At 37.0% G+C, this 102,183-nt stretch overlaps 2 protein-coding genes across 2 annotated transcripts; both read right to left on the bottom strand.

Moving 5' to 3' along the window:
- Nucleotides 1-13,911: 13,911 nt before the first annotated feature.
- On the bottom strand, nt 13,912-72,345 carry TMPRSS11A (transmembrane serine protease 11A). The gene is made up of 10 exons (XM_008993243.5): nt 72,235-72,345; nt 56,008-56,129; nt 54,102-54,220; nt 45,246-45,313; nt 42,836-42,996; nt 37,809-37,847; nt 36,443-36,614; nt 32,734-32,993; nt 28,362-28,504; nt 13,912-16,929 (listed from the first exon to the last, which is right to left on the bottom strand). The coding sequence occupies exons 1-10, from the start codon at nt 72,243-72,245 to the stop codon at nt 16,768-16,770; spliced, it is 1,257 nt and encodes a 418-aa protein (XP_008991491.2). The 5' UTR covers nt 72,246-72,345; the 3' UTR covers nt 13,912-16,767.
- An 11,089-nt stretch (nt 72,346-83,434) lies between these two features.
- On the bottom strand, nt 83,435-101,622 carry LOC100389752 (transmembrane protease serine 11G-like). Its single transcript, XM_054252673.2, has 9 exons — nt 101,527-101,622; nt 100,837-100,955; nt 98,525-98,592; nt 97,709-97,869; nt 93,007-93,045; nt 92,080-92,251; nt 90,615-90,874; nt 88,381-88,523; nt 83,435-84,007 (listed from the first exon to the last, which is right to left on the bottom strand). Exons 1-9 carry the CDS (start codon nt 101,585-101,587, stop codon nt 83,960-83,962), a joined length of 1,071 nt encoding a protein of 356 aa, XP_054108648.1. The 5' UTR covers nt 101,588-101,622; the 3' UTR covers nt 83,435-83,959.
- Nucleotides 101,623-102,183: the final 561 nt, after the last annotated feature.

The following is a 102,183-nucleotide window of genomic DNA, read 5'->3' as shown; positions in this document are numbered from 1 at the left end:
AGTGACTTCCTGCATGCTCAAGATGAGCTCAGCACAGAAAGGGAGGTGGGGCAGGAAATTATGGTTTGTGAGGCAAAGGAATTGTTCTTAACAGGGACCAGTTTAAAGATGTTGACTCTTCATCTTTACATCCTCAGGGAGTGGCAGGATAAGCCTTGACCTATTCTCTTTTTAAGAAGTTTTATGGATGAGAAATGTAGAATCACATTATACAAAAAATATGAGTCTTCTGCCTTCCTATTACAGGCTGATTTTATTCTTCTGGTTGAACAGTCACAAAACCAAGGCAGCAAGACTGAGAAGGAATAACAGGAACAGTCTGCAGGGACATAGCAGAGATCATTTATATTTCTGTATGCAATGTAAGAACTATTAAGATTGGTTCTTTTTCCTGCTGAGGGGGAGAGAGTGAAATCTTAAACTCTGGATATATTTCTCTGCAAATGTGTATTAACAAACTTGGTTTAGAAGGAAGTATGAATCATTCAATGGAACAGTCATAACAACATTAGCAGAAAAAAACAACCACCAAAAAGCAGATGACCTAAGAAGGTGTGGGCCAGTAGTGTTTTTTTAAATTTGGAGTTTCTTTAGTCATCAAGTCCAGGAGAGCATGGTCATATGGCTATGTTAGGCAATATGTTTGTCACGACCCTCCTCACAGAGTTATTGTATAGATAGAAAAAGAAAGGTAATGGATGTGCTCACCATGTGAAAGCTCTATGTAAATTTTAAAATTGGGTAATAATTGGATTTTGCAAGTGTGGCTAAATGTAATTTTGTGGCTTATGACTTGCAGGAAGTTGGAGGCAAAGGTACGAGTAGATTCTACCATGTTTCAAAGGCATTTGTGCATTCAGAAGGGATGATGTAGTGAAAACAGCGTTCTATTTGGAGTTAGAATATACTTTAAATAAAATCTTGACTCTTCTCTTTACTACTCAGCAAGGTCTGGAAAAGTTACTCATCTCTGTGAGCCTCAGGGTGTTTTTTACATGTAAAAATTGAGTTAAAATACCATTCTTATAGAATTGCAAAAACTAAATTTGGTCAAATCAAATCAAATGAACTAATAAATGTAAAGCACATGTCATGTTCAGTAGTTTGCAGTGTACTTGTTCTCAAGGCAGTGTGTGTGTGTGTGTGTGTGTGTGTGTGTGTGTGTGTGTGTGTTGGCGGGGGGGGGGGTGCGGTCATTATTGCTAAGGGGTGGAGAACTCATACAATTTGAAACTGGCCCTGGATGTTTCCAAAATACTGCCCCCTACTTAGATTGGCATGTTATTTTGCTTCCACAAATCAGTCTTATTCCTAAAGCATTCATACAAACATGGTTCAAGAAATCCAACACTCCTTACAAACTGTGATGGCTTTCATGTTGACAGTCAGTGATTTTCTGGTTTTCCACAAGTAATTTTTTTTTTACCTGCACTTAACCATAGGAGGCCAAAAAAAAAAAAAAATCTTGACTATAGGCATTCTTTAATTTTGTTAAGGAAGAGGTGTGCATCCTTTACCCCTCTCCTAAGTTCTCTGCCTCAATTCCCTTTGAGCCGCATAGAGTTGTTTTCTTATATGGAGAGTAATTTTCACTTTCCTACATGCATTCACAAATTTTACTCTTGCAATTTTTCTCCACCTTGAGAGAAGTATTCAGAGCAAATAAATATAATACATTTAATATGCAACATCATACATCATCTCACCTACTGGGTCTGGCTGATAAACTCTGTTATTCAAGTATTTAGTATATTCACAACGGCTTTTACGTGATCTTTTATTTGGTTGATAACCAGAACAGTACAAGTACAGAAGACTATCATATGTAGTATCTATTTTAACAATTATTGTATTATGAAGTTATGACTATTTGTCTTAGCTGGCCCTTCAATACTGCCTAGGAATACAGCTGGGTTTCCCTGGTCAGCATCAAACATAGGGTTTATTAAAGCCATTTCAAATCTTCTACTCTTCCCCAATATGTATTTTTTATCCCTTAATCACTGCACTTGTTTTGAAAAGATGAATTATCTTTCTACTATTGGAGAAACAGAAGAGAAGCCTTCAGATGGACACTCCCTGCACTTCCTGTTATCTTGTCTACAGATCCGTACCCAACTGCCCATATTCTTCCTGTTACAGCAGAAGAGGTTGCCTCATCCTTTGGGAAGCTAATCTTTCCATTGTGCTCTGTCTTCACGTCTTCTTTTCTTTTCCTAAACCTGCTTCTCCAGTATTCCCTGTTTCCACAAATCCACTCTCATTCACCTAGTTTTGAACCCCAGAAACCTTACAGACTAAGGTGTCATCCTTTACTCCATCTCTTTTCTTGGTGCCCTATGTACATAAATATTTATTGAACAAATTTCTTTCCCTCTCATCACCACTGCCACCACATGACTCCAGGCCACTGTAATCATCAGCTTGATTACTGTCCCAGCCTCTGATTAGCCCTCCTGCCTCTAATCTTTTTCCCACTCTGGTTTACTCAGCTACGAGAATGATGATTACAAATTGAATTATGTCACTATTCTTTTAAAAACTCTTCAGTAGCTTCCCATACACTTAAGATAGAATCTGTTCTCCTTAACATGGGTGGCAATGCCCTGTAGTATCTGGCCCTTGCCCGCCTTCCATGCTCATTCCCACCATACCTCTAAGACTCTACACTCTATCCATTGAATTTCTTTTAGTTACTTGAATATGCTGTCTGTCTCTTCCATTTATGTTCCCATATCTTGGATTATCTTTTCCTATCTCTTTCAACAATTTTTTTCTTAGTTCCCAAATCAGGCTTTTTCTTTTCGGGGAGGTTGGTTCCTCTGCAGGGTGATCCAACATCAGTTTACTTCTCCTCTTACACTCATTACAACACACTTTTTTGTTTTATTTTGTTTTGAGACAGGGTCTCACTCCATCGCCTATGCTGCAGTGCATTGGCATGATTGTGGCTCACTGGAGCCTTGAACTCCTGGGCTCAAGCAGTCTTCCCACATTGGCCTCCCTGGTAGCTGGGACCACAGGTGTGCACAACCATGCTCAGCTAATATTTTAAGTTTTTGTAGAGATGGGGTCTTGGTAGATTGCCAGGTTGGTCTTGAACTTTTGGCCTCAAGTGATCCTCCTGCCTTGGCCTCCCAAAGTGCTGGGATTAAAGGAGTGAGCCCCTGTTCCTGGCCTCAGCATACTTTTTTGAAATTTGTCTACATAGTAGACAATAGAGTAGTCCACAAAAGAAAGGATTGCTGTATTCTCAGAAATTGTCACCCTACCTGGCATGGGCTTAATCATTCATTTAATCATTTAAATAATTTATATAAATTACTCAAATAATTTGAATAATTTTTGAGTTATTGAGTGAGTGAATAAAACTTCATTGTTTTCTGCTGTACTGCAACTATGTTTCAGCTGTTACAAAATTCACTCTATAGCGTAGGTGGAGTATCCTTCAGATTCTTCTTCAACACAAAGATTGGCGCTTAGCTGCAAAAAGTATGAGTATCTGTCTTTTAATTGTAGATTTGGTTTTTGATCAGGAGACAATTGTCACTGAAAAGATAGTTATTCACAGTTCCCAAGAGGAGGGTGCACACTATGCCACTCGGCATAGTACCAGGGTCACTCAGGAGGAAAAGGGTGAGAGAGGTACTACAAGGAAGAGCCTTTATTATAGTTTCTGTGGTAAGGAACAGGTGGGACAAGGTAAGCAGGCTTAGGATTGGCTAGTTTGAATAATTTCAGGGGCTCTCAGGTGTAGGGTCTGTCATTAGTTGCATGATACTTGGTCCTGGGGTAATTAGGGCAGGGCCCTAATAGTGGCTTGAAGTATAAGAGCTCCATAAGGCAGGTGGGAAAGGTTGGCTTGCGTATGAAAGGCTGGTCCTTAGTCATTCGCTATCTTTAGGAATTAGTTAGCCCTGGGTGGGGCAGTCCCTCCAGGGTCAGCAAGATGTGAAAGCATCAGAAAAAAAAAAGGACATGGTTAGTACAACCTGATTGTCTGATAGGTTTGTCAGGGCCTGCCTCAGCTTTCAAGCCAAGGACATGTTCTTCCCCCAGTGGCCCCCAAGCCAATGATTGAGCAAGGTGATGATACAAGAGTCTAGCTATTTCCACTCAGTGTGGATTTCTCTAACAAGTAAGCTTTATTTCAGAGTTCCCTGTTGGCCTGGCAGGAATTTTGTCAGATTGTCACTGCTGTCTGACAGCCACCCCTTCCCAGTCCTGCTTTTTTCCTTCTCCTTTAACAGGTGTTACTTTCCAATAAACTTTTGTACTTTGCCTTCTGTAAATATTTGCTGTGCAGAAGGCCCAACTTCTAATAGCTGATACCAAGACAGCTTCAGGAAAACAGGCATCAAGATGAGATTTAGGGGCTGGATTCTTCACTACCCGGCTGGCAATGAGGACTTTTTGGTAGGTGGCAATCTGGCAACCTCTAACAAGAGGTGGTAGTCTGTTGAAACTTTCACTAGTAGTGAGCTAGGTCAGCGTGCAGTAGAGGTGCATTCAATCTAGCAAGACCCCATCTCTACAAAAATTAAAATATTAGGTGAGCATGGTTGTGCACATCTGTAGTCCCAGCTACTAGGGAGGCCAAGGTGGGAAGATTTAACGAACGCGTTTAATATAGCTAACTTGCCTCTTAGGTGCCACAAGTCCCAGGTTTTCTTCACTAGAGTCTTGACTTTGGAAGAGCAGATCTATTTCAATTGAGCATTTAACCATCATTGGAATTCAGCAACTCTCCGATTCTGTGTTTGGTAATCCTCTTTTCCTGCTCATCAACTAATAAGGTTAGGGCTTCTTAATCTACCAGCAGGAGTCTCTGGATCACATACTCAGCTTTTTCAATTATGTTCATTGTACTCAACTTTTCATTATCTACCTGTTGGGCATAAAAGCAACCAAGTAGCAACCATGCACTTTCACCTCTCAGAATGCCAAACTGCCATTAACATAGATCAACTCTACACCCACTGGATAGCTCTGTTACTCAAGGAGGCCAGTTGGACAGTTGGTGGCAAGATAGCTATACTGAACACCTTCCATCCTGGAAGGCCAGCCATTTCTTTTCTTTCTATATGGAATAGAAATCTATTGCATATATAGATTTGTCTTGTCTGCCTAGTGGGGTTTAGTCAACAGCACTATCTGGGTTGTTGCAAACATTCTAACTGGGTAGTTACCTTAGAATTGAAGGGCGCCTCTCTTGTCTCCCAGAGATTTATTTTTTAATAATTAATTTCATTGTGATTCTTATAAGTCATTAAAAGTACCTTATATTGTCCTGTTCATTTGGAAGTGGAATAAATAACAAATTATTTCCACTTTTTTTTTAACATGTAGAGACAAATTCCAGAGAAGTCACAGGCTTTTTGTTTTGTTTTGCTTTGTTTTCTGCTATGAAATATGTTCTTTTCAGGTTATGACTAAGTATAATTTGAGTGGGACATGGAGTTGATTTTTTTCCAGTGTCTTGACATTTATGTCTATCTTTTCATCTTAAAGAAATTCTCGGCTGGGTGTGGTGGCTCATGCCTGTAATCCCAGAACTTTGGGAGGCCGAGGCGGGCAGATCACAAGGTCAAGAGATCGAGACCATCCTGGCCAACATGGTGAAACCCCATCTGTACTAAAAAATACAAAAAATAGCTGGGTGCGGTAGCATGCATCTGTAGTCCAAACAACTAGGGAGGCTGAGGCAGGAGAATTGCTTGAACCCAGGAAGTGGAGATTGCAGTGAGCTGAGATTGTGCCACTGTACTCCAGCCTGGTGCCTGGTGACAAAGCAGGGAACAAGACTCTGTCTAAAAAAAAGGAATTCTCGGGCAGTAATAATACTATATAATATAGTAGAAGGAAATTAATTACAACTTTTAAAAGTCAGAGACATTGTCTTATTATGTATTCATGTAAATATATGGTAATATTTTAAAGTAGTTATTTTGGAAAAATATATCTATAGCTGTGCAGTGCTGTAATTTAAAGGCCTTAGAACTCATGGTATGAATTCCTGTGGGGAATGCTCTTTTTAATAATCTGCTAGGAACACAAACCAGGCCTCTGCAAAAACACAAATCAGGCCTCTGGCAAAGATGTAGCTTCACTGGAGAGGATGCACAAGTAGAAGTGTTGTGGAAAATAAAATTACATTAAGTTTTGAGATAAAAACTGTTTTGTTGATTTTTGTTTTTAGATGCTTCAAAGGAAACAACATTTATCTGTTTAAAACAGAGTGATTACCAAACACTGGGGTCTATTGGGGGGAAGTGGGGAGGGACAGCTGGGGGTGGGAGCTGGGGAGGGATAGCCTGGGGAGAAATGCCAAATGTGGGTGAAGGGGAGGAAGGCAGCAAAACACACTGCCATGTGTGTACCTATGCAAATGTCTTGCATGTTCTGCACATGTACCCCAAAACCTAAAATGCAATAAAAATATAAATAAATAAACAGAGTGATTAGACTATAAAAAATAATAACAGCAAATGACAAATAGTAGTAAGTCTCCCACCAAGGGAGGGAAGTACCTAAAAATATTTATTAAGGTCTCCGTTGCTCTGGGGATGGGTGTGTATTGAGGGAATAAAATATAGATGATTAGGAAGTTCTCAAAATTATATAAGAAATAAATGGTAGAAAGAAATGTACTAGAAATGCAACGTTGATTATACCAATATACATGAATTGTTTCAGTTACCGAGTCTTTCTCTAAATTTGGATGTTCCAGGCACCTCCTTATATGGAGTGTTGATGCTCTCGCTTACTGTTTTTCAGTCCTTTATTAGCTCATGAGCCCCAGGTCACTTCCATTGGTATATTTTTTGGATACAGTGTAACATTTAGTATTTTTCCCCTTTATTTATTTAGTGACTTCTGGTGTAGGAAGAGTCTCCTGAGCTTAGAAAATATTACAACAGTTTAAAAAGTTAGTTTACCAATTAAATATTCATTATTAATGGAAATAAAAGAACAATGTGTTATACAGATAACCAAAATTTATGTGCGAAGTATCATTTTTAAAATCAATTAAAAAATACCTGTTTCTATGAGCTTTTAAAAATAGATATCACATGTGATTTTTAGTTTTATATCTGTTGTCTCCCATGAGAAAAATTCAGCAAGGAAGGGTCTCAATCAGAGAAATATAATCGTGAATATTTGTTATGGTCATTTGGAAGTATTCCAATTTGTGAAATCCATGAGAAAGAGGAAGAAAAACAACACGGGTAAACCAACAAAAACCAAAAACAGAATGTGAAGTGCTGCATGGCTAAGGTTTGCTTTTGGCCTTATTTCCAAATATACCTATGGATTTGTGGTATGCTTATATAAAGGTTTTTTTGGAGAAAAGTTCATTAGTTAGAATTCCAGTATGAGTACCACATTTCCTTTATCTATTTATCTGTTGATGGACAGGTAGGTTGCTTCCAAATTTTGGCTGTCATGAACAGTGCTGCAACAAACATGGGAGTACAGATATCTCTTTGATATAATTTCCTTTCTTTTTTTTTTGGAGGGAGGGCATATATCTAGCAGTAGGATTGCTGGATTCTATGGTAGCTCTATTTTTAGGTTTTTGAGGACCTTCAAACTGATCTCCATAGAGGTTGTATTAATTTTACATTTCCACAGTGCACAAGGGTTCCCTTTTCTCCACATCCTCACCAGCATTTGTTATTGCCCGTCTTTGAATATAAGCCATTTTAACTGGGCTAAGATGATATCTCATTGTACTTTTGATTTGCATTTCTTCGATGATTACCAACATTGAACGTCTTTTTGTATGCCTGTTTGTCACTTGTACATCTTCTTTTGAGCAAGATCTATTCAGATCTTTTGCCCATTTTTAAATCAGATTATTAGACTTTTTTTCCTGTAGAGTGGTTTGAGCTCCTTATGCATTCTAGTTATAAATCCCTTGTCAGATGGGCATTTTGCAGATATTTTCTTCCATTCTGTGGCTTGTCTCTTCTCTTTTTTGATTGTTTCCTTTGCTTTGCAGAAGGTTTTCAACTTGATGTGATCCCATTTGTCCATTTTTTGCGTTCATTACTGTGGTTGTGTGGTATTACTGCTTAAGAATTTTTTGTTGCCAGGTGCAGTGGCTCACTCCTGTAATCCCAGCAGTTTGGGAGGCTAAGGAGGATGGATCACCTGAGGTCAGGATTCTCAGACCAGCCTAAACAACATGGTGAAACCCCATCTCTACTAAAAATACAAAAATTAGCTGGGGCATGGTGGCATGCACCTGTATTCCCAGCTACTTGAGAAGTTGAGACAGAAGAATTAGTTGAACCTGGGATGCAGGTTGCAGTGAGCTGAACTGTACTCCATCCTGGATGACAGAGCAAGACTCTGTCTCAAAAAAAAAAAAAAGAACTTTTTGTCCAGATCAATGTCCTGGAGAGTTTCACAGTCTTTTCTTGCAGTAGTTTCATAGTTTAGTCTCAAATTTAAGTCTTTAATCCATTTTGATTTGATTTTTTTTTTGTATGGTGAGAGATAGGGATCTAATTTTATTCTTCTTCATATGGATATCCAGTTTCCCTAGCATCATTTATTGGAGAGACTGTCTTTTCCCCAGTGTTTGTTCTTGGGAACTTTGTCAAAAATGGGTTCACTTTAGGTGTGTGGATTTGTTTCTGGATTCTCTATTCTGCTCCATTGTTCTATGTGTCTGTATGTCAGTTCCATACTGTTTTGGTTATAATAGCTTTGTAGTATAATTTTAAGTCAAGTAATGTGATTCCTCCAGGTTGTTTTTTTTTTTTTTTACAGTTCAAGAAATATTTTATTCTAACACTAAAATACTTATCAGCCAAGTGCGGTGTCTCACGCCTATAATCCCAGCACTTTGGAGGCCAAGGCAGTCACTTGAGGTCAGGAGTTCCAGACCAACCTGGCCAACATGGTGAAAGCCTGTCTCCACTAAAAATACAAAAATCAGCTGGGTGTGGTGGTGGCACCTGAAATCCCAGCTACTCAGAAGGCTGAGGCAGGAGAATCGCCTGAACCTGGAAGGTAGAGATTGCAGTGAGCCAAGCCTGCACCATTGCACTCCAACCTGGGCTACAGAAAGATACTCATCTTACAAATCAATTAATTAATTAATTAATACTATGAAATAGCTATCTCTTTTCTTTTGAGCTTTTTTGTGTCAAACAGTAAGAGCTTTTATCATACATTTTAATTTTAGGATGATCTATCTATCTATCTATCTATCTATCTATCTATCTATCTATGTAGATATAGATACAGATAGATGCCTATATATAGAAATATAGAGAGACAGATATAGATACAGGTTTTTTTTTTTTTTTTTTTGAGATGAAGTCTCACTCTGTCGCCCAGGCTGGAGTGCAATGGCACCATCTCAGCTCACTGCAACCTCTGCCTCCAGGGTTCAAGTGATCCTCGTGCCTCAGCCCCCCGAGTAGCTAGGATTACAGGGGCCTGCCACCATGCCTGGCTAATTCTTGTATTTTAGTAGAGACAGGGCTTCACCATGTTGGCCAGGCTCGTCTCAAACTCCTGACCTCAAGTGATCCACCCACCTCAGCCTCCCAGAGTTCTGGAATTACAGGCGTAATCCACCATGCCCGGCCTAGGACAGTATATATATTTTTTAATTTACTTATTTTACTTTAGGTGCATACTATATCTGGCATTTCTCTCCATGGTATCGCTCCCCACCTTCCCATCCCTCCCCAACCCCCATTGTCTCTCCCCTACCCGCCACACAACTGTCCCCTGTGTGTGATGCTCCTCTCCCTGAGTCCACGTGTTCTCATTGTTCAGCACCCATCTATAAGTGAGAACATGCAGTGTTTTATTTTCTGTTCTTGTGTCAATTTGCTGAGAATGATGGTTTCCAGATTCATCCAAGTCCCTACAAAGGACACGAACTCATTGTTTTTTATGGCTGCATAGTATTCCATGGTGTATATGTACCACATTTTCTTTGTCCAGTCTATCATTGATGGGCATTTGGGTTGGTTCCAATTCTTTGCTATTGTACGCAGGGCTGCAATGAACATACCTGTGCATGTGTCTTTATAGTAGAACGATTTATAGTTCTTTGGGTGTAGTGGGATTGCTGGATCAAATGGAATTTCTATTTCTAGATTCTTGAGAAATCACCACTGTCTTCCACAATGGTTGAACTAATTTACACTCCCACCAACTGTGTAAGAGTGTTCCAATTTCTCCACATCCTCTCCAGCATCTGTTGTCTTCCAATTTTTTAATGATCGCCATTCTAACTGGCGTGAGATGATTTCTCATTGTGGTTTTGATTTGCATTTCTCTAATGACCAGTGATGATGAGCATTTTTTTTATAAGTTTGTTGGCTTCATATATTTCTTCTTTTGAAAAGTGTCTGTTCATATCCTTTGCCCACTTTTGAATGGGGTTGTTTGTTTTTTTCTTGTATATCTGTATTAGCTCTTTGTAGATTCTGGATATTAGCCCTTTGTCAGATGGGTAGATTGCAAAAATTTTTCCCATTCTGTTGGTTGCTGATTCACTCAAATAATGGTTTTGTTTTGTTTTTGCTGTACAGAAGCTCTGGAGTTTAATTAGATCCCATTTGTCTATTCTGGTTTTTATTGCCATTGCTTTTGGTGTTTTAGTCATGAAGTCCTTGCCCATGCCTATGTCCTGGATGGTTTTACCTACATTTTCTTCTAGTGTTTTTATGGTGTTAGGTTTTTTTTTTTTTTAATTACATTCTAGGTTTTGGGGTACATGTGAAGTTACATAGGTACACACTTGGCAGTGTGATTTGCTGCCTTCCTCCCCTTCACTATATCTGGCATTTCTCCCCATGCTATCTCTCCCCAACTCCCCACCTCCCACTGTCCCTCCCCTATTCCCCTCAACAGACCCCAGTGTGTAGTGCTCCCCTCCCTGTGTCCATGTGTTCTCATTGTTCAACACCCACCTATGAGTGAGAACATGCGGTATTTCATTTTCTGTTCTTGTGTCAGTTTGCTGAGAATGATGGTCTCCAGGTTTATCCATGTCCCTACAAAGGACACAAACTCATTGTTTTTGATGGCTGCATAATATTCCATGGTGTATATGAAAAAATGCTCATCATCACTTATCATTAGAGAAATGCAAATCAAAACTACATTGAGATACCATCTCATGCCAGTTAGAATGGCAGTGTTAGGTTTTATGTTTAAATCTTTGATCTATCTGGAGTTAATTTTAGTGTAAGGTGACAGGTAGGGGTCCAGTTTCTGCTTTCTGCATATTGCTTGCCAGTTTTCCCAACAACATTTATTAAACATGGAGTCCTTTCACCATTGCTTGTTTTTGTTGGGTTTGTCAAAGATCAGATGGTTGTAGATGTGTGGTGTTTCTTCTGGGGTCTCTGATCTGTTCCATTGGTCTATGTCTCTGTTTTGGCACCAGTACCATGCTGTTTTGATTACTGTAGCCTTGTAGTACACTTTGAAGTCTGGCAGTGTGATGCCTCGGGCTTTGTTCTTTTTGCTTAGGATTATCTTGGCTATGTGGGGTCTCTTGTGATTCTGTATGAAGTTTAAAGTGCTTTTTTCCAGTTCTGTGAAGAAGGTCATTGGTAGCTTGATGGGAATAGCATTGAATCTATAGATTACTTTGGGCAGTATGGCCATTTTCACGATATTGATTCTTCCTAACCATGAGCATGGAATGTTTCTCCATTTGTGTCCTCTCTTATTTCGTTGAGCAGTGGTTTGTAGTTCTCCTTGAAGAGGTCCTTTACATCCTTTGTTAGTTGTATTCCGAGGTATTTTATTCTCTTTGTAGCAATTGTGAATGGGTGTTTGCTCTTGATTTGGCCCTCTGTCTGTTATTGGTATATAGGAATGCTAGTGATTGTTGCACATTGATTTTGTATCCTGAGACTTTGCTGAAGTTGCTTATCCATTTGAGAAGATCCAGTTTTGTTCTTATTGCTAGAGTAGCTTTGACTATTCCCGGCCTTTTGAAATTCCATGTAAATTTTAGAATTGTTTTTCTTATTTCTTGGAAGAATGTCATTGCTCTTCTGATAGGGATTCCATTGAATCTATAGATTACTTTGGATAATTTGAACATTTTAACAATATTGATCCTTCCAATCCATGAACATGGAATATCTTTCCATTTTTTGGTGACCTCTTCAATTTCTTTTATAAGTGTTTTATAGATTTCATTAAAAAGATCATTCACTTCTTCAGTTCAGTTAATTCCTAGTTGTTTAATTTTATTTGTGGCTACTGTAAATGGAATTATGTTTTTAATTTCTTTTTCATATTGTTTACTGTTGGCATATAGAAATGCTACTGTTTTTATGTTGATTTTTTGCATCCTGCAACTTTACTGATTTCGTTGATCAGTTCTTACAGTTTTTTGGTGAAGTCTTTAGGTTTTTCCAAATATAAGATCTTATCATCTGCCAACAAGAATAATTTGACTTCCTCCCTTCTAATTTGGATGCCCTTTATTTTATTCTCCTATCTCATTGCTCTAGCCAGTACTTCCAATACTGTTTCAAATAACAATGGTGAAAATGTGCATCCTTCTCATGTTTCTGATCTTAGAAAATAGACTTTCAGTTTTTCTTCATTCAGTATGATTCTAGCTATGGGTCTGTTATATGTGGATTTTATTATATTGAGGTATGTTCCCTCTATACCCAGATTTTAGCTGATTTTTATTATGATGGGATGTTAAATTTTATCAAATGATTTTTTAGCATCAGTTGAAATGATCATATGGTTTTTATTCTTCATTCTGTTGATATAATGGATCAAATTAATTGGTTGCATATGTTGAACCATCATTGCATCCCAGGGATAAATCCCATTTGATTATGATGAATAATCTTTTAATGTATTGTTGAATTTGGTTTGCTAGTATTTTTGTAGATATTTGCATCAATATTCATCAGAGATATTGGCCTGTAGTTTCCTTTTTTTGGCTAGTGTTTGTCTAGCTCTTGGTATGAAGGTAATTCTGCCCTTGTAGAATGAGTTTTAAAGTATTTCCTTCTCCTCTATTGTTTGTAATATTTTGAGTCCTCCTCACTATTCTGTCCTCTCTTCTCAAATGGAGAGAATGGGTCTCTTGGGGCCGTGAGTTGTGCAGCCTGGGTTTAGGGGAGAGGTGATGCAAGCACTCTCTCAGCTGGTGTCTTAGTACATGTTGTCTCCAGTCCACTCTTTCTGGACCCAGTTCAGCACTGGGACTCACCTAAGTGTTTCAATCTTTGTTGCCTAGCTTGGCTGTCAAGTGAACACTTTAGCCCATGGTGATGAGGCTCACAGGAACACAATATTGGACCACTGGAATAGATGATTCTCCTCTGGTTAGGGCTGGTTTACATGCTCCCTCCATGGGTGGGTGTCAGCTGAGTTGAGTCTGTGTTTGTTTTCTGTTATAATAGGGCAGCACTGAGTTCAATGCCTCAAAAATACTGTCATTTCTCTTTACTCAGCATGCCAAAATATTCTTTGCACTACACTGCTGCTTCCAGGGCATGGGAAAGGCATGGTGTCAGTGATTCAGGACTGTTTTTCTATGTTTTCAGTGCCTCTTTCAGTGATATAAAGTTAAAATCAGGTACTGTGAGTTCTTACATTATTTTTTGTTCTAATGAAGGTGATCATTTTCTTTAGATAGTGTTAAATTGGTGTCTTTTGGGGAGAGGGACAATCAGTGGAGGCTTCTATTCTGTTATCCTGTTCCACTCATCCCCAAATGGATGTTAATAATATGCTAAATGCCAGCCTTCACCACTGTACAATGTATCCATGTAACAGATCTGCACTTTGTATTTCTTAAACTTATACAAATAAAAAATATAATAGTAAATGATTATTTGAGAACATTTTATTGGCAATGCCAATCATGATTGATTAGATTGTGAAATCAATTTAGTTGATGGGGTAAATGTTTTTTTAAAAGTGGAATAGCATTGAATAGCAAAGAGTACAATAAAATAAAAAGCATTACATTTTGTAAGGGTAAGTATTGTTTTATGAAACTTCTATTTCAAATTTTGTATGTATTTTGTTGTTTATGTATGGAGCTGTGATGTGAAACATATTTCCTACTGTGGATTCTGGTCAATCTAGAAATTTCTCAGAGTTTTTAAAGAAACTCTGCTAGAGGGTATTTTTCATAAAACCCTATCTTCATGGAAAAATTTAATGGTGTTCTACGACTATCCTCTAGTTTAGGCAGAAGTATAAAGAAATTCTTTGAGCACACTATGTGTGGAGAGATCAGTCTGTATTTGAAACAGTCACAGACTGAAGCACCAGTCATGTATTCTGTTATTTCTTTTTGGAACATGATAGTGAATATTCAGTTTGATCAGAAAACTATAGTTTCTTAATATTTGGTGTCATGATTTTGAGGAGTCTCTCACATTTCTAAAAATGATCAAATAAATCCAGAATAGTGGTTCTCAATAGGGGCCAGTTTTATACCTTAGGGTTGAATATCTCCAGACATTGGCCAATGTCTGGAGATATCTTTGGTTACAATAATTTGGGAAAAGGGGTATGCTACAGGCATCTAGTGGGATGCTGCTAAGTATTCTACAATGACCAGGATAACCCCTTACAATAAAACATTATCCAGGCCAAAATATTAATAGTGCCAAGTTTGTGAACTCAGCTTCAGCATGATCCAAACTACTATTTAAAAGAAATGTGATTTTTAACAACAGTTGAAAAATTCATGATATTGGCCTAAAACAAACTCAGTGATATTGTTTGTCGAATGCTCTGATCACCAACTTTATTAGATTAAAAATGACATATCAATATCTGCTTACATGTGACCCAAAATGAAATGCTGCACCAAATAGTTTAAAAATACAGTATTTATAATTCTAAGATCATTTCCTGAATCGGAACATCTAAAGTCAGCATTAAATTTTACCACCCATGATATAGAATAACTTATATGCTTATGTATATTATATATGAAGAAGAAACTTTGTCTTGAAGTGAATTCAGAGAATCGGCAGCCAGCTGCCTAAATGAATCTCGTCATTTAAAATTCTTACCTTAAGAGTTTTCTACCTTAAGGCAGATTTTATAGATCTCACTTAAAATTTTATAGATCTGATGATTCAATAAATATAGGGGATAATAAAGATACTTGGTAAGAAAAAGGGAAGATGAAATTGGTACCTGTGTTCTAGGCCCAATGGTGATGCAAGTCAACCTACTGCTTCACTGAGTCATTTATGTTTTTTGGCTTCAGTTCTCTTACACTTAACAAGTGTATTAGCCTATGTGATGTGCAATCTCTTCTAAGCTCTAAAACTCTATGAGTCTAAATTATGAATCAAATGTTTTATGAATGAACTGCATATCTCTTTTAGATATCTTAGGATTATTTTCATACCTCTCAATTGCGCGTGAGGGAAGTTATTATAAAGTAAACTCATTGTTCCAATGATTTGTTTTATATTTTGACTACATGAGTAAATGACTCCTCAGCCTGCAGACCATAATGTTTCACAGGCATTCCATATTCTGTGGAAGCAGAATAGATGCTTCCACAGAATATGGAATTTAATTTATTACAAAATAAATGTATTTAATTGTATTACAAAATACATGAGCTCTTCTAATTACTTCATGATACACATTGCTTATGGAGGATGTTTTCTCTTTTGGACTACCTTGTTCATGTGTTATATGTAGTAGGTACTCAAATTTGATGTTTTCAAATTTTTCAAAAACTAGGGTTTTATGGTTGCAATACTTGGGACATTGCCATAAGCTTTATAAGCTATTTGACTGTAGCAATACAAGGGCATAAATTTTTTCTTGCTACAGAGGAAGGCAATGTTCTTTGATTTTTTGAAGGTATTAGTAAATTATCAATTTTTTCAGGTATTTAACCATACAAAGTAATGTACAAAATTTCCCCCTTGTGGTAAAAATATGTAAGTGCATCAATGAAATGGCTAATTCACTGAGTAGTGTTTTGAGACAACTCATGAAATTACCATCACCTTCCCCCAAATTTTTAACAAATACATAGTTTTGATGAACTAATCACTAATATACTATTTATTAATCAGGATTTTTCTGGTTGTATCTGTAGGATAGAAAGATCTATGTGTGTGTTCGTGTGTGTGCACGCACATGTGTAGAAAAGTCACCAAAAAATTAGAGATTTTATAACTAAAAAAAGGTTACAGGATCTCTGGCTTGTTTTACAATCAGACTTCATTTCCTACATATGACTTTCTTTTACTGGTATCCCTCAAATGGGTTTAGAAGTAGAAAATTCGTTTCTTATGATGGAAAAGTGCTTTGCATAAGGAAAAAAAAGTATTTGTGAGGTCTAGAGAAATGTAGGGAATTATGCAAATGTTTCCTGAATGAACTCTGTCTGTTCAAAAAGTTTCCCTGTTAAAAGGAGACCCTTGACAAAGACATTCTAAAAATCTCATGGCCTATCTTCAAAAATTTGTATTGAGTCTCATTTGTACTTCAACGTTTGTGATTTAAAGAGCTAATTATCTCTACTGTATTTTTCAACCCAGGCTTAAGATCCATTACTTTACAAATAAAAGTCCCTTATAAATTGGCTAAGGATTATTGGTTGATTAAAGTGATTCTAAATAAGTTATGTTGTGTTTCATGTTGCCAGATCCAGTAATTTAATATCACTTTGCTGTACCACACCCACTAAATAGTTGGATTCTCATGCATATATGACCTGCATACAGCTCTCCTTGTTTTAACGTTTATGGTGAATTAGAGGCCTGTTTTTGAAGCAATCCAGTTTCGGTAATAAGTCACTTGTGTGTAGACTCCAGGCTTGTCCTTTTGACCACAGTTATCTCCCCAGCTCACAATTCCAATGAGATACCAGGTATCTTTCAGATCTCTTGTGACTAAAGGTCCCCCAGAATCACCCTAAAAATAAAAAGATGAGAAAACAGAAAGAAAATTAGCTATACCTAAAGCTCATTAAGATAAAGCTCCTTTAAGATATTCTGATGAATCACATATTTTGTTACTAGACAATACATGTATAGACTATCAACACAGAGTACTTAATTGAGACATGGATTTTAAAATTACAAAGAGCCTTAAGGTTTAACTTTCACATTTAAAAATTTAAGTTTATTTTGTTAAACAGCACTTAGTTAAAAAAGACAAAAATGAAAGAACATGAAAAGGCTTGAAAAGGAATTATGTCCCACATTTCCTCATGCAGGCTGTTCTCCAGGACGTAGCCACTTCATAATTGTTTAATAACCTCTTATGGTATCCAACTTCTTATCACTAGATTATTATACTCAAATTGCAGTGTCTAGACTTAGACAGTAAATATTGATTTTTCTCTTGTGTAGTTAGGGATTTAGTTGTTTTACAACCTCTTCGCAACTTTTCCATACCACGTTTACATTATAGCATCTCTATTTTTGGTTAAATTAGCTGACGTTTAATGGAGTTTGTAAATTGTATTAATTGAAAAGTCAAGTAACATATTTGGATCACAGAAACTTTTTGGCTTTCTTAGAATTAATAACTCTTTTTTTAAAATGTGGCTAGTATTCTATATACCTAGTAAACGTTGAATGTTCCAAAAGATCTACGAACATCTCACAATGATGTTTACTAACGTTCAAGGACATCAGATAGCTTGTTAGTTCTTTTGCTTCCTCTGAAGATGTTCCACCATATTCACATACACACACACACACACACACACACACACACACACACTTTTTTTTTTATTTCTTCTGCTCGAATTTGGGCTGGTTACTTCAAGCCTGGTGCAGACCTATGGTGCTGGGTTTATCTGACACCACTTTTTAGTGTTGGATTCACGGTTTCAGGTATTATGTCTTCCACTTTCTTGATTTATTCCCTCATTTTGCTGAGGTGCCCTCTCAAGTAGTTTCCTAAGAAAGACAGTATCAGAGGATATGGAAAAATAGGAAGGCTTTTACACTGTTGGTGGGAGTGTAAATTAGTTCAAACATTGTGAAAGACAGTGTGGTGATTCCTCAAGGATTTAGAAATAGAAATGCCATTTGACCCAGCAATCTCGTTACTGGGTATATACCCAACAGATTATAAATAGTTCTATTATAAAGACACATGCACACGTATGTTCACTGTGGCACAGTTTACAATAGCAAAGACATAGAACCAACCCAAATGCCCATCAATAATAGACTGGATAAAGAAAATTTGGCACATGAGGAGAGGATTCAAGATGGCGCAGTAAGAGCAACTCAGGATCACAGCTCTCAGTGAACACTCAGAGGGTGAGTCAAAGCTGCATTTCCAGACAGATCTTTGTTGCCCACAGAACGGGGAAATTCCCAGGTATAGGAAAGACATGGGACGCAAGCACAGCCGTTTCGGCTGTTGCGACCGCTTCGGCCGGCACCGCAGCACAGCGGCACTCTGCAACAATCCACACAAAACACACTGGCCCAGGTGCCCTGCTAAACTGGCAATCTGAGATTTTGGAGGGCAGATTAGCATAGCCATCTGATTAAACGGGACTTGGACAGTGAGCCACACAAGGAGATTCCTGGGAAGTGGTGTTTGAGCGAGCGCAGTGGCTAGCTGCATGGGAAATCACACAGATCCCAGTGCTCTAACAGCGGGCGACTGAAACATCTGGGAGAGAGCCATCTGTTCAACTTAAAAAAAAAAGAAAGGCGCTCTGAGGCAGGGAGCCAGGCGAGCGGGCTCAGTGGGTTTCACCCCCACAGGGACAAACAAAATGATAATATGAAACGCTCCAGGTGGAGAGTTTCACTGCAGGCACAGCTGAACCCAGGACGGTGCAGCTCAGTGGGGGAGGGGAGTTCGCCATTACTGAGGCAATCCGCCCCTACTGAGGTACACTCCCATTGTTGACACAGCCTGCCATTGCCGAGGCAACCCGCCATAACAGAGAGACTCCACTGCAGGGCAGAGCCAGTGGCAGCAGGGCGGAGCCTGTGGTAGAGCCCATGACTGCAGGGCAGAGCCCGCAGCAACAGGGCGATCACCACATCAGCAGGGCGGAGCCTCGGCAGGCAAATAGTGACTAGACTGCCTCCTAGCTGGGCAGGATAGTGCAACGAACACTCAAAAAGAAAGCCCCAACCTCCCAAAACAGAGCATCTGAGGAAAAAAAGGGGCTTTATGAGTTCTGCTGCGGCAGACTTAAATGCACCTGCCTAACAGCTCTGAATGAACAACGGAGCTCACAGCTCAGCACTTGAGCTCCTATAAAGTACAGACCATCTCCTCAAGCAGCTCCCTGACCCCTGTATATCCAGAGTCACCTCAAAAAGGACTGATCAGACTGACATTAGGCAGGCATCATTCTGGGACAAAGGTAGCAGAAGATGAAACTGGTAGCATCCCTCACCTCTCTGCAGCTGCTACAGGTGTACCCCAGACAAGCAGGGCCTGGAGTGGACCTCAGCAGTCGTACAGCAGAGGGGCTAGACTGGTAGAAGGAAAACCAAGTAACAGAAATACCTCATCATCAACAATCTGGGCATCCACTCAGAGACCCAACTGAAAAGTCAGCAACTACGCAGACGACAGGTGGATAAATCCACAAAGATGGGAAGAAACCAGTGCAAAAAGGAGGAAAACACCCGAAACCAGAACAGCTCACCTCCTACAAAGGATCAAAACTCCTCACCAGCAAGGGAACAAAGCTGGACGGAGAAGGACTGTAACGAAATGATGGAATCAGACTTCAGAGGGTGGGTAATGAGAAACTTCTGTGAGCTAAAAGAACATGTGCTAAATCAATGCAAAGAAACTAAGAACCTTGAAAAAAGATTCGAGGAAATGATAACAAGAATGATAACTTAGAGAGGAATATGAATGAATTGAAAGAGCTGAAAAACACAACACGAGAACGTTGCAAAGCATGCACAAGTTTCAACAGCCGAATTGACCAATCAGAAGAAAGACTATCCGAAGTCGAAGATCAACTCCGTGAAATAAAATGAGAAACCAATATTAGCGAAAAAAATGCAAAAAGGAATGAACAGAGTCTCCAAGAAATGTGGGACTATGTAAAGAGACCTAACCTACATTTGATAGGTGTACCAGAAGGGGAGGAAGAGAACGAATTCAAGCTGGAAAATACTCTTCAGGATATTATCCAGGAAAATTTCCTCAACTTAGCAAGGCAGGCCAACGATCAAATCCAGGAAATACAGAGAACACCACAAAGATACACCGCAAAAAGAGCAACCTGAAGGCACATAATTGTCAGATTCACCAAGGTTGCAATGAAGGAGAAAATACTAAAGGCAGCCAGAGAGAAAGGTCGGGTCACCACAAAGGGAAGCCCACCAGACTCACAGCAGATCTCTTGGCAGAAACTCTACAAGAAAGAAGAGAGTGGGGGCCAATATTCAAAATCCTTAAAGAAAAGAACTTTCAACCCAGAACTGCATATCCAGCCAAACTGAGCTTCGTAAGTGAAGGAAAAATAAAATCCTTTGCAAACAAGCAAGTATGCAGAGATTTTGTCACCACCAGGCCTGCTTTACAAGAGCTCCTGAAAGAGGCACTACACATAGAAAGAAACAACCAGTACCAGCAATTCCAAAAACACACTAAATGCTAAAGAGCATCAATATAATGAAGAATCTACATCAACTAATGGGCAAAGCAGCCAGCTAGCATCAAAATGGCAGTATCAAATTCACACACAACAATACTAACCCTAAATGTAAATGGACTAAATGCACCAATCAAAAGACACAGACTGGCAAACTGGATAAAAAATCAAAATCCATCAGTGTACTGTATCCAGGAAACCCATCTCACATGCAAGGATACACAAAGGCTCAAAATAAAGGAATGGAGGAAGATTTACCAAGCAAATGGAGAGCAAAAAAAACCCAGGAGTTGCAATTCTCATCTCTGATAAAATAGACTTTAAAGCAACCAAGATCAAAAGAGACAAACAAGGACATTACATAATGGTAAAAGGATCGATACAACAAGAAGAGCTAATGATCCTAAATATATATGGACCCAATACAGGAGCACCCAGATATATAAGGCAAGTTCTTAAAGACTTACAAAGAGACTTAGACTCCCACACAATAATAGTGGGAGACTTTAACACTCCACTGTCAATATTAGACAGATCAACCAGACAGAAAATTAACAAGGATATCCAGGGCTTGAACTCAGACCTGGAACAAGCAAACCTGATAGACATTTACAGAACTCTCGACCCCAAATCCACAGAATATACATTCTTCTCAGCACCACATCACACCTACTCTAAAATTGACCACATAATTGGAAGTAAAGCACTGCTCAACAAATGCAAAACAACTGAAATCATAACAAACAGCCTCTCAGACCATAGTGCAATCAAGTTAGAACTCAGAATTCAGAAACCGACCCAGAACTGCACAGCTTCATGGAAACTGAACAACTGGCTCTTGAATGTTGACTGGGTAAACAATGAAATGAAGACAGAAATAAAGAAGTTCTTTGAAACCAATGAGAACGAAGACACAACATGCCAGAACCTCTGGGACACATTTAAAGCAGTCTCTAGAGGAAAATATATAGCAATAAGTGCCCATATGAGAAGAGTAGAGAAATCTAAAATTGACACCCTATCGTCAAAATTGAAAGAGCTAGAGGAGCAAGATCAAAAAACTCAAAACCGAGCAGAAGACAAGAAATAACTAAGATCAGAGCAGAACTGAAGGAGATAGAGACATGAAAAACCCTTCAAAAAATCAATAAATCCAAGAGCTGGTTTTTGAAAAGATCAACAAAATAGACAGACCGCTAGCCAGACTGATAAAAAAGAAAGAGAGAACAACCAAATAGATGCAATAAAAAATGATAAAGGAGAAATCACCACAGACTCCACAGAAATTCAAACCATCATCAGAGAATATTACAAACAACTCTATGCACATAAACTAGTAAACCTGGAAGAAATGGATAAATTCATGGACTCCTGTGTCCTCCCAAGCCTAAACCAGGAGGAAGCCAAAACTATGAATAGACCAATAACAAGGTCTGAAGTCGAGGCAGCAATTAAGAGCTTACCACAAAAAAAAGCCCAGGTCCAGATAGGTTCACAGCCGAATTCTACCAGACACAAAAAGATGAGCTGGTACCATTCATTCTGAAACTATTCCAAATAATCCAAAAAGAGGGAATCCTTCCCAAATCATTTTATGAGACCAACATTATTCTGTTACCAAAACCCGGCAGAGACCCAACGAAAAGAAAACTTCAGGCCAATATCCATGATGAACATAGATGCAAAAATCTTCAATAAAATACTGGCAAGCCGATTGCAACAGCACATCAAAAAACTTATCCATCATGATCAAGTAGGATTCATCCCGGGGATGCAAGGCTGGTTCAACATACGCAAGTCTATAAATGTAATTCACCACATAAACAGAACCAAAAACAAAAACCACATGATTATCTCAATTGATGCAGAGAAGGCATTTGACAAAATACAACAGCCCTTTATGCTAAAATCCCTCAATAAACTCAGTATCGGTGGAATGTATTTCAAAGTAATAAAAGCTATTTACAACAAACCAACAGCCAATATCATACTGAATGGGCAAAATCTGGAAGCATTCCCTTTGAAATCCGGCACCAGACAAGGATGCCCTCTTTCACCACTCCTATTCAACGTAGTACTGGAAGTTCTAGCCAGATCAATCAGGCAAGAAAAAGAAATAAAGGGTATGCAAATAGGAAAGGTGGAAGCCAAACTGTCACTATTTGCAGACGACATGATAGTATAGCTAGCCTCAGCCCAAAAACTCCTGAAACTGATAAGCAACTTCAGCAAAGTCTCAGGATATAAAATCAATGTGCAAAAATCACAAGCATTCCTATACACCAATAACAGGCTTAAAGAGAGCCAAATCAAGAACGAACTGCCATTCACAATTACTACAAAAAGAATAAAATACCTAGGAATACAACTCACAAGGAACTTAAGGGACCTCTTCAAGGAAAACTACAAAGCACTGCTCAATGAAATAAGAGAGAACACAAACAGATGGAGAAACATTCCATGTTCATGGTTAGGAAGAATAAATATCGTGAAAATGGCTATACTGCCCAAAGTAATTTACAGACTCAATGCTATCCCCATCAAGCTACCATTGACTTTCTTCACAGAACTGGAAAAAACCACCATGAACTTCATATGGAACCAAAAGAGAGCCCGCATAGCCAAGTCAATTCTAAGCAAAAAGAACACAGCGGGGGGCATCACACTACTGGATTTCAAACTATACTACAAGGCTACAGTAATCAAAACAGCATGGTACTGGTACCAAAACAGAGATATAGACCAATGGAACAAAACAGAGGCATCGGAGGCAACACAACGTATCTACAACCATACAATCTTTGATAAACCTGACAAAAACAAGCACTGGGGAAAGGATTCCCTGTTTAATAAATGGTGTTGGGAAAACTGGCTAGCCATGTGCAGAAAGCAGAAACTGGACCCCTTCCTGACACCTTACACTAAAATTAACTCCAGATGGATTAAAGACTTAAACATAAGACCTGGCACCATAAAAACCCTAGAAGAATATCTAGGCCAAACCATTCAGGACATAGGAGTAGGCAAGGACTTCAAGACCAGAACACCAAACGCATTAGCAACAAAAGCCAAAATAGACAAATGGGACCTAATCAAACCCCACAGCTTCTGCAAAGCAAAAGAAACAGTCACTAGAGTGAATCAGCAACCAACAGAATGGGAAAAAATTTTGCAGTCTACCCATCTGACAAAGGGCTGATATCCAGAATTTACAAAGAAATCAAACAGATTTACAGGAAAAATCAAACAAGCCCATTCAAAAATGGGCAAAGAATATGAACAGACACTTTACAAAAGAAGACATACATGAGGCCAACAAACATATGAAAAAATGCTCATCATCACTGGTCATTAGAGAGATGCAAATCAAAACCACATTGAGATACCATCTCACACCAGTTAGAATGGCAATCATTAAAAATTCTGGAGACAACAGATGCTGGAGAGAATGTGGAGAAAAAGGAACACTTTTACACTGTTGGTGGGAGCATAAACTAGTTCAGCCATTGTGGAAGACAGTGTGGCGATTCCTCAAGGCCTTAGAAATAGAAATTCCAATTGACCCAGCAATCCCATTACTCGGTATATATCCAAAGAACTATAAATCGTTCTACTATAAGGACACATGCACATGAATGTTTATTGCAGCACTGTTTACAATAGAAAAGACCTGGAACCAAACCAAATGCCCATCAATGATAGACTGGATTGGGAAAATGTGGCACATATACACCATGGAATATTATGCAGCAATCAAAAATGATGAGTTCATGTCGTTTGTAGGGACATGGATGAATCTGGAGAACATCATTCTCAGCAAACTGACACAAGAACAGAAAAAGAAATACCACATATTCTCACTCATAGGTGGGTGATGAAAAATGAGAACACGTGGACACAGGGAAGGGAGTACCAAACACTGTGGTCTATTGTGGGAAAGAGGGGAGGGACAGTGGGGGGGAGCTGGGGAGGGATAGCCTGGGGAGAAATGCCAAGTGTGGGTGAAGGGGAGGAAGGCAGCAAAACACACTGCCATGTGTGTACCTATGCAAATGTCTTGCATGTTCCACACATGTACCCCAAAACCTAAAATGCAATAAAAAAGTAAAATAAAAGAGAGAGGAAAAAAGAAAATGTGGCACATATAAACCATGGAATACTGTGCAGCCATAAAAAGGATGAGTTCATGTCCTTTGCAGGGACATGGATAAAGCTGGAAACTATCATTCTCAGTAAACTGACACAAGAACAGAAAACACAACATGTTCTCACTCGTAATTGGGTGTTGAACAATAAGAACGCATGGATACAGGGAGGGGAACATCACACAGCAGGGCCTGTTGCGGGGGTTGGGAAGCTAGGGGAGGGATAGCAGGGGGTGGGGGAATTGGGGAAAGATAACATGAAGAGACATGTCTAATGTAGATGATGGGGGGGATGGATATAGCAAACCACCATGGCAAGTATATACCTTTGTAACAATTCTGTATGATCTGCACATGTACCCCAGAACTTAAAGTAAAATAAAAAAGAAATAATAATAATAATAATAAAGAAAGAGGGTATCAGAAATACATTTTTTTGAGTCATTGCTTGTCTAAAATTCTTAATTCCACCCTCACAATTGATATTTAATTAGCATGGGCAGGAATCTAGGTTGAAATAATCTTCCCTTTGAAATTTGAATGCATTTTCCACTGTCTTCTACCTTCTAGAGTTACTGTGGAGGATTTCTACATAGTTATGATGCTTATTCCTTCAAAGCGTTAAGACTGTTCGCCTCATCCCTGGCTTCTGACCCATTATGATGGTATGTCTTGGAAAGAACCACTTCATTTATTGTGCCCAGCACTACTTGGACCTTTTCTTCGATAGGATGCACGTAAGCTTCAGAACAAGGAGCATTCCTTACTATTCTTTTGCTATTGTACACTCACGTTTTATGTTTTCAGAACTCCTATTCATTTGACGTTGGACCTCCTGAGCTTATCCTCCATTTTTCTTATTTTTTCCTGTTATTTTTCTCCTGTTTGTCTTTCTTTTTCTTTCTGAGAGATTGTCTTGATTTTATCTTCCAATCCTTCCACTGGATTTTTAAAATTATAATTTTATTATTGCTACATTTCCGGAGATGATTCTTACTGTTTGGTTCTAGGGCATTTTGCTAGAAACCAGACTGGAAGCTCTGTACCTTTATGATGGGTGGTACTATGATTTGAATGTGTGCCCAAGAGTTTATGTGTTGGGGAAACTAAATCCCCAATGCAACAGTGTTGAGAGATGGGACCCAAGAGGAGGTGATTAGGTCATGAGGGCTCTGCTCTCATGAGTGAATTAATATTATTATCATAGAGGGGTGAGTTTGTTATCACAGGAGTAAGTTCCTGATAGGAGAACGAGTTTGGCCTTCTCTCCCTCCATCCATCTTGTGTGCTATCTTTGCCCTTCCACCTTTCTGCATGGGATGATGAGGCAAGGAGACCAGATGTGGGGCCCTCAACTTTGGACTTTCCAGCTTCTAGAATGGTAAGAAAGACATCTCTGTTCCTTGTGTGAACTTAGTTTTGGGCATTCTGTTGCCACAGCACAAAACGAACTAAGACAGGTAGAAGGGCTTCTAGACTGATACTCTTGATTCTGGTAGGGGCCTCTCAAATAGCAGTATGCGGAGGTTTTTTTTTTGTTTTGTTTTGTTTTTTTCTAATCTAGATGGTGGGCCTCTCTAGAGAAGAATCCTGCAATCTCTTTCACTGGGAGAAAGTTGGAGAGATTGTGTACATCCGCCTGCAACATTTTGAGAGAAAGCATGGGAAGAGGTTGAGGCCTGCTTTCACATAAACCCACCTTGTCAGGCCTCCTCTGCTTTCTACTATGCTTAGTGTCCTGAGTACAAACTTCTCATCTCTGGAGTTCATATGTTTAGAAAGAGGTGGTAGAGATGGGGAAAGTAGAGATGTGATATGGATTAGACTGGTTATTCAGCATAGGAAGGAATGGGGAATTCCAAGTACTCTCTGTGAAGTCTTTAAACATCTCCACACCCATTTTCTAGCTCATGCCTGACCCCAAACTTCAGCTTTAGATGCTCTCCCAAAAATCAGTTTTACTTAAAATGGTATTCCACTCCTCTCTCCACCTAAGACACTTATGTTTTAACTTCTTCTTTACTAAGTCAGTTAAAAGTCCTCCACCTTCTCTTTCTCTTTCAAAATTTTGTTGGAACTTTTCAGCTTTTTCTCTTTTGGATTTTATTTGGTTGATAGCTTTTTTTTTTAAAGTATAATTTGTAGATATGTAGAAAATTATGTTTTGTATATGATGCCAAATAATTTTTCAAAATGATTGTTATGGGGTTTTTCTGTTTTGTTTTCTTGGGGTGCTCTTTGTCTCCCAGGCTGGAGTGTACTGGCATAATCGTAGCTCACTGTAGTCTCAAACTCTTGGGCTCCAGCAATCCTCCCATCTCAGCCTTCTGAGTAGCTGGGACTACAGGCATGCACCATCATGCCCAGCTAATTTTTAAATTTGTTTGTAGAGATTGGGTCTCATTTTGTTGTCCAGGCTAGACTTGAAGACCTGGGCTCAAGTGATCCTCTATCCTTGTCCTTCCAAAGTGCTAAGATTACAGGTGTGAGCCACCACACCTGGCCTTATCCTCCTTTGTCATCATTTTGATGGGTTTTTGGGAAGAATAGAGATGAATTTGAATGTAAATTCTCCATGTTTAGATATTTCAATCTACACATTTTAAAGATGAATAAAGAAGAAACCTAGAAAATCTGGCTAATACAAAATCATAGCTAAGGATGCAGTGGGTTAGAGAAAAAAGATAGGAAGTCCGACTTCTTGTCTCGTGTCGAAATGAGGATAAGTTAAAACCCACCTGAATAATAAAATGCCAAACATAATTTAATCTTTATTCATTCAAATGTTCCTTTGGGCTTTCATCAGGAACATCCATGATAACTGTACTGTGCATGAATATTTTTGAAGCTATTATGGAGTTGGTCTATGTTCTAGAGATGGACTTTTTTTAAGTGTCATCCAACAGCAGCATGGTTTCTTGACATTCGTGGATGGGCAGCTTCTGCCGCCCTTCAGAGCCCTTCAAAGAAGGCAGAGGAGGCCACTGGAGAGGGCCCATGGATTCACAGCACGGCCTAATCCACCTTCTCATGGTTATGAACTTGTTTTTCCTCTCATTTCCTCATGCTGAAACCCAACAGATTACTTGGAGTTCCCTCAGATGTGAATTGTAATTTCATACCTTCATAATTTTGGCTGTGTTTTTTTTTTCTTTCCTATAACAGTGTTTTCTTATTCTGAAATTTATTCCTCAGGCCTCATTTACATCTCATCTCTCTGATATTCACTCCAAAAATGTTTCTCTCAAGAAAAATATTTGCTTTTCATTATAGTATTTATAACATCACTTTATACTTCTTTGTTTACGATTATTTTCTTTCTTGAATGTGAGCACCTTGAGAAAATAAACTGCTTTATTAGTCTTTGGATTCCAGGTTAAGAAATTCTGATTTTATTTGTTTGATAGCATCAGAGAAACTCTTATTTCATTTACCTTAAGAAAACATTTAAAAATACTTTGTGTTGTGAAATTTGCATTTATAACTTTTTTGAGCTGACATGTTGTCTATATTTTGTCCCTATGTAAAGAACATATAATATTTCCTGAGCCAAATAAAAATTTTTACGTTAATGATATAAAAAATCCTCCATTCCAGCCTACCCTGCAGGCATCATAAATTCCTTCCATGTATCCAGCGCAGAACATTCCCGGTTTTATATCATTGCCATACACCTGTGGTTGCTTACAGACATCATCACCTATGATTTTCACTTTGGCTTCTCGAAGATCATTTTGGGATTGCCCTTAAGAAAAAATAAAGTTATTTTAATATTTACAATCAGCATCTTTGGCCAAAGTGAAGTGAGCAGATTTTTCCTAATTTTTTTTTCATAGTAAAATTGTTAACACGGAATGAGGTTAATATAAGCAGTTTCTAGAGAAAATAATTTCTGGAACATCCAGTGATAATTATTGTCCAAACACATATTTATAAAGACTTCTCAAAGCAAGAAAGCCATTTGGCTTCTTTTTCTGGAAAAATCTAACCTTAAAAATAATCAGCTTATATATTTCAGGAAGGCATTCCATCTTTTGTAAAGCTTATATTTATGGGTTCCAGATTGTTCTCAGAAGCTTTTCATGCCTAGATAGTTTTCTTCATTGGCTTGATAAAATGCCTATAATACTATGCACATTTATTTTATTATTTAAAGTTTATGATGAGCTTTCACGTATATAAAAATATGTGAAATGTGTCATATATCATACATGTATATAAAATGAATTAAATAGCAATGATTTCACTTCTAATGTATTACAAGTTGGTGGCTGCAGACTGTAAGCTACATTCTGAGTTTTAGAAACTAGTATTATGGCAGACTACATAGAAAACTAAGAATAGCACAAGCATTCAGGGATGCTTTATACCAAACCATATATTGGTTTTAAAACCATGACCCCATGGTTGGCAGAATTCTAGGATGGTCCCCCAGATTCCTGTGTGATTCCTTTCTTCCCAAGTATGAGCAGGATTTGCAGATGTGATGGATGCGATTCTCATGATTAGGTTATGTTATAGGGCAAAGGTGAGGGAATTTTACAGATGCAATTAAGACCTCTAATGAGTTTGACTTTGAATTAATCAAAAGGAGATTATCAAAGGTGGGCCTGATCTAATTAGCTGAGCCATTTCAAAAAGGATGAGCCTTCCTGGATTTCGGAGGTATTTTCCTAAAGAGTTAAAGCAGCAAGCTGTCATGAGTTCTACAGCTGCAAGTAATGGAATTCTGCCAACAAACTTTCAGGAAACTCTCAAAGGAGCCACAGATGTGACCACAACCCCAGCTGACATTTTGATTGCAATTTGGTTAGACTTTCAGGGGAGGACCCAACTAAGCTGTGTCTGAACTTCTGACTCATGAAAACAGTGAGATAAAAATAAATGAGTGCTGTTTTAAACTGTTTGTGGTAATTTGTTACATGGTGAGAAAAACTAACACAAGAATACAATATATCATCAGCTATAGTCCCCATGATGTAAATAGATCTCTTGAACTTATTCCGCCTGTCTAACTGCAAATACGAATTTGTTGGCTGGCATCTCCCCAGTCCCCCGCCCTGTAAAGACTTCCAGCTTCTGGTAACCTACTGATGATTCTTGAAAAATGCTAGGAGAGTAGATACTAAGTGTTCTTGCCACAAAAGTGATAATTGTGTAATATAAGACATTTGTTAATTAGCTAGATTTAACACTCACAGTATATATATATATATATATATATATACTTCAAAACATCGTGTTGTACACGGTAATGCTATTTTATATATCAACTTAAAAAAATTAATAAGTACACTTGAAAAATCCCTAACATGAACACCGATTTCTTTAGTAGACCATATCCAATATTTATTTCTGAAGATATGTTTGTAAACAGATTTTTTATAGTGCTCAGAAGATTTAAGTGTGAAACTCAGAAATATGCTAAGGGATTTTTTTGAATTATTCTGTTCTTTGAATATAATTGGTTTATATATACATATATAGATACACACACACACACACACACACACACACACACACACACACACATATATAGCCTACTATGTTATCAATTTAAAAAATTCATGTCCAATGCTGAGAAGAGTAAGGTGAAATTGACAATCTACATATTGTAAGCAGGTGACAGTGCATATCCACTTTTCAGCAAACTAGTTGGTAAAATGTATTCCAAGTTATGGAAAGCATAGCCCATAAAATCTGTACATCCCTAAACTACACCTCATCTTTTGTAGTAATGCTTAATGACATTTCTGGCAAAATATTGATTTTATCAAATAATCAACTTTTTATTTATTAATTCTTTATTGTTTCTTATTTTTAATTTTAATGATTTCTATTATCCTTACTATTTCCTTCCTTATGTTTGTTTTCGGTTTATTTTTCTCTTTTTCTAGTTTTTTGAAGTGAGAACTTAATTATTGACTTGAGATCTTTTCTTATAATATGCATTTTATATGATTTTCTCTTGTACACTGTTTTAGCTGCATCTGGCATATATTTATATATTTTTGTTTTCATTTAGTTTTATGTGTTTTTACAAATATTTTTGAGGTTTTTCTCTTTATTTACCTATGTTATTTAATTTCTAAGGATTTGGGATTATTATGTTATCTTTCTGTTACTGATGTCTAGTTAGATTCCATTATGATCAGAGAATATACTTTGTACAATTTCCATTTTTAAAAGTTTCTTAACGTTTTCTTTACAGACTTGAAGATGGCCTCTTTTGGTAAGTGACTGAGAGGTACTTTTAATCTATTAATGTACTTAATAGATTATGAATGATAGGTTAAATTAATCTATTTAATAGATTGAATGGAGTGCTCTGTGTCAGATTCTGTTGCCACTCACAAAGCATTATGACAGGTCTGTTTCTGTACCAACCTCAAACTCCTGAAAGAAAATGATTTTTCCCACCTAGCCAAGGAGGATTTGTGATGTTTTTCCCATTATTATGAAGCAAAGAATGCAAGCCTTGTCTTCAGAGAAAATCCATCCAAGAGAGTGCAGACCTAGGGAGGTGTCAGACGCACAGCAGCACTAATCTACTGGAAATAATAAACTATAGCAATAGTTTCTGCAATTGATAATATGACCTTAAAGAAAGAAATTCATGTCTCAGTCTGTATAAGATGAAACAAAACCACATGGGACAACTGGAGAAAATCTAGAAACCCTAAAACCTATTTATGTCTAAGTGAGTGAAAGATTATTCCTAGTTCACTAAAGGGAGACTAAGAATGAAAAGCTTATTCTTTATAACTTCTTGTATATAAATAAATTTATAGAATCCTGCAAATAGATTTACTCATTCTCAGAAAACCCTTTTCCTTTTTCTCAAGCCTAGGGTTAAAGAAACTCTCTAACTATTGTTATACATATGTGCCTGCATCACATGGTAGAATCTAGAGCATGTTTCACTAAGAATGCCTAAACGTTCAATAGCCAAATCATTATTATTTCTATTCATTTTTTTTGTTTTTGTTTTTTGAGAGCCTCACTCTGTAGCCCAGGCTGGAGTGCAGTGATGCAATCTTGGCTCACTGCCACGGTCCCGGTTCAAGCAATTCTCTTGCCTCAGCCTCCCCCAAGTAGCTGGGATTACAGGCATGTGCCTCGATGCCCAGCTAATTTTTGTATTTTTAGTAGAGATGGAGTTTCACCATGTTGGCCAGGCTGGTCTCGAACTCCTGACCTTGTGATCTGCCCACCTCAGCCTCCCAAAGTGCTGGGATTACAGGCATGAGCCACCACACCCAGCCATCATTATTATTTCTTACAAGATTAAGTTTGTATATCAAGTTGAATCCTTTCATAGAGGGCAAATAATTTGACAATTTATCTCTACACTATTCTTATTCACCATCACACTTAAATTAGCCTCTTTAGAAGCAAATTTTGCTACATGCACCTAAAGAGTATTTGAGTAGCCGGTCAATCTGAGTACTCCTAGACACAAACTGTAACAATAGAAATTAATGTGAATTTTGGCAAAGAAAAGAAATAAATGTTCCTTTCTATGTATTTTTCCTTGGTTGAGGATGATGTAAGGGTTGAGGTGTTGTTAGCCACCTCTGACACTAGGTGAAGCTAGCATCCTTCTGAAGGAAGCCAACATAGAGAAAAGCAGGGCCAAAAAATTCAGATTCAGAGATGCATCTCTGAATTACAAGGCACATGCCCGTAATCCCAGCCAGACGACATCATATGAACTCCTGTGTCCGAAGTGAAACTTACTACACTTTTTTGACCTCCAAATTACATGAGCCAAATTTGTTGAAGTTTTTTGTTTCTTTGTGTTTTATTCTGCATTGGATAATTTGAATCGAATTTCTGTCACTTGCAAAATAAGAACCCTAATTAATCCATCCAGACCGTGTGGAAATGGCTGTCAGGATAATATTGATGGGGATGAAATCACATTGCCCTAGATAGGGCTTAGTGCTCTGTTAGCTATCCTGAGATACCCACCACCATAGTAAAGTGCTCCAAATCCTGTGATGTAGACAGTCAAATTTGGTTGGAAGTATGCAGAGGCTTCTGGCAAACAAATCCTGCGTATGTCATCTGAAAAGGTGACTCTGGAAGAGATCTGCACAACAGCAATGTCATACTCTCTTGCGGCGGAGCGATACTTCTCATGGATAATAAATCTTTTGACATTTCTTTTTATTAAGGGAGGGTTGATTTTTGTTCCAAAACTAACAGTCCATTGATACGGATTTTTATACCTGGAAAAGGTTAGAAATGAACAGAATATATATAAGCTGCCCAAAGTATATGAACTACATTAGTTGCATTTAGGCTAATATTAGACAAATATGATCCTGAGAATACTTGGCTGAAGCTATAGTTTTCTTTGATATTTACATATAGTCTATTGCTAATATTTTGAAAGATAAAATATATATAAACAGCATATTAGAACTGACATTTAATATAAAACTATTGAATTTTAGAACTGTAATGCACATAAAATATTATTCATTTATCACTTCAACAAATAGTTACTGAGAATCTATGTGCTGAGCCTTATCTGAACTGCTGAGGATAAAGTGACGAACAAGACATAAGGTGCCTGCTCACAGGAGTATGAGATTCCAGAGAAGGAAAAGGATCAAACCAACAAACAAGTAGATAAATAACTTTAAACAGTGGTAGAGGCTATGGACAAAATAAAATAGGGTAACAGGAGAGGGTACTAATGGGTCATTATGACTATCTTAAGAATGCATTTGGACTAAGCCATAGTAAATGAGGATTTAGTGTAAGGAGATGAGGGAAACAAGTTTCCAGGCAAAAATCCCAAGGTTTTGGGCCAGATGGGCTGCAGTCACAACACAAGGGAAAGAATGGTTAGGGGTGAGCTGGGGGAGGTAAACAGGGACTAGATTTTGGAATGTTTTATGGTAATGGTAAAGTGCTTAAATTTTATTCAAGTGATACAGGAATCCACTGGATAATTAAGACAGAGGGTGGTGTAGTCTCATTTACATTTTTAAAAATCATGTTGGTTCTTTCTGGTGAGTGGATTGTTGAAGGTCAAGAATGGATATGATAAAGACTATCAGATGACTTCATAGTCCTCTGAGAGATGATCAAATGTGGTTGACTTCTAGCTTGTGGGCTTGGACAATGGGTGGATTGGAGTACATGCAGAAATCAGAAATTCATTTAGTAGCAATGAAAGATCATCTAGTGAAGATAGTGGTTTTACTTAAGGAAAATAAAATCTTGATAGGTTAAATTATCTGATTCGCATCATATGTCTGCCTGCCTCTCTCTCTGCTCTTCCTTTATAGAACACTGTCTCCCAATTTATGTTGAGAACACTGTCTCTCAATTTATATTATTTGTATTTTTCAGAAGTCTTCTTGCTTTACTTTGTCATGTCTGACACTAGTCACACATCTGTCTTGGTGTATTTAGTTATTGGAAGCATATTTTAAGTGAGACACTGACAAAATCTAGAATGTTCAGAGAATAAAAACCAATATGGTAGGGCATCTGGAAGTTGGTGCTGTGAAATGAAGTTTTATACATATATATATATACACACACACATATATATCCACACATATATATATGAACTTTTAAGTTCAGGGGTACATGTGCAGGTTTGTTACACAGGTAAACTTGTGTTATGGTGTTTTGTTGCACATATTATTTCATCACCCAGGTGTTAGGCCTAGTACCCATTCGTTATTTTTTTCTGATCCTCTCCTTCTAGCATTTTGCACAATAGCAAAGACATGGAATCAACCTAAATGTCCATCAGTAATAGACTGGATAAAGAAAATGTGGTCTATGTACACCGTGGAATACTATGCAGCCAAAGAAAGGAACAAGATCATGTCCTTTGCAGGAACATGGATAGGGCCAGAGGTCATTATCCTTAGCAAACTAAGGCACACAGTAATGATATTTATTTTCACTTACGGTTTGAAGATTCTCTCTCCTTTCATGTTTGGTTTGAAAAAGGCAACTAAATAATAACTGTTATATGAGTGAAGAAATGAACTTGGTTGCTGTTGTTCCAGATTAAAAAAACAAATATTAATGGTGGATGTTAATAGAGTGCAGGTTCAGTGTTCAATGCTGTGAAGATACTTGTAAAAACGGAACTATCCACCACAAAAATGGCTAACTTTGGCAAAGTAAGTTCCCCATTACTTTGAAAACCCAGACACCAGCATAGGGGATTTCTGGCTTTCTAATATATCTTATTGAGCTCTCACGTCTTTCAAACACTAAGAATTTATGTACATTCTTTTTTAAAAAATATATTATTTTTTGGAGATGGGGTCTTGCATTGTCACCCAGGCTGGAGTGTAGTGCTGCAATTATAGCTCGCTGTAGCCTCAAACTCCTGGGCTTAAGGAATTCTGCTGCCTGAGCCTCTAAAGTAGCTGGGATGACAGGCATGCACCACCATGTGGAATGGGGTTTCACTATTTTGCCCTGGCTGGTCTTGAACTCCTGGGCTCAAGTGGTGCTCTTGCCTTGGCCTCCAAAAACGCTGAGATTACAGGCATGAGCCACCATGCCTGGCCTAGATTCTTAATATGTATATTCTTTAGAAAATAAGAGTCTCTATAAAGATTTATGCTCTTAGGCAGATGAATTTTATTATGGTAACCAAAGTTAGAATTTTATAGGCCAAAAAGGATGTGAGACGATCTAGTCTATTTCCTAACCTTAGTGTACTAAGGTTAAATAACTTGCCCTGGGTCACAGACATTTGATCCAGCTCTCCACCTGCCTGGGACATATTTTTTCCCAGTAAATCCTGCTGCCACCTATTATACAGAAATACTCAAGAAGCCTTTGTTACCACCATAATAATTGGTAATGAAGAAGAAAGGTGATACAGTTAATCTACTTAGAAAACATTCTAAAATTTTTAATGTAATAAAATAACTGGTTATAATCTTGAAAAGTAAAATTAAAAGTTATTTAAAAAGTCATTTTATCATGTATTTAATAAAATGTATGCATTTGAAAGCAATTTATGAGAGCACAATTTGCTATTCTTCACTTCAACTTTTGTCTTATTATACGAAGGCCATAGTGAGTAGCCCAAGGGCCTCTCTGAATCCTTTGATACTCCTAGGAATCTCTTTTGAAGTGCCTGTCTTTATCATGCTAGCAGTTTCTCATTTCGGTTGTAAACTGTTCTAATCCCACAGATCTTCAGATGTCAATGCTTTAAATTTGATCTGTGGTTCTCCATCATCACGTTACCAACTTCCTGTACTTACTGAAAATTTCCATTTTACTTTGGAATTAGTTTGATTATTTATGATCAGCATGAGACTGGCCCAGGTGTTTGGCAGAAACAGACATTAGTATTAAGTGGAGAGTATTGTTTGACAAAAGATTAATGTTATATGTTATTAGTGAATATTTTGTTTTAGGTTTTCACAAAATAGTTCTGATTCCTTAGAGTTTCCTTATTAAAAACTTTGGGGAACTGATTGATGAATGACTGTTACTTCCTTTATTCCCATCAAACTTTCCGATTAAGTATGCAAGTGTAACATTATTTTAGAAAAGATCCTGAAGTAACTTTTTCTTATTTTACTTCAGTAATATTTGGGACATTAATTGTTACCAAGAATGTGACAAAACTCAGGGCATTTTAGCAGAAGTGAGTTCTAACTCAAGGTCAATTACTTACTTGTGGAAGCAGTGTGCTGCAGTGACAAGCCATGTATTACTAATCAAGGTGGCCCCACACTGATGGATGTTATCATACTGAAGAGAAGCTTGCCAAGGCCAGGCGGCCTTGGGTGCAATGTCTCCAGATGCTATTCTGTTGACTTTTAATGGAACAACTCGTTTACCACAACCTGAAAAAGATGAGATCTTTAAGTTATAAGAAACAGCTTGTAATTACAAGAAATGACCCCATTCTCACTTGCCTAAAGACATTTTTGTATATTACTCCTCTTGCCAAGGACACTCGCCCCACCTGTCACTGGATTTATGGCCCCTTCTCTCTCTCATTTCAGGGTTCACTTTCTTACTCCGTGAGACCAGGTTAGCTAACTCTTCAACTGACTCTCATAGTAGCACTGTGCACTTCCTTTGTCTAGCATTTATCACACAATTTGATAATTCCCAATTAATTTATATCTTTCTCTATTTTGGAACTCCAATTTTAGGGCAGGATCATGTTTTATTCATAGTAGTATCACAACTCCTGACCTAATTTCTGGCACTTTGTAGATGTTAAAAGATATTTTTTGAATGAATAAATGCATGAATAATAATACTTAGGGTGTTTGCAAGACACAGAGGCAAATGCATGAACATCACTGCTCAAATTCATCACCTCTTTTGTAAAATCTTTTGAAACATAGGCCACAGTGATTTGAAGTGATTTAATGAAGCCACTGTTAGCTATGAAGATAAATATATTAAGCATCTTTTATTTTTTTATTTTGAGACAGAGTCTCGCTCTGTTGCCCAGGAGGGAATATGGTGGTGTGATCTCAGCTCACTGCAACCTCCGCCTCCTAGGTTCAAGTGATTTTCCTGCCTCAGCCTCCTGAGTAGCTGGGATTACTGGTGCCCACCACCATGCCTGGGTAATTTTTGTATTTGTAGTAGAGATGGGGTTTCACCATGTTGGTCAGGCTGGTCTTGTACTCCTGACCTCAGCATATTTCATAGATAATTTATGAATCACAAACAGTGGGTTTTATCTCCTCCCCATGAATTACTTTCTCATTATTTTATTTTGTAGCAGAAAGTACATTTTATGGCATTTTAAAAAATTAGAAAAACAAGTCCAGTATTCCCAATCGGAAATATATACTTTCTTCAAATTGCTCCAGAAGGTTATCACAGAAAATTTTTTGTTGAACATGACTAAAACATTCGTCCTAGAGTTAGAAAAAAAATATTTAAATTCATTGTACAAACAGTTATTATGACTCAAAGAATATTTGGAGCACAGATGGGCAAGTATGAGCAAATATTTGAAGACATCCTTTCTGATGTGGAAACGGAACTTGTTTATATCAGCTAACTCAACTTACTTGCTTGGACGGTTGACTCCCCTGCTGATGGGCTCATCGCTGAAAAACAAAACAAAACAAAGAATGATAATTTAATACTTTCCTGGTTGGTCTCAATGATGAGGAATAATCAGAGGATACTGACCATAAATGGATTCTAGAAAGTTGAACAAATAGATCAATTAGGAGAATGGCTTTCTGATATACCAACATCTGTGTACCATTTTTTGTAAAAACTTATAGGCAACCTCTAATTAGGTGTATACTATTGCAAGCAACAGATGAGTAAGGCACAAATAGTGGATGATTTAAGACTACAGATAGTTTGTATTAATAGAAAACTATGGTTTTCCAGCAGTTTAGGGTAAAGTTTCTTTGCATTCCACTTCAGAAGATGGGTAAATGGGACAGAGGAAACAAGTTGTATTTGTTTTCAAACAAACTAACAAAGACATACCTGAGACCAGGTAATTTATAAGGAAAAAGAAGTTTAATGGACTCAGAGTTCCATGTGGCTAGGGAGGCCTCACAATCATGGAGGAAGGCAAAGGCACATCTTACATGGTAGCAGGCAAGAGAGAGAATGAGAGCCAAGTGAAAGGGTAAGCCTCTTAATAAACCATCAGCTCTCATGAGACTTATTTACTACCATGAGAACAGTATGGGGGGAAACACACCCATGATTCAATTATTTCCCACCAGCTCCCTCCCACAACATGTGGGAATTATGGGAGCTACAATATGAGATGAGATTTGGGTGGGAACACAGCCAAATCATATCGAAAGTAGATTGTTTTACAGGTCTCAAACAGCCTCAGCCAGAACGGGTCTGCTTTGATCTCTTTTATTTACTTTGAAATTCACATAAAACCTTTTTTGGTTAAAGGGTTTAGGATGAAAACCTTTGAAAACTCTCACATCAATGATATTTTAAATGCTTTCTAAAACTGTTCCTAAATAATAAAATTGCTTTTTTAAAGAATACACTATTATGTATTCTTATTCAAAACCTACTGAATATTGCTAAAAGCTAGTTATTGGACATAATCCAAGATTAAATTCTGTCAACTTCCAAAAAAGTGAGAAATTTGATGACTAGGGAAACAAATATTTAAACTTATACATAATTTTATTTTTATTTGTCAATTATTTACTTTATTTACTTAATTATTACTTTTCCACTTACTAAATCTGGGGAAAAATAAAGTTGGTGGAAGGTTTCATGAAAATTGTGATGATTTTCCAGTTAAAATGACATAGCCTACTGAGCAGATAATTAACTGTTTTACTTTTTCCTACCAGTGCCATGTTTCTCAGACACATTCTCAGCATTGTATTCTCCATTATACAAAAAGAGAATGTTTCATTCTACCAACTTTCTATAAATTCCACTGGAGAAACTAGTAATGATAAAGTCTACAAAGTGGGAGCTTTTGAAAATATTCAATTCAAGAATACTGTTGAAGGCATCCCAACTCATTGTATGGTAAAGAATCAATTCCTCAGAACCATCAATTGTTCTTAGTGCTTACTCTATGCAAGGAACTCAGTTTTCTGTCAAATGTAGTTTAAGGCAGTAAATTTATTTCATTTTTAATAAAACTATATATTTTGTCCTTACTAATGCAATAAAGTGGAAAATAGCATAATGTTAGAATTCTTAAGTTAAAACTCTGTCAGCTTTGTCTGAGTAGGCTGCAAGTTATCAATTTCCAGGAATGATACCAGGATCATCACAATTTTCATGAAACTTTCCACCAACTTTATAATCGAATTTTTAGGGAGAATGATTATACCTGGAAACAAACCGTCAATATACAAGTAATTAGTTGTTAAAGATTTCTAATTCTGACCAAAGATATTTACCTTCCAGGTATAAACATGGAAAGAAACACTAACACTTTAGTTTTGAAAGTGACCATCTCCCAACAGGGTTCTGAGTTGGGGGAAAGCTAGTTAATATTCAGGGCTCTATAGACTACGAGTATCAAGATGAAAAATGAAACAAAGTCATTTGACATGTAGGTATTGAGCTGCATTACTACAGCCCTGGCGTTTGCAATCTGAAGAAGCTGATTTTAGCTTTGCTTTGTCACAGTGTCTCCTGAAGGGCCCACAACACACAGCTATTTGTCAAAACAAAATACAGATATTTGACAAATTACAAATAAATCTTGGGCTACAGGGTTATTTCTAGACTTGATCTTGAATCTCTATAGTTTTCTATTTATTGTAAGTCCCTAAGTTATGTGTTACCAGGAAGCAATGTTTTTGCCTGTAAGAATTGCCTTAACAATTCTCCTGAGCTGTCCACTGAATGTGCCTTTCTTAAGTGCTAGTGATGGCAGCTACAGGTGATCCAGAGTAGTGGTAGCAGGAGTGGCTGCGGGAGCAGCAATGATGGTGGTGGGTCCCCTGTGCCCGGCATCCCCGAGGCAGCCGACTGTGCTGCCCCCAACCTTACGTGACCAGGTGGCTGCCCCCAACCTCACATGACCAGGCAGGACCTGCTCCCAGGCTCGGAGCCTCACCTGCTCCAAGACCCTAACCCCACGTTGCCATTCCTGCCCAGGGCCACTGCAGGGAGGGCACGGGGAGGTGGGGAGGTAAACAGTCCCCAGAGCTCATCTCTGGGAGTCCACCAGTGCCTGCCACCTGGGAGCTGCCGTAACCGGGCTGAGCCGAGTTGACCACTGGTGGGGCAGCAGCGCGGTTGGACACGGGGTTGGGGGTGGGCAGAGAGGAGCCAAAGGTGGAGCTGGGCCCCTGCAGATGAAGAGGTGACTAAGAGATCATGGGACTCCCTGCTTGCATAGAGGAGCTAGACCACTCTAGCGCCTACTCTCTCCTGAAAGCTGAACACAGTGGGACAACCTGCCTGCAGAGAGGAGCTTCTAACTCCAGGGCTTCCTGTCTGCTAGGAGCTGAACACTTGTTGCGACACCCTGGCTACGAAGAGGAGCTGCCCACTGTGGGTATCCTGTGAGCTATTCTATTGTTCAGTAAACTTCCTCTTCGTCTTGCTCCCAAGTAGATGAAATTACAGGCGCCTGCCACCATGCCTGACTAATTTTTTTTGTATTTTTAGTAGAGACGGGGCTTCACCATATTAGCCAGGCTAGTCTTGAACTCCTGACCTCAGGTGTTCTGCCCACCCCGGCCTCCCAAAGTGCTGGGATTACAGGCATGAGCCACTGCACCCGGCCTCAGGTAACTCTTAAATCAGGTTCTCCATTAGTATATCCTGACATTTCATTTAGTACAATTATTAAAATAAGCTGAAGTTCAGAAGCCAAGTCTATAAAAACCAAAAAGGTCAGGTGGCCAATGAACAATGTATGCTTTACTTCTGGTTTCAGATAGCTCAGGCTTTTACATTCCTGACAAATTAACTATTTGTTGGAAATTACACAGAACACATCATGTAAGTTATCAGAATGTCCATTGTTTCACAACTTCTATTCCTTTGCTTGCCTATCTAACAAAGAAGATGGATTAAGTACTTGTCAGGTTCCTCCCTCCTGGCTGGGAGAGGTCCTCAGCTTTATTCCCTTAGGAGCTGACTCGTCGCATCAGCAAACATCTGCCCATTCCATTACCTCACATTTTCACTTCCTGATCTGGGTTCCTCTTGAAGAGTCAGCTAGACCTTTACCAGGGCAGAGTGTTCTGTTTCGTGTCTGATAACAATCGCTTGTCCCAACTCCTTTCTGTAACTCTCTTAGGTCTGGCATCCATTGAAATTTGAAGGGAAAATCTGTACTTGTCTGTTGGAAGAAGATGCTGTGAAAACAGCTTAGTGTATGAGGGTAAACAAGTTTCTCTCTAGCTGATGCCTCATAATTTTTAATATAATACTATAAGGATGAATTTCCAAGAAATGAATATTATAGACAGAATTTCTAAGATATGTTTGACTATAGAAACCTTTTTTAATTGGAGCCTTTAAAGAAATCAGATTTCTAAATTTGAATCTTAGCTCCGTGTAATTACTGAATTCCTCAACTCTTTTTGCATGAATTTCACTTCTATAAAGGTGAACTTGGTACTTCACTGGAATATAAAAAGAAATTAGTTACTTCAGGTAAAGGCCATAGGGATAGAGTTAGATAAAGGTTCTTTCTCCTTAATTTAGAGACGTGATAATGGTATAATGAGCTAAGGGTGAACAACAACAAAAAAAAAAAAACAAGAAAAGTGGAACAATATATACATAGTTTCAGTGATATTTTTGTAGACTGTGATTTTTAAAGCATTAATAGTAAAATGACTCTAACAGCTTCAAAGTTGGCATGCCATTTTCCTAAATGCCCATAGGAAAAAAAGCTAACAAAACTTTTCTATCACTATATATAGAAACTATCAATTAAATAAGTCAACAAATGAATTTATGTTCTAGGAAGCTCCCACCCAGAAAAACAATTATTGCTAAACCCTTAGTATTTTCACTTGCTTAGTCATGGAGGCAGTGGCTAGGTGAGATTAACCCTCTGTTAGTTGCAAATGTTTGCCTTTATTTTGGGATGAGTGCCAATCAATTACTGTTGGGAAAACCACTGGATGACTAACCTCAGACATGTTTATATCAGAGACTAATAAACCTTGAAATGTCACTTCTTTAACTTGAATTTTTTCATCTGAATTCTAGCTATTATTTGGAATGGAAACAATGACAAATAAGTTGGAGATTAGTCAAAACATGGACCTGGCCGGGCGCGGTGGCTCACGCCTATAATCCCAGCACTTTGGGAGGCCAAGGCGGGTGGATCACGAGGTCGAGAGATCGAGACCATCCTGGTCAACAAGATGAAACCCCGTCTCTACCAAAAAAAATACAAAAATTAGCTGGGCATGGTGGTGCATGCCTGTAGTCCCAGTTACTTGGGAGGCAGAGGCAGAAGAATTGCTTGAACCCAGGAGGCTGAGGTTGCGGCGAGCTGAGATTGTGCCATTGCACCCCAGTCTGGGTAACAACAGCGAAACTCCGTCTAAAATAAAAAATATGGACCTGATAGAACTTCATATCACATAGAAGGGGACATCCTTACCGTTAACGTGAACTGATGAGACATTTATTGGCAAGGCTCTTAAATTCCTTATCTTCTGGTTTAAGATGCTTTGGATTTTATTCTCTTTTACTGCTCTTTGCTCAGTAGAAGGAAACTGGAATACCATAATGATATCTGCTTTCACACCATCTTCCTCTGGACTATGACACACAAAAGAAAGGTACATTTTCACGGAATACATCTGCAACTGTCCTTCAGTCTTTGCTGTATCTTCCTCCCCTGAATGATGCCTCAGTTGCTGACAGTGTCAAGTGCTGATCCTCTCATGTCATTCTAACCCATGGTCATTTCATATGTTCCCTCTTCTAGCTCTTGAATCACCTCTGCAGGGTCCGTGACAGTTAACCATCTAATGACAGTGCAGTAATTAAAAAAATAGTAAGTTAAAATTTCTAAAGAGTCTTATTTCTCTTTGGTCAGCTCTGTTTTTAAGAGTTCGTCATTTTGAGTTAAAATATGTCTTCCTTTATCTCCCATTCATAAGACTTAGGTATACCAGTAGGAACATGCATAAAATAATTTCCTTTTCTACACCAAATATTTGAAGACAACAATATTGTGGTCCCTGTATATTCTCCAAATTAAACATGCCCAGTTTCTTCAACTTTTATCATATAAACAGGTTCAAGTTCTGTTACCTGAGGAACTGAACCCTTAAATACTCTTAAAATAGGAAAACCAACTACAGATTTAAAACAACAACAACAACAACTGAAACTAATGCATATTAATCTGCTATCTCCCTTATACTTTTTCTGGAGCAAAAAAATAAAAAGGTGTAAAAAACACTAGAGGGCCATCTTCCTGAATCTTTTGGCTGAACTTTTAAATACTCTTAAAACAGAAAACCAACTACAGTTTAAAAAAAAAAAAACCTGAAACGAATACATGTTTATCTGTTATCTCTCCTATTTTCCTTAAAGTTGTAGAAAACACTAGAGGCCCATCTTCCTGAATATTTCGGCTAGAAGGAAGAAATTATTTCAATTCTGAGACAATTTATATATTTTCGTTCATTTAAGCTCTGGAATATAAAGATCTAAATAACTCAAATTTTATGTCAAATTGTCAGAAAGGTGACTGAGTAATTTTACTTCTTTAATCTGAGGAATTAACATTTTTTTTGAAACGGAGTTTCGCTCTTGTTACCCAGGTTGGAGTGCAATGGCACGATCTCAGCTCACTGCAACCTCCGCCTCCTGGGTTCAGGCAATTCTCCTGCCTCAGCCTCCCGAGTAGCTGGGACTACAGTCACGCGCCACCATGCCCAGCTAATTTTTTTTTTTTTTTGTATTTTTAGTAAAGACGGGGTTTCACCTTGTTGAACAGGATGGTCTCGATCTCTTGACCTCGTGATCAACCTGCCTTGGCCTCCCAAAGGAATTAACATTTTTACCAAGTGTTATATAGTGATGATGGCCACCCTCCCAAGGAGTTCATAAGCATATGATAATGTTGCTACAATAATATAGCAAATCAGAATTTGAAAACAGAAAACATGAAATCCAGAAAGTTCTAGCATTTCTGTGCTTTTTATCTCCTAAGTGTTGTAGAAATTAGCCAATGTTATAAAATCCTAATGACATGAGGCATGCCTCAGTTGATGGCGTTTGAGTTCTGGTTCTGTCACTTCTCAGTAAAGACAAATAACTTGGAGTACATCTGCCAACAAAGCATTATTATTCTATTGGTAAGAAAGTGATTATTATTTTCTTTAAATAAATCAAACTCTGAATATATTATTTTTCTTTATCTTTAAGAAATATGAGTCATACAGGCTCATGGATTTGTGTATATGATGTATATGTTCTGCTGTGTAATTTTCAAAATAGCACATTTGAAACTTCTGAGCAATACTGCAACTGATATGAGTCTTTCCCCTTCCACCACAACAAAAAGAAAATTTACTACAACAGGAATATCTTTTCGTTTAGGCATGCCTCATGTCATTAGGCTGCATTAGAGGTAAAATTTGTGATCCCATTTTGTAGCCAAGTTTTCCTTCTTAACATGTTTGAAATGACATAGTTGTCAAAAGAATACAGTTTGGTGCATGCAATGATGAACTGCCGGGTTTTCCCAAGGCCACGAGTTCTGGTAGGTTCCAGGCCTTACGATAAGTTGATGGGGTTTGAGTCCTGGTTCTGTCACTTGGGAAACTGTCAGTTGGGGAAGTTTGAACACATTACTTACCCTCCCTGAATCTTAGTCTTTTTGTTGACAAAATGGTGGTCAGCCCTATATTTCAAGACTGCTTTAAATATAGTGTTTATGAAAAATTCTAGCCAAAAGCCTAGTCCATAGAGACACGCAATACATGAGGGTCCCTGTCTCCTGTGTTCCTTTTCCTTCCAGTCTTGTGATTCCACCTTTGCCCAAACATACATACGTCAGTCTGACTACTTGGTTCTTGATATAGTGCTTCTTCAAGGCAGAATTTATAAATACCTCATCCACCTGTTATACAACAAGAGAGAAACTATGTGTTAATAATATCTTTTATAATAAGAATATGTCCTTGATTAAATGTTAAAGCAATAGAATTTTTTTTCACAGGACTAATATCATGATTTAAATTGGTGGTTCTCAGCTTTCACGTGCAACAGAATCATTTGCTGAATTAAAAAAATTATGGGTGCCAGAGGCTCTCTTCAAAAATTTTGATTTCGCAATAAAAATCTAGAGGGGATATAGCCAGTCATATTTTTAAAAAATCAACCTCAATAATTCTACTATGCTATGGTAGGTCTCTGGAGTAGAAGACATCTTGCTAAAACCATAGAAGGAGTAGCAGAGCAGAGATGGGATATTCAGGGAAGCTTTGAGTGGTGACAGAGAAAACCCCGTCTCAGTCCTGGATATAAGCCTATGCTACTGCTCACAAATTGGCAAGCTTGGCAAAGTTACTGAATCAATCTGAGCCTCAGTTTTCTAACCTGTAAAACAAAAGTATTGATCTGTTACTCATAAGGCTATGAAGCTTAAACACATATAAAATGCTGGGTAAGTTTTGGTAGTTAATTGCTCATGGTTCTCTAGGCTCCATTCTGGCATTATAGATCTTAACTCTTCAGGTCTTTGCTTGTAAGGTATAAGGAGGAGGCACTAGGGATTTGGGAGAGAACTGGAGATTTTAAAATTGTCAATTGTGGACTCCAGGGTAAATCAGGGAGGAAAGAAGAATTAGGTGGTGTTGCAGTATTAGGTCAAATTTGTTACTCAGTTTAGGTTACAAAGGTAGGAGAAGCAGAGCCACTGCTTTTGGTCCATATGCACAGTTTTCATCAACTGCCACAATACTGTGATGCTGTGGTCTATCACACCTAGCATTTGGCATGCAGTATCCTCTAGTACTAGCTTCGTAGAAATAGTGTCAACTCAATGTGGGTAAGGCACTGCAGTTCATGTTGGACAGATAAACCAAATGTGTACAAAAAATATCTAAATCCTCAAGGAATGAGAAGAAAAATCAGCTGTCATTACTAAAACACATACATACAGATATAGGGAAAGCTGTTTCAAGGATCAAGGAGCATGTTTATAACTTCCTTAGCATGCTCAGGAATTCATAAATGCTTCATCAGGAAGCACATTATTTGTTATCTTCTTTAACTCTTATGGAAAATCTGTGAAATAAGAAGTATTTTCATTTCTATTAGAAGAGAACCTGTGACTCAGAGGCATTTGTGAATTTCCCTGGCATCAAGCAGATACTAATAAGTTGGGACTGAAACCCGACTCTTCTGTTTGTAGGGTCAGCCTCTTCCCACTTAATCACACTGCCACCATGTGTGATTGATAAATGTGATGTAAATTTTACTTCAATTTCTTTCACAGAACACATAGTAAATAAATCAATAATTTATTGGCCTAATGTATAAAACTTGTAAAGATATAGACTTGGCAATAGCCTTAAACTTAAGATCAAAGATAGCATTTAGAAAATAAACTGCTAGTATCCAAAACATGTCCTTATTGGTACTTAAATAAAGCCTAAATGGACTGAGGTGGTGTGCAGTTTATATGCCAGAAATGAAACTCATTTGGAAGACATATTTTCAAAAGGATGACTTTATTATAATAATTTCTCTTTCGTCACCCACAGCCAGCTCTACCACTCAGTATGGAGGCGGGGGATTCCCACCCCCAAAAAAGAGGCAAACAAAATGGAACAGGGAGAGAAATGATACATTTTAGAAGGAAGAAAAGTACATAGCAGTAGGATATTTAAAGAAGTTTGGTTTGTAGTAATTACCCTCTGAATAAGTTCAACCGCAGTTGATTCCTGCCCATTTGTAACTTGGTGAAGGCATTGCATTAAGTTTTTGACTCTGGGTGACATCATCAATGTTTCAAGGTGCTTGCTATGAACATCTAAATCAAGCATCAGTTTTATCTTTGAATGATTATGTTGTCTGGGAAGGTAGGAGCTGAAAAAATAACATAAGAAGAATCTAGGCAGAAGTAACCTTGGTGATCACAATAATAAAAAGGATTCTTCTTTGTAAAATTCTAGGACACGCTCCATAAAAAAGTCTCGTTTACTAGATCAGAAGAGGCCTCAGAATCTTTAGGTGATGTAAGTAATTTGAGGAGAACACTTTGAGAAATGGGGTAGAGAGACTGGTAAAAGGAGTTCTTATAAAATGAATTTACAACAGGTGGAAAATCAGAGAAAACATGAACATAAGCTTTATTGCTGAATGGATCTTATATATAAAGTAGCTTTCTAAAGACTCTGAAATTTTTTCCCTGACAGATGATGGCTTACATCATTAGAAAAATTATTTCTGCCAACATTCTGGCATTCTGAGATCACAGAAGATACAGAGGAACTTATATTTTTAAAGCTGTGTGCCAGCTTCTTATAGATCTATTATTGTCTATACATCCTAATAGAGTTAGCAATTTGTAAATCTATCCTACCTCCCTCTTTAGGGCGTTTGTAGAATTTTGTAGTTGGAGTTAGTCTCCTAGCATTGAACAAAAGACCCTCTTCCAGGGCAGGATCTCTTTCTGCTTGATGATTTTGAAATGCTCTAAATTACACTACGATTACTTTCTAAGAGGGCAATTGAAGGTTAGTTGGGTATTTAATGGAAGAGTTAGGGAGAGGCTGTCAACTCAAACAAACAGACTCGCCCAGCCATTCAGCTCTCATTCCTGAATTAACTCTGTTTATACATGTTGCCTGCTTTTCTCCGCAGATGCTTCCTGACCGGCTTGCCTTGCAGCAGTCCATGTATTCACTTAGGGAGTGTTTTGTGGCTAACACTACAAACCTCAGATTGATATGCCACCTATGACTGGCATATGGAATATAAATAATATATAAAAGCTGTTTTTTCCAACACAACACCAGGTGAATTGCTTAGAATGAAAAAAACCGAAACCATGCTGTGAAAACAGTAGATTTTTTTGCTTTTTCCTAATTATAATAAGAGTAACACGCAAAGGATATTATATAAGAGGGCTTTTTCAAAGACACTTTTAGCAGTAAATAAAGCTTCACTGAAGTTTTATTGCTACAAGGATTGAACTGAAGGTAAAAACAGAAAATGGGAGCCTTTGAGCCTCTGTTCCTAATGTTGGACGTTCAAGGACCTCTCCCTCTGTGACCGACCCCAAGCCCAGCCTTTCTTCAACACCACCAGTACTTTCAGGCAAGTCCCTCATTTTCCTGCATACTCGCCCCTCTCAGGCTGTTTCTTTGGTCTGAACACCCTTCTCATTCTGTGTTCCTGAATCACAAGAATCCTTCAAGGCCAATCTCAGATAATACCTTCTTTGGGGATATTCTTCAATCTCAAACTAATCTGTCTTCCTTCTGTCTCAATTTTTCTTATCCCTCTTACACCTTCTATTCTTTAATGTAGTTATTTATGCAAATATAGTGTCTCTTTTATTAAACAGCAAACTCTTTATGCATAGGGATGGTGACTTATCTTTTAATACACTATAAAATCTTGCAAAGTGCTTTGCATACCATTGGCATGCAGTATTTGTTGAATAAACAAATGAATAAAAAGATGAGAATTTGTTTCTCATTTACCAGGAAAATTTTACAAGACTTTTTAAAGTGCATTACATCAGGTTGAGATCAATCCTCCCAGAGAAGAAAGATCGACTGCACATGAATTATTGGAAGGAATTTTTTTTCCTGTTTGTGAACATTTTCAGGTAATTGATTATTTGTGAAAAGCTCCTCCTTGGTGAGTCTATAATAATTATAATACTAGGAATCACTGTTGTCTGCCATATATGCACCAAGCACAGATGTCATTGTGTTTAAACTCATTTGCTTTCAAATCAACCCTCTAAGGTGAGTACTATGATAATCCACATTTCATACAAGATGAAGTGACTTTCCCAAGTTGACACAGCAGTGAGCCACAGAGCCTGCTGAAACCAGAGCTGTGTGGCTTCAGAGCCTGTTAGTGCCTTCACAGTGCCTACCTCAAGATGAGCATGCAGGTAGGTTCTTACTAAGGCCTCCTACGCATTGATGGGCAGCAAGCAGTTTGTAAGCAGATCAGAAACCTTTGCACCCCTTTCTAAAGGCAGCCTGTTTTCTTTGATCTCCAAAATAAGAACTATAATCTTGGTAGTTTTTATTGCAATCCTTTAATGTTCTTATCATATCTATATAAAACTCAAGGATATTTTTGATTTGAGAAGTCAGCTGTGAACCATTCTCTCAAGCCTGGATAGACTTTAGTCAACCTTAGCACTGAGTGATGCTCACAGAATTTTGAGGCTTGTTAGTCTTCTTGGGATCGGGTTTAACTGCGACATAACTTTAAGTGCGGTGTCTTTTGGGGAAAGCAGTTGGATTCATTGTCATACAAGGTGTATGGGTGTGGAGGGTGGCATGAGACTGTGACTTTCTGATCACTTGGCCTATAATTTTTTTTTTCATTGTGTCTTTGTCAGGTTTGGATATTAGGGTAATGTTGACTTCATAGAATGATTTAGGAAGAAGTCTCTTCTCTTTCAATTTTTTGGAATAGTTTCATTAGAATTGATCCTAGCTATTCCTTGTATTTCTGGTAGAATTTGGCTATAAATCCAACTAGTTTTTGCTTTTGTTTTTTCTATTGGTTGGTAGGTTTCTTTAAAATTACTAATTTAAATATGGAACTTAATATTGGTCTGTTTAGGGTTTCAATTTCTTCCTGATTTAATCTCGGAAGGTTGTGTTTTTCCAGGAATTTACCCATTTCCTCTAGATTTTCTAGTTTATCTGCATAGAGGCATTCATAACACTCTCAGAGGATCTTTTGTATTTCTGCGGGATTGGTTGTAGTGTTACTTCTGTCATTTCTGATTGTGCTTATTTGTATCTTCTCTCTCTTTATAAAATTTTGTTAATCTAGCTAGCAGTCCAAACTGGTTTTAGCTGACTCACAGAGGACGCATAGTAAGGGTGTTGTGCCCTCTGCTTCACCTTTTAACATCAAATGGCTGAAAACTCCACCCTTGGATCATGCTAACACCACCATTTTTTGAACATGCAACACATGAAGAAGCATGAAACTCAATTGCACAAAGCCATGTTTCTCCTTTCGTTAATATTTATGACTACCCCTAGAACTTATTGAACATGTATACTTAGCTAACTAATTCAGCATAAATTCCTGTCTTATCCTTCCCTCCATGAAAGTGCATGTTCTCAGCTTCTGCTGGATGCTATGCTTCTCAGCCTGAAGGATGGCCAGCTTGCAGCCTGCAGTAATCAGACAGCAGTAATGTCTGATTAATGGACTCCTCTCTGAAGGATGATATGAGAGATGAGATATGTCTACTCTACTATCTCAGGGAACAGGGATAAATTATAGCAGTATATGAATATAAACTCATTTTACTTTTGCATCTCCATTTGCTTCAAATCAGTAAACCCCAATATGAGGAAGAACAGGAAATGCAACCTGTCTTCCTTGGTTGTCTAATTAGCATCCACATATAACAGGCAGAAGAATCTGTTGTATTCATTAGGATATAGCAACAATAAACAGGAGTGGCTCAGGATGATGCATAAACTCTTCCTGTAATTCTTTTAAAGCTAATTTAGTGGGGGATGGGAGGAGAAAAACACCTGTCTTATTTAAACAGAGGTAAAAGAACATAAAGCCTTTTCTGACCATAGGAACCCTTGCGGCACTTATTGTTCTCAACATATTTTAGCTCTTAATTATATCATGTCATGATATTCAATTCCATGTGTATTACTCACATCTGTCCAAAAAGATTGGAAGCAATTTGAGGAGACAGGTCATGTTTTCTCTATTGCAAGACCCAGGTGCCAAGAAATGCATGCAATGAACTCAATAATTATACTATATATTAGGAATAGCCAAGATATTTTAACTAGTTATATTGAAAAACAGGCTCACTATATTAATTATAAAAACTGAATCTACCTAACATCACATCCAAAGGTGGACTCCACATGTATTGAAGACCTAATGTAAAAGGTAAAACTATAAAGTTAATAAAAAAACATAGTAAAATATTTTTATATCTTAGAAGGGAAGGGCTTTTTAAAGAAAAATATCAGAATACAATCATAGGCAAAACAGTGATAAAAATGGTTACTTCCAAGCTACAGATTTCTGTTTCATAAAGGACAACGTGGTCAATATTAGTAGAAGACAGAATGGATAAGTGTAGTGTCTACAACCAACACACTAGTAATATCTAGAAAATATAAAGAACTTCTGCAAAGCAATACAAATAAGGCAAAAAAGCAAGTTTAACAGAAAAACAGGCAAAGAATATGTGTAGTCCATTTATAGAAATGAAAGTCCAAAAGGTTAATAATTATATGTAACAATGCACAAACTCATTAGCAACTAGAAATATGCAAATTAAATTACAAAAACCATACTACTTTATACCTATTAGGGTGGCAAAAATTAGAAAGCCAAATGATATACCAAGTGCTGTGGACTGAATGTTCGTGTTCCCTTGAAATTTATATTTTGAGATCCTAGCTCCCAAAGTGATGATAGTAGGAGATGGGGCCTTTGGAGGGTAGTTAGGTCATGAGGGTGGAGTTCTCATGAAAGTCATTAGTGTCCTTACAAAAGAAAGTTCTCTTATCACTTCTGCCATGAGGAACACAGCAAGGTGGCATTCCCTGAATCGGGAAGCAGTCCCTCACCAGACATTTGCTGGAGCCTTGATCATCTTGATCTTGAAAACTTCAGCCTCTACAACTATGAAAAATCAGTGTTTGTTGTTTAAGATACCCAGCCTACGGTATTTTTGTTTGTAGTCACTTAAACATACTAAGACACTAAGTGTTGGTAAGATGTGGGGACATAGAAATGCTCATCCATTATAGATGGGAGTGCACACTGATTCAGCCATTTTGAAGAGCAAAGCTGTACCTATGGGTCAAATTAAGTATAGGTAATTCAATGACCTAGTAATTCTGCTTCCAGAAGTACTTGCATAGATCTATACGGGGATAAGTAGGAGTCTGTTTAGTGTGGCATTTCTTGGCATGATAAGCAGGTAAACTGTTCTGGATACGCACTATGAATTAGCAGTTAACAGCAATAAATTAAAGGTATATTTAATAACATAGATATTTTTAAAAGTTCTCAGTAAAAAGAGATGAAACAAAAGTGATTTATAACATATAAGTTAAAAGCATGTGCATACAAAACAACAAAACATATTTTTGTAAGAATGAATACAAGCAAAAAAATACCACATGAAACGTAAAAGAATACCACATGAAAGAGTTGCCTGCAAGGGGGAGGCTAAGGGCTTATGCTATAGGGTTAAAGAAGGATAAATAAATAATGACAACCAGAGAAGGGCCTTGCAGGTACCCATGATGATAATAAGTTCTTAATTAACTTAGCCCTAGTCTTTGAAGGAACACATGCTTAACTAATACTTAAAAGTCCACTTTTAAATACAGTTTCTGTTCAACATGCACCTCCATATTTCTCTCACTTCTTTTAAGACCTATTGCATTCCTGTTGATTTACTTCAGTAAAGACAGAATTTCTTAGTTAACTTACAACAACAGTAACAGTAACAGCAGTAATGTTGGCTATAAAACATAAATCAAACAAATTTCAAAATTTCCCAGTAAATTATAACATTTTCCATCTTTCAAAGAATGTGTTTATCTTTTTAACTAAGGCAAGTTAAGAGTTTTCTTTTTTTACATTGAGGAGGTTATGTGGAGTCACTTAGGAGTAGAGGAATAGAGGAGGTATTTGGGTGTATAGGTGCAGGCTCCCAGTTCATTCTAGCCTAACTCAAGAATTGATTGCAAATACTCTTTTGTAAGATGCTCTGCATGTGAAAGAATGAAGAATCTATAGCAATCTGTAGACATTAATTATTGGTTGGGAAGGATGAGACCATAAAATTTAAAAATTGTCATGATTTAATGTTAACTGAAAATAGAGATTATAGACTTTATGATATTATTGTAAATTTGATGCCATTGTTTACTATGGACAAGGAGCAAATGGTGACATGAAAAAATGACAAATGATTTGAGAAAGAAAATGTCTTAAAAATGGTTCTTTGACTAAAACCAATATATTTGTCATTTCTTTCTTTTTAAAATAAATCTCTGATTCTGTGCTTCCTTATTAGAAAAAAATTTGAACATAGTTTTTGGGTGAGAGTTCATGGGCATCTGAGTGGAATGATTGATTATCCAACTGAGTGTGCTTTTTTCTCTCGGGGTCAGTCTTTACTTTAGCTTTAATAAAATAATTAGCATTTGACTTGATTGTTACACAACAAGTCTGGGTTTTTGTCTTTATCAATATATTTGCAAGACAAAATGAACATAAATTCTGAAAATACTCAAAATCTTAAAATGTGGTCTTACAAAAATATGAGGTCTTATAAAAACTAATTTTGGTATGATTAGGGTTTTCTATTGGGAAACATTGTGGTAGAATTTGGGAAGAAATGGGCTAGGATATCTCAGCCTCAATTCTCTCACCTTTAATTAAGGTGGTTGAATTAGAAAGAGTGGCTTATCAGAATCACCCATTTGTTAGACAGGCAGATTCCCTTACTCCCCTCTTGTCACCTACCCATCATCTATTCAGACTCTGATTAAGCAGTTCTGGGATGGGGCCTAGCAATCTGCAAGATGATTCTAATGTGGGTGGTTTGAAAATCATGATTTTAGAAATAGAGAAATGATCCACCAAATCCCTTCCACTTGCATTATTTTATGATAAAAATTTACCTGACTCACCAAATTTTCAGTCGTCTCTCGTAAGTCCTTAGATTGGTATATGTTGTTTTGTCCAAAATTGCTATTGATCTGTGGAACTAAAATTTTAAAGGAGCCACGATAGTACTCCATTTTTTGGTCTGCAATGGAAATGAAAAGTAGGAAACTAAATGGTTTGGACAAAGATTTCAGAACCCAACTACAATGGGGCTAATATAAAGTCTTGAATATTTGACCGAGCTTCTTTGTAATGGAGTTTTGTTTAAAAAATAATAATGTTTTGTGTTAATTATAATTGCTGCCATTTACTGAGTTCTTACTATATGCCAGGCAATGTCTGTGCACTTTTCATGTATTAGCTCATTTAACCCTCATACCAGCTCTATAAGATCAGCATTACCTTCATTTTACAGATGAGGAAAGTAAGGCACAGAGGCATTAAGTAACTTTTTCTATAACTAGTAGGTGGCCTATCCAAATTTTAAACCCAGGCAGTCTAACTGTAGAGCTTGAACATTTCATTGCTACATTTCCCCTTGCTGAGTTGAAATGTGTACCACTGTACACGCTAGTGGAAGTAGAGGTAAGTGAACGTCCTTGTAAACTTTGATTTGTAACAAGAGAGCCAGGCACACTAAGAAAAACCTGAAAAGAAAGTGTAGAGAAGAGCTCTCTGAGATTGAAGGTGAGACTAGTGGGTAACAGGGATAAATCTACTAGGAAATGTAAAAAAAGAAAGCAGTTGAGAGTCCTGAGGAATTTGGTAATCTGAGGAGTAAGGCCAAGAGAGGGTAAGAAAGCTACAGAGTTAAAGACACAAAACAACCTAAATCTTTGAGAAGCCTGGCTCAGGGAAGAGGCTCTGGGTTTCTAGACAACAAACCAAGTAAAGAAAGAGGGATCTCAGTAGCATATGTCTGAAGTGGGAAATCTCTGGACCTTGTAAGACTTTTTTAGATGTCCTGATTACTTATCCATGTAATCCACACTGTTTTCAAACCTTACTTTCACTGTAAAGTGGCTTTTATGCAACCAAATAAAATGATCTGAGAATCTTTTGCCAATGGTATAAACTACAGCTGGGGTTGTCATATAAGGCCCATTACTATGACCTTAAGACCTTTAAGGCTCCAAATAGAGTCTTTGCTCCCGCATTGAATCTGTGGAAGTTGACAAGATAAGACCATTAAAGTGAGCAGCCTGAGTTATTTGTTTTATCACATACATCCATGTGAGAGTAACATTGTAGAGATTTGTCAACAAATGTAAATGCCTTGTGTTCTTCCCAGAAAGAGACTCAATGTAAAAAGAGAATCTTGAAGTGCATTATTTGTGTAATTACAAATATGTTAGTCGATAAAAATACAATCCCTGTATATTGTTTTGGAAAGAGTAATATTTTTTCTCAAAAAATAAATGATAATGTCATGTCATACTTACAGGTTTTCAATCATTTTGAAATATCTTATTTTAGTAGACATGTGCTTTTCTTTTGCCTTAGAAATGTCAGACAGAAAATGATAGTTCATGAGTGAAAGAGCCAATTTTAATAACTAATTTATCATAGCTTTTTATTTTAATATATGTGATTACTTGTTTATTATAATTACTAGTAAGTTTCAGACAATGACAATTTTTTATCTTTTTGTGTAAATTCTCAAAATAATTCTGATTGAGAACTCCAAGGAAATTAGAAATCTGTCTACTTTGCTCAAAGCTGTATCCTGAGTATCCAGAAAAGTACTCGCATATAATGAGCCTTTAGTACTTACTTGTTGATTAGATGACTGAAAAAATTAAAAATACTCTGACTGTAGAAATTTGCAGGTAAGTGTGCAGTTTTTTAGATAAAATTAAATTAACATATAAGTAAATGAAGCTTTGCAGAAAAAAAATCAAATAGAGTGAAATCTTTTATTTTACTTACCAAATACTAGGAAGTGAACCAGAAGACCTATGGTTACCGCCACCACTGTCAGGGACAACACAATGAGAAGGGCAATCATCCATGGCTTCAGATTCCTACTTCGGGTGCCAAATCCTACTGTCCTGCAAAAAGGAAGGGTGCACTTGTTACTTTCAGATTGTAATGCCTGCAGGTTTTCCTGCTTTCCTTAGAAAAGTCCAGGTTGCTCTAGCCTGCCTTTCCCTGCAAGAAGTCATTTGTCTTTAATTTTGTTCAAGGTCATATTGGCCTGAGAAGATGTGTTAAAAAAAACACACACACATCAGGATCTGGGAATCCCAGTGTTTCTCCTGGTTTCTATTCTAGAGGCATTTGGTGGTCTCTTTGTAGTGGTCAGGAATGGTTTCTCTTAGTGTCATGGTCCAAGGTGGTACACATGCTTGAAAAAAGACCTTTCTGCCTTTCTCCAGCACTTTCTTATCTCTTTTATCTATCTATCCTTTTAGAGTTCACAGAGTGATTTTAAATCTAGTATCTTATTTATTTTTTATCTTTTATTTTTAACTATTATGGAAATGTTCAGACATAAAAATTAGGAAGAATAGTGTAATGAACATCTATCTATCTTTATATATATATATATATATATATATATATATATATATATATATATCATGTTGTTATATCAATTGTTAACACTTTTACTCTATTTAGCTCATTCATTTTTTTCTGCTGCTGTGTTTTAATGTAAAATAAGACATCATGACTTTTTACCAAATCATTATTATAAACAATTAGGATATATCCAACATAACCGTGATACTATTAACACTCTTGAAAAGTTTAATGATATTTCTGCCTTATCATCAAAACCTAGTCCATCTTCAAATTCCCTCCATTAGTTTCCTTATAATTACAAATGGTTTGTAAAAATAATCAAGGAAATAATCGAGGACCATGTAGTACACTTGGTTGTTATGCCTTTTTAATCTCTTTTAATCTAAAAGGATCCTGCTTCTTTTTTGGTTTTTAATGACATTGACTGCTGAAGAGATCAGGCTAATCGTACTTTAGAACATCTTACGTTCTGGACTTGTCTGAAAGCTTTCCTGTGGTATTATTTAACTTGTTCTTCTGTATCCCTCATTTCCTATAAGTTGGATTACCTTTAGATTTTCTTTAGATCTAAAGCCTTGATTAGATTTTGGTTAAATTTATTTGGCAAGAATCCTTCAAAGGTGGCATTGTGTATTTTGTATTGCATCACACCAGCACCTATGATCGGCAACAGTACTTATCACATTCAATCAAGTATTCGTTTCCATGCATGTTGACTTACAGATAACTTCTCAATGAGCTGTGTTAGTCTTGTTCCTCTTTTTACCACTAAGACCCAATAAGGCACCTGATACAGAGTAGGAATCGTATAAATCTATGAGAGTCAGTCAGGAATGATACCAACATTACACAGGAAAAATAACAGAAGATGAGAGAGGGGTTATCTGTTTAAGGGCCCAGGTTGTCTAACTCTCATGCTTGTTTTCTAAAACTTGCTATTATAGTGAATTTTATTTATACATTTTATCAGAGTTTATCTCTTCATGTATACATATTGATAGCCTAGATTTTTTTTTTTTTAGAAACAGAGGATATTTTTCATATTTTTATCACACGATTGGTTGATTTATAAAGTTTTTATTTTGAATATAAAACAGTATTTTTATATATAAATGTCAGGATAAAAGGTAAAACTGTTTGGACATAAAATAGTTAAGAAGATAATAGCTTTGGCATAAGTAATATAATTAATCAAGCAATGTAGTGGAATTTGAAAGACCTGAATTGTATTGAGTAAATATTGACCATGTGCGCACTGACTGATGAAAAATAATGTAGAGAACTGGCTGTGGAAAGGCAGCAGGTCCTCTGATAGACACGCGCTAACATGCTTGAATGTAACAACAAACAGAAGTCCCATGGAACGTGACATTATTTAACCTCCTAAATGACTTAAAACATAAATTCATAAGTGAAGGAGACCTTAAAGACTGTTTAGCATAATAGAATCACTTTCCAAATGACAAAAGTGAAGCCCAGTGATGATTAAGTAATTTTTCCAGTATAATAGAACTAGTAGTCATCTCAAACTCAGGTCTTCTAACTTCTGGGACACAAATTTATTCTCAGTGCCTCTCCATTGATTTCATTCAAATTATTGAAAAAATTTATCATCATTTTTCTATTAATCTATTCATTCACTCATACATTTTCAGTTTGTTCCATGCTTTGTTTTCTCATAGAATCTTGTCAATATGTTTCCAAGTCATTTGAAAAGAAAAAAAGACCAAAGGAGAAAAGTTAAAACTCAAGGAAATTTATCTATTTTCCCATTAGAGCACAGTTGCTCTAAGTAAGATAAATAGAGAAAGGATGAAAGAATCACATCTCCTACCACCAAGACATAATGTCACACTGCTAGGAATTGAACCATGGGAACAGAGCTGAAGATTGGTTCCATACCCATTGACACACTGATCAAATGTCGTGGAAGTCATATTTTCAAATTCCACAGAACAAGCTGTGAGCATCTGAGAGAAAATGGTGGCCAACAGACTATGGTGATAAGTTGTTAGAGTGTTTCTCCTTTTGAGGAAACATTTAGATAATGAAGCAGTTGTACACTGCCAGATTACAAAAGCTGCAGAAGCCATAGGTTAAAGCTACAGCTACTAAATCCTATCTGAATATATTTTCAACTTACTGACCACTTTTATGAATATAAACAAGGAATACATAAACACAAAAATGTATCACCACCAAGTGCAGTGGCTCATGCTTGTAATCCCAGCACTTTGGGAGGCTGAGGTGGACAGATCACTTGAGGTCAGGAGTTCAAGACCCTCCTGATCAATGTGGTGAAACTTTGTCTCTACTAAAAATACAAATATTAGCTAGGTGTGGTGGTGTGCTTCTATAATCCCAGCTATTTGGGAGACTGAGGCACCAGAATTGCTTGAACCGGGAAGGCAGAGGTTGTAGTGAGCTGAGATAGCACCACTGTACTCCAGGCTGGGTGACAGAGCAAGACTCCATCTCAAAAAGAAGAAAAAAAATATCATTACCTTCTTGTTATGGAGAAGTCATATTAGTCATTGTGGAATATGACTTCAGATTTGAAAAGAAATACACTTGGTAAAGCCTTTTGGAATCTAACCTTACAGATCTTAAAGATGCACCATTTTGCTCTATATTTTTTCATGCTTTGCTTGTGCTCATAAAACAAACACAGATGTATTAATTTTCTATTGCTTTGTAACAAATTTCGCAGCTCAGAGCAACACCTATTTATTAGCTCATAGCTCTGTATGTGGCATGGATGGGTTTCTGCTCAGGATCTCACATGGCTGAAATCAAGGAGGTTGATTGGCTCCTTTCTCATCTGAAATTTGTGATCCTCTTCCAAGCTTATTTAGGTTTTATGCAGAACTCAATTCCTTAAAGCTAAACTGAGGTCTCTGGTCTCTTGCTGGCTGTGAATCAGAGGCTTCTCTCGGCTCTCAGATGCTATCCATTACTTCCCACTTGGCCATCTCCATCTTCAAAGCCAGCAGTGGAGAATCTTCCTCACATCAAATCTCTCTCACACTTTGAATCTCTCTTCTGGGAAAGCCCAGACTCTTTAAAAATGTCATCTGATTAGGGTAGGCTCATCAAGGATGCTATACCATCTTCAAACCAATTGATTTGGGACCTTTATTACATCTACAAAATCTCCTCACAGCAGCACCTAGATTAGTGTTTGATTGAACAATTGGGAGAAAATTTATGCACACCCAAAGGGTGTGAATCTTGGGGGCCTTCTTAGAATTCTGCCTACTAAAAGTGAAAATACTATGACTTTCAGGAAAATGAAAGAAAGAACCCTATAGCCTTCAAAGAAAGTATGTAAGATTTAAATATTCTTTAATTTTTGTAGGGGTAGTGAGGGAGAACTATTTGATGAAAAGGGAATTTTATGTTAAGCATAGAATTAAAAATAACTAAGGGATATTTTACTGAAGTAATAATTTTGGAAACACAAAGTAAAATCTTAAAAATTAAAATGGGAAGAAGGCTAAAAGTAATCCCTGATTATGACTACTTGGCCCTCTGCAGTCTTTGGGGATTTCAAGGTGGCTAAGAAGGAGCCCTGGAGAGGTAGAAGAGCCTTGGTGGGCCAAGGCAAAGGCAGGTGTCACCTTTGGAGGTCAGCTGGCCAAAGAAGAGATGGGGCAGACCCCTCTGGGACAAAGACCTCCAATGGATGTGGGTCCCCTGAGTACATCCTTATTGACAGTAGCACATTATCCTTACTCAGAGTGGCACAATCTTTAATTTCCATGAAATCCAATTAGACCAATCCAAATCCGTTAGACCTTCATCCAGTTTGATTATTTGGTATTTAGAAGGATGTAGTCATGTCAGGTTTTTTCTAAAGAAGTTGTCAATGAAAATATGGTGATAATTTTAATAAGTTTGTGACTTCGCTTTCTGCAATCTTGCAGACTAAAAGACACATTCACTGAAAAATATATAGAGAAGTATAGATTGTTAATGATCGCAGCTGGGATTTGCAGTTTTTTAGAAACAAAGCTCTAAGCTGGTAACTTCTGTGTATGTGAGCTCAAAGATAACTTGAGTAAAGACAAAAACATTGCAAACCCTTTACTTTTCCTAGAAAAGCCTTCCCTGAAGGCAACTACTTTGGCCACTCCAAGTTTAACCACATTTTTATCTCTTAGCTCCAAGTCTCTTCTTTTTGGGGGACCTTTTTTTGTAGATACATATAACCAGTGTATAAATGTAGATGCATGTGACTATTACACAAATGCCAATTTACAGACGGGACATTTTCCCACAAGTCTTCATAAAGAAGTACAAAATACACTATCTGATTTTAAAGGGGATTATTGGTCAGCTTTCCAGGCCAAACTACAAGACTACTTAACTCCTAATGTAACCGAACAAAGGTCCTAAGCTACTAAATTCCATGGAGCCGTTTCACCCAGAAAGCTTTGCCTCGCTTTCCCTAGCTTAGTACCTATTCCTGAAAGAAAGTTCTTATAGAAGCAAAGCATAACTCTCCTGTTATTAAAGGAAATTGTGTTTCTCTTTTAGAGACTGAACTTAGTCATTTGCTACAAGGAAAGCAACATTTTGTGGTGACTTAATATACTCTGATATGTGGGTATCTATCTGGGTACTTTATGACTCTTTTACAATGACCATTTAATACCCAAAATGATAGAATACAGAACTGCTGTTTAGGAAGTGCTGACTTTGTAGGGATTGTTGATCTATTATCCCATTTTATTCTCCAAACACTCTTGTCAGTAGAATTATTTGTTGTCATTTTATAAGTGAATAACTTGCTCTGAGAGAGAATAACTTGCTCAATTCACACAGTCAATATTCAGAGTTACAACCTACTGTGGCTGGTATGACTTAGAAGCCTGTTTTCTCTGTGATGTCAAATTGCAGTAGAGAAAGATTTTTTTCCCTTTTTCAGAACAGGCTTCCTTTTAACCCAAATGAATAATTTGTGGAACTTCAGGTAGCACAGATGTAAATGAAAGATTTTATAAAATGAGTGTAGAGGTGGTTTTACTGATAGGAAGCTGAACCAATCTTCATTTTGATTATGTTTTGAATTTGATTGTGCTTTCATATATCCTCCCTTTCCACTGGCTTTAAATTCTCACATACTTTCAAAAAGTTAATTTCTTTCCTTCCCATCCCCACAGAGGTCCCCAAATGGTGGCCAAGGTAATGTCATCAGAAGGAGGCCTGTGAGGTAGGTGTGTATGAAAAATTTAGTGACTGTATTTGGGGTTGTTTGTAAACTTCAAAGTCTTCTATTTAATTTGACACTTTTCTATGCTTCTAAATATTCTCTATATGTTTCAATTCTTGATATGTTATGCATACACATATCTTCTCCCTAAGTGTGCAGGATCTTGAAGATGGTACATAAATCATATGTATCATTGGGGAATTTCTCAAACAGTGTTTCCGAGTAGTGGGAAAAAGAGAAGTTTCACATATTCCAACAGGCTTGGAAAAAATGGTTTAAATCAGCGACCCCAGCTTTTTGGCACCAGGGACTGGTTTTGTGAAAAGACAAGTTTTTCTTGGACGGGGTAGGGGTGATGGTTTGGGAATCTGTTCTACCTCAGATCATCAGGCATTAGATTTGCATAAGGAGCATGTAACCTAGGCTCCCGCATGCAGTTTACAATAGGGTTCACGCTTCTATGAGACGTTAATGCCTCTGCTGATCTAACAGGAGGCAGAGCTTGGGTAGTAATGCTCATTTTCCCACTGCTCACCGCCCGCTGTGCTGCCTAGTTCTTAACTGGCCATGGACCGGTACTGGTCTGCAGCCCTGAGTGGGGACCCCTGGTTTAAATAAAGTTAAATAGAATCCTCACTTCTGGAAGTCTTAGTGTCTTTCATGGTTTCAAGTGAGATTGAAGATGAGCAGCTTTTCTTAGTTTTTTTTTAAATGTCTGATAAGTAATATAACCCCAGGCCCTAATATACCACCTAGCTCTTACACACTTGAAAACTGTTTGTTGAATTAGATTGAAATAAAAGGTTTTCAAATATACTTTTTACCCAAATCTCTACTGTGATGGTGGTAAAATGTATTTCTTTCTGCTCCACAGAAGGTTTGAAAACGTGGCTCTCAATATATTCTCGTGGGATACCTCATAGTCAGATAGGCCAACAGAAGAGGAAAAAGCAAAGAAAACATTTTCTGTTCCTCTACATCTGCCTCCCAGATAGGAGTGGGGGTGAGGTGGAGCAAAGAGGGAGTTGCAACATTGAATAAAATACCACTGTGAATCCAGACGAAAGCTAATTCCATGTGTAAAATGGTGAAGAGATTCAGGCTGAGCTGAGTTCAGGGAACTCAGGGAAGGAAAGTTAGGAACAGAGGAAAGAAAACACTTCATTTCCTTACCTATCTAGAAAAACGCCTTCATCCTGGTCCCAGGGACATAAATTGGGCAAGCTAACCAAAACAAAACAGAAAAAGGGTTTTCCCTTTTTCATTTAATTTAAAATTAAACAATAACTGAGAAGATTGAGGTTGAAGGGGATTGAGAGAACCCTTCTTGGGTCCCCCATGAATGTCCTTCATCTCCATGGAGGGTACTTCAATCCCCTGCTACTTCAGAACAAGCACACAGATACTCACTGTTGATCACATTTCAATTAATGTGACATGAGTGAGCTGACTTCTAATTGGGAGTGGTATAGCATTAACAATAAGAGCCACTATCTGGAGCCAGACTGCTTGAGTTCAAGTCCTAGCTGGCCACTTGCTAGTTTCATGTGAGACAAAGAATTTGGCCCTTTTGTATCTTAGTTCTTCCATTTGTAAAATATGAATAAAATTATCTATCTCAAAAGATTTGCATGAAGATTAAATGCATGAATGCATATTAAATGTACCCTACATAGAGTAAATAATACATAAATGTGAGATGTTATCATTCTTTTTATTGTTATTATTATTACATACTTGATAGAAACCAGTCATGCTGAGAAAATGAGCATTTTAGTGTGAGGGTATATTTTGTATGTAATTTTCATAACAGTAGCATTTTGGATTTTAAGATCATCTTGGAGTTGTCCCATAGGAGGGAGTTTAGATAGGTTGGGTATCAGGAAGTACCAGAATGTTTTTAATGCAACATTAACCAACAAAAAGTGTACTCCAGTGTGGCCTAGAATGACGTAATAAAAAGAATATGCTGTTTAATTGGTACAATATTAAAAAGGAAATAAGGGATTGAATTACAAAATAAAACTTATTACAGCATGTTATACTTTTCTAGAAAAGGTAGGTAGTGCTTAACATTATGTAGTGTGTGTTTGTGCACACACGTGTGTGTGTACATACACTTAGCTTTAACATGTTTTGGCACTAGGTACAGTATCACCTACTAAAGCTTGTTAGCTATGTATCAGGTTGGAGGTTAAGGCTCATGCTGGAATGATATGCCTGTGTGCAAAAGGAATTGTTTGTATTCAAATGCCTGTGTCAGAGTCCTGTCTAATATAAATTTGCCTTCACAAACTACTTCTAAGAATTATCAGCCATTACAATATTTATGATTTCATCATTGTCCTTTCTTTTGTCTATCTCAGGATTCATTCAACTGTTCATCCATCCATCCACCCATCAACCCATTTTTGTTTCCCACAATGCTTTAATGGGCCTCTACTATACTTTAGGCTTCATGTTTGGGTTAGGGAGGCAGGGATGAATAAGACATGGTTTCTCTGTTGTCATGCAAATCATGGTACAATCTTTAGTACTTTTGCTCAAGCTGTGTTATGACATTGAAAATCATGAAACATTGTAAACTTATTTTCTGTAAATATTTAAAATAACACAAATAAATTTCCATTAAGTTAACAAAAATGAGAGTTTAAGATTTTTTCTTGAAAAAGAGAGACCTTCTATAGGCACCTTGGTATTGCAGATATGGAACTACCTTTTAAAGTTAGCAAACTTCGATGTCAGTCCTTGCTTATGACTCTAACGTGTATCTTGAGAAGTTTATAAAACCTCTCTGAATTTCGGTTTTCTCACGTGTACATTGTTGATAATAAATACTGCCTAGAGATGCAAAGGCGTGAAGTGAGTAAATGAAGGACTCCAGCACAAGTCCTATTCTGGGTCACAGTTGTCTTGCAGGTGATCTCATGTAATTGTTGCTTTAGCTTGATGTGGTAGGCTTTATTATTACCATTTTACTAGTGAGAAAACTTGGGTTCAGAGAGGAAAAGCAACACAAGTCACAGAGCTAAGGTTAAGGGAAGGACCTATCTGTCTGACTTCAAAGCTATCTGTTTTGTTTGTAAGCAGATCACCTTGATAATGATGTAAAAGCCTTTAATAGTGTGTATTCAGATGTTGCTTATATTACTTTCATATCTCCAGTGGGTAAATTTCTTGTCATTGCCAGATATATTTCAGAAACATATCTGTGAATCTGTTTGGAATAGGAAGATATGGATAGCTTCAGTTTAATGTCCAGTAACTCTGCGATCTGGGACACTTTTTGTGCCTGTAAAATAGGGCAAGCATAGGTCCCAACTCATATGAAGATTGTAAGGAATAAATGAGATAATGTGCACAAATTATTCAGTTTTAATAAGTGTATAATGAATGGTAGCTGTTGAATCATCACCCACTGTGGAATCATATGCTTATCTGATCATAAATTCTTACAATCTAGGCTTCCAAGTACTTTATACACATTTCTGTCATCCTCACCCTTTTATCCATCAAATAATATTTCCTATATGGCCATGATATTGTTTGGCTGTGTCCTTACCCAAATCTAATCTGGAATTGTAGCTCCCACAATTCCCATGTGTTGTGTTGTGGGAAGGACCCAATGAGAGGTAATTGAATTATGGGAGTGGGTCTTTCCCGTGCTATTCTCAGGATAATGAATAAGTCTCATGAGATCTGGTGATTTTATGAGGGGGAGATTCCCTGCACAAGCTCTATTCTCTTGTCTGCCACTACATAAGACATGCCTTTTACCTTCTACTATGATTATGAAGCCTCGGCAGCCACATGGAATTTTGAGTTCGTTAAACCTCTTTCTTTTGTAAATTGCCCACTCTCAGGTATGTCTTTATCAGCAGTGTAAAAGCAGACTAATACAGTAAATTGGTACCAGTAGAGTGGGGTGCCACTGTAGAGATATCTGAAAATGTGGAAGTGACTTTGGAACTGGGTAACAGGCAGAGGTTGGAACAGTTTAAAGGGCTAGAAGAAGACAGGAAATTTGGGGAACATTTGGAACTCCCTAGAGAATTGTTGAATGGCTTTGACCAAAAGCTTGATAGCGATAGAGACAATGAAATCCAGGCTGAAATGGTTTCAGATGGAGATAAGAAATTTGTTGGGAACCAGAGCAAAGGTGACCCTTGTTATGTTGTAGCAAAGAGAATGGCAGCATTTTGCCCCTGCCCTAGAGATTTGAGGAACTTTAAGAGAGATGATTTAGGGTATCAGGCAGAAGAAATTTCTAAGCAGCAAAGCATTCAAAAGGTGACCTGGGTGTTACTAAAGGCATTCAGTTTTGTAAGGGAAGCAGAGCATAAAAGTTCAGAAAATTTGCAGCCTGACAATGTGATAGAACAGAAAATCCCATTTTCTGAAGAAGAATTCAAGCTGGCTGCAGAAATTTGCATGTTATAAGGAGTGAAATGTTAAACACCAAGACAATGAGAAAAATGCCTCCAGAGCATGTCAGAAGTCTTTACAGCAACTCCTTCCCTCACACGCCCAGAGACCCAGGAGGAAAAAAATGGTTTCGTGGGCCAGAAAAGCCCCTAGACTGCACACAGTTCTGGTCCCTCTGCTGTGTGCAGTCTAGGGACTTGTTGCTCTGTGTGCCAGTCACTCCAGCTATGATTGAAAGAGGCCAAGCTACAGATTGAGCCATGGCTTCAGAAGGTGCAAGCCCCAAGGCTTGGCAGCTTCCATGTGGGGTGGAGCCTGTGGGTGCACAGAAGTTAAGAATTGAGGTTTGGGAACCTCTGCTTAGATTTCAGAGGATGTACGGAAATGCCTGGAAGTCCAGGAAGAAGTTTGCTTCAGTGGCAGGACACTCATGGAGAACCTCTGTTAGGGAAGTTCAGAAGGGAAATAATGGGTCGGAGTCCCATCACAGAGTCCCCGCTCGGCTGCTGCCTAGTGGAGCTGTAAGAAGAGGGCTGCTGTTTCCAGCCTCAGAATGGTAGATCCTTGCACTGTGAACCCGGAAAGCTGCAGACACTCAACGTCAACCCATGAAAGCAGCTGGAAGGGAGGCTGTACCCTGCAAAGCCATAGGGTTGAAGCTGCCCAAGACTATGGAAGACCACTTCTTACATTAGTGTGACCTGCATATGAGACATGGAATCAAAAGCGATCATTCTGGAGCTTTAATATTTGACTGCTCTGCTGGATTTCAGATTTGTTGTGATGGGGCCTTTTGCCCCTTCGTTTTGGCCAATTTCTCCAATTTGAAATGGGTGTATTTATCCAACACCTGCATCCCCATTGTATCTAGGAAATAACTAACTTGTTTTTGATTTTACAGGCTCATAGGCAGAAGAGACTTGCCTTGTCTCAGATGAGACTGGACCTTTGAGTTAATGCTGAAATGAGTTAAAATTTTGGAGAACTGTTAGGAAGACATGATTGGTTTTAAAATGTGAGGACATGTGATTTGGGTTAGGCAATGGCTGGAATGAGATGGCTTGGCTGTGTCCCCACCCAAATCTCATCTTGAGTTGTAGCTCTCACAATTTCCATGTGTCATGGGAGGGGCCTGATGGGAGGCAATTGAATCATGAAGACAAGTCTTTCCCATCCTATATTCATGATAGTGAATAAGTCACACAAGATCTTATGGTTTTTTAAGAAGGAGTTCCCCCCCACAAGCTCTCTTCTCTTGTACACCACTGTGTAAGAAAGACAATCAGGCCTTCCACCATGATTGCAAGGCCTCCCCAGCCACATGGAACTGTGAGTCCATTAAACCTTTTTCACTTGTAAATTGCCCAGTCTCATAGGTATGTCTTTGTCAGCAGCATGAAAATGGACTAATACAGACAGACATTTGAAAAAGAAGGAAACAAACCAAGAAGAGGATGCTACAAATTACCTTTTAAATCTCAATGATAAGCACATATATTTCAATTCATTGACTCTAGGCAGAACCCTGTGGAATGACTAGCTAGCATTGTCAACATTTAACTCAAATTCTAGAAAACCTAGGATATAACCTTCTTAACATCAACCATGGTGAAGAATTTTTGGTGATGTCTCCAAAAGCAATTGCAATAAAACAAAAATTGACAAGTGAGACCTAATGAAACTAAAGAGTACCTTCACAACAAAAGAAGCTATCAACAGAATAAACAGTCTACAGAAGGGGAAAAAATATTCACAAACTCTGCATCTGACAAAGGTCTAATACCTAGAATCTATAAGAAACTTAAACAAATAAACAAGCAAAAACAAATTACCTCATTAAAAATGGGCAAAAGATACGAACAAACACTTCTTAAAAGAAGAAATACAAGTGGCCAACAAACATGAAAAAATGTTCCACCTTACTAATCATCAGAGAAATGCAAATCAAATGTCTCATACCTATCAGAATGGGTACTATTAAAGAGTCAAAAAACAGCAGATGCTGGCAAGGCTGTAAAAAAAAGGGAATATTTATACACTGTTGGTGGGAATATAAACTAGTTCAGCTGTGATAGAAAGCAGTTTGGAGATTTCTCAAAGAATTTAAGACAGACTATTCAACACAGCAATCCCATTACTGGGTACATACCCAAAGAAAAATAAATTATTATACCAAAAATATACATGCACTCATATGTTTATTGCTGTGCTATTCACAATAGCAAGACAGGTAATCAACCTAGGTGCCTGTCAACAGTGGATTTGATTTTTTTTTTAAATATGGCACATATACACACCAGGGAATATTATGCAGCTGTGAAAAATGAAGTCATGTCCTTTACAGCAACATGAATGAAGCTGGAGGCCATAATCCTAAGCAAACTAATGAAGGAACAGGAAACCAAATACCACATGTTCTCACTTACAACTGGGAAATAAACATTGAACACACATGGACATGACCATGGGAATAATGGACACTGCAGACTACTAGAGGGGGGAGGTTGGGAGGGGAGCATAGTGGAAAAACTACCTATTGGGTGCTGTGCCCACTACCTGGGTGCAATATATCTATGTAACAAACCAGCAGATGTATCCACTATATCTAAAATAAAAGTTGAAAATTTTTGAAAATCAAATTAAAAATAAAAATGTCATTCTTCTCTTAGAAATTACTAAAAAGAAAGTTAAGTACCCTGTTAGTTAAACTTGGGCTCTGCCTCTACAGGTTGAAATTTCCGTTCCTCCACTTATTAGCTTGTGATATTGGGCTAGTTACTTTTTTCACCCATAAAATGGAGATAATATTACCTAAGTCATAGGATTGTTGAGATAATTAAATGCACCAACATAATATAATATGTATATTATACTGTGAATGCTTATTTATAGTAAGCAATATGAGTCTACTGAAAACTAACCCAAAAGTAATATTTAATTGATAATTTATAACAAGTTTAATGATTAGTAACGAACATGGAGATTTTCTATTTTTGTTTTAATTCTGAAGGTATAATTTTAGAATATGTTAGGAAATGCTCATGGTAAATTGAAAGTTGATTGAAACTATCATCTGAAGTGAAATTAAAATATTAAACATGAAAGCTTACAAAGGACCTGCCCAGGACTATCTTTTTCTCTAAATGTGATGAGGAAGAGGAGAATTCTGACTTTTTTTTGCATTTATTAAACAGTATGAAAATAAACAGCTATGGAAAAAGAGAGATGCCAGACTTCTGGGAACAGGATACAAATCTCACCCAAAGAAGTCATTTGGTATTTCAATCTTTCATAAGAGAGATAATGGAGGAGTCCAAGTGAGTGAATCACTCAATTAACAAAGTATAGGAAAAAGTAGGTGTATGGCTATTTCTAAAGGAAAATTCAAACAGAGATTCACATCAAAACAGAAAGAATCCCTGCATCCCTGCAATACAGAGAAGAGGGTAACAGAACCCATAGAGAAGAGATCCAAGGTTCATGACAGCCCAAAGAGCAAAGATACAAATTGAATCTATTTGACAAGGCTTCCACATTGTGTTTCTTGCTAATGGAGAAGTACGAATGGCGAGCATGACTGTAGAACATATTGTGGAATGAGTGTAGGTGAAACATAGGGTATTGTAGTAATTAAGCATCTGCTTTACCTCAATTCTTAAGCCTACCTGTTGGTGTGACCTGACACCTCCTGCAAATCCTCCAAATCCTAAATTAATATTGCATGAATTTGGCTTTAAAAAACCATAACCATTCAATGTTTCCTACTGTTTCCTTTCTCTTTCCTGCCCTCCTTCCTTCCTTTGTTCCTTCCTCCCTCCCTCCCTCCCTCCCTCTTTTTTCTCACTTTTTCTTTCTTTCTTTCTTTTTTATATTTTTCATATTTTTCCTTTCTATTATCAAATCAGTGGTATTACTTCTCTTATTCCTTCCTTCATTCTTTCCTTCCTTCCCTTCTTTCTTTTCCTTCCTTCCTTCCTTCCCTTCTTTCTTTTCCTTCCTTCCTTCCTTCCCTTCTTTCTTTTCCTTCCTTCCTTCCCTTCTTTCCCTTCCTTCCTTCCTTCCTTCCTTCCTTCCTTCCTTCCTTCCTTCCTTCCTTCCTTCCTTCCTTCTCTCTTTCTTTCTCTCACCTTGTTGCCCAGGCCAAAGTGCAGTGGTGTGATCTCAGCTCACTGCAACCTCGAACTCTTGGGTTCAAGCTATTTTCTTGCCTCCACCTCCCAAGTAGCTGGGACTACAGGTGCACACCACTACGCCCGGCTAATGGTTGTATACCTAGTAGAGATAGGGTTTCACTATGTTAGCCAGGCTGTTCTCTAACTTTTGACCTCAAGTGACCTGCCTGCCTTGGCCTCCTAAAGTGCAGGGATTACCTTTCCCAGCATGTTTCCTTTCTTTATCCATAGGTGTCACTGATATCCAGAACAATGGCATTGCCCACTGATTCTACCTCTGTAACTTACTTCCCCAGCTGCAGACACTCCCATAAATATATCAATGTTTATAGGACAGGACACGTTTGGTGGCTATAAATTTGATATTAAAAAAATTATTTGTGGAATATGAAATATAAAAAACTGGAAACCTGTTTTACAATACCGTAATTCTATAGACATGGATATGCATTTTCTCATTCAATATGCTTTAATAATTTAATAGTAAGTTATTAAAATTTTAAAATAATTATTAATAGTAAAACATTAATGATAGATATTTACATCTGTTTGCCCATTAATTTGTTCAGCAAATATTTATGGAGTGCTGATTATGTTTAAAGCATTGGAGACCCTTTCTGAGGGTCGCAGAGACCTTTTGTCAATTACTATGTGCATATTGAAGGACTGATGCAAGCATGCATTTTATGAGTGTTGAAGGAAGCCTAGTGAACTTCACTAACTTAGTGGTCAATCTAGTATCAAATTATCATCTTTGAAATTCACCTCTGAAAATCATCTCTGAATTCCACCTGTCAGGGTGGAATCTTTGCCACCCTGACAGGTTGCAGAAGCTAATAAGGAAGTCTGGACTCTAAGGAGCTGAGGACTCCAGGGAATTATAGCCATGGTTCTGGCATCTGACAGCCCTCTAGACTGGGAGACGTCCCCTAACTTCTGTTTGCCTCAAATTCCTTGCTTTAAAGTGGGAGTTAACGATACTTGTGATTATTGTTCTGCTTAGCCACAAGACTGTCTTGGCTATTACAGGAAATAACATACATAAAGATGTTTGGAAAATAGTATAAGTCTAAACAATGGTGAAATATTATTATCAAATATTATATGATAATATCATGGATGTTTAATATCATTATTTTAACTGTATATAGTTATGCCAAGGAATCTTCTTTTTTCCTATTCTTTGCACATGGAAAGCCCCATTTTGAAAAACAATATCCAAGTAATTCATATATTTTTTCTTCAAAATGTAATGGGAAGAATTGTAGAGAATAGGGACGTTTTCCCAATATTGAGCTTGTTTTCTTGTTCTCCCACAAGGAGACCCTGGGTCTTCTAGAATGGAGGCAGGTGTCTCTGCAGCTATTTACCTCTCAATCTGCATTTGGCCCCCAAGTACCCACCATAAGGGACAAGTAAGCACAGCGAAAGAGAAAACGCTATAAAGGCTTACTTTTGTCAAGATTGCTGAAAGGAGGCTTGTTTTAAAACACATAAACACCCTCCTTCCACACACACACAAAATCAAAACCAGTTAGGACACAATATAACATAGTGTTTAATTAACCTTTTCTAAAATCTTAACTATTGAACTTGGCAACATGAAATAATGCTAACAATTTTTATACAAAAACATTGATTTGAAACACAGAGATTAATTAATCCAGAATGCTATCATAACTCCAGAAATTTTTAAAAATCCAATGGAGATTGACTCCACTAAAGACATCTCACTAGCAGTCCTCTGGCACATCAGGTACCTGGTTACTGACAGACAGTACAGCAAACAAGCCATCTATAAAACAGAACTGAACTTACCGATACATCATGGACAGGAGGAAGAATATGATCTCACAGATCTGCACCCACTTAACTCCACTTTCTAATCAGCTATATGACATCTCTAGATGCATAGGAAGTCTATGGCTCAAAGAAATAAGGAAACAAATTACAAGTAGTCGAAATGAAACTAGTTGGACAAGTCTGAACAGAGACGTTTCAACCCATAGAATACCTTGAAGAAAGCCAGAGACAGCATAGTCCCTACCAGAAAGCAATATATTTTTTTGGTCTGGACTAATTTTATTAAAGGAGAAGAAACTGGTTACAAAGATTTGAATGAAAAATATCTTAGGAATATACCAGAATTAAGAGTTTAAAGAAGATTATTGGTAAGTATACAAGTATCTTAAACTTTCACATAAAAGCTCTCGATAAAAACACTCAGATCTTCTTAAAACCTAAATACATATATAAATATGACTCAAGAAATACTCTGTAAATTCTTGTTGAGCAGCAGGTATCTCTGTATCCACTATATCTAAAATAAAAGTTGAAAATTTTAAAAATGAAATTTTAGTTATTGCAAATAAATAGTACTCATCAAAGGCCAGTCATTAATACTTTACATGCATTATCTTATTTAATACTTCACAACAGTGGGGAGGAATTAACCTCATTTTACAGAAATGAAAACTGAGGCTCACAGATGTGAAATAATTTGACTAGTCTCATATTTCTGTAAACGATAGAGCCAGTATTTCAAAACCTCCAGGTTTTTCTGACACCACAGATTCTCCTCTTTATCAATTAGAATTACTATATGAATGGTGCTTGATACAAATCTAGCTCTAAAAAATAATAGTTTATTTTCCCCATCACTAGCTGATTGTGGACGTTGTGGGTGGGGAAAAAGCAGCCCTTGGCTACTATTTAAGTCTATCTTTCCTCCACTTGGTCTATGTTGCTATTGAAACTTGTGGTTGTATAGCGTAGTTCTTGTGTTGTGTTTTTTAGTTCCATCAGGTTAGTTAGCTTCCTTTTTAAACTGGCTATTTTTGTTATCACCTCCTGTATTGTTTTATTATGATTCTTAGCTACTTTGTGTTGGCTTAGAACGTGCTTCTTCAGCTAAGTGAAGTTTGTCATTATCCACCTTCCAAAGACTACTTCTGTCAGTTTAGCCATCTTAGCCGCAGCCCAGTTCTGTGCCTTTGCTGTAAAAGTGTTGTGGTCATCTGGAGGAGTAGAAGCACTCTGGCCTTTTCAGTTTTCAGCATTTTTGCACCATATTTTTCTCATCTTTGTGGGCTTATCTACCTCTAATCTCTGTGGTTGCTGACCTTTGAATAGGGTTCTGCGAGATCTTTTCCGTTGATTTTGTTGTTGCTGCTTTCTGTTTCTTTGTTTTTTAAAGATTCAGGCAACTCAGAGCTTCTGTTCTTTCTGGGGGTCCACTTCAGACCCTAGTTGCCTTGGTCCCTCCCATACCTGAAGATCTCACCAGAACAGCAAAGATGGAAGCCTGCTCCTTCCTTTGGCAGCTCCATCCCAGGGGGCACCAGCCTGATGCTGAATACCCCTGTTGGAGGTGTCTGGAGACTCACATTGGGAGTTCTTACCCAGTCAGGAGTAACTGGATCAGAGGCCTGCTTAAAGAAACAGTCTGACTGCCTCTTGGCATAGCAGGTGTGCTGCACTAATTTCCTGGCCTCTCCAGAGTCAGCAGCCTAGAAAGGCGAAGTCAACTGAACCACAGAAATAAGAGTTGCCCTTCCCCTGGGGACTCCATTTCAAGAAGACATTAGAGTTCTGTCCATATAAACCTTACTGGAGTCGCTGAGATTCCCGCAGGGAGTCCCCACACAGTAAGGAGGTCCTGGGTCCTGAGATTGTTCTGGGTCCCACTTAAAGAATCAGTGTGGCCATGATCTGCACGGGAACTTTGTCCATCTCAGGCAGTCTCCAGGCTGCTGCTGCTGGTGAGCTCCAATTCCAAGCCAGTGGATCTTAACTTGTGTAGTGTCGTGGGAGTGGGGACTGCATAACCATGCCATTTGGGTTCCTATATTCACCCCTTTCGAGGGGAATGCATGGATGGATCTCTTACCTTGCCATAATTCCTGGGTCTGGAGTATGCAAAACTCCTGGGTCTCTGTGAGTGCCAGTTAGTGCAGTTAGTTACAAGTATTTGTTATAAATATGATATTTATTTACCAGAGTTACATAGAAGTTTAATGTCCAAAACTTTCTTTTTATATTGCCTGCAACTCTGAGAAATGAAATTTTATGTTGATTATTTTGCAAAGAATGCTAGGATAGTTCTTTACTACTTATTCTAACTACCCTGGGATTTTTATTCAGTGTGAGGAAACCGTTCTTCGTCCTTCAACAATTAAATACAAAGATTGATTATTGATTCTAGTCTAATCTGAAGAAAATGTACTGGAATACAACCTGAAAGTGACTTAGTACATGATATTGGCTGTTACAGAATTCCTGGGTCATAGAGCATACATATATGCAATTCAACTAAAATTTACTGCTACTACGAGCATTCTGTGATGGTTCTACATCCTTGCCTACGCTCAACTTACTCCATTTGTTTATTAGATATAAAGTTGTGCCTTAGTTTTGTTTTAATTGTAGTCCTCTGAATACTCATTATTTGGGCCTTTTTAAAATATCCTTGCTAGGATTTTGTGTTTGTAAATGTTTTTTCATGTGCTTTACCCATGTTTCTACTGAGATTACTGTTTTCCTAGTTGATTTAGTTGATTTGCAGGATTATCCTGCATATTGTAGATATCAGTACATTGTCCATTTTAGATAATTTATCTTCCTCAATTCTATGTGTAGTGTTAGTTTATTAGTTGCATAGCAGAAATAGTCAATAGTCAAACGTATCTTATTTTTGCCTTGCATTTAATACTTTCTAAGGATTTCTGTAACAATTTATTCCTTATCCTATGTTGCAAAGACATTCTTCCTTTTTTAGTATTAACATGATCAGTTTTTACTCAGATCACTAATCAGTTTTTGGAGTCTGCCTTTGTGTCATTTTTGGTAAGGTTCTATGGTTGTGGTGATCCTGAAAATGCGTGTCTCTAAGATCTCATGCTTTGGAGAATGTAATTGACAAATGGCTCAGCTTCTGTGCTGTGAGACCAATGCTGCACTCATACTGAGGCCACATTTCCCATGAGCTCCTCCTAGCCTGTGACTAAGCACAGCAGGGTTTTTAAGGTAAGCCCATTTCTGAAAGATGTGGAATTCCTTTGATGAGTCACTATGACTTGAGGACTCCCCAAAGGCTTGGCCAAATCTTCTTAAAACTGCACTGCAATGTGCAACTCTTTCTATCCAACTCTTTTTACTTCCTTCTATGCTACCCAAGGGTGGGAGCTGCATGGCATTAAGGGTCTCTATGACTCTTCCAGCAAGCATACTATTTTCTTCACAGAAGTTTTTTAAAATAATTATCTTGCACCTCAAATCTCATCTTGAGGTCTGATAGAGTGGTCTTAGAAAATGTGGAACTGATTAGCTCACCTCACTGTGTGTTGGGTGGAGGATGCCATGCTGAATGGCTGTAAGGCAGAGACAATCCCAAGCATAAGGTGGCAGGTGCATTGTAAAGGATTTCAGCAGCAGTAGCCTGGGAAAACTTTTTGGTGCTTCCTGATAGAGGGGACACCATTGTAGGTGACAGTCCAGGCAGCTGAAAGATAGAAGAGAAGAATGCCTCTTACAAAGATAGTGGAGTTGGCTGGTTACTGTTAAATTGCATCAGCATCCTGCATAGGGATAAGGAGAAACCGAAGACCATTTGAAATACGTTAAAGGCTAAGTGTGAGAACCAGTTACAAAAAAGCTCTTATTTCCTGCAAAGGAAGAATAGACATAGCCAAGCAGCAGTCTAAATATCTAATACTTAGATTCCCAGAGTTTGAATGCTTAGTCAAAGCTGATTTGATATGCTTTGGTCAGGGTCCTAATTGGAAAAACCCAGGGACTTGAAATACAAGATGGGACAACTGGATGGATGTCTTTGAGGATGCTGGTTCCGCAGACCCCCTGAGGCAGCTCTTCTCCCCTGCTGAAACATGCTATAGAGCTGTTTTTTGTTTTGTGTGAGACAGAGTCTTGCTCTGTCACCCAGGCTGGAGTGCAATGGCATAATCTCAGCTCACTGCAACCTCCACCACCCAGGTTTAAGCGATTCTCCTGCCTCAGCCTCCCAAGTAGCTGGGATTACAGGTGCATGCCACTGCACCCGGCTAATTTTTATATTTTTAAGTAGAGACAGGGTTTTGCCATGTTGGTCAGGCTGGTCTCGAACCCATGACCTCGTGATCCGCCCACCTCGGCCTCCCAAAGGACTGGGATTACAGGTGTGAGCCACTGTGCCCGGCAAGCTATAGAGCTATTTCTCCCAAAAGGCAACAGGTGCCTCCTCACGAGATATTCTCACCTCTTCATGACAACCAGGTCAGTGGCTCAGCTAGTAACATACCTGGCCTGATAAGGTAAAAAAAGAGACTACGTACTAAAAGAATTGTGAGAATTGGTGAGTATGTATTGGCTCCTGATATAAGGTTTTGAGAGTGGTTGATCATGGAGGACTGAATGAAAGATTGGATAAGTAAGAATTCATTCACTTAGGAGCACTTTCTCAAGACACGGAATTTGACAACCTAGCAAAAACTCAAGGAGCAAGCCTGCTAAGGTAGCTCTTAGCATCGTGGAGGAACCCAGATCCAGGATTGAATACAGATGAAATGTCCCAGTTGCCCTAGAAGACAGTAGAGAAAGAAATAAAGTGGCTGAGAAAAGTGGGCCTCTTGAAATGGATAATTATGTGAGGACAGAAGACCCACCAGGGGATCTGTTTCATGGGGAAGCCCAGAGGACATATCATTTATGAAAGTTACTAGAAATGGGCTGATGAGAAGAGCTTGAGAATAACGAAGAAGTTCAATGATTGCTCTCTGTTGCAGATGAAGGCTGCAACTACGGTCCTGAGATTGTCCTAGGGATGATGGAGCCTTGAAGTAATAGAGGCCAAGTGTCAGTGCTTAACTGCCAAAGCCAGGAACCCACAGTGAGCTTTAACAAACAGCAAGGTTGGAGGGACAGCTATGGAAGTTTTTCCCACAAAGAATTGTCGAGACAGTTCAAAAAGTATGGTATTTTTAGGTGAAAATAGGCAGCTAGCCAGGGTGCCAATTAACATCTACAACCAAAGAAGAAATAAAAAGGCAAATATGGAAGATCAGGAGGCCCTGTATGATCACCCCAACAGAAAGCAATTGAGGCAGTTTTCAGATCCAGAATAGGCTGAAGGTGTGGCTAAGTCCCTAGGAGGAAGAACCTTGTTACACCATGATAATTATATACAGTGATGATTCCCTAAGTGCTTCCCCCAGGGGACATATAGCCTTTTACTTACTGGGTGACTATACAAAAGACAAAGGGAATACCCACATATTTCAAAAACTATTAGAAACAGGATCTGAGTTGATACTGATACCAGAGACACATAGCATCATTATAGCTCCTGTTAGTGTGGAGATTTATGGGAGCCAATTATGTCCTGGATATGAGATTCTAGGTATATAGTTCCTTTCTCTTAGTACTTTTAAAACATTACTTTATTGACATCTCATTTCCAGTATTGCTGCTGAGAAAACTGATGTCATATTATTATTGTTTCTTTATAGATGAACTGCTCTTTCTTTATGATAGCCTTTATAATGTTTTTAATTTAAATTCCACTGAAATATATCAAGGTATGGGTTTTTCCTTATTTCTTCTATTTGGAACTCTATAAGCTTTTTAATATATAGTTTTAAATTTTCTTTTATTATTAAAATCTTACCTTCATTAGTTTTAAAAATATTTTCTCATCTTAATTTTTTAAATTTTGTGATCCATTTGAGAATCTTGTAGTTGGGATATTGTCATTTCTACTTCTCTATCCTTCATAGCTGTATTTTTTTAAATTTATTTTTCTATTTTAATCCTTTCCTTCTTCCTTTCTGGGAGAGTTCTTCAATTTGAACTTGCAATTTGTCAATTTATTTTTCAGTTATAACTATCCTATTATTTAGCTTATCAGCTGTGCTTTTGTATTTCAACTCTTATATTTTCCATGTCTAATATTTTTGTTCTCTTTTTATCCATGCTTCTTCTTGTTTCAGATTATTAATGTGAGTAATAACAAATAGTTCATATTTTCCCTTATATCTTTAGGTATTGTTACAATATTTATTTTACATCCTGTGTTTATGCTAATGCTTCTTCTTCAGAGACTATATGTTATCTTGTCTGCTGTCTTTCTTATGAAGAAGTTGTACAGTTTGAAGTTTACTTATTTAGACTATGATTTCACATTTTTCCAGGAGCGTCAGCTGCTTTATCAGGCAGTATGGGCTGTGGAAGGGCCAAAGGGCATGTGTTTACTTCTATAGGTCACAATGAGTTCAAGGAACAGATTGGGGATGAATCCAAGGGTAGAGAATTCCAGAGGCCACAACACCTATTATTGATCATTCTCACTTGACCTTCTGTCAGTTGATTTTCCAGTGGGAATTTCACTGATAAATTCTTAAGAGTGAAGCAGCACTAGGAAGAAACAGTTTCTTTTAATTTTAATGCAACAGCCCTGGAGATCTTGAGGTGTAAAGGTGAGAAGACAATACCGGAAAGCAGCTAATTAGTGTTACCTTTTCCAGAAACTTCTCTCCTTAGCAGGCTTTGTCTCCTGTGCTTTCAAAATTGGTGGTCTGAGACTAGTTTCTGTTATAATAAGAAGGTAAACATTGTCTGAAGGCAATGTAGGGCAATACACGGTGTTGGGAGATGTAAGAGAAAAACTTAAAAAGCCTTTCTCTTAACTATCCTCTCATTCTACTCTAGGCTTCAGCCAACTACCTCCCTACACACTCCATCTAGTTCAAGATAGCTCCAGTCTGCTAGTTCTGGCCTAGAATCCAGGTTTACTTCTTTCCTATATAGTTTGTTTAGGGTTGATGTGGAGGAGGGAACAAGTGTCTTGTGCTAGTACGCTATTTTGGTAGAAGTGAAAGCCTATGTGTGAGTGTGCATGGATGTGTATACATATGCATACATATATACACACATATGTGTGTGTACTTACCAAATGATCTTGTTTCTGAAACAAAAAGTATATAAACACTTTATTAGTGAAGATATATTTATTTATTTAATAAACCCTTAATTAGTGAATAGATATATTTATTTATGTTTGTATAAACAGAAATAACATAAATGGATATACAAAAATTTAAACTTTGATTTGCTTAGGAGAAAAATCAGGGAGAGACTGTTAGATTTTTCTTTGTATGACTCTATGTTGGGAAACAGCTCATATAACTTTGTAGCTTGAAATGAAATTACAGTTGACTCTTCAACAACATGAGGGTTACAGCTGATGATCCCATATGGTCAAAAGTCATGTATAACTTTTGACTCTCCCAAAACTTAACCATGTATAGCCTACTGTTGACTGGAATTCTTATTGGCAAGATAAAAAGGTGATTGACATATATTTTTTAATGTTATGTGTATTATGGCTACAATACAGTAAGAGAAAGAAAATGTTATTAAAATCATAAGGAACAATATATTTACTATTTATTATGTGGAAGTGGATCATCATAAAAATCTTCAACCTCATTTTTTTCCCATTGAGCAGGCTGAGGAGGAAGAAGAGAAGGGATTGGTCTGACTGTCTCAGGGGTGCCAGAGGTAGAAAAAAAATCCACATATAAGTATGGATATGGTTAGGCGCTGCCCCCTCCCAAATCTCATCTTGAATTGTTGCTTCCATAATCCCCATGTGTCATGGAGGGACCCAATTGAGTCATGGGGACGGGTCTTTCCCATGCTGTTCTCATGGTAGTGAATAAGTCTCATAAGACCTGATGGTTTTATAAAGGGCAGTTCCCCTGCACAAGCTCTCTTACCTGCCATCATGTGAGACATGCCTTTATTCCTCCTTGCCTTCTGCCATGATTGGGAAGCCTCCCTAGCCATATAGAACTGTGAGTCCATTAAACCTCTTTCTTTTATAAATTACCCAGTCTTGGGTATGTCTTTATTGGCAGCATAAGAACAGACTAATACAGGTCCCATGCGGTTCAAATCCATGTTGTGCAAGGGTAAACTATACAGTAAACTATATTTTTTAAATAAAGTGGACCAGCAGATGGCAGCATACTGTAATGAATTTGCTCAAACGTGATTGCTTCTCCTGAACAATGTGGGTCCTAGTGACCTGCTGTTTCCACATTTCCTGGATTTAATTATAGTGAAATGACATTAACGGATTATGCAATCTGATTCTTGTTGTATTTGGGTTGGCTGCTTGCTTAAATAGTCATGTGTGGTTTTTAATCTGTGTGACTAAGTCACTCTGATGCTCTTGATTAGTTGTTACTCCTGCTTGGTTGCCATTAGCATATCTTCCTGGCTTAGCAGAAATATTCTCTTAATTTAAAAAACAACAAAAATTCTTTTTGATTCTTTAATATGCTATTAAGTAGAGAAGTTCTGTCATTTTTTTCTAAGGTTGAAAATCCAGTTTCTGACCATTTCAGCCTCAACCATGAGTCTCTGGTGGTCCCTTTTCCACTAGTGGACTGGTACCACTAGAGAAAGAAGGATCTAAAAGTAGTGCTATGCCTGACCAATGCCAGCCCTGAAAAAGTATGTTACTTTGGACAGCAGTTGTCAAAAACACTTTATGTGATTTTAAGAATGGAGACTTAGTTTTATATACTATTGTATATTCAACAGCTAGACTACTCACTACCTGACACATAGAGGTTTAAAAAATGCTTGTTAGATAAATAAGTAATTCTGTAAGTTGGTGCCTTGAATATTTTAGGTCAGTGATGTCCAACAGAATGTTTTTTAAATGATGGAAGTGTTCTGTATCTGTGCTGCTCAAAATGGTAATCACTAAGCTCATGTGAATATTTTGTGCTTAAAATGTGATTAGTATGACAGTAATGACTAAATGTGACTTATATGAGGAAATAAGTTATTTTATTTTAATCTAAATAGCTTCAGCTGGGTAGTGGCTCACATATTAGATAGTGAGCTTTTAGTGCTTAGTGATGTTATGCAATTTTCTATTCTCCACTGTTAAGTGTTAATAGGTGATGATGGGCTGAGCCTTCTGCCTCAGCTGAAGACATAAACTCCTTTTTCAAGTAGTGCCTGTCTACACATTCTGAAGATATATAAATAGAGTTTACTTGGTGCAATTATTCAAGATTCAGGCATTTGACAAATAACTCACTATATATTCATCTATATTTTCCTGTAGGAGTTCAACCTTCAAACAGTCTGCTTTCTCTAACTTTCTCCAATCAGGAAGATCAGTTTCCAGATGATCCTAATTTGGCTAGGATGATATACATATAAATACAGTCATAATAGGCTTTGTTTCCTAATACGTTCAATGCATCAGCATTATACAAGAGAGAGAAGAAAAAATTTCCAAACTCATATAAGGAAATTGTGAGTGCATGATTTTTAACAGTGTATTTTTTCCCTGTTACTATTGATCTCATAGCAGTATATCTTAACTGCGGGTGATTTTGCTCCCCAAAGGACATTTGGCAATGTCAGCACTAATTTTTGGTTGTTACAATTTGGTAGGGGAGTACTACTGGAAACTAATACGTAGAGTTAAGGAATGCTGATAATATCACAATGCACAGGACAGATCTGCTCCTCCCCCAGTAAAGACTTAACTGTGACAAAATGTCAGTAGCACCAAGATTGAAAAATCCTGCATTGTAGCAATGACTCAAACAGAATGAATTTGAGTTCATTGCTATACATATATTTCAACATACACAATATCCTATTATGTGGAGCAAGACAGATTCAGTATAAACCCCCCAAAAAAATGTTAGCACAGCAATTACCTCATTAACTAACCTTAAAAGGGAGGTGAGAGTAAAGGTTTAGACACACACAATAAGTGAAAGTTTTGTCAATACTAGTCCACAGTCATGTACGGTACTATAAAATATGCAATCAAATACATATAAAACTGATGACTTTAACATAATAACTAAGCAATTCCAAAGACGTTTTCTTGATTATCCGAATATTTTCTATAAATACTATTCTGCAAAAAAAACCAACCAAACAAACAAACAAAAAAAAAAAAACACTGCTGGCCACTTTTTAATAGTAAATTTAAATTTTTTTTTTCTTTTTTTTTTTGAGACGGAGTTTCGCGCTTGTTACCCAGGCTGGAGCGCAATGGCGCTATCTCGGCTCACCACAACCTCCGCCTCCTGGGTTCAGGCAATTCTCCTGCCTCAGCCTCCTGAGTAGCCGGGATTACAGGCACGGGCCACCATGCCCAGCTAATTTTTTGTATTTTTAGTAGAGACAGGGTTTTACCATGTGACCAGGATGGTCTTGATTTCTTGACCTCGTGATCCACCCACCTCGGCCTCCCAAAGTGCTGGGATTACAGGCATGAGCCACCGCACCCGGCCCAGTAAATTTAAATATTACACAATAAGTTCTTTACCAAAATCTTGTATCAAATTGATTGTAAATGTCTAATTTTATAATGGCTTCTTATGTAAGTTGTTTATGAATATCTAATTTATATTGATTTCCCATTCTGGAGATCCCTTAATTGTTCTGAAGTTTTTAAATTTTTTTTAAATAAAATACATTAAGAGATAATTTTAAAAAGTGAAAAGTAAGTTTAGACAAAGATTGAAACTTCTCTCATTTTAAAGATGAAACTGAAAGTAGCTCCTTCTCACTGAATCCTTTCCTCTTTTCCTTTCAACTTAAAAATGCCAAAAAGTCTGCCTTTAATTTCTGAATACATAAAGGCATTTTTTACATAGTTCAGAGCAAAATCCTGTGCAAAGCAGTATTGCCAATTTCTTGGTGTCTGATTGAGGGATTTATTGATTGCTCCAAAATAAACATCAGTAATTGTTTAAAGAGACAAAAATCTACATCATTGTGTGTAAATATAAATGTCAATCTTTTTCAAATTTCTAAGAGACATTAAAGGCACACCTGAAGGCAAAGAAGAATGGACTCACAGTAGGACCATCTGTTAAGTCCTAGTTTCACTCCTAGTGTCCTTTCCATCATTTGTGTTAACATTGGTGAAAATTAATAACCTCGACTTATCTAGTACAGTGAACATACATGTTCTCAATGAGGAATATTTGATGAGAAAGACTAATGCTATGGAGCCCAGGTAAGGGAGGCACGGTTTCTGCGAAAAAGTAGAGAATGCGTAGCCAATTGTAACTGATCTGATTAAACTGCTGGATCACTCTGAAAGGAATATTGTATGTCTTAGCAAGAGAAAAATGAACAAATCAGAGACACTTGGCAGCAGTGGTAGATCTTTGTGTAGTTGAAATATCTTCTGTGCTCATAGTAGCAAAACACTTCAGACGATGTGAAAGAAAGCCTGTCTTCCCCATGTATAAGGGGAAAGTCATCAGATCACACTTACTTGCATTTTGAACTTGATGATAACACACATAGCAGCACACACTAAACACAATTTTCTAGAGACCACTCATGACAGTTATAGTTTGGATTTGAGATGATTGTTGCATTAGATGTTAGTTTTAGATTTAATCCAGTCCCGATAATGAGTCACTTTGGTATAAATTCCCGGCTTCTTTTCTTTTCCACAGTCTATTCCCCAGCTTATGATTCCAAGAAGGTATCAGGTGTTCCTGTCACGTGCAATAACCAGAGGACCTCCAGAATCACCCTGGAAAGGAAGAAAAAAATATGGTCAATGTGATAAATAAAGGGGTGTCTATTTAGAGTGTGTTTATTTTTTCTAACGGAATACAAATCAAGTCTGTATTTTTTTAACAGAGTACAAATAGTGTTTGTACATTTTTTATAACAGAGTACAAATAGAGTTTTTATATTTTTTATAACAGAGTACAAATAGTTTGTATATTTTTTATAACAGAGTATTTTGAGAGTTTGTATATTTCTTATAACAGAGTACAAATAGAATTTTTATATTTTTTATATCAGAGTACAAATAGAGTTTGTATATTTTTTTATAACAGAATACAAATAGAGTTTGTATACTTTTTATAACAGAGTACAAATAGAGTTTGTATATTTTTTATAATAGAGTATTTTGAGGGTTTGTATATTTGTACACACTTTTTTTTTTCTTGTGATTAAATGTCTTTTTGCTGCGGGGAAACTTACTTGAAACTGACCATTTTAAAGTGTACATTTTAAAGAGTACTTGATAGCCTTAAGGACATTCACACTGTCATGCAACTGTCACCACCATAGAGCACCAGCACTCCTGCATCGCCTCCGAAAGAAGCCCCCGCCATCAGCCGTCACTCCCAGCCCCTGTCCCATCCCGACACCCACGTGTCTGCCTCCTGTCTCTGTGGCTGGGCCTGTCCTGGACATTTCACAGAAGCAGGATCACACACTTCTCCCCCTGAACCTGTGTCCTCAGGGTGCATCTGTACTGGGGCCTGGATCGGGACCTCCTTCCTTTTCATGGCTGAGTAATGATATTCCAGTGTGGCTGGACCACGCTGTGCTGATCCACGCATCTATCCATGGGCATCAGGGCTGTCTGTACCTCTGCCTGCTGTGGGTGGTGCTGCTCTGAGCGAGGGTGTGCAGGCCTCTGTGTCAATCCCTGTTTTTGTTTCTCTTAGGTATAAACCTCTGAGTGCAACTGCTAGCTCATCAGGTAGCTCCCCCAATAAACTCTGTGCTCATTGGGGAACTGCTCTCCCGTTTTCATGGTCAAATCTCTTTTTTTTTTTTTTTTTTTTTTTTGAGACAGAGTCTCACTCTGTCACCCAGGCTGGAGCACAGCGGCAGGATCCCGGCTCGCTGCAATCCCCGCCTTCCGGGATCAAGTGATTCTCCTGTCTCAGCTTCCTGAAGTATCTGGAACTACACGCACCCGCCACCACGCCCAGCCAATTCTCACACCTTCAGCAGAGACAGGGCTTCACCATGTTGGCCAGGATGGTCTTGAACTCCCGACCTCAGGCGATCCTCCCACCTCAGCCTCCCAAAGTGCAGGGATTACAGGTATGAGCCACCTCGCCCAGCGTATGCTCAAATATATATATGTATATATATATATTTCTTTGTACACACTCTATTTGTACTCTATTATAAAAAATATGCAAACTCTATTTGTACTCTGTTATAAAAAATATACAAACTCTACTTGTACTCTTATAAAAATATACAAACTCTCAAATTACTTTGTTATAAAAAATATACACTCTATTTGTACTGTTATAAGAAATATACAAATTCTCAAAATACTCTTATAAAAAACATACAAACTCTATTTGTACTCTATTATAAAAAATATACAAACTCTCAAAATATTCTCTTATAAAAAATATAAAAACTCCATTTGTACTCTGTTATAAAAAATATACAAACACTATTTGTACTCTGTTATAAAAAATATACAAACTCGATTTGTACTCTATTATAAAAAATATACAGGCTGGGCGCGGTGGCTCAAGCCTGTAATCCCAGCACTTTCGGAGGCCGAGGCAGGTGGATCACAAGGTCAAGATATCGAGACCATCCTGGTCAACATGGTGAAACCCCGTCTCTACTAAAAACACAAAAAATCAGCTGGGCATGGTGGTGCGTGCCTGTAATCCCAGCTACTCAGGAGGCTGAGGCAGGAGAATTGCCTGAACCCAGGAGGCGGAGGTTGCAGTGAGCTGAGATCGCTCCATTGCACTCCAGCCTGGGTAACAAGAGCGAAACTCAGTCTCAAAAAAAAAAAAAAAAATACAAACTCTATTTGTAGTCTGATATAAAAAATATCCAAACTCTCAAAATACTCTGTTATATAAAATATCCACACTCTCAAAATGCTCTAAGAAATATACAAACTCTATTTGTACTCTGTTATAAAAAATATACTAACTCTATTTGTACTCTGTAAAAAATAAAAATAAAAAATAAAAAAATAAAGGGGTGTCAGAAATGGGTTAATTGGCATCTGAATGACTAATAAACTAAAACTTCGGATTGAAATATTTAAAATATTCTATTTTACTTACCATTAGTATTAATATGATAATTGAGCCTATTACTTACTCCATTTTAATGCCTTCAGGTAGAAGGTAATGTGAATAAAGCTAAGGTTTCAGTTTTATCCGGTAAAACTTTCAGTTTTTCAGTCTACATTTTTAGTTTTATTTTAGACAGAGCAAAACTAAATCCTATGATACTAGGCATGAAACTAGGAGAGGCTTAACTAAGACACAGAACTATGTTCTATGTCTTACATAAATGATAACCTCGAGACTCAACAAACAAGTCACATCCTCCATAAGCCTTTCCTAGTTTCATGCCCAGTGTGTCTTCCATCACTGTATCTGTTAGTTGGAAGGAATCTCTGCCTGTGAATGTGAATCTCATCTTGTTCCACTCACATTAATTGACAGGATGTTATCCTCGAAATGGTATTACTATGTCACAGTAGGTTTGAGAGGAGCAACGTATACAAAGGGCACTCCATGCAAACGTGCACTATTTATTGCTGAAAGGATTTTGCTGCTAAACTAAGGTGGAATTCCTAGCCCTAATGGACTGGTCTAAAGCATGTGAATCATGAGGACTTCCTTCTTAACTTTAATCCTTGGTTAAGACAAATGATTTTAAATTTATCTTTTAACAATGTACCTATTCATTCAAAGGAAGCACTACGTGGAAGCCCATTATAGAGTTTTTGAACTAGAGAAAAAAATCCTGTTTAAAGCAGCCATGGGCTTCTATAGTCTTGTGCCTTTAGCTCCTTTCCCTTCCATTGTCTTCCCATACTTGTTGATCTCCTTGAGTGTCGGTGAACAGAGTGTGAAAACCTTGGTCTACCAAAGAACTCCTCCTTAGGAGACTCCACATCCTAATTTAGGTCCTTGGTATTCTACTATGGTAGCAGCGAAAGGAAGCAAGAGTATATGAATCAGTGGAAAGAGAGATCTGCTTTTACACAGATTTATTTGTGTTTCGCTTAAAAGCCAGGAGATCTAGTTTTATCTCGGACCAACCTCATTGCTTCTTCTCCTCATGAAGGAAAGCGAGTGGAAGGAGACCCTGTATTCTAGAATTTGTAGCAAAACCCCTGTCTTTCATTTTTTTGTTTTAATTATTTGTGTGCTATATTATTAGACTGTAAATTCATTATGGATTCATTGTGATTTTAACAAATGCTTATGTTTCCTTCAGTAACTGCTGCAGTATCTTGCAGTTGACAAAAAGTGGAATATGAATAAGTGAATATATTTATGACCACCACATTACAGACAGCCAATAGCAGATCAACAGCGGCACCTTTGCGTATAAGAAAAGTGCATATATATATATATATATATATATATATATATATATATATATATATAAAATATATCTCAAATTCTCAAAGCCATTCTTAATTCTTCAAAGAATTGCTAAACTGTTCATCCCAGTTTCAAATGCTAGAAGTTAAAATGTTTATTATTTTATTTGCTTATTTTTTAGTTATCTACATTGCCGGAATTTAAAACTGGTATTCTCCTAAAATGTTTAATGCTTATACTGTTTATTTAATTAGTTTCCAAATGTAATCATGAGGTAACACTTCACTATGAACAATGTAGATAAATAAATATGTACTTTTTTGTTTTGTTTCTAATAACAGAATCATGCCTGGAAGTATACTGTTTAAAGTCAATGATTTATGCACCTGTGGGATGATGCTTTACCAGCCGTACATGTAGCTGCAGGTCCATCTCACAGTGCCTTGCAATTAGTAGGGATTAGATACCTAACTGTTGGTTATGATTGTGACTTGGAGCAATGATCATATGGCTTCCTGGCTTAGTTTCTACTATCAGCTTCCAGTGTGCTTCTCTAATGAGTCCTAATTTTCAGCTGATGACCATGTTTTAGGGATAGTTCTCCTCAATAGGGTGTTAAATTAGGATTATGTCTTATGATTCTTCCACTCCCTCATTTTACACTCTCCTCCACAGGTTAAGTTCATGAAGTCACGTGAAATGATATTGTTCTATGGTCAGTAAGGCCATTCCTACTAAACCGTCCTTTTTGTGAATTTGAATCTGTTCTTACCTTACAGGCATCTTGTTTCCCTGTCAGGAATCCAGCACATATCATTCCTGATGATACAGCACCACCATATACATGAACTTGATTACATATATCATTACTTATGATCTCTACTTCAACCTCTCGCAGCGTATTGGGAGAGGCACCTAAAAACAGGAAAGATAAATAGATGAAGAACTTCTACATTGCTGCTATGGTAGTTAATTGTGTCTTACAAGAAATGGACCAGTGATAAAACCTAAGTCTTGAAGTTGTAAGATTCTGGACTGAATGACAGTGGTCAGAATGAAGTTACATTTGTTGGGTGGCTTCTATTTGCTAGGTACCATGTTTGACTTGTTTACTCCTGCTACCTTATTTAATCCTTGCAACAGCCATCAAAGAAAGACATAAATAATTCTCTTTCAGTTGAGGAAACCAAAGCTTACCTGGTTAGGAGTCTTGTCATGATCACACAGTTAAAGAATAATGTTAGAAGCTTTTTAACTTGATGTGATATTTTTAAAACTAGAGTGTTTTTCACCATCTGGGAGAATATGTTACAGCTTACCTTAACCTTACTCGGAAATCTTCATTACTTTACAAAGGATACAGCTATTTGGGGAACTGTGAATCCTTGAGGAAAAGCAGCATAGAACACTACTATACCACCAGATGTAACTTTAATACTGATGGAATGCTATTGCTTCATAGGAAAGACCATATTTACTCTGATAGTAACTTAACTTGCTATACAAAACAAATACCAGAATAAGTAACACATACCAAGATAAGAAATCGCTTATGTGTTAGTAATTAACCACACACTTATTGATTGCTTGTAATATTGTTTTAACTATTATATTTTTCTCATTTCTTTAAAATAAGAGCAGCTTCTATTTTAAAGACTGTTCTAATCTTTAAAGATGGATGTTTTGTTTACAACAGGATCAAAGACAATTGAGAGGATGAGGGAGGAAAGTGTTATTGATTTGAGCAATGAATTACTGGTATTCTGTGCTTAACAATATTTCTAATTACATATGATTGGCTAAATCCTGGGAGGTAGGAGAAGAAAACCTGAGTAGTCCTTGTCTCCATTTCAAAGTGCAAGAAAATTTTTAAAAAAATCAAATACCTATTAATTAAGTGTGATGTCTTACAAATCCGTAATGTTCTTGTGAAATGTATTCAACTTATTAGAGTAGATAGCTCATTGCACAGTAATCTGCACACTTTTGGGCTTTGAATGATTCATGATGAAGTACCAAATCACTCCCAAACTCTGAGAGTAGGAGGTTTTTAGTTAGATTATAGAAGGAAGCGTAATGGTGTTACTCAAGTAGTAGATGTTTTCCTTTTCTGCTTTGATCAGGAAGTGGCTTTACACATTAAAGGATTTAATTCCTCCTCAAACTAATCACCATTTCCTACAGAACAATGCAGATCCCTCAGAGATGAGGAAAATTAGATTATATAATCTGAGATTATAATGATAGTGTATCAACCTATATTCAGTATCAGAATTTTAGAGCCTATATTGAAGGGAAGCAGAGTGCTTCTATAAAAATGAACTGATTAGACTGACATGACTTCATAATAAGAGCCTGAAACAAAAATTAGAAATTTGAGAACAGATTAAACTTTCTTATGTGAAAAGTCAAGCAAGAGACATAAAAGTGGGAAAGTCATATCAGGATCTAAACGTCTATGTTTGTAGTTTATTATCACTTTATAAAGTTTCAGGTTCAAGAACAGCTCCATAGATACATGGATCAGAGGGACCCCATTTAGTATTTAGGACCAGGTAAAGCAGAGTCATTCAGTTTGTTCACTTACGGCTGTTTCTGTTTAGTTGCCTGATACACTGCAATAACCTATCATTACTAGTGCTAGCAAATCACATACTTTATGAATCAAGGAGCCATAGCAGAATCTACAATATGAAAGACAGCATTCAAAAGAGAAAAAATGATGTAAAAATATGCTTTAATAAATTTAGGAAAAAAAGTTCAAATCAGTTTCCAAAATAGTCTGTAAAAAGACAATGTTTATTGTCTATAGGTACTATGTAATAGTAATGGTGCTAAAGTTTTTGAAATTCACCACATCTGTTTTTTATTTGTTTTTGCCATATTTATCATGGGACATCTGATTTCATCTCTTATTTATTTTGTTTTTGTATTTTATTTCATATCTCTGTTCAAATGAAGGAGAGGTTTATACTTTTTGCTTTGTTGTTTTACTGAGATACTCACCGTGTAATTTAAGTGCTCCCCATCCAGTGACAAACACTTTACTCTCAGGCAAGGCTTCAAAAGTAGCTTCTGGAAGACAGACTCTGTGCACCTCATTGGAAAATATGATGGGGATGGAGAGTTCCACTACAGCGATATCATCCTCGTGTTTATGAGCAACGTAGTTCTCATGAATAATAATTGACTCCACCTTTCTTCTCATCAGTGAGGAACTGAGGGTTATTTCAAAACTAGCCGTCCACAGTTTGGGATTTTTCTTACTGATCACAGAGTAAAAGGAGTACAGTTGGTTCATTTCTGATTTAAATTTGCCCAGGACCCTGGCTGGGCAAGGGACATAAGTGTGGGAGAAGGGCAATTTTTTTAAGGTAGTAATTGATTGGGACCTTTCTATCTGAGGCTTCTTTCCTAAGACTGCTTTGTTTTCATCTAGTTGATAACAAACCCTTAATCCAACATAGCTTAAATTACTCTCCTTGAGGGAAGCTTGTATTTTTCTATTATTCTGTTATTCTAATTATTCTATATTATTGCCATTTTTGATTATAAGAATAATACACATCAATTTAAGAAAATATAAATAATTATAAAGTAGATGTATATATCCAAATATATACACATAGATTCATGTAAACACTCATATCAAGGCATAATCATATAAATGTCTGTATAGTTATAAAGAGGAAGAGAGATAAAATTTTCTCATGCTTTCTTTTTATTTAGCATTTTATCCAGAATATTCTCCCATTTTATGTAAATTTTACTAGGGTTACTGTATCTGTTTATTATTTCCAAGTGTTTTATATGTAAATTGTCAAAACAATACAAAGAATAAAACCACAACACCAAAGATATTCATGTGGGATCATCAGATATAACCTGTAGTTTGAGACACTACTAATAGGTTAAAAAAGTAGAAAATATATCTCAGGAGAACTGGTGAGCGTGTTTAATTTCTGACGGTGATGGCTTGTTCCTAGTTAAAATTGAGATTGTTGGAGAGTATATTCTCAGTTGGAACTGAAGATATTCTTTCTAAATTTTTCTACTATTCTTCAGTTAATTGTCATTTATTCCTAAGCCTGCTGGACAATCATGAGTGACACTGGGAAGCCTAAGATGTTTTGTTTGTTGGGAGTTTGTTTGTTTGTTTGTTTGTTTTTTGAGACGGAGTCTCACTCTATCACTCAGGCTGATGTGCAATGGTGCTATCTCAGCTCACTGCAATCTCTGCCTCCCAGGTTCAAGTGATTCTCCTGCCTCAGCCTCACAAATAGCTGGGACTACAGGTACATGCCACCGTGTCCGGCTAATTTTTGTATTTTTAGAAGAGACGGGGTATCACTATATTGGCCAGGCTGAAGTCTAAGATGTTTATAAAGGAAATGTAAAGGAGAGAACTATAGGATGTGAAGAGGAGAAAAAGAGAAGTTGGTGATTCTATGGATATAGACTGAGAACTCACAAGTCAAAACAGTGAGCCGCAGTCAGGAGCCACTCTTCACTGATCAAAGATGCTTCACATAAATGGATGCCTTCCACCTGCAGGCTAGCTTGCCAGGGCCAATCACCTTTTCTTGCAATCCGGCCATCAACAATTCTTTCCACGGATGTGAACTCCTTCCCTAAACCACAACCTGTGAGAATTGAGTAAGATGGCTGAATCCAGAGTTATAAACGTCTGTAGGTATGTTTGGCACATAGATAAGGACAGAAATATCTACAGAGGTGTCATACCTTAAGAAAATTCATTGAAATTAATATTAAATAAAGTAATGGTAATTCACATTGATAAAATGTGATTATTCACAGTTTAAATAAATGTTAACTTTTAAAAAATTATTTAACACTCTCTCTGGTGAATTTAAAACAACATTATTTTAAAATTTGGCTTTTCACATTTTTCTGGGTCATGTTCTTATGTGCAGCAGTTTCCCCTAATAATATTTTTTGAGTACTAACTGTACACTATTTATTTCAGAAAATAACATTTGTAGTCTTTTAAAATACATGTCTAATATTATAATCAAAATGCTACTATAGCATAAATGTTAAAGTTTGTATAATAAGGTTTTTGGGTGTCATTTAACCCTAAGCAAAACTTTTTAGTGTAACAAAAGGCCAAATAAAATAAATACATTGAAATAAAAGAAAATTGTTAAAGAAAACATTAGTGAAACTTTCTGTGATGAAGAGCAAACATTTCAGGGAGTACATGTAGACATTCTCAGTTATGATTAGTAATTTTTCTTTTAAGGAGAGTCAAATCTCATATCCATCTACAGATACTATATACTTCTAAGAAAGAGTCAACATGGGAAAAGAGAAATGCTAAATGTGTTAAGTTTTGTTCTTTGATTTATAAATATCTCAGTGATATTCTTGAACTTACAGCTGTTCAGAATGTGTTCTGCTTGTGCTGCATTCATATCTGAAAAAAAACAAGTGATGCTCAGGGATGAAATTATTATAATTTAAAATACTATGCCTACATGATATGACTTTTTCTGGTTGAGAGGAACTGGCTTGGTCAGAAAATTTTTAATTCAAAGGCAATAGAATAAAATTCTACCTAAAGGAGAAGCCTGGATATAAACTGACCTCTACTGACTGTCTGTGGACTCCAGGAAAATCCTGGTCTATGGTTACAAGATCATTGGCATAGAGAAGGATACAGTTGCTCTAAGGGAAGCACTCTTCTAGTTAATCAATGCCACACCAATTTTTTAAAATATAAATATAAAAGGAGTCCAGGACTAGTCTTTCATGTGCACTACTATATGTTAGGAAAGCGTTTCCCTCTGTCCTGATTAATACATCTTAGAAGCCTGGCAATCTGTGCTTGGTCCATGGATGCTCCCTGTGGAATCAAAATTCACCAGTATGTGAACAAAACCTCAAAATACACTATCTTGTTAGTCACTTTTTTCAAAATGTGAAATAAAGAAAACCATAATCAGTGGCTGTCCCCCCAAATATTTGAATTGTTCTGTATCCTAGTTAGTATAATGAGCAATCTAGACCCACATTTTGTTAAGATGAAAGCCAATGTGGAGTTTTGATGAGCCTGAAAATTGATGAGTCTTTAATTTAGGTCAGACTCTAAAGAAGCACATTGAGTTCCTTTGCAGAAAACTATACTAAACTATTCTCACTCTCTTGCCCAGGGTGGAGTGCAGTGGTACAATCATAGCTCACTGCAGCCTCAAACTTTTGGCCTCAAGCAATTCTCCCACCTTGGTCTTACGAAGTTCTGGAATTATAGGAGTAAGCTGCCATGCCCAGCCAGGACATGATTTAATAATTCTTGAGACAAAAGTTTGTCCTGCATATATTTCACTGTAACATCAATTATACTTTAGTGCCATTATCTGTAGGTTATGGAGCAGTGGGAGAGGGGTAGAGTTATAGTTAGTTCACAGCTAAGTTTAGCTTAATCCTAAACTCATCTCAGTTTATATAGAAATTATTGATGAACTTCCATGATGGTGCTATGTATCACATGTGAGCATTATGTTATACATGTGTTCCACCTGCAGTATAAAATAGGTTGAATATCTTCAGTTCTAGGACAAGAGTGTGTAGACTGACTTTTTCCTGCTCTTCTCTTACAAATACAACTAACGAATCTAAAAATTATTCACCAGATAACAATAACAGAACTTTGAAAGCTGGGAGAAAGAAAACAGAATGGCTTGAGACTTCAGAATCTGAGGAAGAACAAGTGGTGCATTTTCCTGGATTTTCTTTTTATCTCACATATACACTGAACTGGTGACCGGAAGGACCTGCAATCATCAACAGGACTAGACAAAACTATCCCAGTACAAATCTGTTCTTTCTGTCCAAAGTACCGGGAAAGGGAAAACACGACAGACAGGTAATGGGAAACTCAAACCCTCTGCTTCACAGCCAAGGCCTGGCAGGCCATTCTACCAGCAGCAGTGACAACAGAAAGCCCTTAACCATCCCTACCCCCACTTCAAAACCAGGAAACTACCTGGCAGACTAATACACCCACAAAGGCAGTGGCAGCAGGAACCTGCATCTACTCAGAGACATACGGAGACCCAGATCCAGTGCACCCTTACACAGAGAGTGGCCCATTAATTCAAGGCAGCCCAGAGAAGCATGTTCTACTCCCATAAAAGGCATTGAAAAAAGTAATTAAGAGGAAGTGCAGAATAGTACGGAAAGGATACGAAAACTAAATTGTCATTATGACAACAAAAGTTAAGTGAGAATCTGTACTATGAACCTAAACAGGTTGCCTACCTGTTAAAGTAGAATAATTAAATAGAATCAAAAGTCTCCTAACATAACTAAAATATTCAGAATACAAACAAAAATTGCTCACCATACCTCAAACCAGAAAAACTATAATCTGAATGAGAAAAGACAGTCAACCAATGCCAATCCTGAAATGAATGAAATTAAATGTGTCAGATGTGTATTTTAAAGACCTGCCATAAAAGAAATTTAGAAATAAAGTATAAATTATCTTGAAACAAGTAAAAAATGCAAAGATCTCAACAAAGAAATAGAAATTATAAAAAAGGGACCAAATGAAAGATTATAGGACTAAATAATACAATAAGCAAAATAATAATAATAATGAATCAATCTGGTGGATGGTGCTAATAGTGGAGTAGAAAAGATGGAGAATGAAATTAGTAAACTTGAATATAATTCAATAGAATTTTCTCAGTCTAAAAACAGCATATAAATAGATTGAAAAAATAAATCCAGATTCTCTACAGTCATTAAAGATTTTCTAGGGCCTAGTGAATTTTTCCACCTCAGGCATCATCTTTAAAAGGGTCATTGTATGACCATTTTCTCTTCTGTCTCTGATTCTGATTGAAATGTTCCCAGTGAAGCGATCTACTCTGCAACTGCTCTTTGTATAGGTTTTATGCAATCTAAAGTATTTATTTGTGTAAATGCCTTAACAATATTCAATACTATATATTTTTCTGTGTATAATGCCACAATGAAATTTTCATAAAAAATGTAAGATGTAGAAAAAGTGTAAGTTTAAAATACAAAATATAAAACTTATAGAAAAAAGTCTAGATATCTGAGAGAGTCCATAAAATAATACATTAAATTTATTTTTTCTTAGTGATTTTGAAAGCATTTTTACACCTTCCTAAAGAATAAGTTCTACATTTATTATCTTCATTTTGCAAAACAGGAACTGATACACAAAGCTTCAGTAACTTTTGCAAGGCTTGACTACTCTCATTATTGCTAGAATACAGATCGTCTGAGTCCCAGTGTAGTGTTCTGGCTACCATCATCTGCAGTGTCTCTCCATGCATTTTTTTCTTTCTATTATTTATATTTAAATGATGTTTCTTATCCAATAAAATTCAACTCTTGTTTTAAAAGTTTTGAAATATGCAATCTCTCACTTTTTTCCTCCATACAGTTCTGAAACTCTATGTGGAAAGATAAATGATTTCAAGTTCTTCAGTTTTCTGTTGTATTATTACTTTTAAAAGTTCCCTTTTTTCCTGCCCACTTTAAAGAGATTGAGTTGTTTTATAGAATTAAAGTTAAAACATTTCACAAATACCGCGTTCCTATTCTGTGTTGTACACTATGCTAATGCTGGGGAAGTGCTTATGACTACAGTAGACATATTTCCAGTTCAAAAAGTCATATCTTTTTTGAGAGATACATGAAATAAAAAATATACAAATCAAAGCAACTCCCATGCACCCTTGTGAAGTACAGATGTATAAGGAATTACCACTGTAAGGAAGTCTTTGGACAAGAATGAGGATCATCTCAACAATAACTTGCTTAGACAAGCAACTGAGTATCTGGTGATGGGTGATGCATCATCAGTAGATGCCTATATGAACCAATAATGAGACGTAAATACCCTCACTCACCCAGCAACACTGGAAAGACTTAAGTCTGTCTAGCACCATAAAGCAGATGTCGGGTTGGGAGTGAGGGATAGATCCAGAAGTGATACCTACATCTCCTCAACAAAACATTTCCTTCAGGAAGTCTTGTCTCTGCTATCTATAGTCCGGTGCTTTGGATTCAGAGTCTGTTCTTTCCTGACTACATAACTAATAGAACTGAGTATTGGGTATTACTCCCAGAGACTACTCATTCTTATCTTTGAGCTATTTTTTCTTCTTTCTGACTTTGGCCAAATCTATAATATAATTTTCTTTTCTGTTAACATAACATAACATATGCATTCTAGCCTCCTGGAATAGTTCTAGGAAAAGATACTGAGTGAAGATTAACTGATAATTTGTAATTTTCGATCAGCCTTATGCTCTCATTGCAAAAGTTCAACAAGTTCTGGTAAAACATGACAACTTCAAAGCTAATTCCTGAGAAGCAGCTAATAGTTTTAGAATTATAATGAACTTTATTTCATTTTATATCCTGAACATTTATCAATGAGTTCTTTGTATCTGTGTTGCATATAAGATGGTGTCTTTATGCCGAAGACAGATACTATCAGAGTCTGATGTCTTTCTTGTCCTTGTCCCACTCCATGTCCTGGGCCAATCCTATCCTATGAGTTGTAGAGAGGGTATGAGAGTGTATCCTACAATGCCAGGCCTCTTTCCTCCTTCCCTCCATATTTTGTTTGTGCCCTACATATTGTGGTTCATGTGTCCATACCATTTCACATTCTGGATTCAGAATGGAAAGAGTATTTCAAGAGAGTAAGACACTATAGATTACTACTGTATATCAATAGCAGACTGTTGGTTTTTATCATATGTATGTTTAATTAATACAAACAATTCCACTGAGATATTTTTTAAAAGGAAGAAATGCTATCTTATTTGGGTTACCATACAATTCTTATTTTATAATTATTTCCATACTAGACAGAAGAAGATAATCTTCCTTATCACAATCAAAAGATTGCGTGATTTGTTCATTATCAAGTACACAAGTAAAGTTACCCTTAAATTGGATCTCTGAAATATCTTAAATATCTTAAAATGAAAAATAGTTTTCTTTATGTTAAAATAAATAAGGGATCTTTGTAGATGACAAGATTATTAAAATAAGTAACTATAATAGGAAAGAAAAATAGTATTTCTTGCCTCTAAGATAAGGTAATGAAGTGTCTATCTTCAAGAAGCTTTCATTTGATTTCAACTTCTGATGCAAAATGTTATCAGCTTGTGTTTTTATTGTGTTCTCATCGTTAGGAATAAACTGAAATTTAATCAATACATCTGCTTTCAAATTGTCATTACTTGGCCTGAAAAACAAAATCACCAGAATGAATGAGGCCATAGCCTCAGTAATTATTATGTTATATTTTATTATTTAGATATTAGTTACATCTTCAAGAAAATACAACATAAATATTTTGTACATTTTATTGTCAAATATTTGTCCCCTTGTGTCACACAGGTATTAATACTTAAATTATTCCCCACTTGTAAAACTTGATCATATTTAGGGAGGGGAGAGCATTTGACAGTTCTAGATTTTTTTTTATTATAAAAGAAGTCAAAAGCACTTGTTATGTCTACAAACTTTGTATATATATATATCATATACTATATATGTGAATATATATTTCTGTGATTCAAGAATTCATCATAGCTGTTTATTGTTTTTTAAAGTCAGTAAAACTGAGAGCAGTAGTTAATAATTGTAAGATTCTTCCATATGAAATGCAAAAGACTTCAAAAGGACAACCAGTAGAATATATTTCATCACTATTCAAGAAACTCTCTCACTACAGAAACTCTATACAGGAGGAATAACACATGTAATAATCTTAAACTATTCTTTGCTCTTGATATATCTAAGATCTTTAGACCTGTCTACAAAGCAAATAATTGAAGAATAACTAAATAATACAAAGTTGTCTTTTATAATCATACAAATTAATTAACTGTGATTACCTAAAGTTGAAAACATGACACTTGATGTAATGATGGTTTAAATCGGATCTTTGAAATATCTTATCTATCTGAGAAAAGAAAAAAATACAACAAAATAGAGCTTTGTTAAACATGAATTTCACAGGTCAATATATCACAAAAATGCTTGCATAAAGCTTGCTGTGATGCAAATGACATTTGCTTCAATGTTTATTTACAGTTATTCCCTCAAACCTCATTTGGGCATAATCCCACCATCATGAATATTATCTCTATAATTGGATGATGATATTTGAACAACTTGTCACATGGTCAAAGAAGACTGATCTCAAGGGTTCACTTAACGAGGCACTTCAATCTCTAATATAAAATATACATGGAATGGGAGGCACAGAGATTTGAAAGTTTGATATATATATGGACTCATCACTCATTCATCATTCAATATCATTCCAGTTCAGTTATCATCCTCATGAAGGTGATTCGAAGATTAGCTTTTTAGGCTCTAAGGAAACTTTTTGACCAGGTTTTGATGCTGTGGCAAAAGGGAGAAAGGAGGAGAATATATATTATTGAATACCTCTCTAGAATCATCATACTTACCAACAAAAATGCAGGAAAGAATTACTTAGAATAAGATAAGACTGTAAATGCCACTGTGTGTCATTTTAGACTTCCTACATGGGATAATTTATCTGTGGTATAAATACCTAGGTCAAATTATTTCTTAATAAAACCACAACTTATTACAAAATATGTGGTCTTACAAGCCTGTTTATAGACTCATGAATCTGGCTTGTCAGGGAAAAGACTGACTATATACTGAACCTGAGTCTGCATAGAGAGTTTCACAAACCGGAAGAGAAGAGCCCCTAAGTTGTGAAACTGCGTGTATCAAAGAAGTGCTTTTCACTCATCTGACTTGATTTATGAAATTTTCTTTGGTGAAATGCCATTTAATATCATTTTGAATAGACTGGTTAATTAATAAAGTTAATTAACACAAGTTAATTAATAAATCAACAGTTACTCAAAACAAATGACTATGTGGTTTTCTTCTAATTAACTATGAAGGGAAATTTGTTTTTGAAGAATATATTTTTATATACACATGCACATTTATGTGACAAACTAACATATTGATTGTTGGTCTGTTTTTTTTTTTTTTTCTCCTTCAATGAGAATCTCCTTAAAATGTATTTTTGAAAAGGCATACCCACCCCACTCAGTGGCATTCTTCAACCCATGTCATCAGCTTCTGGTTTGGGTTATGAAATGGCTAAAGAAATATGTCTGAACGTGGTAAGAGTGATCTGGCATCTTTGATTAATTAGTGAATGCTGGGCTCAGTAGTGTCTGTGAATACCACTGAAGTTTTCAGAGGAAGAGTTAGTCTGTGTGTTTCTGTGGTATATTTTCAAGAGCAGCCTAATGGGACATACATCAGGGTCATCCATAGAGTAGGTACTTAATAAATGGTATGTGGTAATGTTATTTGTGTCTGAATGATTAAATTATGTTTTTAGATCACTTATAATTGATTTTATATTTGCCTTTTAATTTTTCTGTTAGGGCCAGCTCGGTGGCTCACACCTGTTATCCCAGTGTGTTGGGAGGCCGAGGGGGGCAGATCACCTGAGGTCAGGAGTTTGAGACCAACCTGGCCAACATGGTAAAACTCTGTCTCTACTAAAAATACACCTGTGGTGGCAGGTGCCTGTAATCTCAAATACTTGGGAGGCTGAGGAAGGAGATTCAGTTGAACCTGGGAGTTGGAGGTTGCAGGGAGCCAACCACCACTGTACTCCAGCCTGAGCAAGGTAGGTTCTAATAAATTCCTCTTCAAAGGTTTTAGCCTGTAAATTGTTAAGTATAATGAGTTCTGAGATCCTCTCCAAAGAATCAATTTAAGACATCCCTTGATCTTCCACCATGATTTTGAGGCCTCCCCAGCCACGTAAAACTGTCAATTATCTTTCATTTATAATCTTTATAATCTTTCCTTTATAAATTGCCCAGTCTCAGTTTTGTCTTTATTAGCAACATGAGAACATACTAATATAATTGGTTACAGTTTCCAGAATTAGCAAAGAAAAATACAGTTACACTTGAACTTTAGATAGACAATGAATGATTTTTAGTATAAGCACGTTTCAAATACTGCATTAAGATTGTTTCAGGAAGATCTGAAATTAAAATTTAACTGGGCATTCTGTTTTTTTCTGGAAATTCTAATGTAGATACGAAAAGGAATGCTCTCAACTCACCTTTTACCTTAATTTTCACAATAGTATAGTCAGGATAGGAATGATGCCAGCAAAGCTTTAGCTTACCTCGTTACTGACTTTTCGTTTCAGGTCAGTCCTAAGTTTTGAGTGTTCTACTGAAAAGTCAGGATTATATTCAACACTGGGGATCTGGAAGGAGGCCTGGTAATAGTAAAACTTCTGGTCTGGAAGGGAAAACAGACAGGGATGGTTTCTGATTTGTAAATTTGAGTTTTATAATTATGAGAAGTAAAGGGGTTGAAAACAAAAAATGATAGTTGGTGAACTCCTGAGAGTCAAAAATTCTATAGCTGTAGTCAATACTTCCCTCTAACTCTTTTTTAGGATCACACATTTTCACAGTCACCTTGGTTGTCAGCTATGTTGTAACACAATTATTATCTGTTAGTGATAATTCATAAATGTAAGCTCTAAATTAAGTAAGGGTAGAATGTAACTATTCCCATAAATTTGCCTCAAATTTAGAATTTCTACTAAAATATTTTTTACTCTCAGCATATTAACTATATCAGAAAATTACATAGGATATATTTATTGCACTGTTCAAGAAATAATGTTATACAAACCACATCTAAATTTAAAGTGTAGATATAATTTTTATACACAGATTACTTTTCTCAACTATATATAAATGTATTCAAATGGAAATTGCATTCTAAAATATTAGAAAATTTTACAGTTTTAAAATAAGTGGGTCTTCAAATATTCAAAATAAAACAATGAATGAATACTTACCATATGCCAAAAAATAAACAAGGAGACCAATCATTACTGCCAGAATCAACACAACAGCCATGACAATAAGGGCAACCGTCCATGGTTTCAGTGATTTCACTCTTCTACCCAGTGTCAATGGCCTTTTGAAAAAGAATTGTATGTCAAAAATGAATAGGATTTTAAGACTAAATATTCCGCTTTCTGTAGAATATTTTTCTGGAATTCATATTTAGTAACACTTAAATATATTTTCCATGAAATTTTTTTAAATGCTATAAGAATATGATTGATATTTAACATTATATTTTCTTTTTTTAAAGTCAGCAGTATTTTACCATTCACTATCTTTTCATATAATTCCTGGTCCACTATCTGTTCTAATGTTTTTTTCTTCGTAAAAGACCTAATAACATACATTTGATTCATGGGTTTCAAATCACAATGAACCTAAGAGAACAAGAGTATCTGGATCACTCTTCTCATTCTAACATGAAGAGACAGAGTTTCAGAGATTACCAAAACCTCAAAGTTGGTTATTAGAGGAGCCAGAAATCGGATTTGGGTTGTTGGGGTTCCTTTTACACCACTGTACTTAAACCTACTACACCATTTATAGTTCATGCAACTCATAGGGCACATGAAGAACATCTATAATAAGGTTAACTGAAAAATAAA

Source organism: Callithrix jacchus, chromosome 3 (genome assembly GCF_049354715.1).
Source record: "Callithrix jacchus isolate 240 chromosome 3, calJac240_pri, whole genome shotgun sequence".
Taxonomy (NCBI): domain Eukaryota; kingdom Metazoa; phylum Chordata; class Mammalia; order Primates; family Cebidae; genus Callithrix; species Callithrix jacchus.
The sequence above is the reverse complement of the archived record's forward strand: the minus strand, read 5'-3'. Positions and strand labels throughout refer to the sequence as shown.

Excerpts from the sequence above, each read along its gene's own strand:
- TMPRSS11A (XM_008993243.5), bottom strand. Across the intron at positions 37,848-42,835 it reads CTCATCAGTTCACGTTAACG|CGATGAGCCCATCAGCAGGG; the intron begins GTAAGGATGTCC and ends TTTGTTTTTCAG. Across the intron at positions 28,505-32,733 it reads TGGAGCACTTTACTATGGTG|GGCAATCCCAAAATGATCTT; the intron begins GTGGGTATCTCA and ends TTTTTTCTTAAG.
- LOC100389752 (XM_054252673.2), bottom strand. The coding sequence starts at position 101,587 with ATGGCTGTTGTGTTGATTCTGGCAGTAATGATTGGTCTCCTTGTTTAT. Across the intron at positions 92,252-93,006 it reads AGAACACATTCTGAACAGCT|GTTGTGGTTTAGGGAAGGAG; the intron begins GTAAGTTCAAGA and ends CAATTCTCACAG. Across the intron at positions 90,875-92,079 it reads GCGGCTCACTGTTTTGACTT|TAAGAAAAATCCCAAACTGT; the intron begins GTGAGTTCTCAG and ends CTCTGTGATCAG.